This window comes from Macrotis lagotis, chromosome 4 (assembly GCF_037893015.1).
Source record: "Macrotis lagotis isolate mMagLag1 chromosome 4, bilby.v1.9.chrom.fasta, whole genome shotgun sequence".
In the NCBI taxonomy this organism is placed as follows: Eukaryota; Metazoa; Chordata; class Mammalia; order Peramelemorphia; family Peramelidae; genus Macrotis; species Macrotis lagotis.
In genome coordinates, this window is record NC_133661.1 from 225397861 (window position 1) to 225501116 (window position 103256).

The window sequence follows — 103256 nt, forward strand, 5'->3', positions numbered from 1 at the left end:
ACTAATTGAAACCGTTAACAACTTCAGCAAGTTGTAGAATATAAAATAAATTTAAAAATCATTAGCATTTTTGTAAATTACTAACAAAACCTAGCAAAGAGACAGAAAGAAAAATTTCACTTAAAATAACTACAGATAATATAAAATTCTTAGGAATATACCTGTCAAGACACACAAAGGAACTTTATGAATACAAGTATGAAATACTCTTCACCTAAGTAAAGGTATATCTATATAAGTGGAGAAATATTAATTTGTCATGAGTATATAATAAAGATATGAAAATTGCCTCATATCCTTTGGCCATTATGATATGGTCATATGAGGGCCTCTGCTATGCTGAGGAGGGCCACACTGGCCTGGGCTTCATGCTAGCTTTGATAAAATTAATTATTTTTTATTAAAAAAATAACTTTTTATGAAATTCCATGCCAATCATATGTTCAAAGAATTTTTTATAGAACTAGAAAAATTCATCTGAAGGAGGCCAAGAATATCAAGAAAATAAATTTTAAAAAACAAGAGGGAAGGGGGTTCTATACAGTATCAGATTTCAACCTATAGTACAAAGCTGTAATTATCAAAATAATTTGGAACTGAATAAAAAAATAGAGAAGTTGCTCAGTGGAACAGATTAGGTATATGATATACAGAAGGAAATAAGCACTGTAATGCCAAAGATCCCAGTTTCAGGGGATTCACTCTGACAAAAATCATTAGGAAACTGGAAAGTAATTTGGCAGAATCCAAGTAGAGATCAACAACTCACACATTACAAGACAATTTCAAAATGGGTACACAATTTAAACACAAAGGAGAGGGGTGGCTAGGTGGTGCAGTGGATAGAACACCTGCCCTAGAGTCAGGAGGACCTCAGTTCAAATCCGAACTCAGACACTTAATAACTACCTAGCTGTGTGACCTTGGCCAAGACGCTTAACCCCAATGCCTTGCAAAAAACCTAAAAAAAAAAAGAGGAAACACAAAGGAGGTTTCATAAATAAATTAGAAGAACATAGTAGAACTTAATCATCAAATCTATAAAAAAAGTTAAAAGTTCATAACCAAGAACAAGATAGAGAGATTTTACAGGAAGTTAAATAGATAATTTTGATTACATAAAATCAAAGACTGTATATACAAAACCAATGCAGCTAAAATTAGAAGAAAAATAGAAAACTGGGTAGTAGGGAGGAATCTTTGCAGCAAGTCTCTCTGATAAAAATTTCACTTCTCAAATAGAAAGGGAAGTGAGATATATTTACAAGAATAAAAGTCAGTCTCCAATTTAAAAATGATCAAAGAATATTAGGCAATTTTCAGAAGATGAAATAAAAATGATCATTAGTCATATAAAAAATGCTGTCACTAAAGATTAGAGAAATGTAAATGAAAATAACTGAGTCACCACTTCGCACCAATCAAATTGGTTAAAATGAAAGAAAAGGAAAATGGGAATTATTGAAGAGGAAATGGGAAAATATGTACACTAATGCATTCTTGGTAGCGTTGTAAAATAATACAACCATTCTAGAGAACAATTTGGGGATATGCACAAAAAGCTAGTAAACTGTGCATGCCCCTTTACCAAATAATATTACTTCTAGGTATTGCCAAGTAGTGCCCTAAAGATCAAAGAAAGAGGAAAAAAGACCATAATGTTCAAAAATATATATAGCAGCTCTTTTTGTGGTAGCAAAGAATTGGAAACTGGGCAGGTAGGTACCTATTAATTAGGGAATGACTGAATCAGTTAATATGAATGCTATGGAATACTATTATGCTATTGGAAATTATGAAGGGGATAGTTTCAAAAAAACCTGGGAAGACTTGATACAAAGTGAAGTGAACAGAGTCAGGAAAACAATTTATACAGCAATATTGAAAAGATAAACTGATAGACTTTGGAACTCTGTTCAACAATTTCCAAAAATTCATGATAAAACATGCTATCTACTTCTAAAAATTGAACTGATAGATGCAATAGATTGAAGCATTTTTTCTTCTCTTTTTGTTTCTTTTGTACATTATGGCTAAAGTTCTATACATATCGTAATGAGTTTTAATTTTCCTGCTTTCTCAATAAGTAGGAAAAGTGAAGGGGGAGGAAGAGAATGTAGGGTTGGAAATACAATAAATTTGAATTTTAAAAAGAAAACATTCTTATCTAATCTAAATCTATACTGGGTGATATCACTAGACTCACAATCTTCTAAAATGTTCTCTTCCCCGAATTAGCAAGGCTAACTGACTTACTGCCAAGTGGCAGTAAACATGGGAACATGGAGTGCATATAAAACAATAGAAACAATAGAAAAATTTTCCAGGAGCAGTTTATCAGTATCAAGACAGATAATAAACAAGGAGATGTATGTCCAACACAATGTATACAATTGCTATGAAACATGTCCAGGAAAAGTTCTTTATTTATGATAATATTCCTATATTCAAATATCAACCCCCAGAACAATGTATTTTTCTGAATTAGATTCACAACAGATCAAAAGAACTTCATCTAATACGTCATACGAGAAAAATCTAATGGATTTTGTCATGACTATGAAATATAGTTGGATGAATTAAGAATCTTTTGAGCTGGTATTTACAGATTTAGTTTATCTATTCATACATGTATATATATACACAAATATATACATACATGTACAAATAAACTATATCTGTAAATACATACCTATATATGTATCTATATGTGTGTGTACAATTATATACACCTATTACAAAGATACTACAGGGGCAGCTAGGTGATGCAGTGGATAGAGCACCAGCCTTGGAGTCAGGAGGACTGGAGTTCAAATCCAGCCTCAGACACTTAATAATTACCTAGCTGTGTGGCCTTGGGCAAGCTGCTTAACAATATTGCTGTACAAAAACAACAACAAAAAACCCCCAAAATACTACAAATGGACAATGAGCTGGGCCCAGAATTGAATAAGAGGAGTAAGAGGGATGGATTATTATTGAAAAATTGCTTGATGCTCCCTCCCAACAATCTCAAACTTCTCTCCTAGGTCCCAATTTGTGCCAAAAAGGAATCTTCCTGAAGTGGTTACATCTATTCAGATTCACAATTTTAAAAGCTATAATTATATAAAATATGGCGATAGTTATCAGTTCAGTAAAAATATGTAGTGTAGGGGCAGCTAGGTGGCACAGTGGATAGAGCACTGGTTCTGGTGTCAGGAGGACCTGAGTTCAAATCTAGCCTCAGACACTTAATACTTAGCTGTGTGACTTTGGGCAAGTTACATTACCCCATTGTAAAAAAAAAAAAAAAAAAAAAAAAGAAAAGAAAAAGAACATAGACAATGTAGTTTGAATGAATGCAACCCTTTCAAGGGATTTTTTTATTCACACAATTAAGAATCTAGCTGTAATCTTTAACACCAAAATTCTTCTAGTGATACTTTTTGGCTATAATCAAGTCATAGAGTAACACAATCTTCAAAGAATTAAAATTTGAGTGATCCAAAAAGAAATAAAATTAGGAGATCCTAGAGAAAGGCATGGTAGATGCAAATAGGCTGATGTTTACTTGTAACAATGGCTTACACAAAAGAATTAACATTTTAAAAAATAATCCAGAAGATGGGTGATTAGAAAAGAAAGTGGTTCAGTCATATAGCAAGATTAAAGATATCAGATGAACATCTTATATTCTGTATTAATACCCACATAAAGTTAAAAGACAGCCAATTTATTTTGTGGATCAAATGTAGATAAATCTTTTATGAGAGAATATGGACACCAATGATGGAAGATAAAATAGCCACCTAATGTTTTTGAGCAGGACAATGACATAGTGAGTATTTTATATTAAGATTGATTTGGTAGTTATTTGGAAGATGGATTATATATAGAGAAGAAAGGTACATCAGTTAGAAGATATGACTATAGTTTAGGTTAAATAAGATAGGGGAGCAGCTAGATGGTGTAGTGAAGAGACACCAACCCTGGAGTCAGGAGGACCTGAGTTCAAATACAGCTTCAGACACTTAATAATTGCCTAGCTGTGTGACCTTAGGCAAGTCACTTAACCCCATTGACTAAATAAAAAAAAGATAAGGAACCTGGACCAGGTCCTGGAGAGTGTGAAAGTGATAAACTTCCTATCTGCAAGACCCTTGGCAAGTCATTTAACCCTATTTGATTCAGTTTCCTCATCTGTAAATAAATTGGAGAATGAAATGGCAAAGCATTTCAATACCTTTGCCAAGGAAACCCCAAAGGGGGATTACGAGTTGGATGCAACTGAAAAAAACAAAAAACAACTCAACAAGAATATAAAGACTAGTGTTCTAATTGAATGTGAAGGTGGTGACTCTGATTCAGGGTAAGTCGTTGTTGTTTCTCTTGCTCTCCAGAGACACTTTTTTCTCCTAGTAGAGTGGTTGAAGTAATTATGTCTACAAAATGTTCCTAGTCCTAGTGAAAAAAAAAAGATTCAAGGAAAACATACTATAGGTCCTGCTGAAAAGTCAGGCTCTTTTTAATTACTGGTATTTTTTCAGTCTGTTAAAGTTCATTCTAATTTTCCTGAAAATTAAATTTAGCAATCATAGGGTTTTGAGTTGGAATCTCATCTAGCCCAGCCAAAGATCTGCCTAGCAAATGCATTCTGTGCCTCCTGGCCCATATAAGAGGCTTCCAAAAGTCTTCTGTTTGTCAAGTTCACAGAACTCAATTCAGCTTTATAAGGATTATATTGATTATATATTTTATGCCAGGCACCAGGGATGCAGATATTATAGCTGACTAAGATGTTGCCTATGCAGCCCAGGCCTTGACTATGCAGAAGTTTGTTTCTCCTTTATGTCTAGACTCTACCTATGCAGTGATTTGTTCCCAACCTAGTCCTGTCTTTTGCCCCAGTGTTCCCAGAGTTCAGACTTTGTCTGGGGTTGGGACCTTCCCTGCTGGCTTGCTATCTAGCTGCCAGGACTTGTGCTACTATCTAGCTACTGAGACCCTGGGTTGCACTGTGGCTAAAAACCTCCTGCTGGCTTTCCACTCTCCCACCTAGCTGGGCTTTACTTTCCCCTTTTCTCCAAAGAGACAAACCTTTATTGAAGATCCCCCAGGATATCTACCGTTGAAAACTTCATTTGACCTTGTAGCTTGAATGTCTCGGTAGAGGTGTCATTTGTTTTGTAGGGAAAAGCTCCAGGAGCATCCTAGCTTCATGCTATCGTCTTGGCTCTGTCCCAGAAGTCCCTCAATCCTAGCTTTTTCATACCTAAGTTTCATGTTTGCCTTCAACCTGACAGTTTATTATAGGAAACCTATTAGGGAAGTATGGTCCTGGGGTACAACAAATTCCACCTGTACCTAAGAACCCCCTATTTTTGTTTTCTGCTCTGACCTTGGTTCACTGATGCACCCTTCAGATTTTAAATGATCACTTTTCTCTGTTTACCAGGGTTCCCAAACCCTAAATCCTGCAAGGAAAAGAACATAGTGTTTCCTTTAAGCTCTCCATTACTCAACTTGCTGAAAATGAATAACACAACTACATCTTGGGCATATAGGAGTATTATTATTCTAACTGAAAAAAAGGTTAGATGGTCACAAAGGTGCTTATAATTTAACTTTGAGAATTAGAAATTGTGGGGATGCCCATCAATTGGGGAATGACTGAACAAGTTATGGTATATCAATGTTATATGGTACTGTTGTTCATAAGAAACCAGTAATGGACTTCAGAGAAGCATCAAAAAAAATTACATGAACTGATGTTGAGTGAAGGGAGCAGAACTAAGAGAACATTGTACATATTAACACTATTGTATGTTGATCAACTATGATGGGTACAGCTCCTCTCAGCAGTTCAGAGATCTAGGACAAACCAGGGAGACCTGTTACAGTCAATATCATTTACATTCAGAGGGAAAAAAACTCCGCAGAATCTGAATGTATACTATGATCACTTTTTCAAAGCTGCTTCTTATGTTTTTCCTTCCAATCTTATGATTTTCTTTCTTTCCCATTAGTCCTGATTCCTATGACACAAACTACCTAATATGTAAATATGTTAAACACAAATATATGTGTAAAACTTTTACCAGACTGAAGCTGAGAGGAGAAAAGAGGGAAGGAAGGTGGTAGAAAAATGTGTAACCTACAAATCTGCAAACAAATTAATGTTAAAAAACCACCAAAATATGCAATTGAAAAATAAAAATAAAATATCAATTAAAAATAATAATTTAACTTTAGTCTCTTGTTAGTCTTCTTCTAGTCTAAATTTCTTTTTAACATTGTAAGTATATTGGAGCAGCTAGGTGATGCAGTTGATTGACACTGGCCCTTGAGTCAGGAGGACCTGAATTCAAGTCTGACCTCAGACACAATACTAATTATCTGTGTGACCTTGTGCACATCACTTAACTCCACTGCCTTGCAAAAAAAAAATCAAACCATTATAAATATGTAAGATATTATACCTATTACTTAAGAGAGGAATAACTTAATAACCAAAGATTGATGGAGATTCAGAATTCTTTCTTTATTTCTATAGTACTCATTTAAAAATTCAGTCTCTTGCAGGACATTACAGATAAAGAGAATGAATTAACTCTCCTCAATCTTGGTCAAAACCCATCTAATCCTAAAAGAATTTAATATAAGGAAAAATTCTTAGCCCAATGTCTTCTTTATAGGCTTGAGTAGGGGATATAGATTCTCTGCCAAGATTTTCCCTAAGGTGGGGGTAATTTAGAAGTAACAGACTTAATCAAAGTTAGTAGATCTACTTCTCATTGTAATGTTCATTCTCTCATTAATTGTTAAGTAATTAGAAATGATTGCTACTTTCAGGAATACCCACTTTTCCAAGGATATATACCATTTGACCATTTGAGAATGTCATTGAGAATATCATCAATCTTTCATTAAAATGTTAGCATTATCAATAAAATGACTAATTACCCAGAAATTATCTCCCCAATTTTTTAATCTTTGCACCTGCCTCCATGGAGGTAGAAGGAAATTATAAGTGTATATATGCACAAAAGTTAGAAACAATAACTTCTGGGGTAGCAACCATGTCAGTCAGTCAACTAACATTTAAGCATTTATTTTGTGCTAAGCACTGTATAAAGCACTAGAGGAAGAAACAATAGATAGTCCTGGTTTTCAAAGAAGATGGAGGTAGTGATTAATGTCAAAATCAAATTGAAGGGGCAGCTAGGTGGTTGCAGTGGATAGACACTGGCCCTGAAGTCAGGAGGAACTGAGTTCAAATGTGACCCCAGACATTTAATAATTACCTAGCTATGTGACCTTGGGCAAGTCACTTAATCCCACTGCCCTACAAAAAAACAAAACAAAATAGAAATCAAACTGAAGTAGCTTGGGATACCACACAAGAGCCTCAATCTCCTAGTGCCGTGATGAGAGGACACTAAATAATTTTGGTTTATGTTTAATGTGTTTTAATTAATTAATTGATTTCTTCCAATTATATGTAAATATTGTTTTTAACATTCATTTTGCAAATTTTAATCCCTCCCACCCTGCCCTCTCTTGTCCTAAAATAGCAAGTAATCTGATGTAGATTATACATGCACAGTCATGTTATATATATTTCCAAATAAGTCATGTTATGGAAGATGAATCAGAACAAAAGGAAAACTGTGAGAAAGAAAAAAGCAAAAAACGAGTTTAAAAAAGTGAAAATGGGGCAGCTAGGTGGAGCAGTGGATAGAGCACTGGCCTTGGAGTCAGGAGTACCTGAGTTCAAATCCAGCCTCAGACATTTAATAATTACCTAGCTGTGTGCCCTTGAGCAAGCCACTTAACCCCACTGCCTTGAAAAATCTAAAAAAAAAAAAAGTGAAAATAGTATGCTTTGATCTACATTCAGATTCTAAAGATTTTTCTCTGGATGTGGATGGCATCATAATTCTTTTGGAATTGTCTTTGATTATGGCATTGTTGAGATCTAAATCTGCCAAAAGTTGATTATCACACAAGGTTGCTATTTACTGTTAGTCTTCTGTACTGTATTGTACTGTGCACAATATTTTTCTAGTTCTACTCATTTCACTCAGCATCAGTTCATGAAATTGTCAGATTTTTCTGAAATCTGTCTACTCACCATTTCTTATAGAACAATAATATTTTATTACAATCATATACCACAACTTTGATCAGCCATTCCCCAACTGATGGGCATCTCCTCAACTTCCAATTCTTTGCCACAACAAAAAAGAGATGCTGTGAAACATTTTTGTACATTGGTTCTTTTCCCCTTCTTTATGATCTCTTTGGGATACAAGCCTAGTAGTGGTATTGCTGGATCAAAGGGTATGATCAGTTTTATAGCCCTTTAGGCTTAATACTTTTATTAAGTCAAGTTATTTTCAGGGGAGCTTCAAAAAAAATCTTTTGAGAGAGATGAGCTAGATTCTTATATTCCCAGAGAGAATGCTGGACATGAGACTTAAAAAGTACTATTAGACAGTAGTCCCTAAGATTGAAGCTGGTCCTTTGTATTAGAAATCAAGGTCTGATATATCAATAACATCTTTTCCTGGATCTTGGTTTTTGGAAAGCAAAATCCTTCATATATATAAAAGGCACTTAATAAATGCTTGTTGATTGGCTGAATAGAATCATAGATCTTAGATTACAGATCATCGATACAAGGCTAGTCCAACTCCTTCATTTTACAGATGAAAAATATGAGGCCCAAGGAGGCTTTGTGATTCCCAAGTAAGGAGAGAAGTAAGCACCTGAGGCAGATAATAAGCTCAGGTCTAATTTCATGACAATGAAATTGCCTATCCAGAGCTCCCTTTTTCAACCTTTCACAGGAGGGTTGAACTTAGGTAGAAATTTCCTCCCAATCACCTTCTACTTTAATCATTTGGGGACATCACTCATTTTTCAGGGTGGGATAAAGTTTAGCCTTCTTTGCTATACCTTCAGCCTCCCAGTTAGAAATAACTCTCTGTCAGTCTCAAAACTATCTTCTCTAGGGTTTCCTTTGTTCCAGCTCACCTTTCCCTGGAAAGATATATGAATAACAAAAATAAAGATTTGGAGCTAGAAGGAACCTTAAGGGTCGACATCTAGTAGATTCAGAGAATGGGTATTGATCCATTCTTTATAATCACCATACTTAGTGTTGTGCCTGGCACGTGTTTGCTTGTTGAACATATCTAATACAGAAATATATTTTGCATGATTACATATATATATATATATATATACATATATATATATATATATATAAAATCTATATCAAATTGTCTTTGTACTGGAGGTGAGAAAGGAGGGAGAGAATTTGGAACTCAAGATTTTAAAAATGTACATTAAAAATTGTTTTTACATTTAATTGGGAAAAATAAAATACTAAATACGTATTTTTTTTTAAAACAAATACTTGTGGATTGATATAAACCCATCCCAAATCAAGAATCTTGTCTTATAACATTCAAAGAAGTAGGAGAACTCTAATGATAAACCCAACATTTAACCCAGCCCATTACAGTTTCAGATAGTTCTAATTGTCAGGAAGCTTCCCACATGTTGAACCAAAATCTGCTTTCATTCAGCATAGATCTGGATTCGGGGGATAAGAAAAACCTTAATTTACTCTTTCACATGATGACAGAGATTCTTTTAAAGTGCTTTGCATGTTCTTACTCTTCTCCAGGTGAAAAATTATACCCCAGGTCTTCAATAAATGTTCTGAACTCATCAGAAGCTGCTAGACCTCTTGCCTTTCTTGATAGATTGTATAGTGCAGATCTTTTGACCAGATCAAATCTCATATAGCCACTGATTCCTCAATTTATGACACAGATAAGATCTAGGATCAAGTTTATGTTTTACTTAACTTTCCAGCTACTTCTTTGCTCTCACTCCAAACATTGCTCTCTTGTTCCATATTTTGTTCTCCCCTGTAGACTAAAATGACAAACACATCTAAGGAGTAGGTATCATTACCTTTTCTTAATAGGGATCTAGTTAATTCCTTGTCTCAGGTTTACAAGGAGGCCTTGCTTGGTCCCCCTCCCACTTGAACTGGAGCAGAAAATTATTTTTTTTTACTTTTTAATACATTTTTATTTGATGTCTCATTAATAAAATTCTATTTTAATAACAACAAATTAGCAATAATCTATCCCATAAATACCTTCTCTTATAAGAAAAGTTTGAACAAAGCACCTAATAAAAACACTGTTACTATTAAATCATATAGCTTTCAGAATAAATGGTTAACCATTTCTTTTTTTTTTCATACTCAACACAGAACCAGGTTAGTTATGTTGTGAGAGAAGAATCAAACCAAAACAGAGAAAAAAAAAGTGGAGAGGAAAAAAACATAATACAAAATGCAACTTTTAAAAATTAAGCATAGTAAGTTTTGATATGCATTAAATTTCACAGATCTTTCTCTGGATATGGATAGTGTTTTCTATCATGAGTATTTTAAAATTGTTTTTAATTACTGTATTGTTGAAGTGAACAAAAACTTTATATCTGTTGTAATTAAAAATAAAAATTCATAGATCCATCAAAACAGGAACATAGTCATACTTTTCCCTATCTTCCACCAATGGTGGGCAAAAGTCTGATTTATGGCATAAAATATAGACTACAGAACTCCCTTTGAAAACACCTGCTATAAAAGTTCAAAAATTATCTCAATGACCTTTATTTATTATACTACAAAACCCTAAATCAAGATTCTCACTTCATCAGGGGGACCAGCTAGGTTCACTCATTCCCAGTTCAATGGCTCTGTGGGCTGTTCTACTTCTTCACCAGCAGTCTTGCCTTTGGTTCAGACCCTCTCCTACCCACCACAATCCCCAACCTCCATCCAGCTTTCCTTTCTTTTTATCTTCCCATCAGAAAAAAATCTTCTAGAGCAAGAAAGTAATCTTGTCTTATTTCATTTGCATCTGCATTTAAGAAATGTTTTATCCATCCAAGAGATCTACAGGGTTTCTTGACAGAGAATTGAATCAAATCACACAGTAAGAGGTTTTAAGAGGTCTGTTATAAAGTAATCAATCTATCAGCAAGCATTTGTAAGTACGTGTTTAAGTCTGGTACTAAGTGCTAGAGACACAAAGAAAAGCAAAAACTGTCTCTGTTCTCAAAGAGCTTGCATTCTAATGGGAAAGATAACATATAAACACAAATAGATGCTTACCAGAGTATATGAAAGGAAATCCTTCCTTAAAGGAATGCTCTAACAGCTCAGATATACCACTGTCTCCTTAATGTCTGTTTCTGATGAAATGGTCCTTCTCTTTTGCCAAATAAAATGTGTCTACATGTACCCTTAATCTCAATACATCCCATTTTCTGTCCCTCTTTCCTTCCTTTTCTCCTTCTTCCCTCCCCTGCTTCTTCTTCTTCCTCTTTCCTCTTCCTCCTCCTCCACTACTGATGCTTCTTCTACCATCTCCTCTTCAATTTTAAGACCAGATCTCATATCTAGCCCTGGAAGTTTAGGGTCTATTCAATCCCAACTCTGATTTATACCAAAAGTTTTGACAGTTTGTTTTTGATCCAAGCATTTGGCATGTGGTTCACACCTCCTTAGGCAGCTTGATGGCTCTCAACTCCCACAACAAACTTATGCCACACTTAGAGCAGAATTCTGATAGACTTTAGCCCTAATACAAACTCAGACCTCCCCAGGTAAATTGTTCCACCAGTCCTCAGTACCCTTCCTTTCTTCTTCCCCTACTCTAATTACTATTAATGAGGCCTCAGTCACTTCATTTCTCTGAGTTTCAATCCCTTATTAGTAAAATGAATGTATGGTAGTACCAACTAAATCATAGGATTAATGGGAGAAATGTACTTAGCAAAATGATTTAGAAATCTAAGTTTTTCTTTCCATGGGACTGTTAGTGAGACTCTTATTTTCTATCTTACCACTCATCCCAATCTGTACTTTGCTATAATACAGTAATGCTCCAGAGGTTTTGAAGTATGTGGGACTGTTTGTTCCTCACTAGATGACCTCAGACTTCTGTTTTATACATAGAATGGGAAAACAGGTTCAATGAGTTTCTGTGGTTGAGAGTATATGGAATAACAAGCAAAACTGAATCAACTGGAAAGAGAGGGTAAAACAGGACAGGAGAGTGACAAGGTAGCCCTTGCTTCCTTAGCCAATCCTTGATGGAACTTGAATAGCTTTGATGAATATTTTTCTGATATATTTAAAAGCGGTCAGTTTATTATAATGTAATAAAAGTTGCCATTGTAAAATGAGAAAGTCAACATTTAGCAGGATATGAAAGTACCATTTTTTATGATTCTCAAGTTTCCCAGAAATATGACTACTTAGAAGTCAAAAAAAGGTGCCATGAGGTTAATGAAAAGTACACTGGATTCAGGAACAGAAGATAGAGGTTTGAAATGTGCCTTAGGAATCTAACATCCACTTTCTCCTAGGAAAACTGGATACTTTTCCTGAGCCCTGTGACATACATGGGTTCCATTAGGAGATGTGACTTCTGATTGGCTTAGAAAACAATGAGTCATGACACTATGAAAGGAGAAAGGATTTACTTCAGTTTGTTGGACACACTTCCGTGAGAGGACCTCAAGACTGTTCAGGAAGGCAAGGCATGAACTTTTGAATGGCTAATGGGAGCCCCCAGAGCTCCAGACATGTGGAGAAGCTGGCCCCCATTATGTCCTTTGACTTCCATGTTTGCAATCCTAGTGAGTGGACATCCCTTGGTGAGAACATTCCCTCTCTCTTGGTTTGAGTTGAGATCTTCTCTTACTCCCAGCTGAAGGGATCATTTATTCTTATATATATTCTTGAAGAGTTAATGATGAGTTGATGAGTTAAGATTTAAATGTTGGGTGAAATGGTTTAAAAAAAAAAGAAGGGGTAAAGGAAGAAAGGATCTGATGACTGGACTTCACTCTCAGTCACAAGTGTCAATTTGGACTGATCTTAGTTCTAGTTCACTCCTGCCATAGTACATTTTAATCTGTTTAATTTCTATTTTTTCATGATGATCTTTTTCATTATCAGCATTTGGTGGGAAGGAGTCAAGCTGACAGTTGAGAGATATCAAGAAAGGGTTGAACTATATTTAGCTATATTTGAGATATAGCAGATTGATAGATATTCTTCCCAATAACCGTTACAAGAGGAGAGATCATTCAGCCTCAGCTAACTTGGGACCTTCCTGCCTTACCCTCCTCCTTGCTAGACAGTTAGTAGAATGTGGTCCTCCACTTAGCCTCTGTAAAGATGGGCCTGATCTCAAATTATATCTATTCATGAGACCTGTGAGTCTATATATTTAAATAATTGTGAACTTATTTAAGTAATCTCCCCTACATATATGTATATCTTATAGTAGTTCTCTAATACAGTTCTCTTTAGTTATAGATATGAGATGCAGGATGTTTTAGGTATATGGGAATATCCTCACCAATCTCTAGCCCTCTTCACTACTGTATTATTTCATTAAGGTTAGTTAGGTGCAAAAGTGGGCTTCAGACATTTGCTAGCTGTGTATTCCAAGGCAAGTCATTTAAACCATCTGCTTCTTTCCTCAGCTGTAAAATGGAGGTAATTAATAGTACCTACCTCCCTGGGTTGTTCTGAGAGTATAATGAGATCTTTGTAGAGCCCTTTGCAAACCTTAAAGCAAGATAATGAGTTTTTTTCCTGATTCAAAGGTGGGCAAGCAGTAAAATAGCCTTAGAAATGACAAAAAATTGGAGCAACTCTTTCTTTAGTTGGCTAGGTCCCTATTCCAGAATAAAACCAAGGAAATCTCTTCTACAGGCTAGCTTCCCCCTCCCAATCCCAAACCATGAATTTGCACAATTTTAGACAAAAATCACTGTTAATATAATTTATTAGCAATAATAATTAACTTAAAAATAGATTTAAACAAAATATAGACAACCACAAGGAACACAGCGGTTACTATTTTTCTCCTGTCTCCACCCTATTTCCAGTTAGTCTAAAAAAGACAGGTCTCTAAGAAGAGTTAGGATTTAAATGTTGGGTGAAAATGTACTTGGTTTAAAAAAAAAAGAAGGGGGAAAGGATCTGATGACTAGACTTCACTCTTCAGTCACAACTGTCAATTTGGACTGATCTTAGCTCCAGTTCACTCCTGCTGTAAGCCTATCTTCCTTCCTCTTGTTCTCTAGTCAGCCCAGTATATACACTTAGCTTCTTTCCTCTCTATCCTCTCCATTTGGTGGCCCAAAAGGTGTCCTTTCTTTGAGGTCACCAGAACCCCAAAACAAATATTTCCCAATTTTGTCCGTGGGCAGTCCATTCCCAAGAATTTTCTATCAACCTATGGAAGTTGCTAGAATTCTTTTGTGATCCTGGGTTTGGATAACCCAGTTATACTGTGATCCTGATTTTACCTGATGCTAAATTTTCTCATTCTGTAAAACCAATAAATATTTATTAGGTGCCTTTAATGTTTAAGGCTTGAACTAGATTAACAGAAATACAAAACCAAAATGAAAAGAAGCTTATATTCTTTTGAGGGGACACTGACAAAAAGTTGGGGTCAGGACAGATTTTCTGTAGGAAGTAGGACCTGAGTTGAACCTTAAGGATAAAAGATTGTAAGAGTCAGAGGTAAAGATGAAGTGCATTTCAAGTACAACAGAGCCATTGAAATGGGAAGTCTGATGCAGAGTTTAGGGGGACAGCAAATGGGCCAGTTTAGCAGGAACATGAAAACAGAAGAAATATTCTTTTTGACATGATTTAGAAACTGATTGGATGGGTGGGGGGGGCAATGATTTATAATGAAGAGTTAGATCACCCTCACTCAGTCAAGCAGTAGTGTAACCAGGAGAAAGTAGTGTGACAAAAACCTGGAGGAAATCAGATTGCAAAGGATTGAGAAATGAGTGGGGGAAATAAGGGAATGACGGCAATGGGTATAGCTGACTTTTCCCCTAGACCCTTAGTTGTGAAAAGCATAAGACAGCTGGGAAAAATGAAAGATTTGATCATATTTATAAACAGGGAAGAAGCCGGTGGAAAGAAGAGGCTAATCAAAAGCCCTTGGGGATTTGATCAAGTTTTCAAGTAAAGGGTTTGATTTTGGTAAAGATACTTCTTAGAAATTGGGGGGAAAGAGGAGTTTGTTGGTAAAAACTACGAGAAAATAAAAGAGCTCACTATAGCCATCTTTTGTTTTCTCAGTGAAGTAGGTGAGACTTTCTACTGGGAAGGAGGCAAGCTACGACTGAGGATGGAAGGAGGTTTGGGATAGTATGTAAGAGTCAAGGGGAATAAAAAAGATCCAAATAGTAACTGACATTTATGTAGCTCTTTAAATACGTTACAAATCTGACCTCATCTTATCCTCACCACAGCCCGGGGAGGCGGGGGTCAGGATTAACCTCATTTTCCAGCGGTCCCATTCAAGACATAGCAGTAAGAGCATGTGGCAGAGCAGACAGATCATGCTTCTTCCATTAAAGTGAGCCCCGAGTTTGGGTTCATTTTGATCCTCTTCCTCCTTCAAGCACACTTGGGCTCGTTTCAATACATCATTCTCACCTATCAGCGCCGTGTGCTAAGCAGTAGGGGAAGTTGAGCCACGGCCCCGTAAATGCCTGGGAAGGAAGGTTTAATTTAGCAAAGCCCGGCTGTGCGTGTCTCGGGCGTGGGCCTTCCTCTGAGGTCTCTCCACTTCAACAAGCCGCCTTGTATTTTGAGGTCTGTATTTCAGGTAGAGTTAACTTTGTCATACTATATATATATATATATACATATATATATATATATGTATATATATATATATATATATATATTTTTTTTTTTTTTTACTTAAAAGCATCCAGGGGTTCCTCAGTCGCCCCAGCACGGCGGGAGCCTCACAAGCCAGCCCGAAGGAAAAGCGGCGCCCGCGCGGCTCTGGGCACTCGGGAGGGGGCGGCGCCGAGGCACGTGGGTGGCGCGCGGTGATGACGCGAGGCAGGGAAGCGACGGCGGCGGCTGGCGCGGCCGCGTGCGCAGGCGCTCTAGGAAGTCCTGAACCGTCACTAGGGCGACCGCCCCCCCCCCACCCCCACCCCGCCCCTTTCGCATCCCCGCGGCGGCGACGCTCGCTTCCGGTCTGGCCTCGGCGGCTCCAGTCCCGCCCTCCCTCTTCCCCTCTCCCCCTCTGTCTCTCTCCTCCCCTCCTTCCTTCTGAGTCTTCCCCGTCCGGCCGGCGTCGGCGGCCGCGGTGCCTGTACCTTTAAATGGCGCGGCTCCGGCGCGGCCCCTGCAGCCGCGGCCCGGCAGACCCCGCGCGCCTCTCTTGAGGGATGAACCAAGATGGCGGCTGCTTTGGCTCCGTGAGGGAGGAGGAAGGAGCGGCGGCGGCGGCGGCCGAGAGGGGACCCGGCGTTGGGAAGGGCGCCCCAGGTACGACGGGGGGGCCCGCGGCGACTCTGGAGAAGCGGCGGGCGCAGGGGCAGAGGCCGGGGGCGGACACGCTCGAGACTCGGAGAGCGCTGGGGAGCAGCGGAGCCGCCGGGGGCGGCCGCGGCGACGGGGCCCGGGGATGAGGAAGGAGAACATGGCGGCGGCCTGAGGCGGCGGCTGGAAGCGGCTCGGCGAAGGAAGGGCATGGCGGCGGCGGGAGCAGGGCAGTGAGTCGCCCGCGCCCCGCGGAGGCCGGCGCGTGCCCCCTCCCCGCGGCGGCCGGCCGGGCCTGGACAATAGAGCCGCGCAGCGGCAGCGCGGCAACGCTTGCGGGGGGGCGGCCGTTGCGGACCCCGGCCCCCCCCGGCATCGCCGCGACCCCCGCCCCCGTGACATGAGGGAGGCGGCCGCCGCGCGCGGGAGCCCCCTGCAGGGAGGCCGCGCCGCGCGGCCCTGAGCGCGCGGGGGCCCTCGGGGCGTCACCCCTCCCCGGGCGGTGGCGGCAGGGGGTGGCGGCAGGATGACCGACACCCGCAGACGGGTGAAGGTGTACACGCTCAACGAGGACCGCCAGTGGGACGACCGGGGCACCGGGCATGTGACCTCGGGCTACGTGGAGAGGCTGAAGGGCATGTCCCTGCTTGTCAGGGCCGAGAGCGACGGTGAGTGCGGGCGGCGCGGGCGGGCGTCCGGCGGCGGAGGGCGGCCGCTCCAGCAGCTGCAGCCCAGGGCGCTTCCTACAGGCTGCGGTGTGGGTGCCGGCCCCTGACCCGGGCTAAGCCCTGCGGGGCTCCGAGCTTCCAAAGCGCAACATTTCACTTTTTTTTTTTTGGTAGGGGACTCCCGGCAGAATTTGTAGTTATTAAGTTGGGGCAAAATGAGGACGTGCTATGACGGTATCTGTTGGTAAAATTTCCATTCCTGTTTTGCTTTTTTTTTTGAAAGTTTCATACAGGCTACTGCATTCCATTTGAATAGTTCCACAATCAAACTATAGGTTATTTTGAATATTTTAGATTTGTTTTCCCTCTGCTCTCCTCCTCCTCTGCTGTCATCCATTTGAGTGAGCTAAAGAGGGCTATATGAATCACAGAAGATTATTAAACTTCAAAATACATTCTCACACAACTTTATAGTGAAGTTTTTAAAACTAGAAAGTTGACTTTCCACCACGCAAGACTGAATTTAAACGGAGTCAGAGCCTTTTAAAAAACAAGCACCCATGAGAAGAAAAATGCAAGGGAGGTGAAAATAAGCATGTTTAAAGTAATTGGAAAAAAGGAACACGATGTAATAGAATTGTAAGACCAATAAAGAGGTTGAAGAAAGTAAAAGTCACATAGGTGCCATCCCTTCTCCCCTCCCTCCCAAAAAAAGAATGATTGGGAAGAATAACTGAAGAAAAAAGATGTTAGAAAACCTAAAAAAAACCCCATTAGATTTATTGAAAATCTGCTTGATCTACAGTACCTGCTCCAAAATAGTGAAATTCTGAAATCACAAGATGACAATTTGGGGATTACCAAAATAAAGTTAGAAAAAGAATTTTAGTGCTTCCAAGAAATCTTCATAGAAAAAATTCTCAGAAAAATCATAATCATACAGCAAAATAAAATATAATCCATTGAACATCAAGGAAGGCCCCCCCCCCCCCAAGATTTAACTCCTAGTTAAACTCCAAGAATACCACAAGAAAAAATAATTGAAGCTGCAAAGAGAAATGTAGGAAACATCAGAATCATAGTGGAAATCCTGGATATGGGAATAGAAAAACTGGAATGTAATTGTATAAAAAAAAATAAGAATTACTTGTCCAGCAAAACTTAGTATGTTGTTGAAAGTATGAATTATTAACTTTTGAGAAGTATTCATTCTTTGAAAAATTTACAGTGAAATTATACAACAGTCAAACTTCAGCCAAAAAAAAGGACAAATATTTAAAAAATTACACACTTCTCAATCAAGACAAGTTAGTTGCTCATGTTATATTTGAACCCTCAATATTGTTTTGGATGATCACTGTAATGTATGTCCCCTTTCTATAGAATGGTTGAAGAAAAGGCAAACCCAACAATCACATATTGTTAAATAAGAATCGTTTAAACTCTCCAATAAAATGAAGTCACAGAATGGGTTTAAAAGCAGAATTCAGCAATGTGTGTGTGTGTTTACTGGAAACAGTTAATCCAGGAAATTCAGAATCCAAGGAGCTGATAGATATTTCTATGAGACTAATTACACATTCTTCAGTGGATGTGACAAGAAAATTTTTGAAGATGAAAATACAAACTAGCTAGCTACATGGAAAAAATCCTCATGCTAATGATCAGAGAGATGCAACTCTAATTGACCTTGGAATTCTACTTTTCATCCACTATAATAGGAAAGAATATTTGACATGTTGGGGAAATGGGCACTCTTATTGTTTGGAACTGCAGATTGGCACAGAACATTTTAGAGATTTAACATTCAGGTATACAGAAAAGAGTCAAAGTTATTTATTTTGAGCCAGTAATCCCATCAATAATTCTTTAGTCTTAAAATATTATAGAAAAGTTAAGCTTTCATAACTAATTTGTTTTAGGTATCAAAAAATTGGAAGCATCCTATATGTCTAGCAAATGGAGAAAAGCTGGATTTTTTTTATTTTTGCTAATTTCGTGTTAGAACTAAGTATGAAGTATACTGGGACAAGTAGAGGTACTTGTATAAATCAATGCATAATCTTAGTATCAGAACATGACATACATTGGCTACAGTAAGGTATAAAAATATGGTCATAGAATTTCAGAAAGACTTGCAAGAAGGGACAATGAACAGAAATATTGTTTAATTTATTTGGCTCTGTTTAATAGTAAGAACTTTACGTAGAATTTTTTAATGTTTGTTTCATTATTTTTATTCACAGTTCGTAAGTTTATGATAGCTTTTTAATCTTGAAGGTTAAATAGTTTGTATCCCATTACATAAGAATAAATTTAAATTAAATATTACTTTGGAATTTTTTCCTTTTTATGGGTATTCTCTCAACCAGTGCAGATAGCAATCCATTCATGCCTGTTCAGACTGTTGACTCTTAGCAGTGTTTTTCTCTAAGTCCTCCATTTAAATTCACTCTACATGCTGGCAGACTTTCCCTAGATCTCTTCATATTGTATAGACAACCAGTGAAAAAAGGGCTTCTTCTCCCCCCCCTTTTTGACCTTTTTCTACCCTTATCATACATTTCTGGTGACATCCTTTATACCTATTCTCTTGTTCCCCAAAGGTTTTTACCACTATCAAGAAAGGTGCACAGCACAGTCATAGAGCATCAGGATTTAGAATTGGAAGAGACCTCAGTTATCTAGTCCTTCATTGCAGGTTTATCATATGATATGCATTTTAATGGACAACCTATGCAGCTTAATATAGATAATGGATAGCCACTTTAAGTAAATGATGTACTAAATCCAGAGTTGTACAAGAGGAGGAGTAGAATAGGCTAGATTGCTCTTGGGAAAATCAGTGATTTTGTTAACTGCTTTCATTTTCTCCCAAATCTCAACTTCTCCCTGAAACAAAGGCCATTTTTTGTACCTTTAAGGTTTGTAAATAGATCTGCCTTGCTACATTGTGTTCAATAGTTAGCACAGCTAAATTTTTAGTTATTTTTCTTTGTATAATTCATATTGAAATCAAATTAGACATTTCACATAAGAGATTAGTATATCCCTTAACTAGGGATTGTCCACAGCACCCTCTCTTTCCCTCAAAAAAATTATAAATGTGAAAGGAAATACTAATACCCATTTTCAATTAAAATAACACTGTATTGGGGCGGCTAGGTGGCGCAGTGGATAAGGCACCGGCCTTGGAGTCAGGAGTACCAGGGTTCAAATCCAGTCTCAGACACTTAATAATTACCTAGCTGTGTGGCCTTGGGCAAGCCACTGAACCCCATTTGCCTTGCAAAAAACCTAAAAAATAAAATAACACTGTATTTTAAGAGCCTTTTAGATGAAAATCACAAGCATTTCATTTCCTTTGTGAGCAGTATGTCACATTTCTGTGAATTTTATAATGAACTAGACATTTTTTAATTTTGGGGGTAGTATTAAAAAAAATCTGGTATTTTAAGCCTTTACTTTGACATTCTATTTGTAGATAATTTACAATGAATTCTGTATTATGTACTAGTTGTCTACCTTCATTTACAGGTTGAGAAGTAAGTTTGGTTTTGGGGGTGGCAGGCAATGGGGTTAAGTGACTTTCCCAAGAGCATACAACTAGGTAATTCTTTTTTTTTAAGGTTTTTGCAAGGCAAAATAGGGTTCAATGGCTTGCCCAAGGCCACACAGCTAGGTAATTATTGGGTGTCTGAGGTCGGATTTGAACTCAGGTCCTCCTGATTCCAGGGCTGGTGCTTTATCCATTGTGCCACCTAGCTGCCCCGAGTTCGGGTTTTTTTAAAGGAATTTTTTAATAAGCAAATATGAAGGATAAAAGTGATCATAATGCTAGCTCAGTATAAGACATTAGGAATTACCTAGTTCAGATACATTGTCTTTCATTCAGTTCAGAAAAATAATTAAATTTTCAGTATGCAGTATTTTTTGGGAATCTATAGGAAACATGCTGGATCAGAATCACTGGGGGTAGCAAGTTGAAGATGGAATTTTTAAAAGTTTAAAGGTTCTTAAACTTTAGCAGTAATTTTGCAAACAAGTAAAATGTAGCTGCTATGTGTAAAAGATGTAACATTTTTACAGATAAGAAAACTGAAGCCCAAATAAGTGGAATATCTGCTAAATACAAATGACTCAAATTGGAGCCCTAATAAGGTCTCCAATACTCCCAGGGCAATGTACAAAAACTAAACATGAATTTAGATTATTTGTGATGATATTAAAAACTTCTCTTTGTTAACAGGGGTAATTTATAATTTGATTGTCAATAAAGTAAAAAAAATATAAAACATCTTAAAGCTGCTACCTGGGATATGTATTAATAGAGAATTCCCAGTATTAGTTATTGTAATTATATAATTGTTAGTAGACCACACTAAGTCACACTAAAGCAATTGTTTGGTTAACTTTATTTTTTTTCTTTTTATACAATTATTATACAATGAAATAAAAATCTTAATATTTTGAAATATTTAAGTCACTTTATGGCTATGCTTAACAAGCTAAGCATTCCACTGAGTGTGGTGAGGTACTCAGTATCCAGAACAAATCTTTCCAGCTGTTAAAGTGTTTCTATCACTGATAAAATTTCTCTAAAGTAATAAAGGTTCATGTAGAACAGGTAAAGTTATCTATTTGATTTCTTCATCTCGCTCAAAATCTGTATTGCCATAATAGATAATCTAAACTACGTTTAAAAATAGTTTTAGTACTTACCTTGTTTAGTCAGATATGCCTGTGAATTTGCTAAAATGTGAGAAATGGTAACTATTTTTTGTCCCTTTCTTCAAGTTAGACTAAGTTGTATATTATTTATGAAAGTAGTAAGGAATGATGAATTTCAACATTGACAAAATGTCTTAAGAAATAGCATAGTGTGCAATTTGGAAAAGCATGTAAAGTACTTATTTTATACTGTTTGAAAGGATTTAAGAATATTCTTAATTGCTTACTTTTTAAAATATCTTTTTTTTAAGACTGGGTGTTCTGGATTGACCTAGGCTGGTAGGGCAGGGCTTTTCACAGGCTTATGAGCATAGGAGCTTGGACCTGCTTTGTTTCTAACAAAGGCGAGTTTGTCTTTCCTTAGTCAAACTGGTGGCCCCTGCTCCTGAGTACTCACCAAGCCCATTACTACTTCTGTCTCCTAAGACCTGCCAGCCTCAAGTCTTTCTGGTACTTCAAATGATAGAAAAGTGCCACCACACCCATCTGCAATAAATAGTATATAGTAGTACTTTTAGCTTTATAAAACATATTCATGCTCATCTTTGTCCTCAAGTCAATCCTATAAATGTAGATACTCTTATCTACACAAAGCAATAAAATTAAGTAATTTGCCCAAGGCCATATATAGTTAAGTGATGATGATGATGATGATAATGTTTGTCCCGTCCTTCTCAAAGAAGACCGCGACATCAGGTAGTTGATACCATGACAAGCACACGAATTGAATTGAATTTGAATGAGGGTGATTGCTGTACTAAGTCACCAGTCTAACTTTCTTCTCCAGAGCCCATCTGGGTCCAGTGGCCAGACATGAATTAGGATGGCTGGAGATGGCCCTAGATGCCAGCTAGGCAATCAGACTTGCCCAAGGTCACATAGCTACTTAACCTCAAGTGTCTGAGGCCAGATTCTAACTCCTGTCCTCCCAGCTCCAAGGCCAGTGCTCTATCCATTGTGCCACCTAACTGCCATTACTGTCCTATAGTTGGATATGTTTTTTTTACTTCGAACTTTTCCCCTAATCTTGCTTCCCTCCCCCCCACCAGGCAGTTTGTTGGTCTTACATTGTTAACACAGTATACATTTATCTAAGTTGAATGTGATGAGAGAGAAATCATATCCTTAAGGAAGAAATATCAAGTATGAGATATAGCAGAATTACATAATAAGATAACAAGTTTGATATGTTTTTGTAAATTATACGTGGCAGTAAAGTTTGTCAAATTTTTTTTTGGGTGGGGGAAGGAAAGAAGGAAGGAAACCAGCACTGATTAAGCAGCTACTACATGCCAGGCCCTATGCTAAAGGGTTTTACAAATATTTATAACTCTGGGAATTAAGTCCTGTTATTTCAGTTTTACAATTGAGGAAACTGAGGTAGGCAGGTTAAATGACTCACCCAGACACATAGGTAGGAAGCATCTTTTTATTTTATTTGAACTCAAATTTTATTCTAGACTCAAGAGTTACATGCTAGGTTATGTACTAGTTGCCTAAGCAAAGAATTTGTTAGCCTGTTGGATGATAAACACATTTACAATGATAAACTTGCCCAATAATGACCTGTTAGTGACTTTTTTTCTCTATTGTTCTTTTTACTTTAAATCATAGTGAGTATTCAATATCTAGCTCAGGGCCATAAGTTGGATTGTTTGAGGAAATGGGTACCCAGTATAGGGGGGAACGTTCTTAGTTTCAGAACTTAATTTAAAAGCCATTTATGTTGCTGTGTAAACATGTCTTGAAATTGATAGACTGAGGTGGCTAAATTTATTGGTCATCTGAGTTTTTTAGGGTCATAAGTGAATTGAGATTTAGTTGCTGGAGCTAATTGCAAAGGGTTGAGAGGACCCCTGGACTAGTATTTTGAAAGATGATAAGGGATTTGATATTTTTAAAATAGTCGTAATTCTTAAAGTAGGATACAAAGTATTAGAAAAGAGGAATAAGATAGGCATACCATGAATTCACAGAAAGCTTTAATTGCAATATTTTGGGGTGTTTTTTAAGTTTTTGCAAGGCAGTGGGGTTAAGTGACTTGCCCAAGGCCACACAGCTAGGTATTATTAAGTGTCTGAGGCTGGATTTGAACTCAGGTACTCCTGACTCCAGGGCCAGTGCTCTATCCACTGTACCACCTAGCCACCCCTCATTTATTCTAAATACCATTTTTTTCTCTTCCATGCACTTTACAATTCAACGAAGAATCAAGATTCTTTGCCCTTTACAGAGCTTAAATTTGAATGGTTTTAAAGAGTAGATTAACCAGTTTAGTGCTTTGGAGAGATTATTGGGTTTGTAATCACAGGACTGGGTTTAAATTTATCACTTTTTGGTTAGTGGCTAATTGACCTTGGGCAAGTGATGGTACCTCCTGGTTCTCAATTTTCTCAGTTGTAAAAGAAAGGGATGTATTAGATGGCTTGGAATGTCCCTTCCTTCTCTTAATATATAATCCTATATGTTACATAGGGTAATTTAAAGAGGGAGCAAGTTCTAAAACTGGGGTCTTTTAGGGAAGGAATCATGGAGGTTGTGACATCAAATTTGAACCTTGAAGAAAAGATAAGAATTCCAGAAAGTGGAAATGAAGAATGGTATTTTAGACATGAGGGACAACTGTGTGAATGAATGAAATTAAGTGTCCGAGGCTGGTCCTCCTGACTCCAGGGGCTGGTGTTCTATCTGTTGTCCTGCTTGAGTACCCTCTTACACACCTTTTGTCTCCATATCTATCTTTGTTCTGTTTCTGAAATGCTCTATTTATTGAATTCCTCCTATCTAACTTAAATGCAACCTCTTCTTTAAGTCCTTAATCTTCCTCTTATGTACTTCTGTGATATTTTGGTTTTGTAATTGATGCTGGTTTTTGTAAAATAATTTTCTTCTCCCCCACATATACACACACAAACTATCTCTCCCTCCCTCCCCACATATACCCCCTTTAGTTTCCTTATTTCTGACTTTACGCTAGATTCAGATTCAGCATCCTGCAGCAGTTTGGAGTAGGGTGATTAGCATTGTTTGATCTCACCTTGGCTGGGTTCCTGCACTAATCTCTATTTTCCAGATTCTTCCTCTTCCCCTTATCTTTGATACTTAAAGGTGGATACTCAAGACCTCTTGTAGAATCTCACCATAGAATTCAAGAGGCTGGGAGTCCTGGGCACCTAGTCTGCCCTACTGTGCCATAGTGCTTGCTGCTGATCCTTAAGGAAGTAGGTGGGTTTATAATTACAGTGGGACCTTGGTGGGGAAGTAGTGAACCACCCTTTATTACTACCTGTGATCAGAGTATGTTACATGTCTCTGACCCTTCTCTGGACCTTCTGGGAGACCTTGAGGTTTTTTTTTTTTGCAGTGGAGGTAGTTTTGCTAACAACTCTTCCATGTTGCCTGTGGGTTCCTGACTAATATATTTTTTTTACATGGCAATTTTATTATCTGACTACTTTTGTGTAGTGTTTGAATGGAAGAAGTAAATTCTTTTCTTGTTTCTGATCACTAGTCAGGAATTTCAGGATTTCACAACAGGGAGTATAGCAACCATTTTGCTTTCATTTTTTTCCTAATTACATGTTATGAAAATTTTTCATCATTCATCCATTTGCATAGTTATGTTATCCAATTTTTTACCACCCTTCCTTCCCCCCCAGTGTGTGTACATTTAGACATGTTTACATATTAAATTATTTTGTGAATAAGGAATTAGGATTAAGGCAGAGAAAAGTCATAGGATAGAAAGAAAAATTAAGAGCAGTTTTTGGTATTTTTTTCCCCTCTGCATGTGAATGGCATTGCCTATAACATCTCCCAGGATTGTCCTAGGTCTGAGCTGCTGAGAGGAACTGCAACCATTATAGTTGATTAGCTCACAATGTTGTTAATATGTACAATGATTTCTTGGTTCTTCTCCCTTCACTCAGCATCAGCTCATGTAATTCTTTGCATGCTTTCTGTAATGTATGACCACTTAGGATTTTTTTTGTGTGGTTTTGCAAATCAATGGGGTGACTTGCCCAAGGTCATACAGCTACGTAATTATTAAGTGTGGGGTCAAATTTGAATTCAGGTCCATTGAGACACTTAGCTGCCCCAGTCATGATTTCTTATAGAACATTAGTACTTATAACATCCATGTACTTGTTCAGCCATTCCCCAATTGATGGATATCCCCTCAGTTTCCAATTCTTTGCCACCACTAAAAGAACTGCTATAAATTTTTTTGAACTTGTGGTAATTTCCATGATTTCTTTTGAATACAGGCTTTGTGTTGGTATGCTGGGTCAAAGGGTATGATAGATGTGTAGTGGATAAAGCAGCTGCCTTGGAGTCAGGAGTACCTGGGTTCAAATCCGGTCTCAGACACTTAATAATTACCTAGCTGTGTGGCCTTGGGAAAGCCACTTAACCCCATTTGCCTTGCAGACGCCTAAAAAAAAATAAGTTAAAAAAAGGGGGTATGATAGAGTTATTGCTCTCCAGAATGGTAGAATTAGTTCACAACCCCTCCAACATTGATCATCCTTCCTTCGAGTCATCTTAGACAGTCTGATAGGTATGAGGGTGTTATCTCATAGTTGTTTTAATTTGCAGTTCTCTAATCAATTTGGAGCAATTTTTCATATGTTTATAAAGTTTTAGTGTCTTTGTTCAAAAACTTGACTTTAATTTTAAAATACAAAAACTGATTTTATGAAGCATTTAGGCATTGAGAATGAAACACTATGATACAGTACATCATTGAAGAAGTTTCTTAACTTGGTTTTAATATTCTCTCTATTCTGGAGTCATCTGCTCTTTTTTTTTCCTCAACATTATGTCCAGGATAACCCTCCAATATGACCTCAAAGTTTCTGTAACATTTTTGTAAGCAATGAAGAAAAGCCTTCTCTCATTTGATAATTCACCTAATTGCACAGTTGCAAACTTCATGCAGTCATGGCATAGCCTGTTCAATCAGTTTTGTATAGGAACCCCAGGTCATTTTTATCTATTACTGTTTAGTGCTGGTAGCAGTGGCAGACAATATAGCAATAGTCAGTTAAATTATGTATAGTAAGTACCTAATTTAGCTTTTTCCCAGTCAGTAGGTACCCACCTTGTTTCTGAAACTTATTTTATACCATCAAAAAAAAATACTGTTATGAATGTTTTAGTATATGTATGGGATCTGGTTTGCCTTCTTGAGGTATATGTTCAATGTCAATGGAATCTCTAGGTGAGAAACTTTTTTTCAGTGATGCTTATTGGTTTTCAGAATGATTGGACCAGTATAGTATTAATGTACTTCTCTTTCAAAGCTTTCCCAACATTTATTATTTCATTTTCTTTTTCATTTTTGCCCATTTACTTACTGGATATAGGGTAAATGAGAATTAAAATTTTGATTTGCAATTATTTTTAAAATTACATAAGAATTTATATCTTTTTTTTACATCATCGTTTTCCCCAGGATCCTTCCTATTCTTTCCCCAAAAGAGCTATCCCAAATAAAGTATGAAGTATGTGCAATGTATGATCCCTTTGGAATGTCCTTTCATATGTCTTCCATTTCTGTCATTTGGGATATTTTTTTCATAAGGTTGTAGTTTGCCATTCTTTTCATATCTTTTGAATTTATTTACTGGGAAGTGATTCTTAAGCTTATGTTTGTTAATTTCTTGTGTACATCTTAGATCCTGTCAAGCATATTTATTTGATGGGAATGGCAAAATTTGATAGCACTGCTTTATTTTTCATTGCATTTTTTTATATACACCCAGTGTTTTGCAAGGTTTTAAGTTGAGGACTGTAAGGTTCCTTTTCTGTTATTGAAAATAACTGTCTGTATTTGCCTTGCTAGTAAATGCTAATGAAGCACTTTTTATGAATTTGATTATATGTTTCTATAATTATAAAAAATGAAATGAGTTCTTCATGTAATTGGAATTTTTGCAGAGCTTTTTTCTTTTCAGTTGAAATTTATTTTTCTAGTTATATGTAGTTTTTTCAGAATTCATCCATTTGCATATTTATGGATTCCACATTTTTTCTACTACTCTCCCTTTCCTCTTCCTTCCCATGGTGGTGAACAGTTTGGGACATTTACAATTATGTTCAACATATTTCCATATTAGTCATGAGAATTATGAACTGGGGAAAGAAAAAACCCACAAGGAACCTAGTATGCTTTGCTGTGCACCTAGACTGTATAGTTTTGTTTCTCTTCTGATGTGGATAGCATTGTCCATAGGTCTCTCAGGATTGCCCTTGATCTGCTGAGAGGAGCTGATCATCTCACAGTGTGGTTGTTAATGTTCTCTTGGTTCTGCTTGCTTCACTCAGCATCAGTTTTCTCTAAAGTCCAACCACTCCTGATCTCTTACAGAATAGTAGTACTCCATAACATTCCTATGCCATAACTTCTTCAGCCATTTCCCCAATTAATGGGAGGTCCTCAATTTCCATTTCTTTGCCACTACGAAAAGAGCTGCTATAAATATTTTTGAACATTGTGAGCCTTAATCCATTTTGTTTTTATTTCTTTGGGATGTAGTGCCAGAGAGTTTTTGAAAATGTTTCATGATTCAGATGGGAGGTTTTTCTAATAGGGTCAAAACCTTTAAGTTTGGTTATCTTGAATGTTTGGCTTGGTCGCACAGTGATGGGCCATCTATTCTTTCTTTTGGTGCCTCTGTCACCTTTCTTTCCTATTGTCCTTGTGCCCAACATCCATATTGGAATATTCTGCTTTGAGTTTTTGCAGAAAAGGGATAAGGGTAGGAGAAAGGAGCTGTGGAGAGGCTTGCTACTGATTTCAACCTGATTATTTCAAGAATTGGTGAGGTAGAGGGAAAAATTAAACTTTTTCACCCCTCTTCTTCCAGTTTCCATTAGAGTCCTAAATTGGTGAGTTGGTTCTTTTTCCCATCCTTAAATATCTGAAACGGCCTTTGAAGAAGAACAGCTCAGGCACACAACAATTTTAGCTAGGCCTGTCTCTTGGTAACTTTGAACAGAAGCCATAGATTCAGTGTGCTGGACAAAATAGGATGCTTTTTTTTTTTTACCCTGATGTTAAGAATCTGGGGGGGAGAGAAATGTCTTGCTGTCTCCTTGAGAATCTACTAATATAACTACAGATGTCATAGGCAAGGGCTTTCACAGGTGAATAAGGCACATATTTATCTCCATGATAGCTTTCAAAATCTGTGGATCATTATTTTCTTTTCCAATAATCCTGATGTGTAACACTGTTAGACAATCATCAAAGAGGATAGACATTTCAAAATTATTTGCTAATAGTCCTTTGACATTTAGTGAGCTGAAAATGGAACACCATTAGAACTTTGAAGCAGCTGCTAAGTGAGGTGTATATGTCTTGTTGCAAATCCAATTCCCAAGTGACATGTAACTTGAGCTCTGTCTTCCCAGGTTGCTGACTCTTGCTTTATAGCAGATTTAAGAATGCTAAGGAAAGAATCTGAATTAACTACTCTAGAACAACTATGCACTTTTTTTAAATGACAGTTTGATTTTCCCCTTTCTCTCCCTTTATGAAATTCTTTGAAGACAGATCTTTTCTTAAATAGACAATTCTCAATTTATAAGCTGTGCTCCAAAAGTTTCTAAGTTGGAATACATTTCTCCATAGAAACAAATCTTAGATAGTAATCAAACTAATCTAGAAAAAGTTATCTAACCCTTAATGAAGCTGAAATACCGTACACTTGCAACTGAAAGCCAAGGAAAAACCAATGTTGTTGCATGTAGTACTAAAAACTAAGCAGAAAATTGGATAATTTTTTCCCCCATCTTGAATAAAATGAAGATCTAACTGGAGTTTTGTAAAGTCTGTTAACTTTCAGGACTTTTAAAGGTGAATTCTGGTTCATTATGTTTTATTTAAAAATTTAAGACTTCTTGTAATACTATAGACATAATCATAGATTTAGAATTGAAAGGGATCTTAGAGCTCAAGTCTGTGCTGCTTCCTGATTTTTATAGTTTGGGAGATAGGATATAATTCCATAGCACCTGAGCAGAAATTGTAAAGGAAGAAGAGAAAAGTTTGTTGAAGAAAAGAGTACTTGATTTAAGATTTTAATTTGTCAAACCAAAAGATTCAGAATGGGAAGAATGTAGAATGTTTATCCTCTTGGTAATTAAAAAAAGACTTTGGATCAGCTTTTCCCTATATTTAATAAAAATTGAAGGAAGGGCAGACGAGAGAGAAATAGCTTAGAAATGGGGGAAAAGTCATTATTGAGGGAATTTTTTTAATGTTTGCACTTGGGTATCTAAATAGCATCAATTACATTAGTAATCTTAGTTGTAAGTCTGAAAAATGGATTCTTTTTTTCTTCTAGCAAGTATTAGGATTGAGAACATTTTTTCTTACAGATTTTTTTGAAATGATGCAAAGTTAAAGTAGTGAAGTTTAGAATAGATGCTCTTTCTCAGAACTGATACAAAGAATGGATGTCTGGAACATATGCAGTAAAAGAATTTGTAAAGAATAGAATACTTTGGATCAGTAAAGTTATTTTCTGAAAAAAGATCTAGATTTTTTGACATGGGTTTAATTTAGGTCAGCAAACATTGCTTTAATGTCTACTATGTGTACAAAGAAAGTTATACATAGGGCTTCCTCTAAAGGCAATTGTAATCTAGTGGGGTAAGATAAGATGTAAGCAAATAATCAGTCTCTACCTTCAAGGATGTTAAATTCTTTTTAGTGGGGGGATATAATGTATAAACAGGGGTGGGTGGGTGTATGTTTATATATGTGCACATATATGGTTTTCCTATTCCTTTTTAGGTGTTTTAATTGATAATAGTTTTTGTTATTCCTGTCACATTCTAATAATTCTGCTCTCAAATTCCCTTGGCACAAATGAGCAGAAAAAAATAGGTTCTCATAAGAATTGTATCTGAAAATATATGCCTTAATCTACATCTGTGGCCCACTCCCTGTATGCTGAGTGTTTGGATATATACTTCACTATCAGCACTCTGAAGTCACAATTAAAGGAAAAATAGTACTAGCAACTAGAGGAATAAGGAAAGTCTTCCTTGTAATGTAACTCTTGAGCTGATCTTCGAAGAGATCTATGAATTCTAAGGATCAAGGACTACTTTGGAAAACTATGGAGATGGAAGATGGAATACCAAATTCAGGGAAAAGTAAATGAACATATTTTGACCAAAACATAGAATGCCTAGAGTACCTGAGTTCAAATCCGGCCTCAGACCCTATTGCCTTGCAAAACAAACTTAAAAAAAACCTCTAAGGATCTTTCCTACCAAGGTCTTACTGAAGTTAGATATGGATAGATAGAAAGATAGATAGATATTGGGTTGATGTGCCCAAGATCACACAACTAGTAAGTATCAGTTGTCTTGAGGCTCAGATTTGAACTCAGGTCTTCCTGATGCCAGGACAGTTGGTCTGTCCCCTATAGTACCATATTGTAGGGCAAATTCCCGTTGCCCTCCCTGTTGTTGTCACCTCTTCCATTATTGTGTATTTGTATCCTCAGTTCTCAGCACAGTGTCTTAAAACATAGGTAGCATTTCTATGTATTATCTATCGAGAGAGAGAGAGTTCTGTGATTGTTGGCAAGTCCCTTGACATCTTTGTACCTCAATTTCCCCATATATGAGTTAGGTCCATATTCCATTAGTAAAAAGTAAATAGCTTAAGATGCCTGTACTTATCTGAATGCTCTTCTCTCCCCCCCCCCCCCCCCCCCCGCCCCCAATGCCCAGCAGAGTCCTTGGCTCATTTGTACTTAATGTTTGAGGATAGGTAGGTGGGGATTAGAATGCTGGCATGAAGAGACTGAAAGGATATATGTAGAAAATTTGCAATCTGTTATAATAGTATTTTTTAGTTTTTGCAAGGCAATGGGGTCAGGTGGCTTGCCCAAGGCCACACAGCTAGGTAATTATTAAGTGTCTGAGACCAGATTTGAACCCAGGTACTCCTGACTCCAAGGCCATCCACTGCGCCACCTAGCTGCCCCCTATAATAGTACTTTTTGTGGAAACTTAAATTTTCTATGATCCATTACGTAGAACCTCAGTTGATTTTTGTTTTGATGTCATATAATGTCATTTTTAAACTTAGTTGTTAAGTATTATGTCAGCCAGGTTTGTTTTTAAACCTTATGATGTACGTTTTCCTCTGTTCTGAATCAAAGATGAAAATTTAATTTAGTATAATGAAAAGACATAGATTGATGCATGTAATTTTAATAAAATATTTGTATGTGCTAATATCATGGTATTGAAAACTTAGATTTCAAGGAAAAATTGCTCTTCTTGCCTTTCATGATTTTTCAATCGCCTCTGCAGTTTTCAGTGCACTATACTGACTCATCTTGCAGTTTACAGACTTGTTGAGTCCTTGTATTAAAACTGATCTGCCATAGATAGTTTTACACTGTAAAAAATTCAGAAATTTTCTGTCTTGAGACATTAATTAGTACAGTGCCTTGGGAATTCTAAGTATTAATAGAAATTATCCTGGCTAATCTGCATTTATCTCTTAAATACCAATTCCATTTGTTTTTGACATTCCCCACTTCCCTTTTTTAAGAAAGTTGGTTTAGATATTTAAAAAATCCAGTTCTTCAGTTTAGTGTTTTAATAATACCAAACTTTATTGTTGGTATTTCTTCAACATAAGTTTTTCTCTACTTTTTCTCACTTCACTTTACATCACTTCATACAAATCTTTCCAGGTTTCTCTGAAACTAATTCCTTCATGTCTTAGAGCACAATAATATTCCATCCTGTATACCATAATGTATTCAGCCATTTCCCCTATTGACACATAAAGATACATATGTTATTATTACATAGATTATATGTAATAACATATATTAGTAATGATAATAGTATCATTAAGTCAAAGGATATGTACACAATTTAATCATTTGGAGAACATGGTTCAAAATTTCTTTCCATAATGGTTTAGATCAGTTCACAGCTTTACCAGGAATATGTTAATGTACCAGATTTACTAGCCCCTTCCACATCTTTTATTTTCCTTTTTTTGGTCAACATTGCCAAACTTTGTGGGTGTAAAATGGTATCTCAGAGTTGTTTAATTTATAGTTCTTTAATTTTTAGTGATTTAGAGCATTTTTTCATGTGATTAATAACTGAAATTTCTTTGAAAACTTAAGACTTGATTTATTATAGGGGGTAAATTTTGCCTAACTTAATGTTATTGTCCAAAAATGGAATGGATTGTCTTGTGAAAATAGTAAGTTTCCTCCTTCACCAGAGATCTTCAAACTTAGCTAAATGAACAATTGTTAAAGTATAGTGGGCTAAGTGTTCAGCTGGATAGTTGCTGAGGTTTCTTCTAATCCCAAATTGTCTTTCTTTAGCCAGTTTAAAACTGCTTCAGTTTAAAACCCAGTTTTGAGTGAGGGGGGGTGGTTAAAGTGAGTAAGAAGTAATGAAATGGAATCAAGCAATATAGGCAGACATTTTCTAATTTAGGTATCCAAAGGAGGAGAAAAACTGGTTGTGACACAACCTGTGCCTTTTATGTATATTCCTTCAAACTGTTCTTATGAATTACTAGTATCTTCCCACATAGCAATGTAAACAATTTAACTTTGTTGATTCTTATGAGTTTCCTTATTTACCTTTTTATGCTTAAGTCTTGTATTTGAAGATCAGACTTTCTGTTCAGCTCTTGTCTTTTCATTACATCAGGAAAGTTTTTAAAAGTACACTAATTTATTGAATATCAATCTTTTCTCCTGAAAGATTATGCTTAAGCATTTCTGAGTAGGTGATTCTCATTTGTAAACCAAGCTTATTTAGCTTCTTTTTCTTTAATGTAGAATCTGCTAAATCTTTTGTTACCTTGACTGACTGGAGTTTTATGTTAACCTGACTGTGGCTCCATGAAACTGGAATTGTTTTCTGACTACTTGTAATATTTTCTCTGAAAACTTGACTGTAATAGTCCTGGGAGTGTTCATTTTTGTGATCTCTTTCAGAGGTAATCAGTGGATTCTTTTGATTTCTATTTTACCCTCTGATTCTAGAATATCAGGTCAGTTTTGCTGAATAATTGTTAGAAGGATGATGTCTAGGCTCTTTTTTTGATTGTAGTTTTCAGGTAGTCCAATAATTTTCTCTACTGGAACTATATTCCAGGGAAGTTGTTTTTCCGTTGATATATATTTCACATTGTCTTCTATTTTTTAATTCTTTTTGTTTTTATTTTATTCTTGGTTTCTCATAAACTCAGTTTCTATTTGCTCATTTCTAACTTTAAGTTTTTTTGGGGGGGGTTGCAAAGCAGTGGGGACAGTGAAGGTCACATAGCTACATGTCTAAGGCCTGATTTGAACTCGGGTTCTCCTGTTATACTTTTTAAGGAGTTTTTTCTTCAAGGAATTTTTGTGCCTCCTTTTTTCCATTTGAGTTCCTTCTCATTGACTTCTTTTACCCATTTGACCTAGTCTGTTTTTTAAGGTGTTATTCTCCTTAGTATTTTTGTCTCCTTTTTCCTGATTTTCTTGCATCACTCTCATTTCTCTTCCCAGTTTTTCCCTCTACCTCTCTAACTTGATTTTAAAAATTCTTTTTGAGCTCTTCCATGGCCTAAGACCAGTTTATATTTTCTGTGGTCAGATTTTTTTTTTTCTATTCATTCATTTCCCCAGCCTGTTATTTGAATTTTAACTTTGTTAAAGTAGGGTTCTGCTTCCAGGTTGAAGAACTCTTCCCAAGCTTCTGAGGTATTATGCAGCTTTTTTCAGAGCTAGTATTCTAGAGACCTATGAGCTTTCAGTTTTTCTTTTCTTTTTTTAATTTATTTTTATTAAAGATGTTATTTGAGTTTTACAATCCCATCTTGGGCCCGGCCCCCCCCCCCCCAGAAAGCACTCTGTCAGTCTTTACTTTGTTTCCATGTTGTACTTTGATCCAAACTGAGTGTGATGAGAGAGAAATCATATCCTTAAAGAAGAGAAGAGAAGTCTAAGAGGTAACAAGATCAGACAATAAGCTATCTGGTTTTTTTTCCCCTAAATTAAAGGGAATAGTCCTTGCACTTTGTTCAAACTCCACAGCTCCTTATCTGGATATAGATGGCACTCTCCTTTGCAGACAGCCCAAAATTGTTCCTGATTGTTGCACTGATAGAATGAGCAAGTCCTTCAAGGTTGAACATCACTCCCATGTGGCTGTTAGGGTGTACAGTGTTTTTCTGGTTCTGTTCATCTCACTCAGCATCAGTTCATGCAAATCCCTCAAGGCTTCCCTGAAATCCCATCCCTCCTGGTTTCTAATAGAACAATAGTGTTCTGTGACATACATATACCACAGTTTGCTAATCCATTCCCCAACTGAAGGACATTTGCTTGATTTCCAATTCTTTGCCACCGCAAACATGGCTGCTATAAATATTTTTTGTACAAGTAATGTCTTTACCTTTTTTCATGATCTCTTCTGGGTATAGACCCAGTAGTGGTATTGCTGGGTCAAAGGGTATGCACATTTTTGTTGCCCTTTGGGCATAGTTCCAAATAGCTCTCCAGAAGGGTTAGATGAGTTCACAGCTCAACCAACAGTGTAATAGTGTCCCAGATTTTCCACAACCCTTCCAACATATTGATCATTATCCTTCCTGGTCATATTGGCCAATCTGAGAGGTGTGAGGTGGTACCTCGGAGAAGCTTTAATTTGCATTTCTCTAATAATTAATGATTTAGGGCATTTTTTCATATGGCTATGGATTGCTTTGATCTCATCTGTAAATTGCCTTTGCATATCCTTTGACCATTTGTCAATTGGGGAATGGCATTTTGTTTTGAAAATATGACTCAGTTCTCTGTATATTTTAGAAATGAGTCCTTTGTCAGAATCATTAGTTGTAAAGATTGTTTCCCAGTTTACTACATTTCTTTTGATCTTGATTACATTGGTTTTATCTGTGCAAAAACTTCGTAATTTAATGTAATCGAAATCATCTAATTGGTTTTTGGTGATGTTCTCGAACTCTTCCTTAGTCATAAACTGCTCCCCTTTCCATAGATCTGACAGGTAGACTAGTCCTTGATCTTGTAATTTGCTTATAGTATTTTTTTATGTCTATGTCCTGTAACCATTTGGATCTTATCTTGGTAAAGGGTGTGAGGTGTTGGTCTAAGTTTCTTCCATACTAACTTCCAATTATCCCAGCAATTTTTATCAAGGAGGGAGATTTTTTTATCGCAATAGCTGGACTCTTTGGGTTTATCAAACAGCAGATTACTATAATCCTTTCCTGCTTTTTTTACACCTAGTCTATTCCACTGGTCCACCACTCTATTTCTTAGCCAATACCAGTTTTGATGACTGATGCTTTATAATATAATTTTAAATCAGGTAGGGCTAAGCCACCTTCTTTTGCACTTTTTTTCATTAAGCTGGCAATTCTTGACTTTATTTCTCCATATGAATTTACTTATTTTTTCTAACTCGTTAAAAGTAATTTTTTGGAATTTTGATTGGTAGGGCACTAAATAGATAGTTTAGTTTTGGTAGAATTGTCATTTTTATTATATTAGCTCTACCTATCCATGAGCAGTTGATATTTGTCCAGTTATTTAAATCTGATTTAATTTATGTGAGAAGTGTTTTATAATTGTTTTCAAAAAGATTCTGAGTCTGTCTTGGCAAATAGACTCCCAGATATTTTATATTGTCTGAGGTTACTTTGAATGGGATTTCTCTTTCTAGGTCTTTCTGTTTCTTGCTAGATATATATAGAAAAGTTGAGGATTTATGAGAGTTTATTTTATAATCTGCAACTTTGCTAAAATTGCTAATTGTTTCCAGTAGTTTTTTGGATGATTTTGGGATTCTCTAGGTAGACCATCATGTCAACTGCAAAGAATGAGAGTTTTGTCTCTTCCTTCCCAATTCTAATTCCTTCAATTCCTTTTCTTCTCTAATTGCTGATGCTAACATTTCTAATACAATATTGAATAGTAGTGGTGATAATGGGCACCCTTGTTTCACCCCTGATCTTATTGGGAATGCCTCTAGCCTCTCCCCTTTGAATATAATGCTTGTTGATGGTTTCAGATAGATACTGCTAATTATTTTAAGGAACAGTCCATTTATTCCTACACTCTCTAGTGTTTGTAATAGGAATGGATGCTGTATTTTGTCAAAAGCTTTTTCAGCATCTATTAATGTGATCATATGATTTCTGATAGGTTTGTTGATATAATTGAGTATACTAACAGTTTTCCTAATATTGAACTAACCCTGCATTCCTGGAATAAATCCTACTTGATCATAATGTATTATCCTAGTGATGACTTGTAATCGTTTTGCTAAGATTTTATTTAGGATTTTTGCATCTATATTCATCAGGGAAACAGCTTTCAGTTTTTCTAAGGTGAAATGCGTTTACAATTTTGTGCCTCTGTGATTGACCACTCTGCTCCACTATGGCTTGCAAAACTGACTGCTACCCATTACTGCCACTTAGATCCAAGTATAGGCAAAGCAATAGAGTCCTGCTAGCAAAGAGACCTTTGTAATCGCCTTCTGACTAGTGTGGAAATTGCCACTGCTGCCCAATCTAGATTTGCCCCTGATTTACTGGGGGCCTGGTCAGTTCTGGCAAGGCCTGTGCTGGACTCTCGCCCTAATGCAAAGACCCTGAGGATTTTCTAACATGCCTTGGGTTGGAATATTGTTTCACTTAATCTTTTTGTGTGTTCTGCCTCTCTAGAATTTGAGTCATTTCTTAAAAGTATTTGTAGAGGTTTGGGGGGGGGTCCCTCAAGCAAGCCCTGCCTTTACTCTGGCATCTTGGCTCTGCATCACTCTGGTTGCTGCCCTCAGCTGATGTCAGTGAAGTGAAAGAAAAGTATTTCAAAGGAGATGAGGTTGATGAATGACTGTGATAGAGAAGAGTTCCTGAAAGTGGCAGTGAGGAAGTAAGAAGCATGTCTTCTGCCTGTTCTTTGCTAGCCTGTTGGGTGTGTGGGGCATGACAGTCCAGTACTGTGGAGAATAATGAGGAATATAGTCTTTTGAGATGGAGCAAAATTTTCATGATTTCAGGGGTATACAGAACATGAGGGGAAGAGGCATAATAAGATGGGTATTATTAACATTTAGAAACTTGGTTTCAGAGGATAGAATGAAAGGAAAGAATAAATTGGGATAGACACACTTGAGGGATTGGACTGACAGGGCTTGTATTGGATGAAGAATTTGGACACAGTCTAAGAAAAAAGTTGAACTTTTGTGGTTTAAGATTCCAAATCAGAAGGATTCTAAGTGGAGCCCTAGAATAGTCAGAAGAGACTGCATCCTTTCATTATTTCCTGAGAAAAGATGTGAGAAAGAAATGGGAATGGGGAGAGGTGGCTTTGGTTTGCTAGTTGGGCTTTGGTATCCTGGTTAAGGACTAGAGAAAGAATGGCTAGTTAAAATTTTTGACAGAGATAAGTATGAGATAAGTATTTATTTTAGAAATAGGAAAGCAGGTGGGGCGGCTAGGTGGATAGAGCACCAGCCCTGAAGTCAGCAGTACCTGAGTTCAATCTGGCCTCAGACACTTAATAATTACCTAGCCGTGTGGCCTTGGGCAAGTCACTTTAACCCCATTGCCTTGAAAAAAAAAAGAAATAGGAAAGCAGACCAGACCACAAATGACTGTTGAGTAGATAGATATGTATATCAAAACACTTCTAATACTCTTTAACTAGCCTAGCCACCGATTAAACTTCTATCCCAAAGCCTTGCCCTGATTCCCTCCATCTGAAAATGTTTTCTTCTCCCATGTATTTCTAGCACATTTTAGATCTTTTCTTTGCCCCTAATATCTTGTTGTAAACTTCATAAGGATTTTGTCTCTTACTAAAACTGTAGAATAACTTCATTTATTCATCTTGGGGCATAGTGCTTTCCATATACTAGATTCTTCATCTCATGTCCATTGAATAGTATTCTGTAGTATTCTTGGTACCTGAGTTATTAGCTTAAAGCAAATCTAAGCCCTTTTGAAGGTATGAACAGGGTATGAATTAAAGGTGTTGCTAACTGATCCGTTCTTTCTCACTTTCTCACTCCAAGTCTGTGGTGTCTTTTTCTTTAGACTAATCTGTGCACTTGTTAAAATAAGGAGAGATAAAATGAGAGGCAGCTGCAATGGAAATCTGTGCTAAGTGGTTATAAGCAAGTCTTTGTACCTTGTTCTTCGCCTTGTTTTAAGCTTCAGGTATTTTGGGAAATCTTAGGTTATAGTGTAGAGTATACTTCACACCTTCACTAGGCAGTTCTTTCTTCTTTTCCCTCTCCTATTTATGGTAGTAGAGAAATTGAGAAGTACAAATGAATATGAATAATATTTTTTTTTAAAAAAATCAAATCTTGGCTACTGATACTTCAAGGCTTTAGAGAGCCAAAATTCAGCCAAAAGTGCCTAACTCATGGTTTAGAATAGGAATTTGTATCTTATATACCATGTTAAATGATATACTCTGGAGCCTTTTAGATTTTTAATACAGTTCATATTTTCTCTGTCTTTTGTAGGATATAAATGCCTTAGTGGGCCAGCTAGTGGTGCAATAGACAAAACACTGGCCCTGGAGTTAGGACAATACAGCCTCAGACACTTAATAATTACTATATATGACCTTGGGCAAGTTAACTTAACCCTATTGCCTTGCCAAATACACACACACATACATACATACATATATATATATATATATATATATATATATATATAATGCTTTATCATTTATGAAAAATCCTATTCATACCAGTCCAATTAACTAGGTGTAGCACAAGTATTATATCTATTTTTCAAGAGGAAAGAGACTCAACATAATAGAATCCTTTTTTTTTTTAGATTTTTCAAGGCAATGGGGATAAGTGGCTTGTCCAAGGCCACACGGCTAGGTAATTATTAAGTGTCTGAAGTCACATTTGAACTCAAGGATTCCTGACTCCAAAGCTCTATCCACTGCTCCACCTAGCCACCCCCTAGAATCTTCTTTAAAAAAGGAAATTGAAGTATTTGCATTTTTAAACTCATACATTGACATTTCATCTTAAATCTCTTTTAAGTTCTAACTTTTTCAATTTAAATTTTAGTTTAGTCAATTTCTTCTGATTTTTGCCTTTTGTATAAATTTTACAGAAAATTGTAAAATTCAGAACCTTACAAAATTTTAACATATTGATCATAAATTCTTAATTATGATCAACTTGTGTTGACTATCTAAAATAATTGAAGAAAATGTGAACTGTATTTATTTTATTTATTAATTTTTACTCTTTCCTTTACTTCTAGGTTCTCTACTTTTGGAGTCCAAAATTAATCCTAATACTGCATACCAGAAGCAGCAGGTAATATTTGAATTTCATTTTCTTTTTTTAATTTTCCCCTGAGTTAAATTACTATGAGATAATTAGAAGGTATTATCATTTGCCATGACTTTCCTGACTGATGATGATGTTGTCCTTTGTTCTCGTAGAAGACTATGACATTAGGGGGTGACACCATGAAAAATATCGGATTTGAATGAAGGGGTACTTGTGCCAACTCACCAGCCTCTTTCTCCTCCAGAGACATCTGAGTCCAGTGGCCAGATATGAATCAGGACAACTGGAGATGGCCCTGGATGTGAGGCAATCAGGGTTAAGTGATTTACTCAAGGTCACACAGCTAGTGTCAAGTGTCTGAGGCTGGATTCAAATTCCTGTCCTCCTGACTCCCAAGGCCAATGTTTTATCCACTGCCCATACCATTGTCAATAGTCTCATAATGGACAATTTACACTTCTAAATTCTGTTTATGGAAAGAATTTCCATTTAGCATTTGAAGCTTACAGGTTTGGCCATAGGAGATAGACTTCCAGATTTGGATGAAATAATCAGAATTTTCTCCTAAAGCCCTGCTTCAGTAAATCCTTTTGGTGTGATGATGACCCTTAATTCCCTAAGGTACCATATTTCCCCATGTATAAGACACACCTTAATTTTGGAGCCCAGAATTTGAAAAAAAAATGTATTACATTAAGTTATTGTACTTAAGTGCTAGAAAATTCATACAATTCCTCATCACTGTCAAAACTCCCATCCATTAACTTGTCCTCATCTGTGTTAGGTGAGGCTCTGACTACTCTCCTGCCTGTGCTCTGATCTGTGGTTGACCACAAGCACTCACTCCCTGGGCACATCTGATGAGTTAGAAACATGCTTAGTTCTTTGCATTTCATGAACCTGAAACACCACCACTTGTGTCCTCCTTTGAAATCAGTAATTTCTTTTTCATCAGCAATTCTTGCCTCCTGGCTGAACCAGCTTTGTGGAACACAGGAATTCCTTGGCTCTTCAGTTAATCTCTCCAATCCCCTCTCTAACTCAGGCCATTTGGCTGACTTGCTTCTCAGGGTGTCTTGAGGAGGGTTTCTTCTTCCTATAGCCAGACCTGAGATTGTTTTCTCAGTTAGAGTTGGACCAAACTGAGTTTTAGCAGCACGATTTCCATTCATGTTTTGCAAACAGGATCACTGTACGAACATCTTTTCTGAGCATTTCTGGGCAGAACAGTAACAGTAACAAGGTGAAACAATGCACACAAAGATAAGCAGCAAGAAAGCAGGAAACAAGTAAAAAAATCAACAATGAGCACAAAAAAAAGGGTGAAAAAGCAGGAAATGTGAGTTTAAAACATCTACGACTATTGTATAAAGTGCTCTCAGTTTTTAGACCCCAAATTTTTCAGAAAAGGGTGCATCTTACACATGGGGAAATACAATGTATGACTGAAATACAAAGCTACAGCCTTTGAGTGTGTATCCAGTAATGGTTTGTATGCCTGTTGACAACTATTCTCTCCAGGTTTGGAGGGTCTCAGCACATGATTGAGTGCAAGGTGACAAATTTTTGACCACCTACCACTTGTTGAATGCTATTTATTCTTCCAAGTATTATCCCAAGAAAATCATGGATCCTTTATAAAGAGCTCTAAATGGGTACAATTATTAGGCAAAATGGATGGTGATAAAGCAGCTATTTTATTGAGCTATCATTTTAAGTAGGTTTATAAGAAATACTTCTGTTCATAAATATAATCAAATAGTGTTCACTCAGTGCTACATCCTTTATGATGCCTTCCTTGAATTCCTTTGAATTGAAAGTGAGAGGAAAACTATTTTCTTTAAAGGCTTTGAATCTTGTTTTTGAATCTGATGCATAGTAATTTTTATTATACAACTTAATGAATCTGTTGTATCTCTCTCCCTCCTTCTCTCCAACCCCATTCCCCATTAGAATTCTAAGTTCTATGTGGGAAAGGACATGGGGGAATTGATAAATGTTTCGATTGAATCAAAACAACCTTGTGAAACATTGATTTGTCTTTTAAATATGAAATTGAGGCTTTTTTGTTCTTCACTTGTTGACATTATGCAACAAGGCAATAGAAAAGATTATGGTGTAGTTCACAGGTTCTTATTTGGATGATGGTATCCCTAAGCATGAATGCTTGCCAAAGCATTTTTCCTCTGAGGGTAGTTATAATCACAGGACCTCAGAGTTGGAAGAGCCCTCAGAAGCTTAACTAGTGTCTGTCTCTCTCTCTCTCTCTCTCTCTCTCTCTCTCTCTCTCTCTCTCTCTCTCTCTCTCTCTCACACACACACACACACACACACACACCTCTCATCCCCAGATCCACAACATTCCCAGCAGATAGTCTTAAAATATTTGTCTGAAGACTTCCAGTGAAAATAAGGGATTAGATTGTTTCATCTGACTCAAGTAAGAATTGAAGAGAGGTAGATTTCTTCTATCTAAGGTTAAAAACTTCCTAAAAGTTATAACTAACCTAAAAGTAAGATGGAATACATTGGTATGGTAGTGAGCTCATTATTAGAATTTTTTTTTTAGATCTTTACAAGGCAAATGGGATTAAGTGATACAGCTAGGTAATTATTAAGTGTCTGAGATCGGATTTGAACTCAGGTACTACTGACTCCAGGGTGCTCTATCCACTGCGTCACCTAGCCGCCCCAATTATTAGAAATTTTCAAAGAGATCTCTGCTGGATGGTAGGTCTCTTTGAAGTCCAAGATTCTTTAATTACATGATACGATATTACCAAATACATCATTGATATATATGTTATGTAACTTGCCTTGTAACTTATAAACTTAAGCAAGGAAATTTTATATCTCCATTGTAATTTGAAAAATTTTCTCCCAAATGATTTTGTATACACTTTATTAGGGCATAGTTTCCTGTTGTCATCAGCCCTTGTCATATCCTTTGCTAGCTCAATTTTTAGTCTTTAATGGCTTATGTTGTATTGAAAAGGAATGTATGTTAGTCATTATGGTTTGATAAATTCCATCTAAAATTTAACTTTCTAAAATAAAACTCATGTCTTCTGTCTCTTAGGAGCCAGCACTATTTGTTATTTACATTAAAAACCATTTACTTTTGCTACATTCTAAGATGTTGGCAACAGTTTAACAAAATCTCATTATAGAATTAATTTTAGCTGAAAAGGTATGAGGTTTTGTGCTTTGTTTGCTGGATTAAAAAAGTGAGCAAAACATGGTGCCCATTTCATTTATATTCTGATTCTCAGTAATAAGGTTTTATAGTCAGCTGTGAAGATATAGCTGTAGTTTTTTTTGTCAGGAATTTGGTTCCAAAAATAGTCTATTGAGGTTAAAAATTATCAACTAGCCAATTATAATTCCAAAACCAACCCACATTAACTGTTCTCTATCTTGGTAAATTCATAAAAGTAACCCCCAAATCCCAGAATTATGATGTGTTATAAGAGGAGAAAGGAATGTATTTCACCCTCAGTCTTCTGACCTTAAGAGTATTTGTTTCATTGATCAGAGTTCTGATGTCTTTCATTGTTATTTTCCCTTATTTTATGACTTATTCTATAGATTGTTTTATTGATGCTTACACTTTGCTTTGTTCATATAAATTTTTCAGTTTCTTGAAATTCCTTCTATTAATAGGATCATAGATTTAGAGGTCAGATGGACTTTACCAGTCATTCTGATTTAATAGATGAGCAAATTAAATGAGGACCAGGATCATTGAGTGGCCAAAGTCATTCATCATTTCTTAGTCTATTTCTGTTCTATTCCCTTATACTTCCAGTACCACCGTTTTGTTCAGTCATTTCCCAGGTGATGGACCCTTTACTTTTTAACCTCTACCATAAAATGTGCTGCTCAAACATTTATGCATATATACTTATGGCATTTCATTTTTTTCTTTCTCTTTAGGTATATATATCTAGGTCAACATGCTGTTTAGTGAACAAAATAGGACTTAGTGCCCACTTTGCACCAAAAATGTAATAGTATGCTTGTCTTCCCACCATAGCCCCTCAAAAACTTTGTCTTTTGTCATCTTTGTCATTTTTTTGAATTTGTGGTGAAGTTTCATGTATTTTCATTTTTATTGTAGTTTTGAGTATTCTTCCATACTTTTTCTAAAATCTGTTAAATTCTTTAACCATTTATTTATTGAAATAATTAACTGCTATTTATTTGTTTCAATTCCCCAAATATCTTGGCTGTCGACCATTTTTTAAAAATATTTGATATAAAAATTTTGTCAAATCATCTTTTTCTAAGTCTTGATTTTGTTTCTGAACAAGCTTTTAAATTTTTATGTTGTCACACTCAATTTGGATCAATGTACAACATGGAAACAAAGTAAAGACTGACAGATAGCTTTCTGTGGGGGCGGAGGGAAGTAAGATTTGGGGGGAAATTGTAAAATTCAAATAATATCTTTAATTTAAAAAAGGGAAAAAAGATAAATTTTTATGTTGACATTGTTGTTCTTATCTTTTATAATCCTTATAATCTTTTTCCATTCTTCCTGAAAATTCTAAAAATTATCTTCCCATTTGAATATTCATCCAAGCAATAGAATCTTTGTTGGAAGTAACATGTTTCAATTTAATTTCCTGGGTAATATACTATTCTGCAGGATCCCTGGCAGCCTTTTTTTGAATATGGGAACACTTTCTTATAAGGCAAATCTTTATTGTTGGTTATCTCTGTCAGGTGATCTTTTTTTCTTTTTTTGAAATGTAATTTGCTTTTATAAATTTATCATCTATCTTTACTAGTCCTTCGTTGACCTAAAGGATGGGACAGTTATACTGCCTCTTGGGCAATACATCTTTAAGCATTTGGAGCCATTTTGTATCCATTAATTTTCTACTCAAATAAACCCCCATTCCATTCCCACTACCTTCATCTTTGCTATATATACACATATATATGTATATATGAGACTTGGTTTCTATCTCTTATCAAACCAGAAACTCCTCCTCTGTGTACAATTTGTTAGGGTCCTTCTTATAACTTAACATTCAGAATTAAGCATGATTTTCCAAGATGGTCTTGCTTGATTAACGGAATAAAATAGAAGTCATACTACAGTCTCAATAATTTTTATTAATATAGTCTGATAATGCAGTAACGTGTCTGCTGGCTAATATTAAACTTGTGGTTAAATAAAACCCATAAACCTTTTTTCAGTACAAATTTAATCTCCCTATATTTTATTTACTCAAATTAATTGCATTACTTTAAATTTCATCTTTGTTGAATTTAAACTTGTTTTTGTTTCAGTTACAAAATTTAAAAAACTTAAGCCTACCTTTTTGTCATCTGTAGATTTGTTAAGTGTCAAATATCTTTTTTGAAGGCATTATTATTTTTTTTTCAAGGCAAACAGGGTTAAGTGGCTTGCCCAAGGCCACACAGCTAGGTAATTATTAAGACCAGATTTGAACCCAGGTACTCCTGACTCCAGGGCTGGTGCTTTATCCACTATGCCACCTAGCCACCTCGGCATTATTTTTTTAAATGGTTAAATAAGATGGGTCTTAAGCCAATCTTGGCATTCTCAGTGACTTCCCTCACATCTTATCACAACTCTGGTCATAGTTTTTCACTCATCTACTTATCTACCTACCAGTAATATTTAGTTCATATTGTATTACTTTATAATAGCAGATTTCTCAAATAAGAAATTTCCATGTAATAAAAGGAAGCATAGTATACTGAAAAGTGGAGTGAAGAGACCTGGATTTTTATTCCTTGTATGCTATTAATTTAGTACCTCAACTTTTGGTAACTTTCATTTCTTTAAACCTTTTCCTTATCTATAAAATTAGTTTGTAATAAGTGCCATCTAAGTTCCCTCTTAGGTGTTGCAATGGATAGCCTGTCAGATCTGAAGTCAGGAAGACTTCCTGGTTTTAAGTCTGACCTCAGACATTTACTAATCCTATGAAGTCTGTTTGCCTCAATTCCTCATCTGTAAAGTGAGCTGGAGTAAGAAATGACAAATCACTCCAGTATCTCTGCCAAATAAATCTCAAATGTGGTTGTGAAGAGTCAGATGTGAATGAAATGACTGAACAAACAATAATAAAGCTGATTCCATAAAGAGGTTGTTAATTTTGTATGTGTGAGAGTGAGATAGACACACAGACAAAATCTCACTCTTGAGGCTTTAAGTATTTTATGATTTTCTTACATTTTTTTTAGATGGTAAAAGGTATCTTTTGTTTGGGGGAGGTGGGGAATGTAAGGCAATGGGATTAAGTCACTTGGCCAAGATCACACAGTTAGGTGGCCAGATATGAACTCAGGTCCTCCTTAATCCAGGGCCAGTGCTCTATCCACTGCACCATCTAGCTGCTCTATAAAGGTACCTCTTGATAGTATTGGAGGGAATTAGGAATCAAACATTATGTGGTTAAAATAACCTCATCTTTATTCCAGACATTCTGCTGTCAGAAATCAAAATTGATTGATTTCATTTCCTTTTATTTTTACTGTATAACCATTGTCAAAAGTGTTTATGATAATAAACTGATCCAAAGGATAAGAAATAAAACCAAAGTCTCAGCTGATAAACAGAACAAGTAATGAAAGAAACAAAAAATTTGCCTTAGATTTTAGGAATTAAACTTTTAAAAATGAAATTATACTTTTTTTCATTTAAGCATCATTTCTTTCTTGCTCCAATGCCCCCCCCCCCAAGTTGCTTCAGAGAGGAGGAAAAGACAAAACCCTGCAAGAAGCATATATATATATATATATATATATATATATATATATATATATATATGTATAGTTAAGCAAAATATATTTCCCATATTGATTTTATCCAAAAATGCATGCCTAGGGACATCATCTCTTCATTAAGAGAGAAAATCATTAGTCCTCTGGAATCATGGTTGATCACTGCTTGATCTGAGTTCTTAAGTCTTTCAAAACTGTTAGTTTTTATAATGTTTAGTAAAAATTGTTTGGGTTCTGCTCTTTACCTTCTTTTTTACTTTAGTTTTTTACTTTACCTTCTCTCAGTTCAAAATAAACTTCAAGTACTACCTGCTACCCCTCATCTTTTGTAAAGACTTGACAATGATCCTATACCTCCCTACTTTTCCTCTTGTGAATCCTTTTCCTTTTTCATATAAAAGGCATCAAAATATAAGGGAAAAAAATCTCTCTGAAGACCTCTTATCTTTCTTGGCTTTCTCCCTGCTAACATGATGGTTCTTAGAGGATTTTTTTTTATCATTTTTTGCAGGACCCTTCCTTCCCTTCATTAGAAAGCAAGCATTTTCACTCTTATGAAGTCTTTAATGGTTGCTTGCATTTTTTTCTATACTTCTCTTTTGTCTTTTTCTCTTTCAGAATTTCTCCCAAGTTTGATCTTTTCATTAGGGACACTCAGAAGTCCTCTTTCATTAAAAATTGACTTTTTCTCCTGTTACAGGAGAATAGTTTTGCTTAGTAAGTGCTAAAGCTTGAATGATCTGACTGTGGTTCCTTGGCATTTAAACTCTTGAGTTCTGTCAACTTAAAATTCATTAAATCTAGCAGCTTTTTACAGGTTAATTGTTTCACCAAACCTAACAGGCTAATTTTTGCATTGATAATTTTGTATAGTCCATAAATAACGTTTAAAACATCCAAATGGCCCTTAGAAGAAAAAAGATTCCCCATTTCTACCCTAGAGTAACAAAAGGTTCAAGAATCTCAAGGAAAATATTAAGGAAAGGGTCTGTCTGGAAGTAACAAATTTCCTACTGTACCTCAAAGCAATAATGAGAAAATCCAGTACTAATTAAAAATGAGATAGCAATTCAGAAACAAAGAAACTCAGAATGGTATTTGATAAATTCAGAAACCCTCAGCTACTGGAATAAGGACTGAACAAAAGCTAGGAAAATTGGATTGAAAGTATTTTTAACAGAAAATAGAAAATACTGTCTCACACTGTATACAAAGATAAGAGGAATCCATAATTCGGGCAAAAATCTTGACAAAATTTGAGGAGCAATGAAGAAACTTCTCATATCTGTGAATTGAGAGTTCATGACCTTGAAAGATAAAAGATTTGCACAAAACCAATGAGTTAAAAATCTTTGCAGCAACTGATTTAAATTTGTAAGATAAATGGTCATTTCCTCAATAAAGAAATGATTAAAGGATATGAACAGACAATTCCCAAGGGAAGACATTCAAAGTATGTCTCATCATATTTTTTTAAAATGATTCAAAACTAATAATTAAAAAATGAAGATTAATGTAATCCTGAGCTTCCACCCTATACCCCATGAAATGACATAAATCACCAAAAAAAGGGAAATGACAAATTTTGAGAAGCCTTGAAAAACAAATACACACATGCACCGTTGCTGGAGCTTTAAATTGATACTGAGACTCTAGAAATAAATTGGATTATTCCCAGAATGTGATTAGGTAGTATTCCTTTAACCTAATGATACCACCTCAGGCTGATAGGTTTCTGATAAGTTTCAAAAATGAAGAAAAGGACTCATAGTCAGCAATTATTAAATCAGCTCTTTTTTGTGGTATTGAACTGGAAATGAAAAGAATGCATATCTTTTTGTTCACTGCATATAATTTTGTTCACAAACTAAAAAAAAATGACCATCCATTAGGGAATGGCTAAACAAATTATAGTATTTGAATATGGCGGAAATTAATATTTGTTGTAAGAAATGGCAAAAGTGAGGTTTTCGTGAACTGAAGAGGAAAAATTCCTATACTAACACGCAGTATTATAGACATAGAAGTCCAGTGAAGCATGCTATCTACTTTTCTACAGAAAGGTAACAGATGCAGAATAAGAAATATTTTGGGCACAGTCAGTGTTGGAACTTTTGCATGCTTGATTGATGATTCATATTTGTTTGTAAGGACATGCATGTGCACATGCATATATATACACCCAGTATTCATTCAGTTTATCTGAATGCCAGCTTTCTGGCATTCACTCCCTTCTCTCCTTAAGAAAAGAAGTACTAGCACAAGAGTATTCTTAAGAGTGGGGCATTGGCTACTACTTTCCTGGACTATTACAGTTACCTCTTAACAGTTTCCTCTCTTTAATACATACCAAAATATTCTTCTCAATGTGTAGATCTGTCTATAGAATTTCCTGTCATTTTTCCCCATAATTTTGATTTGTGAATATTAGTAACCATATTGTTATTTTGACTTAGATTCTGTCTTTTGATACACTTATTTACCTGATAAAGTGAGCTAAAACAAACAATAGCAGTATCTATAATCTTTTGCAATATTATAAAAAATTTTATTTCTTCTTCTGATCCTAAGCTGCTTATTGTGCCCTGTGTTTTAAGTCTTACTAGCATATTTGGGTATCTGGTAGCATAATTGTATTCTCTTCTGTACCAAGGTTCCCAAATATTTTTCCATTATCCACATAATTATATTGACTGCTGTCCAATATACCTGTAAGTATTACATCCTATTGCCTGTGATCTTGAGTTTTTTTAACTACCTTATATAAACAGATTTAATATCATTTAATAAATATGCCTTCTGAGATTCATCCTATACATGTTGATATTTTGCAAATTTTGCATGCATCTACAGATACCATGCACAAATCCTTATTCTTCTATATTACTTTCAGAATCTCCTTGGGCCATCACCACCCAATATCTTGAAACTTATTCTGTTGAAACTTTTTTACTCTGAATTCAAATCATGTTACTTGATATGCGCCAACTCAAAAGGTCATCATTTCTCCTGCATTAAGCAGCTGGCTCAGTTTACTTTCCTCCCCAACTCTAGTCTTTATTTTGGGTTAGTTTAATGATGCTCCCCCAAACTCTCGAACTTAATAACTTAATAATTTTTAAGTAGCCTTAAATCTTGTTCTACTCCTTCACCTCATTTTCATTTAATCCACCTTCACTATTATTACCTCACTTTCACTATAATTTAATTAATTTATTATTTAATTTATCCCTTATACCTCATTTCTAAATCTTTACCCCTTCAATTTGTGCTCTTCCCAGTCTCAGTTAATCAATTCAAATCTATATTGCCTTCTACTTTTCAAACTCTTAACACTTTTGTCTTGTTGCTTCTTATCCTTTGCCAGATCCTAGCCTTGGATTACTCCTATCATCCTATTCCTTTATTCCTTCTTGTGTGCTGCTCAGTGGAGCTGGAAAAATTAAATGCATCCTGTGACCATTAAATTCATCCCTCTGCCTCAGCCACACACAGAAATAGACACATACTAAATCTCATCATTACCCAAGTGAGGGCATACCTCTTGTGACACTTCCTACCACCATCATTCACGGGTAGCCCTCCCTAGTAACTGGAAAAAACACTTAATGCAAAATAGACCAACCAAACTATGACCTGTAGACCTACTTTTTAATGACAACATGTAAGAGAAGGTTTTAGTACCTTCCAGGACCAATTTTCTTACAGTTAAATCAAAAGCTTGTATGATGATTGCATAGTGAAAGAAGTAAAACCAGAAAAACATATGCAATAATTATTATAAATGGAAAATGTTTCCATTCTATAAATTCATTTACATTATTACATTATCTTCATACAAGCTTTCCCATGTTTCTTGAAATCACTTAATTTTGCATTATATTCATATGCCTCGTTTTGTTTCAGCCTTTTCCCAACCAGGAGGCACACTCAGTTTTGTTTTCAGTTTTTGCTACTATGAAAAGTTAGGCATGAATATGTTACTAATATGTGGAACTTGCCTTAAAATGTGGATTTCTTGCAAAATCATTGTTTAGTGGCTTTTCTCAACATAATTGCAGGTTGTTTTTCTAAGATGGTTAAAGCACTTTTCATTAATGTGCCTACACTGAAACTCTTAAATCATTCCTTAAATTCCAGAAAAATTAAAAACACCTGGAGATATAGGTAGAAAAGAATAAATTTGGTGCATAGATATTAAACTGCTTTAAAAATCCTTAATACAGGGGACAGCTAAATGATGCAATGGATAGAGCACTGACCCTGGAATCAGGAGGACCTGAGTTCAAATCCAGCCTCAGATACTTGATACCCAGATACTAGCTACCTCTCCTTCCCCCAAAAAAGCCTTAAAATGGTGTTGAAAAGTTATTGCTATCTCTCTACATATTAAGTATTATTTGGTCTTACTTTACCCATTTAACTTGATTCCTTTATTTTGCTTATTTTATAATTTATTTAAAGTCATTTATGATCATAGGTAATTATTTGTTCAAGATGATGATTACTTATATTTTATCTCTCAAGGACACTTTGATCGTGTGGTCTGAAGCAGAAAATTATGACTTGGCCCTTAGCTTTCAAGAAAAGGCTGGATGTGATGAAATATGGGAAAAAATATGTCAGGTAAGTTTAAAAATGGACATTTTTTTTTGTTGAACTACTTATCTGTTTTATTTAGTAGTATAACTTCAAAAACACATTGACAGGTGGTGGAGCAGGAAATTCAGATAGCTAAGTAAATCAGGACAATGTGACAAGGAAAATATCCAGTTGATTTTATAATCAGTACTTTAGCTTAGGGAAAATCACTTTGACAACTGTGTTCTGTGGGACAAAGGAGAGTGAGAAATCAAGGTTAACACCAATTGTACATTGGGAGAGAGTAGGATTTGAAGAGAAAGATGAGCTCTATTCTAGACATTTGGAGTTTGAGATATCTCTGAGATAGTGGTAATGTTTTCTAAGGAATTGGTGATGTGGGACTAAGGAGAGAGACTGGGGTTAGATCTGTCTGCCATCGGCATAGAGATGAGTAAATTCATAGGAGCACCCATAGAGCAAGTAGAGAGAAAAGAGAGCCCAAAGCAGAACCTTGGAACACTCACAGTTGGAAGGTGATAATGCCAGTAGAGAGGGATGGCATAGTCTTTTGTATAGAAGGAGAACTAGGAGAGATTAGCATCAGGAAGCCAGAGAGAGAGAGAGAAGAAGAAGGCCCTGCAAAGAGAGGACCACTTTTTTCTGAGACTGGGGAATAGAGGGAGGGAGGGAGGGAGGGAGTGAGTGATGTTAAGGGATTGTGAGGTAAAGAGCCAAGAGAACAGGGACCCTCTATTGAATGGTATCATTTTGCTCAGTAAAGTAATAGGTAAGGTTCTCATTTATTAGAATAGGTGGATGGAGATGTGTGAGAGTCTGGAGGAGGGGAAAAGTTTAAAATAACTTCTGTGGGAAACCAGACAGGGAATCAGTTTGGGAGGGAAAACAGCATTGTCTTACTTTCGTGGGAGCTTGATTGGAATTAGATAACATAGATTTATAATGTCTCCAGTCAACACAGCTTGTGAATCTTCATCCATCTCTGTAAATAGCAGTGAGAGAGAAGAGTGGTGGGAGTAATCCAAGATTGTGATTTGCTAGGAAGTGCGTGGTCATAGTACAAGGGAGTGAGAGATTTAAAACAGAGGATAGTATAAAGTTACTTTTTTTAACTCTAGAGGCGGGATTGGAGAGGGGAGCAAAGATCAATCAGCAGGGATTAATGACCTAAGAAAGAATGAAGAAATGGTAGAGGGAATAGGAGGGTTTTAGTGAGGAAGAAGAAGGGGGGTGAAGAATAGGGAGAGATAGAATGATCCAGATTATATAGCTTTAATTAACATCTACAAAGCCTTTTACATACTCATTTATTCCTTGTAACAGCCCTACAGGGTAAGAAGCATAGATATTTTGATCCCCAATTACAGATTAGGAACCAAGGTACAGAAAAGCCTTATCATATATCAAGTGTAGGTCAGAGGCAGGAACCAAATCCATATCTCTCCTAGCATTAGTAGTAGGGCAAGCAGAGCTATAGGTGTTGAATTTTATAATTTTCTCCTTGTTTGATTTCTGGATGCCTCTATTCTTTGAACTATTAAATAAATTGATCATACAGTGGAATTTATTATGGTAATTAAACTGAGAATTTTCCATCCTATAGAATAGGAGATGCCATGGGAGATAAGGTATTTGAGATGCATTTCTTTGTCAATCTGCTGGGGCAGCAAGTAGGACCTGAAGATAAGAGAAGAATGGGTTGAGGGATGGTGAGCTCAGGGAAGATTCCCATAAAGGGAACATTAGTGCCAGCAGTTTCTATTAAGTGACCTCTCTCCTCTATTAGAATCTGACCTCCTTGAGAGTAGGACTGCTTATCCTTTTCTTTGTATCCCTCACTTTACACAGTGCCTGGCACAAAGTTAGCACTTAATAAACACTTTTGACCGATTATGGTTGATTTTCAAAGTGTCATTTATATTTCTTCTGGACAATCCTGGAACTTACTAGTATATGGAATGCCCAGCACTTAAGCCTGAGCCTGCTCTGAGTTGGTCTACTTCAGCGATTTTCAAGTGAATTTTAAGAATATAGAAATGTATGTAAGCCAGGGATAGATAATATATACCTGTGACTGAGGAAGAAAAGATAGTCTTTGAAATATTGGGTGGCATAATTTTGTTTTCTCTCCTAGTATCAACAACTATTTCCATATCCTCATGTATATTTTTACATACTCCTCTGCAAATAATCTGAGATGCAATTCATATTAATATAAATTCCATACAGTGATAATATAGTTCTAATTAGAATCATATTAAGGTCAACAAGATTTGACAACTAGTTGAATGTAGATTAGGAAGAATCTCTGTTTAAGAGTCATGGATGTCCCCACCTGGGAAAATGAATAAGTAATGATGAGGGAAGGTTAAGAATCTCAGTGTTTTCCTATAGGGAGTACTATGGACAGTGAACATTAGTATTTAAAAATTCTCGGGAAAATAATTTAGGGACTTAGATTCATGTATCAAGAAAGTAGAATACAAGAGAAAAAAGGTATTTTATTTTTAGCATTCCTTTAAAAAAATTCTTTCCTTCTGGTCCGCCCCCATCCATTGAGAAAGCAATCTATTTATCAGTTAAACATGTGAAATCGCATAAAATATATTTCCATATTAGTCATGTTGCAAAGTGGGAGGGGGGCAAGAAAAATAAGTGCAGTATGTTTCACTCTGTATTTAAAAGTTCACTTCTGGTAGTTGGATAGTATTTTTCATCATGAGTTCATTGTATCATTGTCTTTAACAGAGTGACTAAGTCTTTCACAATTGAGCATACAAAGTCTTCCTAAATTTTTTTTTGAAATCATTTTCTATATTACAGTAGTACTGAATCATAATCATACCACAACTTATTTAGCCATTGCCCAATTGATAGACAGCCTCTCAATTTCTAGTTCTTTGCCACCACAAGAATAACTGCTGTCAAATATTTTTTTACATATAGATCCTTTTCCCTATCAGTGATATTGCTGGGTCACAGAGTATGAATGCAGTGTTAATTCTGTGAACATGGTTCCAAATTATTCTCCAGAATGATTGGACTATTTCACAGCTCTATCAATTGTTCATTTGTGTATCTGTTTTTCCCCTCCTCGCAAGCAGTTATGATTTTCTTCTGTCTTGTTATACCTGTTTCCCCTGACCATTTTTCAATTGGAGAATGATCTTATATATACATCAGAAATTAGGCCTTTGTCATAAAATTTCCCCATCACTTTCCTGCTTTCCATCTCATTTTAGTTTCATTTGTTTTTGTTTTTGCAAAAACTTTTTTCATTTCATGTTATCAAAATTAGTCATTTTACTTCTCAAGATCCTCTAGTTTGTTCACAAATTTTTCCCTTATTCATAGATCTAACAGGAAAATTTGTCCATGCTCCCCTAATTCACTTGTGTAATATCAACCTTTATATCTAAACCGTTGCTCAGAGTAATACTTATTTTGGTATACTACTTTTTTCAGTAGTTTTTATCAAATGATGATTCTTACCCCCAAAACTGGGATCTTTGGATTTGTTTGTATCAAATTCTAGATTACCCTAGTCATTTACTACTGTGTATTGCATACTTAATCTGTTTCACTGATCCACCACTTATTTCTTTTTTTTTTTTTTAAATTTTATTTATTTAAGGCAGTGGGGTTATGTGATTTGCCCAAGGTCACATAGCTAGGCAATTAAGTGTCTAAAGCTGGATTTGAACTCAGGTCCTCCTGACTCCAGGGCCAGTGCTCTATTCACTGTGCCACCTAGCTGCCCCCTATTTCTTAGTACCAGATAATTTGGTAATTACCATTTTGGTAGTGCTGGCCTTCTTTACATTTTTTATTTATTCCTTTGATACAATTGACCTACTATTCCATATGAATTTTATTTTTTCTAGCTCTATAAAATAATTCTTTGATATGGCACTAAATAAATGTAGGTAGAATTGTCATTTTTATTGTATTGCCTTGATCTGCCCACGAGCAATTAATATTTCTCCATTTGTTTAGATCTGTCTTTATTTGTGTGAAAAGTGTTTTATAGTAGTTGTGTAGATAAGAGTCCTTCTCATTTTAGTTTCATTGGTTTTTGTTTTTGCAAAAGCTTTTTCAGGTAGACTACCTGCCAAGTCTGAAATTATTTTAAATGAAATCTCTCTACCACTTCCTGCTGTGCAATTGGAAAAAATTGGGATTGTTTCATGTTTTAATTTAATCTGGAGACAAGTTGAAAATTTCGTTTTTTAATTTCTTTTTTGTTAAGTACTCTTTGTAAAAGTCTTAACGTATTTTATAATTTTTGAGATGTTCTAAAATAATTTAAAATCACTAATTATGATTACATATACTTGACAGAATTCTTTTGTTTTGACAGGTTCAAGGAAAAGACCCTTCTGTGGACATTACTCAGGATCTTGTGGATGAATCTGAGGAGGAACGTTTTGATGATATGTCATCACCAGGCTTGGAATTGCCATCTTGTGAATTAAGTCGACTTGAAGAAATTGCTGAACTTGTGGCATCTTCTTTACCTTCCCCCCTTCGTCGTGAAAAACTCGCATTAGCACTGGAAAATGAGGGCTATATTAAAAAGCTCTTGGAACTTTTTCATGTGTGTGAGGACTTGGAAAATATTGAAGGACTACACCACTTATATGAAATTATCAAGGGAATCTTCCTTTTGAATCGAACTGCACTTTTTGAAGTTATGTTTTCTGAGGAATGTATAATGGACATAATTGGCTGCCTAGAATATGATCCTTCTCTATCCCAGCCACGAAAACACAGGGAATTTCTAACAAAAACAGCCAAATTTAAAGAGGTGATTCCTATATCAGATCCTGAGCTAAAGCAGAAAATTCATCAAACATACAGAGTTCAGTATATACAAGATATGGTTCTACCCACCCCTTCAGTTTTTGAGGAAAACATGTTATCAACACTTCACTCCTTCATCTTTTTTAATAAAGTGGAAATTGTTGGTATGTTGCAGGTGAGTCAGATTAAAAATTGAATGGGTTAACTTTGTCTTCTTTTGAGTGCAAGACAGAATTTGTTTTAAAAGAACCTGAAAAAATGTCCTATTTAATTTGGAGTTTTTTTTATTGTTATTTGGAGCATTTAGCTCCAATGGGAAAATGAATTATAACTCTTGTAATTAGTTTTTTTTTAAACATTGATTTTTGCTTTTGACATTTTACATTTGGGACAGAGTTATAACCCTAATTTGCAGATATTTCTAAGGAGTAGTTGAATTTCTTCAAGTTTGACTATTCTTCTAAAATGGTGCCATAACATGGTAGGACAAAAATTATTAATACTTTATAAATTTTTGGTTAGTTGGACATTTGGAACTGGGTCCCATAAATGTGTTAAACTCAACATGTCCAAAATAGAACTCTTCACAACAAAAACTTTCTCCTCTTGATCTTCTCTATTACTGTTGATAGTACCACCTCAGTGTCATCTTGACTCCTCTTTCCTGTTCATTTCTCAGATTCAATCAGTTGCAAAATCTTGGAAATCATAACTCCTTTCTCTACAATTTGTCACTTACGTTCTGTTTCTCTACTCAAAAATCCACCACCTTAGTTCAGATTCATATTACCTTGTCTTGGATTGTTGGAGTAGCCTTCTATCTGATCTTCATGCCTTAGGTATCAATCAAAGTGTTTGAACATCTTCATTGCTTCCCAGAATGACTGGAGTAATAAGTAACTAGTTATATAAATTTACCTGTCTTTGTAACTCCTTCACTGGTGATCTTTTTCATCTTTGCTTTGCTGGATGTGAGGTAAAAATCTTAGTTATTTTTATGAGTTCTTCTCAAGATCATTGTGATCGGGGGTTCATGGGGCTAATAGTTTTCAACTCTCCTTTTTAGGTTTTTGCAAGGCAAATGGGTTTAAGTGGCTTGCCCAAGGCCACACAGCTAGGTAATTATTAAGTGTCTGAGGCCAGATTTGAACCCTGTTACTCCTGACTCCAGGGCCGGCGCTTTATCCACTGTGCCACCTAGCCGCCCCTCAGCTCTCTCAAAGTCTTTTGACTTTTACCTATTCTTTGAGAGATGGCTCATTATTTTTATGCACACATATTTGTGCTCATTTCCATATATCTTGGATATCGTTTTATCAGATTTGTTGTGTGTCGTTCTCTCTCCCCCCCCCCCCCCCCAAAGCCTCTTCAGCCCCTCATTTTCTATTTTACAGTGCTTTGGTTTTGTTTGTATGTAACTTTTTCAATTTCATGTAGTCATAGTTGAAAACATTGATTTTCCTTCAACTTTATATGATATGGCCTTTTAGATTTAAGTCACAACCATGTAAACTTACATGTCTAAAGCTACTTATTGCCAAATTGCTATTTTTCCCTGTAGTTTTTTTTTTACCAAAAAAAAGAAAAATTTACTCTAAATGACTTTTTTCCCATTTCAGAGTGTCTATTATTTCCTGTGTGCTCTCCTGTCTTTTGATCTTCATTCTTGTTTCTTCTGCTGCCCCATTGACATCTCAGATTAGATGTCCCACAGTCATCTTAAACTCAGCTTCTCCAAAGCAGAATTCATTATCTTCCCCAACACCTGCCCTCTTTTATCTTATTGCTGAAACAGCCATTACCAGTCACTCAGACTGGCAACTTCACATGTCTAAAGCTTTCTGTTTTTCCCAGTAGTTTTTTACCACCACCACCACCCCCAAAAAAAGCCAAGGGAACCAGGAGAGGTGGACATCAGAAAGGAAAGTATTCAAGGCATGGACTCATCCCACATATCCATTCTTTTACCAGATCTTAAAATTTCTGCCTTTGCAGTGTTTTTGTGTATATCTCCTCTTCTGGTGAAGTCACTACCCTGATTTAGACCCTTAAAATTGCTATAATTGCAATAGCTTTCCTGATCAGTCTTCCTGCTTTGTCTTTTCCCAGACTAGTTCATATTCTACTCAGCTACCAAAGTAATTATTTTTACTGTAACTTTTTCTTGTGTGTTTGTGTGTATGTACACATACATTGTTTTCAACAATCTTTTTTCTTTTTTTCTCTATTTTTGATATACATGACTAATGATTACAAAGTACTTTTACACACATTTTTTACATGCATTTTAGCATACTTTTGTTTTGCGATTTTTTTTTTCCCCCCATTCTTGCTTCCCTCCCCTCACCCCCCACAGAAGGCAGTCTGTTAGTCTTTACATTGTTTCCATGGTGTACCTTGATGTTGAATGTGATGAGAGAGAAATCATATCCTTACGGAAGAAAAATAAAGTATAAGATAGCAAAATTACATAATAAGATAACGCCGCGCGCCCCCCCCCCCCCCCCCCAATTAAAGGTAATAGTCTTTGGTCTTCAAACTCCACAATTCTTTCCTCTGGATACAGGTGGTTTTCTCCATTGCAGAGTCCCAAATTGTCCCTGGTTGTTGCACTGATGGAATGAGCAAGTCCATCAAGGTTGACCATCACCCCCATGTTGCTGTTAGGGTGTACAGTGTTTTTCTGGTTCTGCTCATCTCACTCAGCATCTTCATGTAAATTCCTCCAGGCTTCCCTGAATTCCCATCCCTCCTGGTTTCTAATAGAGCAATAGTATTCCATGACATACACATACCAAAGTTTGTTAAGCCATTCCCCAATTGAAGGACATTTACTTGATTTCCAATTCTTTGCCACCAAAGGGCTGCTTATGAATATTTTTGTACAAGTGATATTTTTACCCTTTTTCATCATCTCTTCAGACTATAGACCTAGTAGTGGTATTGCTGGATCAAAGGGTATGCACATTTTTCTTGCCCTCTGGGTGTAATTCCAAATTGCTCTCCAGAAAGGTTGGATGAATTCACAGTTCCACCAACAATCAACAATTATTTTTTTATGAGGTTTTGAGTTTCACATTTTTCTCCTCCTTTCTCTCCCCTAACACAAAATACTCAGTTTTCTTTCCTGTCTTGTTTCTCTCTGTTCTTGCCAGGATCAAATATAAAGTTGTAGCTTTTAGTAGCATGTCCCCTTACTGAATCTTCTTTCTCCATACTTTTTTTAAAATGATTTATTTATTTTCACATTACTACAATCTTGTTTGACCCTATTCTTCTGATGCAACATTAGCCTTCTTACTGTTCCTTGCTTTTTCCTTGGTTGTCCTCCATGCCTCGAATGCTGTCCTTTCTCATGTCCACCTTCTGGTTCCCCTGATTTCTTCTCAGCTCAGATCCCGCTTATACAAAAAGCCTTTACTAATCTACCTTCACCACTCATTGCTAGTACCTTCCATCTAAAAGATAACTTCCCATTTATGGTGTGTGTGTGTGTGTGTGTGTGTGTGTGTATATATATGTGCACTGTTATTTGCAAGTTATCTACTCCTTTAGACTGAACAGCTTAAGGGCCTAGGCAGGTTTTGCCTCTGTCCTCAGCCTGAAACACATTACACACCATGGCCCCTTGATTTAAATAAGCAACTAAAAAATGCTTATTGTTTGCTTGCTGGCAGTGATATTTGACATTTAGATAATTTTGTAGCATGGGAGAAACTAATTATATTAGGACTCACCAGAAAAAAATGTCTAAATTATTTGAAGTGAATGAAAAATGCATGTGGAAAAGTTTTCCAACAAGGCATTGTACATCATAGTATCTGAAGAGCTGTTAGAGACCACAGAGGTCATACCTGAACAAAAAATTTCCTCTACACCATAGGTGTTCAGCTCTTCTAGGCTGCATCACCCAACAAAAACATGACAAGGGCCACACATAGAATTTAATATTTATTTATGACTACAATGTAATCCATATTTCCAGTTAGGATGATAATAAAATGTAATGATGTAATTAAGTATGGCTTTGAAGCAAGTTGAACATAGCTGCTCCACAGTTTAACAGTAAGTTAATTAATCCATTCTTGGTTTGACCTCCATTGAGTAATAACCCAATACCTTCAGGATAACTGATTTTACCTTTAGATAATTTAGATTTCTTTGAAGTTTTTCCTTACTTCATTTACCTCTCATTTCTCTTTACTTCACTCTGAAGCCAAGTAGAATAAATTTAATCCTCTTTTCTCTTTACAGCCCTTCAAGCTTAAGCCATTTAGTTCTCATGGCTTAACTGTAGCTTCTCCAAGCTAAATATTCCTAGTTCTTTTGAATGGTCATCTAAAACTAAACACAGTATTCTTGGAGTACTCTACCAGAGCAGAGTTAAACACAATCATCTTATCCTGGATACTATGCCCCTCTTAATGTATCTGAAGATTGAATTAACTTTCTTGGCTGCCACATTACACTGCTGGCTCATATTAAGATTGCAATTCAAAGACCTCAAGCTATTCCAGATAAACTGCTATGGTTTTTTCTCCCTCATATTGATGGCATTGATTTTTTAAAAATTAGTGTTAAAGACTATCAGTATTAAATTTTTTCTTATACTGATAATAAATCATACTGCCTACCTCATAGAAGAGAGCTGATAATCTGAATGTGCAGAATGAATCATTCTCATAGATGGCCAATGTGTAGATTTGTTTTACTTGCACTTCTTGTTTTGTTGAGGCAGTGGGGTTAAATGACTTGCTTAAGGATACATAGCTAGTAATTTTTGTCATTCGTTTTCAAAGAACACCACAACATCAGGAAGGGGGTGCTGTGCTAAGCCACAAACCTCACTTTCTTTTCCAGAGCCATCTGGCTCCAGTGGCCAGACACAAATCAGGATGTTTGGAAATTTGCCCAAGATCACACAGCTAGTAACAATTAAGTGTCTGAGGCTGGATTTTAATTCAGGTTCTCCTGAATCCAGGACCAGTGCTCTATCTACTGCACCATCTAGCTGTTCTGGGCTTTTATTTTTTTGAGGGAGGTGTATGTATGGAAGGAATTGAGAGAGTAGTTATACCCAAAAAAAGTGTCAGGAAAACATTAAAAAACAGAGGGGTGGCTAGGTGGCGTAGTGGATAAAGCACCAGCCCTGGAGTCAGGAGTATCTGGGTTCAAATCCGGTCTCATACACTTAATAATTACCTAGCTGTGTGGCCTTGGGCAAGCCACTTAAACCCCGTTTGCCTTAGAAAAAAACCTTTAAAAAAAAGATTGAAACTTGTTATATACACTTTTAAAAAGTAATATGTAATAGTTTTTTATATAAGAAAATTCTTAATTTTGTCTGTCATAATAATTAAAAAGGAACATCTTAATCATTTAAGTCAATTTTTTAGCTTGTTGATCTTTTTTTAATTTTATCATCCAGTGTTTTTAGTCATTCCTTTTCCATTTCCTGCAGATTTGTTGAGTTTGCTGTTTGTATGCTTATCTGTGATGGGGGGGCATTTTCCTAGAAAATGATGGTTCTGTTTCAGCTAGACATTTAAAGAAGTTGTGTTCTTTGGTGAAAATGTCATTTTTTTTGTATTCCATTACCAACCTTTTCTAGTCATTTACATTTTCCATTATAACCTTAGATAGCAGCAGCTACTATCTTTACGATTATATTTTGAGCATTAATTTTTAATGGTCATCATTTGGTATTATAGGAAGATGAAAAGTTTTTGACAGATTTGTTCGCACAACTAACAGATGAAGCAACAAATGAAGAAAAAAGACAAGAATTGGTAAGAAATTATGTGTTATGAAAATAATGTAAAATGATTAAGATTCAACTCTTCTATTCAGTAATATTTTTCTTAATTTCAGGTTAATTTTCTTAAAGAATTCTGTGCATTTTCCCAAACGTTACAACCCCAAAACAGAGATGCTTTTTTTAAGACATTGTCAAGTATGGGCATTCTACCAGCTCTAGAAGTCATCCTTGTAAGTTTAGTTCACTTTCTCTCTCCAAATCTTAAGTTAAAGAGAAACTATTTTTTTTAATGTGTCATTTCTACTACAGCTAGATTTATGAAGAGCTTTTGACTTTTCTATGGATTAGATATTTTGATATGTTTCTGTGGATAGTGTATTGAATCTATTTAATTTGAACTGACAGAGCATTTATTAAGCACTGTGATTGAACTCTGGGGATACAAAAACAAGAAAATAAGATGATCCCTGTTCTCAAGAAACTTACATTCTGATAGGGAAAATAAAAAGATGTTGATGTCTCATATATGGACAACTAGTGAGAATCAGCTATAGAAGTAAAGTGGGGATCTCTATTCGAATTGCTAGTTAGGGACTGGCCAATTATTTGAGCAAGCCTGAGGACAGAATCATCCTTAGGTAGTTAAATTTCTGAAAACAAAATTACAAAATTCTACCACTGTTCATTATTGGGTCTTATTTCAAGCAGAAAAAAATTTCTTGACTTCTTAATGATACTCAGATTCAAAAATCTATTAATAATGATTTTTCATTTCCAACCCTGAAATCTAGTGTCAGCTAAAATTTTAAAAGAATGCCCAAAATATGTATGTCTCCCATGTTACATATTTTTTTAGAAAAAGAAAAGTTATTTTTAATCTACAGGGTATGGATGATGCACAGGTGCGAAGTGCTGCTACTGATATATTCTCATACTTGGTTGAATATAATCCATCCATGGTACGAGAGTTTGTCATGCAGGAGGCACAACAGAACGATGATGTAAGTAAGAAGTTAACAGAGCAAAAAATAACCAACAAGGTAAATATTATTTGCACTAATAGTAAATATTTCTTAAAGATTTAAGTACTGGATATTTTTAATTGGGGAAACAGGAAAGAGTATAGGCCCACCTAAGCAGTGGTAAAGGAATCAGAAAAATCTTTTGGGTTCACTAGTTGTTAATCTTCTTGTCTTTTTAAAAATCCTGAGAATCAGATTTATTTCTTGTTCTGTCATTTACTTGCTTTCTTGCCTTTTCCATATCATTTAATCAGTTTTGTGCTTATGAAGATTTAATAGCTTAGTAAGAAATTTATATTTGCCAGAAATACATTCCTAAAATAATTCTAAAATATTAAAAGGAAGCATTTTAACATTTTAAAGGCATTTCTGATTTTGTTGACCTAATCCAGAGAGGAAATAGTGGATTTTTTTCCTTGAAGTTAGGAGTATTCAAATCTTTAGAGTCACCCAAATTAATTTCATATTCTTTCTTTGGTAATAATATTAGCAGAATTTCCCTTTGGCAATTTTAATATGCCTTTGAAAAAAACTAGAATTTATTTTGAATGCTCTTTAATTTGTTAACTTTCAATTTTCTGTTTAATTATGAATCATTTCTCTATGCTGTTAATCTTAGAACCAACTTAATGGGGGGGAGAAATTTTTAAAAAATTAAATTATTATTAATCTTTTAAGAATTTTATTAAGTAATAGCATTAAGTCCGCTTAAACTATTTTTATAATTTGATTTTGTCAAATAATCTTAAGAACTAAATTGTTACTATTAATTATTGTTTTAGGTTGTATCACATTTAAATTAAGCAAACGTAAATTTGTGGAAATTGGGTTATTCCTTTTCCTAGTAACATCAGCTAATTGTTTATTAGTGTAACTAATTGTTGATGTACTCTTAGTATTCACTCCATTTTTAACAGACATTCCTATGCCCATTTTCTACCCTCTTTTCTGCCTTGCTCTTATAAGCAAGGCTGCCCTATTTCCATACTAGTTGTCTCCATGATTTGGAAGTGTGAACAGGATTTTTCTACTGAACTTCCTCCCCTCACCTCTTTTAACAATATATGATTTACTGGCCAAGGCCACCAAAAAAGGCACTGAAAAGGTCAGCTACTAATTGTTCATGATGTTTTATCAGTATCATGCAACTACTATAAAACAATTTCACCCTTTATTACATTGTATTAAAAATAGGAGGAAACACCAGTTAGGTGATGAAAATTAATTCTATTGTTTATATTTTAATGTTTTTTTAAATATTCCTTTCATCTTAAAATAATGGACCTTTTTGCATATATTCTTCTTACCAGGATATTCTGCTTATCAACCTTATTATAGAACATATGATTTGTGACACAGATCCTGAACTTGGAGGAGCAGTCCAACTTATGGGACTGCTTCGAACGTTAGTTGACCCGGAGAACATGCTAGCCACTGCCAATGTAAGTAATAGCTTTTTTATATTGCTTAGGTTTTGTAAGCTTCATAGTTATAATTTTTTTTGTTAGTGATTAATGCTCCTTTTTAATTTTTGCAATTGAAATTCATGAACATTTCTTTAATTCCTTAGAAAACTGAAAAGACTGAATTTCTGGGTTTCTTCTATAAACACTGCATGCATGTTCTTACGGCTCCCTTGCTGGCAAACACGACAGAAGAGAAACCTAGTAAAGGTAAGATGACTCAGAGAAATAATTTATGTTGGTTAGTTGTTTCTAAATTCTGTGATTTAAAAGAAGTTGGTTATCTGTTAAATTCAAAGTAGCTATTGAAATGTGTTGAATTTGAATAGTCCCCCCCCCATAAGTTGTATTGATCTTACCATTAAGTTTGTTAATGAAAAATAAGAATCACAAGGTATAATAGAATCATATATGGGAAATAGCAAAATTTGTTTTAGCGTTAGTACTTTTGTGATAAACTTTTAGAATCTAGTGCTAAACTTATTTTATTTGATTAATAGTATTTGCACTTTGCTAGCATTTACAAAGACAAAGTGGGGGCAAAGGAGATTAATTTTAGCACTTAGAAATAATTTGCATAGATGTATTCTTTTATGCTTTTCCTTGTAAGGACAATTCAGTTATCTTAAATTTGTTTAGATTTTCTGCATTGTACATCAAGAAATTTAAGTACCAGTTGTAGTTATTACTTGCTTTTAAATTACCAAGAAACTCAACTGAAGTTCCTAGTTAAGAGTATTTTATACAAATTATTTTTTATCAGACGAATTAATTAAGAAGCACTTGACCTACTTGTTTGTACAGTTTGAGTGAGCTATTCCCCTTTACTTGTATTCCTATTACTTAAAAGTCAAAATGTTTTTTTTCCTCCCATATTTTCTTTTATTGGATATTTGAGTGCAAATTTTTATGTGAATGAAACTGAAATATTTTTCAGAAATGTTAAATGGCTAAATACTTTTAACTGTCCGATATTTTCAGAGCAAAAAATACTGTCAGAATAAAGGTTTTTTTCATGATTACATTTATTTATTTTAGATGACTTTCAGACTGCTCAGTTATTGGCACTTGTGTTGGAATTGTTAACATTCTGCGTGGAACACCATACCTACCACATAAAGAATTACATCATTAATAAGGATATCCTACGGAGAGTACTGGTTCTCATGGCCTCAAAGCATGCTTTTTTGGCATTATGTAAGTGTTACTTCTAATAGGATCAACCCAGTACCATAGTAGAAAAGTCACTACTGTTTTATGGGTATAGTTTTATTTTTTCCATAATTTTAGAATAATCAATAAATGTGTATGTAGATTATTGATTACATGTAATTTTCTGTAATGGGTAGATAACAGTAAGCACTGAATGTTGGTGAACTAGGGGCATGTTTTGATTAATCCTAATCCTAGTACTTTTACACCTCTCACTTTCACACACACACACACACACACACACACACACACACACACACACACACTGAACATTATAATACTAAATGTCAGTCATCTGGTATTTAATCTTTTGGCTAGCAGATTTACAGCTCTTGCCAAAATTTAGTTATTGCTTCAAAGTAAAAAAAAGAAAAAAATAGCAGTAAAAAAAAACAAACAAAAAAAGCAACTTCCTTATTTCCCTTTCTTTTTGTTCCCATCACTTCCACTTTTCCATTTTACTTTGTAGAATCTTGTCTCTATCAGGATTTTCCTTCATTCTGGATAGCTTCTTTCCATCTCCCCTCTCCAGTGTTGGATTTCCCTTCTTTCCTTTCACACGTTGGCATACTTCTTTCCCATTACCCCCTCATATACCCTACATTTACTTTATTACCTTGTTACTTCCTCTTTATTAAGTTCAATATATAATCTGATGTTCCTTTGAATATTCTTACTTCTGATTTATTAAATCTTCCCCCAGTTGCTGTGATTTGCCTCTTCATCTGATTTTAATTATCCACAGAAATTTCAACAATAAGCTGCCACCTCCATAATTTTGAATTCTGAGATTCTCTAGTCTGATCACATCTTTCCATTGTTCTCCTATTATTTTTGTTAGTGTAAATCCTGGTTCTTCTCTCATTCTACTTTGTCATCCCATACTTTTGACATAATCTTTACCAAATTCAACTATAAAACCCCTTATCTTGAATCCCATGACTTCTTGCTTGTTCCATTACTATTCATGCCCTGCCCTTCCTAAACCCTGATATACTCACTGCCTTCCTTTTTTTCATACTCTTCACTCTTGAAGAAAATCAGAGAAATATGTAAACTGCATCTAGTAGAAATACATTTTATGGACTCCATTTATTTTTTCCTTGTCACTAACCTTCCTTAGAGAGTATTTAGACCTTTTCTCAATAAACCATTTCACTTTTTTTAACTGATATTTTATTGTAAAATTTGAAGCCATTGGTTGGAAGTTCCTTGTCTTTTTTTCTCCACACTTTTGTTGTTCAGTGGTGTATAAGATCTTCATGACCCCATTTGGGGTTTTCTGGGCAAAGATACTGAAGTGCTTTTCCTTCTCTAGATCATTTTAAAGATGAGGAAACTGACCTTGTCTCTCTTGACCAAGGCCAAACCTCTCTGTTCCCCTATCTACTAACTTGTTTTTAATTACCTACCTATCTTCAGAGCTTTAGTAAACTATTTTGAGCACTACTTGCTGGACATCTGAATCTCATCTAGCATTACCTCAGATTCAGCATGGCCGAAATAATTCTCTCTTCCTTTAAACAACTGCTCCTCCACAAACTTCCCTGTATCTGATGAGGATGTTATGTATTTCTGGTCACCTAGGTTTGTAATCTCAATTATCCTTGACTCTAGAATTTGTCCCTTTCTCTTCATTCCCATATGGGTGGGGTGTGGGGGGAGAAGATAAGCATTTATTTAGCACCTACTGTGCACCAGCAATACTTTACAATAATTGATCCTTATAACCAACCCTGTGTACAGTTGGTGGTATTATCCTCACTTTAAAATTGAAGAAACTGAAATAGGCAGAGATAAAGTGGCTGGACCACCAGGATAACAGAGCTAGTAATTGTCAAATTTTAACTCAGGTCTGACTCAAGGCTCATTGGTTTTATCCATTGCACTAACAGCTGCTTCCCCAACTCTTGATTCTGTTGCTATCAAGGCAATCATTAGGGTGAAGTCCCTCATTTTTTACCTGCTCTCCTTGCTTCCATTCCTTCTCTGATTTCACCATATAACTGCTACAATATTCCTAGTAAGACAGGTTTAACTGTTTTCTTCCTTTAAGATAAAATTCCAATTCTTTCACCTGACTTTTACCTTCCCCTTCAAGATCTCAGTGGGCTACTAGTGTTTCCTGAATTTGGCACTCCATCCCCTATCTTCATGCAATATTATAAACTGTTTCCTGTAACTGAGATGCCCTTCCCCTTGCACCTTTCTTCTTGTCTTTATTTGCTATAATTCTCTTCTTTAGCTATAGTGCCTTTCCCAAGCCTTTATTTTTGACTCTACATAATGATGCTCTCTCTTTAGATTCCTTTAGATTCCTTGTGTATGTGTTAAGATTTCTTTTCCCCTTTCTACTCCCCCTACTTCTCAGCACATTTATAAATTAATTAGAATGTGTAAGTGCTTTCAGGTAAGGACTTGTTTTGTTGTTTTTTTCATGTTCTTTATTCCTAGCATCTAACCCAATACCATTTTATGAAAAGTTAATGCTTAATAAGTGTTTATCCAATTAAATTTTCAAAATTCATTATCTTTTAGTATTTTGTTTGAGAAGCACAATTCTTAATTCTGGATATTATTTACAATAAAGTAGTTCATGAACATGTGTGTGTTAGTCTCATCAGGTAATTGGTTAACATATATAACACTCCTAATTTTTAAAATGAAATTCAGAACTTCTCATCCATTCCAATAAGCTAAGTAAAAATGATAGCTTCATGATGACTAATTTGGTTTTTGCCAGTTTTTAAATGTTTTTTAAAAATCAAATTCAATGCTTAACAAGGTTCAAATTGAGGTGCTTGCCTGCTATATTGTTGAACATAGAACTTGTTACTTTCTTTACTTTTTTAAGACCTGAAATAAATATATTGTTTCTGAAGCCATTTTAAGTTTTACTAAGTAATCAACATTTTGGTTTTTTTATACATTATTATTCTCAGGATACTATTTATTGTTTGGTCTGTATGCATAATTAAATGAAAAATGTATATATTGTATAAATGCACATTACTGAGGGCACATATGATCAATTCTTAATCACCCCCTTTGTCTTTCTAACATTTTTAGTGGAAATATTTCCTGCTCTGCATATCTGAGTTAATGTTATTGGGTGTGTATGTCTGTGTATGTGTGTGTATATATATATATATATATGTACATACATACACACATACACCCTCCTTTCAAGCCATTATTTTAAATATTTTACTAGCACTTGTATAGTTTCGATTTGTCAGCTAAGTGAGAAAAATATTTGTAGTGTATCTCTACAGTTATATTCCTTCTCTAGGTTAATGGAATGTAAAGGAAGGCCTTTTAAATACAAATACATTGTTTGATGATGTTTCCTTTCAAAGAGGAAACATACCAAAAGGCCAAAGAGAGAAGGATTGACCAGTAGTATTTCCAGGTGGAAAACTTTGACAGATTTCCAGTTTTGTTTTTTGTTTGTTTGTTTGTTTAGGTTTTTGCTAGGCAGTGGGGTTAAGTGGCTTGTCCAAGGCCACACAGGTAATTATTAAGTGTCTGAGACTGGATTTAAACCCAGGTACTCCTGACTCCAGGGCCAGTGCTTTATCCACTGCACCACCTAACCACCCAGATTTCCATTTTTAATCCAGTTATGTAGCTTTTTTGTTTTGTTGGAAAGTTGCTCTTAAATTTTTTTGTTGTTTTTTAACCACTTTTCTATAGAAAAATAAAAAATAAGTGTCAGTTGAGAAAAGGCAATTTGGATATTGTTTTACTTTAATATCAACAATAATAAGGCATATTACAACTGCTGAGTCACATGATCATTATACCTTTTCTTCATCTCAGGCAACTGGTATGTTTCCTTATAGGTCTTATCTTATTGTTAACCTTGTATACCAGGTTAGCATAGCAATTATTAGTAATCACTAAACTGCATTAATAGGGATCTCCCCTCAGGATTCTTATTAGGGAACTTTAACATCTCTAAAATAGATATTAACATTCCATTGGTATAGCTGTCTAACTTTGGAAAAGATAACTTAGTATTTCTTCAAAATAGTTGAAAAATTTGGTATTTGTATACCAGTTAGTTATATTTGATAGCAGTTAGTTATATTGGCACCACAGGAAATTTCATGAGTCAGAACAAAGTATAGATTTCAAGAAAGTGTTAATTACAATTATTTGAATGTGTACTTTAAATTCTCAAGATTAATTGAGACTAAAATATTATCTCACCTATACACAAGATATTCCAAAATTAAAAATGAAAGTTAATTGAATTTAGTTGGAATTTTCTTTACCATAACTATATTCTAGTTAATTTTATCATTGTTCTGCATATTTGGATACAGTCATGGTTTTGTAAATATGACTGGGGGGGAAGGGAATGACTAACATCTTATTTGTACAACACATGTACACATTGAATGTTTTATAAATAGCACTATTGATTTTCCTATATATTCTGGTTAAAATTACAAGTTTTACATTTTTAATGTTTCCAGCTATACATCCTTTTTTTGTTCTTAAAAGTGTAAAATTGTTTTATTTTTTTAAAAGAATGAATTGTTAATTTTATAATAAAACAAAAATGAGAATATTTTATTAATGAAAATGTTAAAGTAGAAGTGATGTATTCTAATTAATATAATTCAGGGTATGTGTGATATACAAAATTTTATTTTTTTGGTCCCTTAAATCCAGCTAAAACTACAACTTGACCCTATCCCAGGAGCACCCCTGAAAATCTTTTTTTTTCCATTGTTTCTCTCTTTAAATAGAACTCCAGAAATTTTTTTAAAAATAAGTTTGGCAAAAATAGTGATTGAATATTGGCATAATAAATTTCTTATTAACAAATAAGTTGTAGGCTATAGGTGCAAATTAGATTTATTATTAGGATTGCTTTCTGTTACATAAATACTTGAGATATTTGAGTGGCCTTGCATATACTATGACTAGTAACATACATACTGTAATTGATCAAAATCTTATAAATATGGGATGTGAGATTCTTAGAATTGTATACAACACCTGAGCATTTGGTTCACAATGATTATTGAACTATGGAGAATTTAGAATTAATATAGAAATATAAATTTCCAGGCAGGTTCTGTCCAGCTTTCAACATGAAAACCACAACAGTCATCCTTTTATTTAACTTGGCCAAATTTAAAACTTTAACCCAAACCCCTAAATATATGAGGAACATATCATATTTTATCTTTACCTCAAAGCATTTCATTTGGTTATCTGAAGTAAAAGTACTTAATTAGTATTGCTACTTTGTGGGAAAACATTTTTAAAAACCAACCCAAAAAAGCCTCCTTAGGTCTTCTGTCTACTATAGTTTTAATTGTCTACTTCACCATGCTTATGTATTTGAAAATTTTCAATAATTAAAAACAAATTAAATGGAGTTAATATTCTATAAACTATTTTTAAACTCCCTATCCAGAGAGTGTTTCTTTTGTAAGAGACACTCTTGAATAAGTTTGATTTTTTTAGAGCAGTTTATAATCAGCTGTACCTAGTTTGGCATTCACTTGTGGACCTCTTTTCTGCCAACTGAAGAAAAATTGAGCTGCTTTACTCCTCTGCCTTCCCACCCAGAAACCGTGTCAACATGGTTACCTGGCTACCTGCTCATGAAGGACTTGATTAATAACAAATTGGCAGTTTAACGAGCCACTTCCATGATCTCCAAAGAATCCAAAAAACAAACACAATATTTAATCTTGCCAACCGAAGACGATGTGACTGCATGAAGTGAGTATGCTTTTTTAAATTGTTTACAATAACTGGGGCATTAACTTACTGATGATTCAGTTTAGGAAAAGAGGGCTTTGTTGAAGTCTAGTTGTCAGAGTATATTTGGATCTTGATGGATGGTGACTTAATCAAATAACTCCCCATACTTCAAGATGTGAATATATTTCTTGATCTGTAAGTTAAAGCCTAATTAATTGTAAAAAAAAAATAGAAAAAAAATTTTAAAAGCATACTCGCTAAGAGTAGATTAACACTTTTTAAAGAATATCCTCCAAGTTTGTTCCTAAATTGTTGGAAGGCAAATTTTTCTATGTATTGCACCTTACCCACAAATAAATTATGTAAATTCATATTTTGGATGAAGTAAAAAAAGGAGTGTCCAAGTTGAAGCCTTTTTGTAACATTGCCCAGAAAGTCCATTCTTCAAATTTAGTAACCAAATAAATACCCTTCTAAAAATAATAGTCTTCTAGTTTTGGATTATAAAAGGACAATGTCAAACTATGTTGAGATAGGTAGGAAACACAATTTTCAACATTGTTGATTAAAATTTAAACCATATTTTGGCCATGTGTAACAGTTTTGTCTGTTTCTAAAATTTTAATCACTGACAAAATTTGTGCTCTGAAAATAGCTCTTGGTTGGATTGTCTGGTTAACTGAATATTTCAAAGTGTTACCAATGAAGAAATAGATGTGTCCAATAAAGACTGTTCTGTGTAGTTAGGACTTAATTTTTTGTTTCTTAATGTAGTGTGTGGTGTGTGTGTGTGTGTGTGTGTGTGTGTCTGTGTGTCTGTGTGTGTTTGTTTACTTTTTAACTTTTCCAGTAATGTGAACTCGCTCTGAACAAGGAATGCATTATTTGTAGTTTTAACATGCACTATTTTCTTTTTTCTTTTTAAAAAGCCTAAATCATGGAAATGATTTGACGTTAAATAGTCTTGCCTTCTGTGTTGCAGGTGCCCTTCGGTTTAAGAGAAAGATCATTGGGTTGAAAGATGAATTCTACAATCGATACATAATGAAAAGCTTTTTGTTTGAACCAGTAGTCAAAGCATTTCTCAACAATGGATCTCGATACAATTTAATGAACTCTGCCATTATAGAAATGTTTGAATTTATTAGAGTGGTGGGTACTTTTAACTTTTTTGTTAAATTTATTTTGATAGCTTATATTTATTTATAGGACTTTTTATGGTTACAAAATGTTTTAGCATTCATGACATGATTTTTCTGTGTAATACAATTAGAAGAATGTTTAACAGACTGTATTGGAGTTAATTAAATTCTGTTCTAATCAATCCCAAATTTAGTATACTTTAAACAATCTTCTTTTATAGAATACTTTTCAGAACACTAATTTTAATGATGTGTAGTAGGCATTTTAAGAGAATAGAAAGTCAATTGAAAGCAAGTATGCTGTTGACCTTTTAAAATAATTACTTTGCTTTTGTTAATTTTTTCCCTGGGTTTTTTTTTTTAACTTTTTAAAATAATGAATTAACTTTTTCAAATAGACACGACAGAAATAATTCTAAAGTACATTTTCAACTAATTGTCCCTAAAGTTGGTATTTTGACACTGCATTTCAACACTTAAACCTGTTAATCTGATGTTTCTTTTTCTTTTTACACCTATTTAGTGATAATTCAGTTAAAACATGACTGAGATTTTCTCTTCAGTTAAAAGAAATTCACATAGGTTTTTAATTTTAAAAGATTGCTATAATTGCTATATTTTAGTCAGATAAAAAAATTTAAGAATCCTTAAATAACATTTCCCTTTTTTTGGTTTATGATTATAATTCTTTTCTGTAGGAAGATATAAAGTCATTAACAGCTCATGTAATTGAAAATTACTGGAAAGCACTGGAAGATGTAGATTATGTACAGACATTTAAAGGACTAAAACTGAGATTTGAACAACAAAGGGAAAGGCAAGATAATCCCAAACTTGACAGGTGAATACATGTTTGGCTCTCTTCATTGTTTATTTACTTTCATTAAAGGGAGAAGGAGGGATGCAAGGGGGCTTGATATTTGGGGAGAAATGAACAGAGAAAGATTCCCTAATCTCTGCGATAACAGTTCCAAATATTGCTGAAGGGCTGTATAATATCCTTGAATCCTAAGATTTAGAACTGGAGGGGATGACGATAGATTCCACAGTCTACAGACTTCATTTTATAAATGAGGAAACTGTAGTACCTTGACTTAGTGTTACACAAGTAATGTTTGAGGTGGGCTTCTGAGGTCTTCCTGATTGTAGGTCCAGTGCCTTATCCACTATAGCACAGTATGTTGGCATGATCTACTGATCAGCACATGTATGAGAATAGAAATTGGAAAGTTGAATGTTTTAAGTCTCAAATCCTATTAGAGACAATGAGAAATGGGGTGTGTTGAAGGCAGTGAGAAGGATTAGTTGTATTTTTCTTTAATATAGTGAAAAGAGTAAGCTAGATAGAAGCTGCTAGTGTATATAGCCAAATATTCTTTATCATTAAAATCTCTATAATAAGATTTTTAGATCACTTTATATCTTCACCAAACTGTGTTTTTATATCTAAAGGTGATGGGGGGGTTCTGTTTCCTTTTAAGACTCAATTGAAGGGGTGGCTAGGCGGCATAGTGGCTAAAGCACTGGCCCTGGAGTCAGGAGTACCTGGGTTCAAATCCAGTCTGAGACACTTAATAATTACCTAGCTGTGTGGCCTTGGGCAAGCCACTTAACCCTGTTGCCTTGCAAAAAGACCTAAAAAAAAGACTCAATTGAAGGGATGGCTAGGTATCGTAGTGGATAAAGCACTGGCCTTGGAATCAGGAGTACCTGGGTTCAAATCCAGCCTCAGACATTAATAATTACCTAGCTGTGTGGCCTTGGGCAAGCCACTTAACCCCATTTGCCTTGCAAAAACCTTTAAAAAAAAGACTCAATTGAATTGGGTATTGTACTTTGAGGATAGTAAAAAGTTACTTGATTGAATTACTTCCATAAGTTCATTGACTGTATTTTATATTGATTTTGTTTACAGCATGCGTTCCATCTTGAGAAATCACAGATATCGGAGAGATGCACGAACATTAGAAGATGAAGAGGAAATGTGGTTTAATACTGATGATGAAGATATGGAAGATGGAGAAGCTGTGGTACCTCCATCTGAAAAAACAAAAAATGATGAAGATATTATGGAACCAATCAGTAAATTCATGGAAAGGAAGAAATGTATGTTAAAGGCATCAGATGTAAAATATGAGTACCTAGAGGCATGGCTGGCTATATATTTTTAGGCACCATGAATGTGGCTTGCTAAAAATTTCTCATAGCTAATCATTTTTAAAGACAAATTTAATCGGCATAGTTGACCATTTCTTTAAACTTGTTGATCACTGAGGCAGCATACCAGTTTTAGGCACTAACATCAGAAAGACCTCAGTTCAGATTCTGCCACTGACACTTAACTACTTTCTAGATCAGCTTCATAGGACACACCTATAAGTCTTGGACCAGTTGTAGTCTGTAGAATTGAAGGCTCTTGCCATAGCCAGATTTCCCCCTTACTGAGGAAATTGCATATCTTTTTCTGTATTCATATAATTGTTGGATTGGAACTATTTATATCCATTGTAAAGTTAAAAGATGTGTACATTTGGATAAGTTTTTAATTTAATTTAATTATTTTGAACAACAAATATATCATTTTATTCATTTTCTAATTATATACAATAGTAATATGTACCTATCAGTTTTTATAAGGTTTTGAATTTTACAATCCCCCCCTCCAAAGACTGTCTGATAGTCTCTACCTTGTTTCCATGCTATACATTGATGTAAATTGAATGTGTTAGAAGAATAAACATAACCCCACCAGAAGATGAGAAACCTCAAGAATAGAGTTAAAGGGGAAAAAATTGTACTTCAGTCTGTGTTCAGATTTCAATGGCTCTTTTTTCTGCGGTGAGTTGCCTTCTTTATCATAAGTCCACCAGAGAAGTTGCTTCAATATTTTTTCTCACAGTTGCTATTACTAGCTGTACCTCTACTCTCTTCCTCCCCACTCTTATTTATTCTGTTCTCTCTCCTTGCATTCTGACCCTGTCCAAAAGTATGTTGAATCTGAGTACCCTCTCCCTTGATCTTCCCTCTCTTCTATCATCTTCCCCCCCCCCCCCCCCCATTCCCCCTTATCTCATCCCTTTCTTCTTATTTTTCTCTAAGGTAAGATATTGTGTGTATTTCCTCCCTGAGGCATTTCTGATGAGAATGAAGGCTTATTCATTCCCCCTTGCCTTCACCCTTTCCACTCCATTGAAAAAAGCTTTTTCTTGAATCTTATGTGAAATTTCTTAGCTTCTTCTTCATTTCCTTTTCCTTCCTCCCAGTACTTGAATTTATTACCCACTGAGTCCATCTTTTTACTATATTATACCGTTATATTCTGCTCCTTCCTACATCCTATCTACATATGCTCCTTCTAACAGTTCTTATAAATGAGGAAGTTCATATGAGTTATCAATATCTTCCCATGCAGGAATACAAACAGTTCAATATCATTAAGTTCCTCATAGTTAGCCCTTCTCTTCCACTCCCCCTCTATGGTTCACCAGTCCTGTACTTGGAGATCAAACTTTCTGTTCAGCTCTGGTTGTTTCAGTAGGAAAGTTTGAAAGTCCCCTGTTTCATTGAAAGTCCATCTTTTCCCCTGAAAGGGGATGTTCGCTTTTGCTGGGTAGTTGATTAAAATCTTTTGTCTTCCAGTATATCATATTCTAATCCCTATGAGCCCTTAATGTAGATGCTGCCAGATCCTGTGTAATCCTGACTATGGAGCCTCAGTAGTTGAATTGTTTGTTTCTGGTAGCTTTTAGAATTTTCTCTTTGATTTGAGGATTTTGGAATTTGACTATAATATTCCTGGAAGTTTTTCTTTTGGGATCTCTTTCTGGGGGTGACTGGTGAATTCTCTCAACTTCTATTTTACCCATGAGCAATTTTGCTATGTTCTTGAAAAATGAAATCTAGGCTCTTCTGATAGTAGCTTTCAGATAGCCCAATAATTTTTAAATTATTTCTTCTGGATCTGTTTTCAAGGTCAGTTTTTTTCAATGAGATATTTCACATTGTCTTCTTTTTTGGCTTTGTTTATCTTTCACCAAGCTATTTATTTGGTTTTCATAATTTTTCTGCATCACTCTCATTTCTCCTCCCAATTTTTCCTCCATCTCCCTTAATTGCTTTTCAAAGTCTTTTTTTGAGCTTATCCATAGTCTGAGCCCATTTTCTATTTATCTTGGAGGTTTTGGATATGGAAGCTTCAATTTTGAGTATGTATTTTGATCTTCCATGGGACTAAAGTAATTCTCTATGGTCAGATTCTTTTTCTGTTGTTTACTCATTTCCTCAGCCCAAGAGTAATTTACAGCACTTCCAAGGCTTTGGGGTTTTTTGGGGGGAGGGGGACACCCCACTGGGACCTTTATTCCTTGTCTTATGCTCTCTTCCCTCTTCCCTGGAGCTATAAGGAGGGATCCAGCTTGGTTACTTAGTATGGAAGCCCAAACTGCAACTGGATTTGCAAGAAGCAGAGTCCTACCCCGAGGGAGAGCAGAGAAATTTTTGCAGACTTCCCTTATCAGTCTCTAGGGGTGCAGGCTGCTTTCTCCAGATTCTCTCAGGTTCTGTGGCCAATGCTCCTCACACCACACTCAATCTGGCAGAGCAGAGTTCTCTCACCTCCCCTTCAAACTGTTGCTTGTGATCTCTGGCCTGGCCTGGCCTGCACTTCACCTGCAGCTTTTTTCCCAACCCCCAGTCCTGGTGAAATCACACCTTTCCTGCAGAACTTCTAAATTGTCTCAGACTGGGAAAATGTATCAGTCAGTCTTTCTGTGGGTTCTGCCCCTCTAAATTTTGACTAGAGTCATTTGTTTTTTGGAGTTGGGCAGGGAAGAATTTCCCGGGAAATGGCTGCCTTCAGCCATCTTGGCTCCGCCCCCTTGGATTAGTTTCTAAGTTTATTGTGAAAATAATAATAATTGGGAAAAGAGAAATAATATGAAATATTCTTAGTTTGTTTCTCAGACCACTATATAATTATAATATTATTGTGTGTATCCTCTACAAACTCTTCAGTCATTGTCCACTAGTACAACCTAAATGACTCACCCCCCCTTTTTTTTTAATTCTTTAAAAAAGTTTTTATTGGGGCGGCTAGGTGGCGTAGTGGAGTCTCAGATACTTAATAATTACCTAGCTGTGTGGCCTTGGGCAAGCTACTTAACCCCGTTTGCCTTGCAAAAACCTAAAAAAAAGTTTTTAAGGCAATGTTAAGTGACTAGGTAAGTATTAGGTGACTGAGGCAGGATTTGAACTCATGCCCTCCTGACTCCAAGGCTAGTGTGCTCTATCCATTGTGCCACCTAGCTGCCCCATAACACCCCTTTTTAAGACTAAAATTGTTAGTAACATTATGTTGAATTATTAATATTTTTGTGCAAGGATATGTGAAAACAAGCATAGTGTGTTTCCCAGATTAAGAATTTTATTTCCTTTTCAGTAAAAGAAACTGAAGAAAAAGAGGTGCTTCTGAAAACTAATCTTTCTGGTCGCCAGAGCCCCAGTTTCAAGCTTTCCCTCTCCAGCGGGACAAAGACTAATCTTAGCAGTCAGTCATCTGCAACTAATTTACCTGGGTCTCCAGGATCACCTGGGTCTCCAGGTTCACCAGGATCTCCTGGATCTGTTTCTAAAAGCACATCTCAGACGGCAGCTATTACTACAAAGGTATATTTTCAACTTTCAGGCTTAATAATAGCTTTCTCAGTATAATTATTTTCTTTACCTAGACCCCACTTGAATTCTTTTATAAAGATTACTTTGTCAAGTTTAATATTGTTACTCAGGTTTTTTTGTTATTGTTTTAAATTTTTCCATAAGCTTAAGATTAGGGAATAAGCCACTACATTGAAGCAATGACATTTAGTCAGCTAGAAGAAAGAGGTCTTTTAAGAGGCTCAAATAAGTGATTCCTCCAAAATATTATGGATATTTCATTTTAACATCTTATCCAGCTAATAACTATAGATTTTGGGGAAAAAGTTTGTTAGTAACAGCTTATTCATGAAATATAAAGGAAGAGGCTACTTTCTTCATCTTAAAAGTGGTGACAAATGGAGTAAGTTTACTGAAAATTTCCTGTCTTTGTTAAATGTACTGTTTTAACAAAATCGGTGAAATATAGGATATGGGGTTAATTTGTATAGAACTGAGAGGGAATGAGTTAAATTTCAGTCCAGAATAGCCGGATAGCTCAGTATATTGACACAAATGTCATACTTAAAATTGATTAATTTATACTCTATTTAAAAAAAAACCCCAAAAAATCTTAAGAGTCAGCAAAGTTCCATACTGGGACTTCCCAGAATTACAGCCTGTTTTTTGACTTTGCCTCTGGGGTCACTACTGTCATCTTTCCAGTGACTTTAGGTTTGACTCTGCTGCCATCTGCTGGATTATCCCTTCATAGATCCCCTGGCAAAAATTTGGAGGTATTCTCTTAGTACTAGACAGGTTGATATGAAGGAATTCTTTTTTCTGATCTGTCTGACTGCAGTTGGACTTTTCTTAGTTCTAATGGGGCCAGAAATTCTACCTTTGCATTTGAACAAAGAAAAATAGAATGACCATTGAGTCATCTTTAGAGCTCTTACTTTAGGCACTCCACACTCTAGTCTCATCTAACAACATGAATTTTTTTTTTTCCACTTACCTCAATTATAAGCTTTATAAGATTGTGGAGCCACTTCTACTTTGAACTAGAGATAGTTAACCAATCTGGAATAGATTTATGATCACTAGCAACCATTTTGGCTTAAGACATCCTATATTCAAGTTATGTTCTCCTAAGTCATCTTGTATGAAGAGAAAGACTTCGTGGACTACATGTGTGACTTGTTCTTTTGTCTGTATTAAGCACTTGGACTAAATGATTCATTCATATTTTAGTTAGAGATAGTACATTTAGATATAGATAGTACATTTTTATTCAGTTAAATCCCATCCTGCTACCATGAGACCTCTACTATACTACATCTATTCCACCTAGCCCCAATGTTGCAAAGACTAAGGAGAGAGAAAACTTTTACTTGCTTCTCAATCTGGTTTTCCCATCCTTACCAACCCCATTCCCAACCATTAAAGAGACTCCCTCAAATCATGAGAGCCACTGCCAGTAATTGGAGGAGTTCTAGCTTTTGCCAGTTAATACAGAACACAGAGAAATGCTCTGGGAACATTCTCTCCCCCTCAACCCCCCTCCCCCTTTCCCCTAATACTAATGGTATTATACTTCAGGTATATGAGTGAATGAAGTTTTTGTAGATTGACTTGGAGATCTTAACACCATTTCCGTTGTTTAGGCATAACTGTTCTAAGTTCCTTTAGAAATCTATTTGAAGGTAGAATCAGTATGGTAGTTAATAGTATAGTCCTCTTGGATGTTATATACTCTTCTGGAAGGAAGAATATTGTCTTTTTGAAAAGCATTTTTTAACCCCTGTTTTTTCCAATCAGGGTGGCCTCGTGGGTCTCGTTGATTATCCTGATGATGATGAAGAGGATGATGAAGATGAAGATAAGGAAGAAACTTTACCATTGTCAAAGAAAGCAAAGCTTGAGTCATAATGGCAACTGCCTAAGATCAGTTCCTGTTGAAAAAAACTGGTTCTCTACTAAACACCCCTCTCCCTCTCCCCCTAAAAGATCCACAACAAAGCAGCAGTCTCTTGTGAATGACTGACATAGATCAGCCTTATACACGTGACTTTCTGCTAATCAAGTGCCAATTCAATGGAGCAGAAGGAGGGGGAAATTATACATTTAGGGGAAAGACTTTTAAGCCTTTGAGCTTTCCAGCTTGGACCACACATTGCCCTTTTCTCAGGGAAGGAAATGGAAACAAACAAAAAAAAAAGCCAACAGGGCAGGAGTTTTGTTAATGGAACTCTGGATTGGCTGGTCAGTTGCTACAATCAATATATGCTTTCTTGGACCATGTATGAAACTCAGAGGAATGGGCTTTTCTGGCCTAATTCTTCACTAGTAAGAATGCCAGCAGTTTCTTTGTACAAAGAGACCTGCCTTTAAAATCATACATTCTGAACATTTTAGTCAAGCTACAACAGGTTTGGAAAAACCTCTATGGGGGAGGGGCTGAGTATAAAGTTTCCTCTTTTTTATCTGTTCCCTTTGCCCTTCAAACTGCAGATTTTTTTTTAAAAGTGGGGATTTGTCCTTACTTGATTAAAGATTGAGTGGAATTCTAGATGTGGTCATTTGTGTCATAATTTTTTGTTTCAGTTTTTGTTTATTTTTTCCCTACCTTGAGTGTATGCTTAGCTATTGAGTATATATTTGGGACCATTAAAACTTTTTTTTTTTTGATGTAACATAACCTGATGTTGTGCTGGCACCTGTTTCACCCTGTGTAATTTTTGTTCTACATCATAATTAATTTGTTTAGGATTTTATGGAAAATGGTATAGTTTTTATTGACAGAAGCAAAGTAATCTTGCAACAATGTGCATACAAAAGCAATACTATTTTGTGACTAAATATTTTATATTAAAATTTACATCAGCAACTGTCTTGAAACGATTCAGGGAACTAGAGTGGAATTTAAAATTTAAAGTTTTGTTAAACCTAGAAACATAAAATTAGTATTCCAAAGAGATCCTGAAATTTCATATCTGGGGAAGATAATGGTACTTTAATCAAAAATAAGGATGAATGATTTCAGAATAACAACACATTTGACTTTTGAAAAATAAAAAAAAGGTGAAGATGAAGAGAAATTGTATTAGTTGTATTTTTTTAACCTCTCCCTTTGGAATACCAGCTAGAGATATGTGATGGTATTAAAGTTAACCATTGTACCATCAGACTTTTATCTCTTATTCAAAATCATCATTAAAATTCAATGTAATGTGCTCTTAACCCTGTTTTCCTAGGTGGGATAAATTCTTTTGGGGGAATAAAGTTAAATGTTTAACCTCCGCATAGCATCCATGCCTCCAAACCATGCCTTTTGAAAGCAAAGATTTTGTAGCTTTAAGAATGTATCTGCAAATGTGAATACCAATTCATGTACAGGAAAGGAGAATCCATTTTAAGGATTACACACTTTTCTTGATATTCTAGCACCATGTGCTTTTACCTTGGCATTTGTTTTTGCTTACTCTTTCAGTAACTTGTTTTATTATTCATCGCCAATTAAGAGGTTATAATTTGTTAAAGACACAAATTGGTGAAATGCTAGTCTTAAAACTTCATTTTTGGTGAATTTTTGAGTTTTAGATATGTTTTAACTGTAAGGGGTCTGCTAAATATATTTTATGTAATATATTGCTATGTTGAATCCTTAATTTGCATTGGGTTCAAATGAAGACAGTAACTATAACCTGCAAATAAAGAAAGAAAGATACTTTTGTACACTTGGGTGGGGGGGAGATGTGTCTAGGAAATGCAAGGGACTTTAGTTGCCTTAAAATGGCTAATTTGTTACTTAAAGTCCCATATGCTTGCAAGTAAAAGGTTTGCAGCTTTTCAAATTAACTTAGAAAAAAAGCAAATATGCTAGTTATCTTTTTTTATGGTTGAAAAATAATTTAAACTGAACCTTTTGTATCCTCTCCCATCTATATAACCTGGTTCATTACCCTGAAGGATATAAGAACATGTTGAAACTCTAGTGCTTATTTTTCAAGGTGAAAGATAAGTACAAACACAAAACCTTAAATTTGCAACAATGTACGAGTAAAGTGAAATACCCTTCTCATTTTTAGCAGCTTCATTTTCATTGATGGTTGTTTAGTTCCCTAAATTGTTGATGTTAATGATCACTGAAGCAAAGATGCTCCTGCAGGAAGAAAAGGTTGACAACTTGAGTTTGTCATTGTCCTGAAATATTATTTAAGTTTGAAATAAATTATTGGAATTTCAAAAGTTGAAACTGCCAAACGATTATTGACTGAACTGTCAGGTTAACAGGTAATAAATCATCATGCCCCAAATAATTCAGTTTTGGTGATTCTAAGTTTAAATCGAGAATTCTTAATATCCAAGCAAGGCACTGCAGATGACCAGACATTCACCTCCTTGCCCAGGGCAGTTAACTTTGTGGCAATTAAGTAGCAAAGATACATAAGGATATCATTTACTCCTTAGCACACCAGGTTTTTAGTGAAATTAGTCAAGGTCTGGTAATTTTTTTAAAAAAAGCTTTATTGTTGTCTTTTGTTTTTACACCAATATTTCCCTTTAATACTCCCCAATTGGATTCTTTCAAACAAAATATCCAACAAAGCATCTGAAGCATTTCCGATTCCTCTCAAAGGATAAAGGATTTCATACTCAGTGTTTCATGATAAGAGAGTGTTCATTACAATGCATCAGTCCAAGATTGCTTCTTCTTATTTATTATTGTACGTATATATATATATATATATATATATATATATATATATATTATTGTCCTCTGCATCCTTTAAATTCACCTTCCTGAGACATTTTGAATTCCCATATATGCCTTAAATCATAGTGTCATTAAATGACTTTTCAACAATTTTTATTTTATTTTTTCCAGTTTTTAGTCTGGTATGGTTTTTTTTTTTTGGTCTGGTAAGTTTTTAAATAGCTTTTCAAATAAGTACTAAACTTAAGTAAAGCCCAGAATTCTTTTTATTTTAATCCAGTTTTTCAGTGGAAGTTTCTCATTTTTATCATATATCTCAGGAGCTAACACAATTTTGGGATTTTCCATTTTATCAGTGGTCTTATATACTTTGAAGATAGATTGGGGGATTTAAAATTTGCATACAACTCTTTAAGGACTTCAATCCATGAGATGTGAAAATTCAAGCAAAGTGCTTTTATTGAAATACTTTTCTATCCAAAATTTCTCTGTGCAGTTAGGTGACTTTTCAGAATACAAATTTTAAGACCCAAGTGGTTACTCACTTTTTCTGTGAAATAATTGCTGTTGCAAGAATTTTTGCTAAAGCAACTGTCTAAATTCTTTCATAATTCTCTGTAATGAGATTTGACTAGCTCCCTCTCAAATATTTTTAAATATATTTTCCTCTTACGGACCATTAGTGAAAGTTTGAGGAAATGGAAAAACATTTCCTTTTTTCCAATATAATTACTTGTGGAGAGAGATTGGAGAAAATGGACACCCTACCTTGATATGCCAAATGCTGTTTTTTGGTACTTGAGAAGTTGGATTCTCCTGAGACACCATAGTGTCATATTGTACAATATGTCTTAGAACTCTAGTTGGAAGATGAATTTTTAATGGATCAGAATTTAAAACACGGTAGCCTTGTCAATGGAATATCAGGTAAAGTAGATCAATTGTTGATATTTCTTCCAATATACATATTTTAAAATGTTATATTCTTCCAATTCTATAAACCTCTGAAAAAAGGACTACTGCTTGAACCAGTGTGGGGAGAATAGATTGATAGATTAGCTCTGGCCTTTAGAAATCTAGTACAATGCTTTTTACAGGTAGAAAGGGAGCAAATTTGCAGCAAGTCAAGAGATTTCTAGTAAGAGAATCCAGTAAGCAATAGGGTGAGTGAAGGTCAAATTTATGACCTTATTTTGTGTTGTAATTCACACTTAGGTCACTCTGGCAGCAATTTTATAACCTGAGTGTATATTGTATGTTTGGGTAATGTGGAAGTAATGACTCAGTATAATAATGGTTCACTCAAATACATTATTTCCTCATTGTTTCATTCCAGATATTACAGAATAGCTGTGGAATAGACCTCAGGAAATCCTTTTTCTGGTCATGATAAGTTGAGTGACAAGTCATTCAATATAAATTTAAATTCATTCAACAAACATTAAAGCAAATCACAGTGTTTAAAGATTAATCTAGGGGTGGCTAGGTGGCATAGTGCATAAAGCACCAGCCCTGGAGTCAGGAGTACCTGGGTTCAAATTCGGCCTCAGACACTTAATAATTACCTAGCTGTGTGGCCTTGGGCAAGGCACTTAACCCCGTTTGCCTTGGAAAAAAAAAGATTTTCTGTTTTCTTAAAAGATCTCCATACCTCTCCTAGTCTTTCTGCCCTCAAAACTATTAACTTAGGGAAGTTAATCTTTAGATTGTCTCTTAAAATGTGAAGGCAGATCCAAAAGTATTTTTAGTGTCTGGATGTTGGTTTCATTTAGAAGCAAACCTGCATGTTGATTCTCAGATTGTTGTTTTTTATCCAGATGTTTAGGCACTAACCACACCTAAGGAAATTCTTTTATTTTGCAAAATGGAAAAGTCAACTTGATAAATTCTCTAAGAAATATGAATTTGAGTTCATTCAATTCAAAGATAACTTCCTAGATTGTTCCTTAGAAGTTGTAGGGGCAGCTAGATGGAGCAGTGAATAGAGCACCTGCCTTGGAGTCAGGAGGATCTGAGTTCAAATCCAGCCTCAGACCCTTAATTACCTAGGTGTGTGGCCTTGAGCAAGCCACTTAACCCCCATTGCCTTGCCAATATATTGTGGTGAAAAAATTTAAAGTGTGTGACCATTTACATTTTAAAGTCAGTTGTTTTAGAATGCTAGTAATCATTCCCTAATTTATACTTTGGGTAAATTGGATTTTCATAATTATAGCAGTGTAGATTTAAAATTGGAAAGTAACCTTGAAAGTCTACTTAAATCCTTCATTTTACAGTTGAGGAAACAAGCTGATTGACTTATCCAAAGAGCTCTGATTCTAAATACAGTGTTTGCTAAAGTTTACTTAAATTTATAAGCCTGTGTTATGCGATGATGTTCTGAACCCATGTACCTTTTTTTTTTTTTTTGGCAAGGCAATGGGGTTAAGTGACTTGCCCAAAGCCACACAGCTAGGTAATTATCAAGTGTCTGAGGCCGGATTTGAATTCAGGTCCTCCTGACTCCAGGGCCAGTGCTCTATCCACTGTGCCACCTAGCCATCCCTGAACCCATGTATCTTAAAGTGAAATCACTTGATATTTGCATTGTCTTACCTTGATTGTATAGCATTATATAGCTGATGGTCTCATCATAATGGAGAGGTACTATGAACCCTATAGCCAACCTGTCCAGGTAGAGAATAGATTGATTTTGATGGTGCTTATAGCTGTTACTAGGAACAATTTAAAATGGATGATTCAGGTTTACTATTGATGTTAAAAGAAAATTTGCAAATTCCACAGCTGAGAATCTTAGTAAATTAGAATTTTAGTAATTTTAATGGTTTTAAGTTTGAAAAAAAGATGGAGAAATTGATGGAGGCACCCTGGAATAAAGGAAACGGTAGAAGAGAAATCAAGACACTAGTTTATATAGGTAGTCCCAGCTCTCTCCCTAATTTTTTGTGGTGGTTTTCAGCAAATCTTATTTTAGGCTTCATTCTCATCTATAAATAGGACTAAAGTAGATTTGGATTAAATGACCACTATGATTCTAGTTGCACCACTGGTTGATTCATTGATTTGCTTAATTAAACTATCTGAAGTACTCAGTTAAATGAAACAAAAATAGCAATACTCTTAAAAACTCCTATAAACATGGTAATCCACAGAAAAAACAGTCACCCCTAGAAAAAGAGTTGCTCTAGCATGATTATAACTCTAAACTTGGGTAAGCCTCTGGCTTTGTTTCCTCATTTCTAAGATGAGGGGGTTCAACTAGATAGTTTTATTGGAATCCCTAGTTTCTTTAAATCATCTTCCCTTTATCTGACCCATTTCTGTGTTAATAATTGTCTAGGTATTGGAGAGGAGTAATGAATCATATTTGCAAATACTTGAGAGGTGTGGAACCAGGATAGAACAGAAGCTTCAAGTAGTATTCTCTGACTGCCTATTCCAGTAGGAAAAATTAACCCTTTGTATATAAAAATGCTGGAAAAGTTGCCTAATTGGTGCTTTCCCATAGCCTGGCTTCCTAGAATGACCAGGCTTTCTGTGGGACTTTGAACTTGGTAGAGAGAAGAAACCAAAGCTAACACTTTCCCTTGAAGTATTATCAAGAGAGCAACCTCATAGAGCTGCAGAACCTCATTCAAAACATTACCAGGATAACCATCATAAAGAACCTAAAGTTCTGCTTCCTCCACAGTTTTCTTGGATAGTGCCTCACTTAATGAAACATAAAGCTGCATTTGAGTTGATTTTTACTCCTACTTGGGTTTGGCCCTTGTGTTCCATCTCTAAAAATACAGATCCTTATCCAAATGTAAATAACTTAGTCTCAATGCATGTGTTGGTTTGCTGTTTCTGTGCTGTCTGTTCTGTACACATGCCTGCATATATACATACGTGTCTTAAAGTGTAAGCTCCAAAAGAGCAGGGTCTGTAATTATTTGTACAATTCCTATGCACTTCTGTGCAATGGAGTGTATTTAATAAATACCTGATGATGATGATGATGATGATGATAATGATGAGCACATGTGTTCTCTGCCATGCATGGAGAAAGCAGGGCCACAATTTTCTTGATGTTTTTCTTTTTTTCAAACCAACTAGAAATGTTAGGTCCTAAAAAGAAAAGCATCACTTGTGCACTCTATAAAAACATTTTAAATTAACAGGGAGAATATTTTGATCCATTCTAGGAATGAGGTTCCTAATTATAAGATGGCATTTCCCTGAGAATGTTGTTTTACTCAGTTCAGAAAATCTGCTTTGGTCATCACTAGAGAAATCTATTGTGCTAAAAAGTTAGCATTTCCTAAGTCAATACTTCCAGGTTATGTTTTTTCATCTTATGACTTTTCTTCATACGTTTATTGAAGGTCATAGTGAGATTGTGGTTAAAAAAATTCAACTGATGACTAGCAAGGCTAGTCTTTCCAAGTATCATGGTCAGAATAAATCTGTTCAGCCGCTGCACCCCATTTAAAACATTTCCAAGATAACCCTTATCATGGTAACAGTTTCTAAAATTCCATTTTCAGCAGACATGGTCCCTTAGAAGTTTGGCTTTCTTTTAGACTTAATTGTCTTTCCAAAAGTAGTCCAAAAAGTTAATGAAAAGAAGAATGCCTTAAAAAGCAGCATTAGCCAGATGGAAAAGGAGTTAAGAAAGCTCCCTGGAGAAAACAACTTCAAATATAGAATGGAGCTAAGGGGAGCTGATGATTTTGTGAGGAATCAAGAAACAAAGTAAAACCAAAAATATGAAAAACTAGAAGAAAATGTGAAAACAACTGATCTGTGAAACCAATCCAGGAGAGATAATTTTAAAATTATTGGACTATTTGAAAGTCATGATCAGGAAAAGAGCCTTGACTTCATTTTTAAAGAATTTCTACAGGAAAATTGCTCTAATATCCTGAAAGTAGGGGGCAAAATAGAAATTGCAAGAATCCACCAATCTCTAGGGGCGACTAGGTGGCATAGTGGACAAAGCAACCGAACTTGGAGTCAGAAGTACCTGGATTCAAATCCGGTCTCAGACAATAATTACCTAGCTGTGTGGCCTTGAGCAAGCCACTCAACCCCATTTGCCTTGCAAAAACCTAAAAAAAAAAAATCCACCAATCTCCTGAAAGAGATCCCCCCAAAAATAACCCCCAGGAATATAAATTGTCGTTCTAGCATGGCAGGACCTGTCTGACTTGAAAAACCTAGGGTCATTTCTATGCTATAGTGAAGTATCAAATTAATACTTTAATTGAGATAGTATATTATCTATTTGAATACTTAAAAATGCTGGAATTATAGTCAGAGAACCTACTTCTTTCTGATTCTGAGCATATAAAAGAAGCTTAGACTAGATTATCTCTGCACTTCCCAATTCTAAATCTATGATTTTTTTAAAAAAAATGATCTCATTGATACAGATATTCCTTTTATTGGTGTATATTGCTACCCATCCAGAACTTACCCTGTACAATTTTTGTCTTTGCATGGGATAACTACAAAGTAGGCTCTCTTATTGTTCCTTTTGACATTTTTAAACGAAAACTGTTTTATGGTTTTTAAGCCATAACCACTTTTAAGCCATATGCTAATCATCACTGGTAATATATTTAGCCTATTTTCAGCTGTCCTTTCAATTATCTGCAGTTCATATTCTTTTAAGATCATGCTATTCCATGCAGCACAGTCATATAAAAAAAATCACCAGGAGAACATTGGTTGAAAAGAGATTTATGTGGCAGGAAGCAACTTAGAATCATTAGAAGTATCCAAAGTTTCCCAAACTTCCTCCACCCCAATATTCTATTCACTTCTGCATTCAGTTCATTATTCATCTTGAAGCATCTTCTCAAAGTATGTCAGTCAAGTTGGGGCTATCCGTCCAAATGCATGTATAATCTGTTCGATATGTGTTCGTTTGGCATTTCCTGTTTAGTTAGCAAGACTAGTATCTTCTGTGACTGTGGATCTCACTGAGGAAGTGATGTAGCACTCTTGGACTCAATACAGTCAGGATCACATCAGTCACAAAATGGAGCTTCTGGAAGATCTCGCCATTTCTATTTGGACTTTGTTCAGGATATGTTCCATGACACTGGTAAGCCTCAATGGTGAGCAAATACTACTCTCCCTTTTTTTTCCATTGATATATGTTGTTCTCACTTTGATATCTACTAGGAAGAAAAGATATCCCTGTCAACAGGACTTAAAAGGAACATGCTCCTCCTCCTGCCTCCCAAACCTCTCTCCACCTGAGTTCAAATCCATTCCCTTTTTATCCTTTTTTCTTTGAGGAGTTAGAGAATCCTTACTATCTCTAATATTCAGATACAATTTGAGGGCAAGAATTCTGACTTTGAGGGCTTCTTTCAACCTATCTTCAATATAAGTCTATCATGAAGTCCCATGGTACACTGGAAAGAACACTTGACTTGAAATGAGAGAACATGGGTTTAAATCCTAGATCTGTGGATAACTAACTTTGAATAAATCATTTTATTTCTTTGGGCTTATCTCAGTTTCTTCATTGGTAAAATGAAAGGGTTAAAGTAAATGATTATTAAAAATCTTTTCTATCTCTAAAGCCATGATTCCTCTGCTTCAGGTAAGGTGGTTTTCCTGTCTACTATCCTGTGTTCAAGCTAGTCTCCATAACTGGAATGTTCTGCTCTCTTGCTCTTCCTAACCAAACTTACTGGGTCCAGCTTGAAGTCCCCAACATTTTTGGTTCATTTCGGTCTCTGACCATATTAGGGGTTTTCTTGGTAGAGATAGTAGAATGATTTGCCATTTTCTTCTCCAGCTCATTTTACAGATAAAGAAACAGAGAAACTTAGGTTAATTGACTTGCCTAGGGTCACATAGTAAGTGTCTGAATTCAGATTTGAACTTGGGTCTTCCTGACTCCAGGCTTAGCATTCTATCCACTGTGCTACCTAATTTCCTGCACAAACATTTTTATAAGCACTATGCTAAGCACTAGGGATACAAAAAATTGAAATGATTATTGCTTCCAGGAGTTCATCATCATCATTATCATCATAATCACAACTAGCAATTATGTAGAGCTTCAAGGTTTGTAAAATAATTTATAAATATTATCTCATTTAATCTTCACCAAATCATTAACCCAGAAGGTGAATGTTGTTGTTGTTGTTGTTGTTATTATTGTTATTATTTTATCATCATTGCTATTTTACAGATGAGGAAAAAAAAGGAAGACAGAGTTAGTTAAGTTCTTGTCCAGGATCATATAGTATGTGAGGTCAGATTTGGACTTACCTCCAGGTCCAGTGAATTCTGTACTACTTCACTCAAATGTTCCCAATCTAGGTAGGAGACATGTACATATATTGGGTTGAGATAGCATGGTAGTTTGGTAGGATGGTAATATGTAGTGAGGGACTTTTAAAGATGGTGGAAATGGGGCAGCTAGGTGGCAGAGTGGATAGAGCACCGGACCTAGAGTTAGGAGTACCTGAGTTCAAATCTGGCCTCAGACAGTTAATAATTACCTAGCTGTGTGGCCTTGGGCAAGCCACTTAACCCCATTTGCCTTGCTAAAAAAAACCTAAAAAAAAAACCAAAAAACCCCCCAAAACAATAAAGATGGTGGGAAATACGGGCATGTTTATAGAAATAGAGATAAAAGTTGGTAGTCAGGGAAATAATAAAGATTAGATAGAAATAAAGGAATGATGTGAAAGCAATTTGCTGGAAAATGAAGAAAGGGGATGTGATTCAGCTGAGGATAATAGAATTGATCTTGGCAAGGAGAATTACCACCAAACCATCAAAGATTGAAGTGAAGGGAAGAGAATGTGAGGGAGGGGGATCTGATGTCAAGGGGATTTTGGTTGTTAGGAAAGGAAAAACAGTAAGCTTACCAGATAAAGACCTTATTTTCTAAGTAAAGTATAAGACCAGCTCTTGAACAGAGAGGGTGGAGGTAACTTAAGGAGAGAAAAGATTTGGAACAAAAATTGGAAAAAGAGAATAGAGAATCAATTACAGAAGGGAAAAAAAGACTGTATTCCTACTGTGATGTGATGGCCTGGTTAAGAATTAATAAAACAAAAAATTTTTTAAAGGAAAACTCTTTTTTTAGCTTTTTTTTATATTTAGTATTTTATTTTTCTCCAGATACATGTGAAAACAAATTTTTACATTCATTTTTAAAACTGTGAGTTCCAAATTCTCTCCCTTCTTTCTACCCTCCCCCACTTTCAATTAAGAAAGCAAACAATATTATATAGGTTACAAATGTATTGTCACATAAACATTTCCATAATAGTCATGTTGTGAAAGAAAACATTGACTCCTACCACTTAAAGAAACCTCAAGAAAAATAAAGTATAAAAAAAGTAAACTTCAATCAGTCGAAACACAAGCTGTTCTTTCTCTGAGGAAGAACTTTCATGAAGTCCTTCAGAGTTGTCTTGGGTCACTGTATTGCTGAGAAAAGCTAAGTCCTTCCCAGCTGATCATCCAACAATTGCTGTTACTTTGAACATAGTACATTAATGATGAAAAAAATAGTGAATCCAATCATCATAGTTGTGAGACCTCCAGTTCTGATGGCAAGCTTGTGAGTCAGAGCAGAGGAATCAGATCGTGGCGGTCATTCAGACGTAGGACTTGGCAAGGTGTGACCTACTATGTTTAAATAGGAAAAACCAACAAGTGAATGCGAATGCAGGATCTGAGAGTAGAGGAGAATGTAATAACAAGTGCCAGCAATTTTATAACACTTTCAGGTTTTCAAAGATGGATGCCTAGGGTAGAATTGAATTGGCTAACTTAAAGATTGACATTGGAAAGGGAAGTTAGAATGGAGGTGATGGTAGCTTAGAAGTATGTAAAGAAAGGAAGTTCTAATGAGGACAAATAATAGATTTAGGAGAAGCTACCTAATCACCTTCCAGGAGCTACTCCTCCTAGCTTCATACAAAGATAGTCATACCCTTGATCTTCCCATCACCCACAAATATACTATAGTCATGTTCAAGAATTCTGAAATCCCTTTTTCTGGCCACAATCTATTGGTTTTTTTAATTCTTCAACGCTCTCTTTTGAACAAATCCTCTTATATTGCTGATTATCCCAACAAAGCCTCAGCCTTGGATTATTCCCACTATTTATCATTTTCACTCACACACATGCTGCCGAAAGGAAGTAGAGAAAATCATGGAACCATTCTGACTGGGTTACATGAATTTATGTTATGACAATCTCAACTGAGCTCTTACTGCTGTTAAACAATCTTACTATACCTTCCACGATGGCTCTTCCACATCTTTTCAACCCTCTTCAAATCTTCCATAGCTCTTCCTCCTCCCCCACTTTCTCAATTGAGAACCCTGTCTCATATTTTATAGAAAAAATTGAGACCATTTGATATGAGCTTCCTCTTTCCCAAGTGCCATCTACAACTATCTCCTCCACCTCTGGCTCACATGAGATGACTTTATTCCTGACCAAGGCTAAACCCTTTACCAGTTCTCCCATCTCCTCTAATAAACTGCTTCCTCTGTTATCTCCAATCTTAACATTAATTTTCAATTTCTCCCTCTATGACTCATTTCCTACTGCCCACAAATATGCCATTCTCCCTTATCCTAAAAAACTTCTGCTTGATCTTTCCATCCCTGCTAATTATTGTCCTGTATCTCTTTTGCTCTTTGAATCTAAACTTCTTAAAAAGCCCATCTACAAATAGATTGTTTTTTCCCTCCTCTCTTTTTAACCCCTTATCTGGCTGCTAATCTTTTCATTCCACCAAAACTTCTCTTTTCAGAGTTAGTAAGGATCTCTTAGTTGCCAAATCCAATTTTTTTTTCAGTCCTCATTCTCTTTGACCTCTCTGAAGCTTTTAATGCTGTTATAATCACCTTCTCCTTGATACTTTCTTCCTCTGACTTTTTGGGACATTGATCTCTCCTGGTTCTTCTCCTACCTATCTGATGGCTTCTTCTCATCTTCTTTGATGGATCCTCCTCCTCTAACCTTAAATATCCCTCACAATTCTATCCTGGGCTCTCTATGATCTCAGCAAATCCCATGGATTCAATTACCATCTCTATGCTGATGATTTTCAAATCTACCTTTCCTGCCCCATTCTCTCTGCTGATTTCTAGTCAGGCATATCTAATTGTCTTCCAGACATCTTGTATTGTCAATAGACATTTTAAACTCAATGTCAAAAATAGAAGGCATTTAACTTTTCCCTTAACCCCCCCCCCTCCAATCTTCTCTTATTACTGTAGAGAGCAACACTATTCTCCCAGTCCTCTCAGACTCATAACCTAGGAGTCATCCTGGACTACTCACTATCTGTCAGCCACACAATCTAAGCTGTTGTCAAAACCTGTGGATTTTACCTTTGCAATATCCTTCAAATATGACCCCTCACCCTCTTCTCCTCTTTGACACTCAAATGCAAGACTTTGTTATTTAACATCTTGATTATTTTTAATGATTTGTTTATTTTCACATTACTACAATAATCTTGTTGTGAAAGTAAATATAAACATCCCCTCCCCCCAAAAAAGATAAAGAAACCTCTCAAGAGAAATGAAGTGAGAAGAAAAAAAAGTGTACTTCAGTTACCATCAGCCCTGTCTTTGGGATAGGTTGCGTTCTTTATCAAAAGTCCATCAGAGAAGTTGCTTTAATATTTTTCCCCCCACAGATGCTATTAACTATATTTCCCTCTATTCTATTCCTCTCTGCTCCCATTTATTCTATTTTCTCTCTCTCCTTCACCCTGTCCTTTCTCAGAAGTGTGTTGTATCTATCCTCTCCCTCAATCTTACCTCTACTATCGTCTACACCCTCCCCAACCTCTCCCCCTGTCCCCTTCCTTTCCTTTTTTCCTCTAGGGTAAGATAGATTTCTATACCCTATTGAGTGTGTATATTATTTCCTCTCTGAGCTATTTCTGATGAGAAGGAAGGCTCACTCATTCCCTCTTGCCTTTCCCCCCCTTCCACTCCATTGCAAAAGCTTTTTCTTGACTTTTATGTGAAATATCCTAGCTCATTCTACCTCTTTTCCCCTTTCCCCCCATTCATTCCTTTTTTTACCTATTGACTCCATCTTCATAATAATTATACCATTATATTCAGCTCTTTCCAGTACCTTGCCTTAATATGCTCCTTCTAACTGCAAGAAGGCTCATATGAGTTGAGTATCTTCTTACCAAGCAGGAATACATACAGTTCACCATCATTAAATCCTTCATAATTAGCCCTTCCTGTCCATCCTCTCTGTGCTTCACCCGAATCCTGTACTTGAAGATCAAACTTTCTATTCAGCTCTGGTCATTTCAAGGGGAAAGTTTGAAAGTCCCCTATTTCATTGAATGTTCATTTTTTCCCCTGAAAAAGGATGTTTAGTTTGGCTGGGAAGTTGATTATCAGTTGTAATCCAAGCTCTTTTGCCTTCCAGAATATCATATTCCAAGCCTTACAAAGCCCTTAATGTAGATGCTGCCCAAACCTACATGAACCTGACTGTAGTGCCATGGTAACAGAATTGTTTCTTTCTTTCTGGAAGCTTGAAGTGTTTTCTTTGACTTGGCAGTTCTGGAATTTGGCTGTAATATTCCTGGGAGTTTCTGGGGGTGGGCAGGGAATCTCTTTCAGGAAATGATTGGTGGATTCCCTAAATTTCTATTTTACACTCTACTTCTGGGATATCAGGGCAATTTTGATGAATTATTTTATGAAAAAATGAAGTCTAGGCTCTTTCCTGGTCATGACTTTCAAGTAGCCCAATAATTTTGAAACTATCTCTTCTGGATCTGTTTTTCCAGTACAGTTGTTTTTTGCAGTGAGCTATTTGACATTTTCTTCCAGTTTTTCTTTCTTTTGGTTTTGTTTTATTGTTTCTTGATTTCTCACAAAGTCATCAACTTCCTTTTAGCTCCAGTCTACATTTGAAGGAATTATTTTCTTCAGAGAGCTTTCTTATCTCCTTTTCCAGCTGGCCAATTCTGCTTTTTATTTTTATTTATTTATTTTTTGGGGGTTTTTTTTTGCAAGGCAAATGGGGTTAAGTGGCTTGCCCAAGGCCACACAGCTAGGCAATTATTAAGTGCCTGAGTCCAGATTTGAACCCAGGTACTCCTGACTCCAAGGCCGGTGCTTTATCCACTACACCACCTAGCCACCCCATCAGTTCTGCTTTTTAATGTATTCTTTTCCTCATTGTCCTTTTGGAATGCTTTTTCCATCCTAAACTTGTTTTTGAAATATTATTTTCTTCAGTGACTTTTTTGGTATCACCTTCACCAAGCTGCTGACTTATTTTTCATGATTTTCCTACATCACTCTCATTTCTCTTCCCAATTTTTCCTTTACCTCCCTTACTTGCTTTTCAATCTTTTGAGCTTTTCCATAGTTTGAGTCTAAGTCCTATTTTGGAAGAGGTTTTTAATACAGAAGTTTTGACTTTCTTATCTTCTGAGTGTATATGTTGATCCTCCATGGGACCAAAGTAATTTTCTGTGGTCAGATTCTTTTTTTTTTCTGTTGTTTGTTCATTTTCCCCAGGCTATGACCTGATTATAACATACTTCCAAAGCTTTGGGGGATTTTTGGTACACCTCCAGTATTGTGAGAGTCTTTGACTGCTTTCTCAGCCCATTCTCTGGTCTGTGAATGACCATAGGCACTCTCCTCTGAACTGGAGCTGCAAGGAGGGTCCCTGCTCCTCTATAGTAATATGAGGGTCCAGACTGGACCCTGGCTCTGAGAATGGGCATAGCAGCAGAGATCTGCCCCAGGGATAGCAAAGAGACCTCTGTAGTCTCTCCCCACCCTCTTACAGTCTGTAGGTTGCATGCTGTGGAAGCAGCTGCTGGGTGGCCCTGTAGTTTTGCAGGGCAGGGCTTCCCTGAGGCCTGCATTGGCCTGGGTTCCACACTGACAGTGGTGTGGTAGAGTTTTCCATCCAATGCTCCAAGCTGTCCCCAGGGATCCCTGGGCCAAGAGGTCTGGAAACCACTCTCACTGCCACAGACTCAGATGCCCCTCAGGCTGCACTGTGGTTCATTCCAACCCCAGTCCTGGTATAACAGACCTTTCCCACAGATCCACCAAGCTGTCTTGGGATAGGAAATTGCTTTACTCAGTCCCTCTGTGGGTTCTGTCTCTTTAGAATTTGGCCAGAATCATAATCTTATGGCATCTAGAGTTTTGGAGGGAAGAGCTTCTAGGAACTCCTGATTTCATGCTGCCATCTTGGCTCTGCTGCTAACATCTTTATTATAGCAATAGTCTGCTGGTAGATCTGTCTGCCTCAAGTCTCTCCCCACTCCAATCCATCCTTCATTCAGCTACTACTGAGGTGATCTTCCCAAAACACAAGTCTAGTCATGTCATTTCCCTATTCGATAAACTCCAGTGGCTTTCTCTTGACTCTTACAGCAAATACTTTATCTGGTATTTGAAGCCTTCATAACCTAGCCCCTCTACCTTTCTAATCTTCTAACAGCTTACTCCTCAACATGTACCCTTTGATCCAGGGATAAAGGATTACTTGTTTCATGAACAAGATGTTACACCTTTTGGCTCAGGAGATTTCTCTAGCTGTCCCCCTATGCCTGAAATATTCTTCCTTCTCCACTCCCACTGAAGCAGGGGAATTCTGAACACAGTGAAATACTGTAATCTTTTTGTACTGGAAACAAATCTTGTAATTTTTTCTGTATTGTAAAAATGTTCTTCTTTCTGAATTGGCTCTTATATATCCCAATTCCTAAGCCACTTTGGACTTTAAGGTAGCCTGGTCTTTGTCAACCTTGAGGGCAGGAGCAGGCTCAGGATCAATACACTCACTCATGTGAAGTACTAATAAATGATATTCATATGCAGTGAATACTACCTTATGTTGGGTATTAGCCAATCCTTGAGGACTGGCCCTGTGGCATGCAGATTGAAGACTGCCTGAAGCTAGGTATTAAACCACTCCTCAAGCATGGCCCTTACTCCTCCCACCACAGAAATGTATTTATCAAGGTTCTGAAGGGTTCACTCTTTTTTTCTGTGACTCAGCTTGGCAAGAAGCTACCCATTCCATTACTTTCTACAAGCTGAACCATGTGGTCTCAGATCCTTGCAGCTGGATCCTATCTTCTTAAAAACTCACTTTGTTTAACTTGACTATCTTTTATCTATCTTTGCTTTTCTCCCCCAGCTGTCTCTCCTGTCTTAACTTGCCTGTCTTCTTAGAAACTTACTTCCTTTCCTTTGTAGCTATCTCTTTTTGCTTAACTTTACTATCTTCTTAGAAATTACCAAAACATTTCAGGGAAGCCTGGAAAGATTTGCATGAACTGATGCTGAGCAGAACCAGAAAAACACTGTACACCCTAACAGCAACATGGGGGTGATGATCAACTGTGATGGACTTGCTCATAGCCTTCAGTGCAACAACCAGGGACAATTCTGAGCTATCTGCAATGGAAAATGCCATCTGTATCCAGATAAAGAATTATGGACTTTGAACAAAGACTATTATTGTCAAATTAGGGGGGAAAAGCGTTATATTATTATGCAATTTTACTATCTCATACTTTATTTTTCTTCTTTAAGGGTATGATTTCTCTGTCATCACATTCAACTGAGATCAATGCATAACATAGAACCAATGTAAAGACTAACAAAATGCTTTCTGTGGGGGGTGGGGGGAGGGAAGCAAGAATGGGGGGAAAATTATAAAACTCAGAATAAATAAAATCGTTCTTTAAAAAAAGGGGGGGAGGCAGCTAGGTGGCCTAGTGGATAAAGCACCGGCCCTGGAGTCAGGAGTACCTGGGTTCAAATCTGGTCTCAGACACTTAATAATTACCTAGCTGTGTGGCCTTGGGCAAGCCACAAAAAAACCTAAAAAAAAAAAGAAATTACCAAAATATGATCCAACATAACTGTTCTCCCTCATTAGGGATCAGTAGTTTCCTGCCTTCACTTTAGCCCTTCTTCCCCTCAACTTCTGCTAATCTGTCTGTTAAGCCTCTCTTTCCTTTTAGCTCAAAGCAATATTGAAACTCACTCTCTTGTTGCTTCTCCAAAGACTTCTTCCTTCTCCACTCCCATTGAAGGAGGGAAATTCTGAACATAGTGAAATACTGTAATCTTTTGGTACTGGAAACAAATCTTGCAATTTTTTCTGTATTGTAAAAATGTTCTCCTTTCTGAATTGGTTCTTACATACCCCAATTCCTAAGCCATTTGTGAACTTTGTATTGTAACTTGTAAACCTTTTGTTCAACCTGTGAATTAAATCTAAGCCTTTCTTACCTCCCTGAGTCAGAGAGTATGGTGTTCTCATCACTCAAAATGAACCACATACCTCTCATTCATATTTCTCCACTCCAGTTGCTCTGGTAACACTACTACTGAATTCTGGCTTCTTTTAAGTACCAATTAAAACCCTATCTTCTGATGAAAAGACCAGAATGAATAGTACAGAGTTGAGCCTGTTTTGGGTGGAGCAGATTCCTAGGACAGATGAATAGTGTGGGGTGAGGAAAACCAGCAGCAAGGAGAGAATGGGGGTGGGGAGAGGGACGAACCAGAGGTTCTCAGCTACAAGAGAGATCTCCAGTGGAGGCCCCTGGAATCAGGCTAATGGCACAACAGGCCAGCTGAGAGAACTCCAACACAGGTAACCTCATCCTCCATTCAGCCAGTACAATTAAACTGAACAACCCAGCCTAAACTGCAAGCCACAAGCATTCTCAAATCAGAAGGTCTAACCCAGTAAGCAAGTTACTGGTGTTTCCAACATGGGTGGCCCAGAGAGCAAGTCGCTAGTAGGCAGTCCAATAAGCAACCCTCTGGCATTCCCAATGCAGATGGCCCCAGGTCTGTGAGCAGGGCTCTAGGTTTCTCAACACAGAGGTCTGTGAGTGGGCCCCTCCTCCAACACCAGAACTTTGGGATCTTGGCTGGCAACAAAATTCAACATGAGTAAGAGAGGTCAGAGAAGAGCAGAACCTATATAAAGTTACCTTTTGATAAGGACAGGCAAAACACCATCTCAAAAGAGGATGGCAGAAAAACACTAAATGTGAAGTTGCAGAGCAGAATATGAATTGATATCCAACCCCAAAAGACCTCTTGGAAGAACACAAAAAGAATTTAAAAATCAAGTAGAAAAATTTAGAAAAGAAATGCAAGAGAAATTCAACATCTTGTAAAAGGAAGCTCAAAAATTGACAGAGGAAAACAAATCCTGTAGAAATATGATTGGACAAATGAAAAAACATGGAAAAAGGTAACAAATTGTTGATCAACAAAATTGATCAAATGGAAAAGGAGATGCAAAGCTAAATTAAGAAAATAATTCCTTGAAGAATAGGGTGGAACAAGTAGAAGCTAATGACCCCATGAAACATCAAAAATCAGTCAAGCAAAATTAAAAAAAAAATAGAAGAAAATGTAAAATACTTCATTAGAAAAACAATTTATGGGGTGCCTAGGTGGTGCAGTGAATAGAGCACTGGCCCTGGACTCAGGAGGACCTGAGTTCAAATCCAACCTTAGACAATAATTACCTAACTGTGTGGCCTTGGGCAAATCACTTAACCCCATTGCCTTGCAAAAACTTGAAAGAAAGAAAGAAAGAAAGAAAGAAAGAAAGAAAGAAAGAAAGAAAGAAAGAAAGAAAGAAAATTTACTTAGAAAATAGATCCAGGAGAGATATTATTGAACTACTTGAAGGCCATGATCAAAAAACAGAGCCTGAACAACATCTTTCAAGAAATCATCGAAGAAAATTGCCCCTGATACCTTAGAAACAGAAAGCAAAACAGTCATTGAAAGAATCCACCAATTACCTCCTGAAAGGGATCCCAAAATGGAAACACCAAGGAATACTGAGGTCTAATTCCAGAATTATCAGATCAAAGGGAAAATTCTGCAGGCAGCCAGAAAGAAGCAATTCAAATACCAAGGAACCAGTCAGGATTATGCAAGACTTGGCAGCATCGACTCTAAAGGATTGAAGTGCTTGGAATATGATATTTCAGGGGACAGAGGAGTTTAGATTATAATAAAAAATCAATTTTCTAGTAAAATTGAGCATACTTTTTCTTTTTTTTTTGAACATATTTTTCCAAGGGAAAAGATTGACATTTAATGAAATAGGTGACTTTCAAATTTTCCTGATGAAAAAACCAGAGCTGAACAGAAAATTTTATCTTCAAATAGGAGACTCAAGACATACATAAAAAGGTAAATGGGGGAAAATTTGGGAAGAAGATTCTCTCATAACTCTTGAGAATTGTAACAGTATTAAAGGGAGTATACTTAGACTGAAAGACTAAATTGATTTTGATGAGATGGGTTTTTGTAAAAAATTAAGATATTTTCTTGTATGATTTTTTTGAAGTTGGATAAGCTTTTTTTTTTAATCAGGTCTTTGATTGATTTTCTAGGTCAGTTGTTTTTTTATATAAGATGCTTTATATATTCTTTCATTTTAATTTTCCTGGGTTCTAAAACTTCATTACGCAATTTGAGATGCAATGGTATGACAAGTTTCCTTAGCTCCTCTTGTGTTTGATGTTGATGACACTATTGGGGAGCAGAAGAGAAGCAATGGTGGTAGATGAATTGTCTTGGATATGAGAACTGAAAATAATGCAATCTCATTTTGATTCTTACTATAACTCACAGTAATTTATTAAAATTGATTGAACATCTCCAACTTGCCTCACAGTTGGACACCTCACAGTGGGGGGTCTCATAGTCATCTTAAATTTAGCAAGTTTAAAACTGAAAATTTCCTTCTCTCTCTTTTTTAAAATTTTTATTTATTTAAGGCACTGGGGTTAAGAGTGAATTGCCCAAGGTCACACAGCTAGGCAATTATTAAGTGTCTGAGCCTGGATTTGAAGTCAGGTCCTCCTGACTACAGGGCCGGTGCTCTATCCACTGTACCACCTAGCTGTCCCTCTTCTCCCTTTCCTAACTCACTTACCTCATGAACTTCCCTATTACATCTAGAGCATCACCATCTTCCCACTTATTCATCCTCACAACCTTGGTGTCATCTTTGACTCTACACTCTCTCATTCCTCCATATACAATCTGTTGTTGCGCTGATTCTACCTTTGAAACATTTCTCATATTTGCTCCCTCCTCTTCTATGATCCTGCCACCACTATGATGCAGGTCTTCAATTACTTTTCTCTCAAACTACTGCAATCACCTTCTGGTTGGTTTCATTACAATCCATGGGTTCCAATCCAATATACTTATAAAATCCTTTGTTTGGTCTTTAAAGTCCTTCATTACTTGACTTTATCCTATTCTTCCAGTATTCTCATACCTTATACCTTTCCACATATTCAGCATATCTAACAAGGATTTCTTCCTCTTCTTTGACTATAATTCTCCATCTCCCAATTAGAAAGCATTTTCACTGGCTCTTTCCCATGCTGGGATTGCCTTTTCATTTCTCTTGGCTTCCCTGGCTTCCTTCAAATTTCAGTTAAAGTTATACCTTTTTTTTTTTTTTTGCAAGGCAATGGGATTGAGTGTCTTGCCCAAGGCCACACAGCTAGGTAATTATTAAGTGTCTGAGGCTGGATTTGAACTCAGGTACTCCTGACTCCAGGGCCAGTGCTCTATCCACTGCACCACCTAGCCGCCCCAAAGTTATACCTTTTTCAAGAATTCTTTTTCAGTACTCCTTAATTAAGATGAAGTGTCTTCCCTCTGAGATTATTCCTAATTTATCCTACTTAATATAAAATATAAGCTAGAGACAAGTTACAGTGTGTCCACCCATAACTGATCAAAGCAGTACAAGCTTGGAATGCTCTACCACAGGTCAAGCACATATAGTTTATGTGAATATCTGGGGTGGGTACTCTAAATTTGCTCATCTCACATTTCCTTTGAGCTACTTCAGTACTACTTGCAACTAGAGCACAGCACCCTCTCTGATGAGGGCACACCAGGCTGGGTGGTCCTGTGCCAGTCTCCCATGCCGCACAATCAATTCCAAAGTTCTTGAGACCTTCCCAGTGTTTCTGTAACACTTTTTTCTGGCCCTCCCTGTGAGTGGCTTGCCATGTGTGAATTCTCCATAAAATAGTCTTTTTAGCATATATTTGGAATTCCAGTAACGTGACATTGTAGTTGTGCTCTCTATAGTAACATTTGAATTCTTGGCAGTTTAGTCCTTTTCTAAAGAAAAAGTCTGTGTTCTTCAGTGCATTGAGTACTGTGTTATTCTAGGATCTCAGGGACAGACTGGAGACCTATAAGCCTCCAGTGCCCCCAGAGTGGTCTTACCTAGGGCAAAGTCAGCTCTACAAACTTTTAATCTGTGTTTGAGTCTGTGCAAGACTAGACTGTTTTTAGATTCTGCCCCATTAGACTGTTAGAAAGCTCTACAGAATGGCAGGATTATAGTCACTCTTTGGTTGCGATTCTTGTCTTGGTTATCCCTTTGCAGGTTGAGCTAAATGCTAAAGTGAGACCCTGATATGTGCCTGGGGACTGAGCCTTTCTGCTGCTAATTTCTGATCTTCTTCCTTTTCCCTTTAGGCAGGAATACCACTGACAGAATGCCACTATCATGAAAACACAAGTCTCCTCTCACTGCCTTGTATCTGTGACCTAGAATTGGCCAGTAGGTAACAAAGTTGTCAGTATACCTGTCACCATATCCAGTTATAGGTCTGGTGGTGTCCCAGTATGGGTTTGGGACCCTCTCTTGCCCTAGTTCACAGCTTCTCCCTTGGTGTGGAGTGCTCTTGGCCCAACCCTGGCTCCAATGTCTGCAGACTTCCTTCTCTGTCTCCTTATGGCAACCTGGGCCAGAGAAAGATTCACTGATTTGTTTCTGCATTTCCCCATCAAGACTCAGTTTGGTACATTTTCTATATCTGTTGGGAGGAATTTATGAATGGGAACTCATCACAGTTCTGCCATATAGATACCTATTGTATGTACATAGTTTTATGTTTGTACTTTTATCTTCATTTTTTACAAGAGATCCTTGAAAACAATAACTTGTAGTTCTTTGTATCCTCATCTTAGTATCATGTCTGACAGATAGGAGGCACCTAAAATAACATTAAATAAATGCTTATTGACCAGATGATATGCTTAATTATATATTATTTCTAGAATTTCTTTTAGCTCCAAGTTCTATAATCTATACTAGCAATAGAGAATGTATGGGGAAATGCCTATTATCTAAATTTTGTTTAGTCATTTCAGTTGT

General features: G+C 35.9%; 1 protein-coding gene across 4 annotated transcripts; it reads left to right on the forward strand.

The window, feature by feature from the left end:
* The first annotated feature begins 12600 nt into the window (after positions 1–12600).
* Positions 12601–80864, forward strand: PPP4R3A (protein phosphatase 4 regulatory subunit 3A). Of its 4 annotated transcripts, none has more exons than XM_074235490.1 (15): positions 12601–12738; positions 40133–40188; positions 51457–51555; positions 55892–56509; positions 62046–62123; positions 62206–62322; positions 62977–63132; positions 64425–64556; positions 64685–64787; positions 65616–65774; positions 72502–72671; positions 73360–73502; positions 74577–74767; positions 78099–78325; positions 80114–80864. In XM_074235490.1, the coding sequence occupies exons 1-15, from the start codon at positions 12636–12638 to the stop codon at positions 80222–80224; spliced, it is 2463 nt and encodes an 820-aa protein (XP_074091591.1). In that variant the 5' UTR covers positions 12601–12635; the 3' UTR covers positions 80225–80864. The 4 variants fall into 4 exon arrangements, with proteins under 4 accessions (XP_074091591.1, XP_074091594.1, XP_074091590.1 ...); XM_074235493.1 differs by lacking the exon at positions 12601–12738 and adding an exon at positions 16133–16414; XM_074235489.1 differs by lacking the exon at positions 12601–12738 and adding an exon at positions 16799–17076.
* Positions 80865–103256: the final 22392 nt, after the last annotated feature.

What these genes read in the sequence shown, in the direction of transcription:
- PPP4R3A (XM_074235489.1), top strand. Translation starts at nt 16,935, where the DNA reads ATGACCGACACCCGCAGACGGGTGAAGGTGTACACGCTCAACGAGGAC. An exon ending in AAGAAAAAAGACAAGAATTG is followed by an intron (nt 62,124 to 62,205) that starts GTAAGAAATTAT and finishes TCTTAATTTCAG; the next exon opens with GTTAATTTTCTTAAAGAATT. An exon ending in TGTTTGAATTTATTAGAGTG is followed by an intron (nt 72,672 to 73,359) that starts GTGGGTACTTTT and finishes TCTTTTCTGTAG; the next exon opens with GAAGATATAAAGTCATTAAC.